We start from the raw sequence: 129,720 nt of genomic DNA, 5'->3' as shown, positions 1-129,720 counted from the left end.
AAAAAGGCTCCAAAAAGGCGTACGCCATGGTTTACTGAAGAAACTAGAGCTCAGAAATTATTATGTAGAAAGCTGGAACGCAAATGGCGCACGACTAAACTTGAGGTGCACCATCAAGCATGGAGTGATAGTTTAATAACTTATAAACGCATGCTTACCTTAGCTAAAACTAATTATTACTCAAATCTCATCCGCATGAATAAAAACGATCCAAAATTTTTGTTTAGTACAGTAGCATCGCTAACCCAACAAGGGACTCCTTCCAGTAGCTCCACCCATTCGGCAGATGACTTTATGAAGTTCTTTATTAAGAAAATTGAACTTATTAGAATGGAGATTAAAGACAATGCGTCCCAGCTACAACGGGGTTATAGTAACACAGATACGATTGTATATACGGCGGATACTGCAAATATCCAAAATAGTTTCTCTCGTTTTGATGGAATAACATTAGAAGGATTGTTACAACGTGTAAATGGAATAAAACAAACAACATGTTTACTTGACCCACTTCCTGGGAAACTTATCAAGGAGCTTTTTGTATTATTAGGTCCATCAGTGCTAAATATTATAAACTTATCACTTTCCTCGGGCACTGTTCCCGTTGCATTCAAAAAAGTGGTTATTCATCCTCTCCTTAAAAGACCTAACCTCGATCCAGACCTCATGGTAAACTACCGACCGGTGTCTCACCTTCCCTTTATTTCGAAAATCCTCGAAAAAATTGTTGCAGAGCAGCTAAATGAGCACTTAGCGTTTAACAATCTATGTGAAACCTTTCAATCCGGTTTCAGGGCAAATCACTCGACTGAGACAGCCCTCGCAAAACTGACTAATGATCTATTGCTAACGATGGACTCTGATGCGTCATCTATGTTGCTGCTCCTCGATCTTAGCGCTGCTTTCGATACCGTCGATCATAATATTTTATTAGAGCGTATCAAAATACGAATTGGTATTTCAGACTCAGCCCTGTCATGGTTTAACTCTTATCTTACTGATAGGATGCAGTGCGTCTCCTATAACAGTGTGACCTCGGACTATGTTAAGGTAACGTGTGGAGTTCCCCAGGGTTCGATCCTTGGCCCTGTACTCTTCAGCATCTACATGCTGCCGCTAGGTGACGTCATACGCAAATACGGTATTAGCTTTCACTGTTATGCTGATGACACCCAACTTTACATGCCCCTAAAGCTGACCAACACGCCGGACTGTAGTCAGTTGGAAGCGTGTCTTAATGAAATTAAACAATGGATGTCCGCTAACTTTTTGCAACTTAATGCCAAAAAAACGGAAATGCTGATTATCGGTCCTGCTAGACACCGACCTCTATTTAATAATACAACTTTAACATTTGACAACCAAATAATAAAACAAGGTGACTCTGTAAAAAATCTGGGTATTATCTTCGACCCAACTCTCTCCTTTGAGTCACACATTAAAAGCGTTACTAAAACGGCCTTCTTTCATCTCCGTAATATCGCTAAAATTCGCTCCATTTTGTCCACTAAAGACGCCGAGATCATTATCCATGCGTTTGTTACGTCTCGTCTCGATTACTGTAACGTATTATTTTCGGGTCTCCCAATGTCTAGCATTAAAAGATTACAGTTGGTACAAAATGCGGCTGCTAGACTTTTGACAAGAACAAGAAAGTTTGATCATATTACGCCTGTACTGGCTCACCTGCACTGGCTTCCTGTGCACTTAAGATGTCACTTTAAGGTTTTACTACTTACGTATAAAATCCTACACGGTCTAGCTCCAGCCTATCTTGCCGATTGTATTGTACCGTATGTCCCGGCAAGAAATCTGCGTTCAAAAGACTCCGGCTTATTAGTGATTCCTAGAGCTCAAAAAAAGTCTGCGGGCTATAGAGCGTTTTCCGTTCGGGCTCCAGTACTCTGGAATGCCCTCCCGGTAACAGTTCGAGATGCTACCTCAGTAGAAGCATTTAAGTCTCATCTTAAAACTCATCTGTATACTCTAGCCTTTAAATAGACCTCCTTTTTAGACCAGTTGATCTGCCGCTTCTTTTCTTTCTCCTATGTCCCCCCCTCCCTTGTGGAGGGGGTCCGGTCCGATGACCATGGATGAAGTACTGACTGTCCAGAGTCGAGACCCAGGATGGACCGCTCGTCGGGACCCAGGATGGACCGCTCGCCTGTATCGGTTGGGGACATCTCTACGCTGCTGATCCGCTTGAGATGGTTTCCTGTGGACGGGACTCTCACTGCTGTCTTGGAGCCACTATGGATTGAACTTTCACAGTATCATGTTAGACCCGCTCGACATCCATTGCTTTCGGTCCCCTAGAGGGGGGGGGTTGCCCACATCTGAGGTCCTCTCCAAGGTTTCTCATAGTCAGCATTGTCGCTGGCGTCCCACTGAATGTGAATTCTCCCTGCCCACTGGGTGTGAGTTTTCCTTGCCCTTTTGTGGGTTCTTCCGAGGATGTTGTAGTCGTAATGATTTGTGCAGTCCTTTGAGACATTTGTGATTTGGGGCTATATAAATAAACATTGATTGATTGATTGATCACTCACGAGAGTGGCAGACTCGGGCACTCGGCTACCTGGAGGTGATGGCTCGCTTTCGCTCCGTCAGCTCCTTCCCGCTGCCGAGGGCCTGTATCCCGCCCATGCGCCCGCTGCCTAGCGTTTCCTGGCTGCTGTCGGTGTACGTGAGGGAGGTTCTTCCTCGCATGGAGCACACAAAGGCCAGGATTACGTCTACTTTCAGATGTATCCTGAAAATGGACTCCACCAAGAAGGTACGATTGATTGATTGATTGATACTTTTATCTACATGTCTGGCGCCATACGGTTTTGAAAGGCCATAAAGGAGGTTGCGGTGAGTTGATCTGCAATGACTTCAGGTCTGGCCTTTGTCCAATTTCCTAATCTCTGTACGTTGTAGTGGACATGGTTTATTCTGTCAACATTCTTGTTAATCGTACACCACCAGCAGACGGATGATTCGAATCAACCTGCAACTTCATTTACCATTTTGTACTCGTCAGGTACACCTCTGGGGACACCTAGTGCCCGGATCGTTGGTTGTTCTGTAGAAAACGCAGGGCAGTGTAGTCCTCGTTAGTATAGTGGACAGTATCTCCGCCTGTCACGCGGATGAACAGGGTTCAATTCCCTGATGGGGAGATTGTTTTGGTTCCTCTTATTTTCATCGGTTAACATATTGTTCAACCTTGAGCAGTGACCACAGTATCCCTCTCTGAAAATTGTGATGCGTGGACCTGGAGATACTGCACAGTCCTACAGATATGGTAGTCCTTTACTACCGTTTGAGCATTCCTCGAAATCAGGATGCATAACAAGTTTTCACAAAGGAAAAATTGTGTATTAGAGTCAGTGACTCAAATTCTGTATTGCGGATTAAGTTGAAACCAAGAATATATGTAAAAGATTAGAAGGCATTTGAACGTATTTTTACTGACAAATTCGTTGGCATTTAATCTTTTTAAGTCCAGAGTGTCGGTACCTCTACTGTTGGAAGTCCAGTTCTGTGGAAGAAACAAACGCCTCTACTTTGGGGTGCATTAGTACTATTTGACAAGGACAAATCCTTCTTGTCTCAGAAAACAAACAAGTTTTTCACCAGGTAAACATAAGCGATGGTATTTCAATCCACGCCTCCATAAAGCTAGGGCAGCAAATACAGTCAGCAGAGTGGCGCAGCGGGAGCGTGCTGGGCCCATAACCCAGAGGTCGATAGATCGAAACTATCCTCTGCTAACTTGCGTGTTTTATGTGGAAGATATCCGCTAGGTTCCACTTACACTCTTCGGTTTCATGACATAATAAGAACACCCATTGTTCAGACTTCCACATTGAAGAACAGTTGAACAAATTTCCGGGTAACTCTTTTGAAAATGTCAATGTTAATGACTTCCAACCAGTGAGCATAAAGATGAGAAATGTGGACATTAGTTAGAAATTGACTGCTCCCAGACTGGTTACAGAGTGTTTCCCTGACCGGGAATCCTAGCCACTAGACCACCAGGGCCCTGAAAACCGCACTAGACACTTGCTTCCTGGCTGCTTTTTAGACGTATGCACGAAGCACCCATACCATGTCAGGTGTACGAAGTCTGAAATGTGGTTTGCAAAGGTCATTGGTTGAAGTCTTTGAGCGAGAACTTTTGTGGCTTAGGGAACTGCTGCAGGAATATGGACGTGGAAAAATTATACAACTCTAACAAGAGCGAACAGAGGTTCTTTTCTCATGTCTTCTATTGACTCCTTGGTGTAGTCCGCGTTGAGGGTGAGGTTGGAGTTTCCACACAATGTTACCAGAAAGGCCATTTCCCTCCTAAAAGTCGCTCCGTGGTAGGGGCATAGATCTTTAAATGACAGGTTGACCAAAACATACATGTCCAACTTTTAGCCAAAGCAAGTCAATGAAACAAAACTTTCCTTTGCTTTTTTGAATAATTGATCCTTCATCCTTAAAACTGTGTGGGAAAAGTCAGACCAAAAGCCTTTGTAATCTGCATACGTACAAAATGACATAGGTTGATAGAACAATGCATATTTACACTGTTACTCATTTTGTGTTGTATTTGGACTGCTGCACACATCCTCACCCCTGCCCTGGTTGTGTTCTTTTTGATCACATTCCTAGTGTAAAGAACTCCAAAGCTAATGTTTTGGCCTGATTTCCACATGTTTTCCAAATGAGGTCTTACTGCTTTGGTCAGGAAAGATACAAGTATGTTACAATAATTTAATGGACTGTGGTGGGATTTGAACCCACGCTTCCTGGGAGACTGGAACTTAAATCTAGCGCCTTAGACCCCTTGGCCACACAACTGTCATTTACAAGTTTTAGAGAATCAATTTATCGGCATTATGAGACGGCAAACGTATGACATGGCACCGCTGTGGTTGTGGTGTGGCAGGGATAAGCCTGGATCGTTATTTATTCTTTAATAATCGTAGGGTAGCGCAGTCCTCGTTAGTATAGTGGACAGTATCTCCGCCTGTCACGCGGAAGACCAGGGTTCGATTCCCTGACGGGGAGATTTTTTTGGTTCCTCTTATTTTCATCAGTTAACATATTGTTCAAGCTTGAGCAGTGACCACAGTATTCCTCTCTGAAAATTGTGACGCGTGGACCTGGAGATACTGCACAGTCCTACAGATATGGTAGTACACTACTACCGTTTGTTGCATTCCTCGAAATCAGGATGCATAAAAAGTTTTCAAAAACAGTGTCTGTACCTCTACTGTTGGAAGTCCAGTTCTGCGGAAGAAACAAACGCCTCTACTTTGGGGTGCCTTAGTACTATTTGACAAGGACAAATTATTTTCGTCTCAGAAAACCAACAAGTTTTTCACTAGGTAAACATAAGCGATGGTATTTCAATCCACGCCTCCATAAAGCTAGGGCAGCAAACACAGTCAGCAGAGTGGCGCAGCGGGAGCGTGCTGGGCCCATAACCCAGAGGTCGATAGATCGAAACTATCCTCTGCTATCTTGCGTGTTTTATTGTGAAGATATTTGTCCGGTCCCACTTACACTCTTCGGTTTCACGAGATGTTAAGAACACCCATTGTTCAGACTTCCACGCTGAAGAACAGTTTAACAAATTTCCGGTTACCTTTTTACAAAATGTCAATGTTAATGATTTGCATCCAATGAGCATAAATATGAGAATTGTGGACATAAATCACAAATTGACTGCTCCCATACTGGTTAAACAGTGCTTCCCTGACACGGAATCGAACCTGGGTCACGTCGGTGAGGGCGCCGAATCAAAGCCACTAGGCCACCAGGGAGCTGACAGCATACGTAGACACTTGCCTCCTTGCTGCTTTTTTCAAGGATGCATAAGCACCATGTCAGTTGTACAAAGTCTGAAATGTGGTTTGCAAAGGTCATAGGTTGAAGTCTTTGAGCGGGAACTCTTGTGTCTTAGGAAACTGCTGTAGGAATATGGACTATGAAAAACTATACAACTCTAACAAAAGCAAACCGACGTTCATTTCTCATGTCCTCTAATGATTCCTTGGTGTAGTCGGTGTTGAGGGTGAGTTTGGAGTTTCCACACAATGTCACCAGAAAGGCCATCTCCCTCCTGCAAGTCGCTCCGTGCCGACCAGCGATACATGCTATCACTGTGGTGTGATCCGAATACAGGAAAAAATACAACTGGCCTGGGTGTCAAAGGTAGGGGCGCAGATCTTCAAACGACAGGTTGACAAAAACATACATGTCCACCTTTTAGCCATACCAAGTCAATGAAACAAAACTGTCCTTTGCTTTATTGAATAATTGATCCTTTATCCTTAAAACTGTGTGGGAAAAGTCAGACCAAAAGCTTTTGTAATCTGCATACGTACAAAATGACATAGGTTGATAGAGCATGGCATATTTACACTGTCACTCATTTTGTGTTGTATTTGGACTTCTGCACACATCCTCACCCCTGGTTGATTTCTTTTTGATCACATTTCTAGCGTAAAGAACTCCAAAGCTAATGTTTTGGCCTGTTTTCCAAAGCATTCCAAATGAGGACCAAGGTTGCTCTTACTGCTTTGGTCAGGAAAATATATAAGTGTGTTACAACAATAGGTATGGCAGTGGTGGGATTTGAACCCATGCCTCCTGTGAAACTGGAGCCTAACCCCAGCGCCTTAGACCACTCGGCCACAAAACCTCCTTTAAAATGTTTTAAAAAATCAATTTATCGGCTTTATGAGACGGCAAACGTATGACCTGGCACTGCTATGGTTGTGGCGTGACAGGGATAAGCCTGGATCGTTGGTTGTTCTTTAGATAACACAGGACAGCGCAGTTCTCGTTAGTATAGTGGACGGTATCTCCACCTGATGTGCGAAAGACCAGGTTTTGCTTCCCTGACGGGGAGATTGTTTTGGTTCCTCTTATTTTCATCAGTTAACATATTGTTCAACCTTGAGCAGTGACCACAGTATCCCTCTCTGAAAATTGTGATGCGTGGACCTGGAGATACTGCACAGTCCTACAGATATGGTAGTACTTTACTACCGTTTGAGCATTCCTCGAAATGAGGATGCATAACAAGTTTTCCAAAAGGAAAAATTGTGTATTAGAGTCAGTGTCTCAAATTCAGTATTGCGGATTAAGCTGAAACCAAGAATGTATGTAAAAGATTAGAAGGCATTTGAATGTATTTTTACTGACAATATGTCGGCATTTACTCTTTTTAGTCCGAAGTGTCGGTACCTCAACTGTTGGAAGTCCAGTTCTGTGGAAGAAACAAACGCGCCTCAAAGCCTTGAGGGGAGTGAGTGGAAGTAAGAGGGCGGGCCTGTGGTGCACCTTCTCCCTACCGACAGCATGGAGCAAAAGAGTTCGCCTGCACCGCCCAAACTGCCCGTGAGTATGTTACTCCGTGTTTGTTGCCGGTTGCCACATAGAACCTTGTAGCGTTAAAATGTATGTGTTTTATGTTATCAGATTTGGCAACGGTCTGCCGGAACAAGCGCTAACGTTAGCTTAGCTAAGCTAAAGACGTTCAATTAACGTACATTAGTTATCAAAACCAAACACTGATAATTAAGCAATATCACACCATGGAGTGCTGTTGTACTGTATATTAGCACGGGTGTGATGCGGCCTCCTTGTGCCTTTGACCGAATCACACCCGGCACGTCCAGGGTTTTCAGCCGCCTCTCATGTTTGATAGAAGGGGAGTGGGCAATAATGTTCTCAGATGTCTGACAGTGCAGCTATCAAGATGTATGCTACCATTTCTCCAGCCCTGTGAGGTGTGTTTTTTTTTTCTAGGAATCTGAGGCTCCGTGAAAGTGCCAACACAGTATTCACCAGCAATATCGCACTCCTCAGCCAGGGAGCTCAAATTTAAGGCCAGAGAACTATAAAGTAAAACGAGATGGCAGACTCACAATCCCAACAGGTAATGGCAAGTTAATCAACATACATGTCACCATAATTGGCTTTCATATATGTAGCTTCATAGTACGTGTGCATTTTTAATGGTAGTGCATAGGCTGGGCCAGGTATGCTCCAGAAAATCAAATTTTAAACACAATCTCAGTATAAACTTATGAACCCTTATTCACCTTTTTTTTGACAAACAAAAAAACATACAATTAGTTTTGTTCAAATGCTCTCAGGTACATTAATTCATCATAGCATGACATCATCTAATCCGTGCATTATGAGCATTAAGATACTATGTTTTTAATTACAGGCAATTTCAATTGGAAGGAACTTTATGCAGAGAATGCTGCAAAGGCTGCAGGAAGTTCTGCAACGTCAGCCTGTGGATTTGGACCATTTACATTTTGTTTTGGGTCATGACATGGGCAGTGGCGTCGCCAGACAGAATTCACTGGGGCACGTGCCCCAGTGTTGATCTGCAGTGCCCCAGTAAAATTTTCACCAATAAAAAAAAACGCTTTTGAGTTTTAAGTCTACATAACATAGACAACAGCGCACATACTACTTAGTATGGTAATTGATTGCTATTGTATTCACTCCACGTAACAATGAGCACATGGCTAATTAATATGGTAATTTAATCACGTGTGGATCGAGACTCCAGTTGAGAGACAGAGAGAAAGAGGGGATGCGAATCACTGCTGAGGGAGGTAACGTTAGCCAACAACAATTTGTTAATTATATTATTTTGATTTCGATTTGACTCAAACTGTAACTCCTAGATGGATAACAGAAAGTTATTCGCCCGCAGCAGGGAAGAAGCAGCGAAGAATGAGAGATGTAAGTGAAGTCCTAGCTAGCTAGTCAACATCATTGTCTTAAGTTGATGCTAAGTTAGCTAACGTTATTCCTTGTATCAAGACTAACATATTAATTTGCTGTACGAGCTGTCGGGGGAATTTCCAATGAACATGAAACATAATGTTGGTTATTGTCTGATGGTTCTGCTCAGGACCTCTGCATCAATGATGATTTGGAGTAAGCATGTGTGAGTTGAGTGCTTCTCAAATGGTTTATCTTCAGGAAGAAAGACATGTTTCCATATCATCAAGTCGTGAGCAAAATTTTTAAATCAGTCAAATTTATTTCACAGAAAAATAGCACAGTAGACTTGTCTTGTTAATCGATGTGACTTTGACTAAAATAATCTTGTTTTGTCACCAGAAAAATGGCTACAGCTAAAGCAACTGGTTTTGTTTCCAGAAAAAATAGTAACATTTCTGTATTTGTTTTCAGAAAGATGGCTGAAAATATCTGGTTTTGTTGCCCCATTTAGATTTTTTAAAAATATATTTCCATGTCTGTCCTGAATCCTCCTCCAACTTGTTAGTCGGTTTGCCTTTTGCTAAAATACTCACTAATAGTCACTAGAAAAATGGCTAAAAATATCTGGTTTTGTTGCCACAATTTGATTTTTTTCTCCCTAAACTTTTTTTTTTTCATGCACACATCTGACTGCGACTCACTGAAAATGACACACAATCCACTTTTATGTCACGACCCACCAGTTGGGAACCACTGGTCAACTGTATAACAGTTACTCTAATATTTCCATGTCTGTCCAGAGTGATTGACCACTTTGCAAAATGAAAACGAGACGTTACAGTTTACTTCTCAGAAAATGATTCCCTGAACAGACACACAACAGTTGTTCATTTATTCTACTACTGTGGCTTTATTGTTTTGTGTATATTTTATAGTTTTGTGTATCTGAAATAGGATTAGCCACATTGCCATAAATGGAAATTAAATAATATAAAAGAACCCAGAGATGTTGGGGTGCTTTCTTTTTTGTTTACTTTTGTAGATGTTAAATTTGCAGATGATTACTGCAATATATATTTCAAAAAGATTCATTGCTCTTCCTTTTTGCTTTAGGTGTGCCCCAGTACAGTATTAGGTCTAGTGACGCCCCTGGTCTGAAGGACTGCTCCGTGTTGGAGGGAGATTAAACAATCATCTCTCTGTCACAAAGTGAAGCATCCAGTTATCTTACCAAACAACAGTCACATATCTAAGCTGATTGTGTCCCACTACCACGGCAAGATATACCATCAAAGTCGAAGCCAGACACAAATGGAGCTTAGGAGCAATGGATTTTGGATCATTGGTGGGAGCAAGCTGCTTGCTAAGTTGATACGCACCTGTGTGCTTTGCAGGAAGCTTCGACGGCCGACAGAGAGTCAGTGGATGGCTGAACTCCCTAAAGAACGTCTTGAAGCCTCAGCACCTTTGACGTACAGCGGCATGGACTCTTTTGGACCGTTTATTGTAATATATATATATATACATATATATATGCTTATTCAGATGTATTTCACATTAATGATCAATTAAACAAAATCTGTTTGAAAATTAATTGAGACTTATGACTCTATGGTTGTTGCAGAATTCTTTCTCCGGCACCTGCAATGAATGTAGTTACCAATATGATTGATTACCAAATGATTTTGAACAAAACTGAATTTCGTATGAGTCCATGTTCGATTAGTGCACGTGTAGATTACTTGGTGGTGCTTATGGCAGGTGGCCTGCCGACACCTTGTTGGGCCCTTGGCTGCCTTGGTGGAGAAGGAGATCCACTCAAACAGTCCGGCTCTGTCTCTCTTTGGGGTGTGTGGCTCTGTCCATTGGGCAGACTGTGCATTGGCATGTGCGCTCTGGCCGCGATGGGGAAGGCTGAGGGGGAGTTGGAGTTGTTGGTACTGAAATCCAGGTCCTCGGCTTACTTCAAGGCCTCCTCGCCGTTTGGTACTCCCGACAACTCCTTCCACAGCTGCTGGAGGTCCGATGGACACCTTAGTCGTTCTCGTCATCATTGGTAAGGTGTTTTCTCTTCTCTGAGGTTCCTCCCAGTCAGGTCTCGGGAACAGGTCTGAGATCCGACTTTAACTCTGACCCTCTCGGTGGGTGGAAGGGAATCTGGAGTGGCGGCCTGTCATCCTCGAATCTGCACAGAGGAACTGACACACAATTTTTGCATCTTTTTCATTTTATAATTACCTTTTTGGTCTCGCGTTGATTCCTCCTTCCGTTGACACTAATGTCCTGAGAAGGGCCGATCTGTATGTAGCTCACAGGGTGAAAATTTCAAAAGTACAAAAACAGTTGTATTCAGGGATATTTAAATGATCATTAACGCTAATGGCAATTTATCAATCAAATTCAATTTGGTCTGTGCACAAATTTTAGATAATTTGTTTTGATGTTCTGGTTCATCTTTTTCATCATTACCATGGGACTGAGGATGAACCTATTTTCTAGTCCGAGAGCCTTTTCGACCAAGGCTTAATGAGTTTTTATTTTTAAATGGTTGCCATTGTTTAACCTAATCTTATTGGGGAAACAATGTCGGGGTGTTAGATCATTTACAAAGGCATCCTCCTTTGAGATTGGGGTTGCTTCCGCCAACCACTGTAATTAATTAAATAAAAACCTTGACGCTCTCAGACCTGACACAGTCCAATTTCACCTCCTCCCCCCTCTGTCCCTGAAAAAGGGACAGTGTTAGTTGTAGTAGCAATAGTAGTAGTGGTAGTAGTAGTAGACGTAGTAGTAGTAGTATTGGTAGTAGTAGTAGACGTAGTAGTAGTAGTAGCACTTTCAGAAAAATCCAAAAAAAGAAAAGGCACCTGATAGTCAAGCGCAGCAAAAGCAGAGGCGAAGGACAGGTCATGTTTGAGGTCAATGTTTGCTTTTGCAATAGTAATTTGATATTTTATAACACTGTGGAAAGACGCAGCCGACGGGCCGACAGCGGGCAGACAGTGGCGTTCTGGACCAGAATGGAGGCCAGGAGGCGGGGCATGCAGCGGCGAGGAGAGGTGTGACGCACGCGGAGCGGCAGGACGACAGTCGGAGTCAGGTGTGTAGGACACACACCTGCTCACAATCTGCGCATCTGCTCCTAGACTTTAACAGAGACAAAGAGGGCACGATCGGGAGAGAGAGAAGGAAACCACGGCAACCCGACCACAAGCATGACAACCGAGCACGGCAAGATGAGTCCCCGCCACCGATGCAGCAGGCGAGCTCCGAAAGGTGCAGCGCGACCAGGAAGCAGGACCGGCGCACTAGAAATGGGCGCGCCCGACTGGCCCGAAGAAAGGTTGTGCGAACCAATAAAAGTAAATCAAACCTGCTACGACGCGTCGTGTGTCAAGTGTCCTCGAAACCCACACGAGGACGGCTGGGAGTCCGTCACATTGGCGCCCAACAAGAAGACACCAGTGAAAGCGGAGGACGATGACGTCATCTGGGCTCTCGTGGCAAGTTATACAAGGCTGCTCGAGGAGAAGCGCCGGGAGACTCAGAGGCTGGAAGCGCTGTTGGAGCAGGCCGACCATCAGGGCGAGCTGTCGGCCAAAAAGGAGGACGAGTGCCCCCCGGAAGAAGAATTGAACAGGGAAGAAATTTATGTTGAAGAAGTTTATGTCAATGAAAATTACGGTAAAGAAGTGAAGTGAATTATATTTATATAGCGCTTTTTTCAAGTGACTCAAAGCGCTTACATAAGAAGAAGATGAAGAAGTTTATGTTAAAGAAATTTATGTTGAAAATGAAGGTTACTTTAATGGTGAAATCTACGATGATAAAGGTTTATGTTGAAGATGAAGATTACGACAATGATGGAGATGATGATGATGATCAAAATTTATGTTAAAGAAGAAGATGAAGAAGAAGAAATGATTGAATAAATTCTGGAAGTAGAATGACCAGATGCCCGAACGACATCATCTGGCTCCTCCCGATGTGGAGTAGCAGCGCCTTTACTTTGAGTTCCTCCCGGATGGCAGAGCTTCTCACCCTATCTCTATGGGAGAGCCCCGCCGCTTGTACCCGTGATCTTATCCTTTCGGTCATGACCCAAAGCTCATGACCATAGGTAAGGATGGGAACGTAAATCGACCGGTAAATTGAGAGCTTTGCCTTCCAGCTCAGCTCCTTCTTCACCACAACGGATCGGTACAACGTCCGCATTACTGAAGACGCCGCACCGATCCGCCTGTCGATCTCACGATCCACTCTTCCCCCACTCGTGAACAAGACTCCTAGGTACTTGAACTCCTCCACTTGGAGCAGGGTCTCCTCCCCAACCCAGAGATGGCACTCCACCCATTTCCGGGTGAAAACCATGGACTCGGACTTGGAGGAGCTGATTCTCATTCCGGTCGCTTCACACTCGGCTGCGAACCGATCCAGTGAGAGCTGAAGATCCCGGCCAGATGAAACCATCAGGACCACATCATCTGCAAAAAGCAGAGACCTAATCCCGCGGCCACCAAACCGGAACCCCTCAACGCCTTGACTGCGCCTAGAAATTCTGTCCATAAAAGTTATGAACAGAATGGGTGACAAAGGACAGCCTTGGTGGAGTCCAACCCTCACTGGAAATGTGTTCGACTTACTTACTGCAATGTGGACCAAGCTCTGACACTGATCGTACAGGGAGCGGACCGCCACAATAAGACAGTCCGGTACCCCATACTCTCTGAGCACTCCCCACAGGACTTCCCGAGGCACACGGTCGAATGCCTTCTCCAAATCCACAAAGCACATGTAGACTGGTTAGGCAAACTCCCATGCACCCTCAAGAACCCTGCCGAGGGTATAGAGCTGGTCCACAGTTCCACGACCAGGACGAAAACCACACTGTTCCTCCTGAATCCGAGGTTCGACTATCCGGCGTAGCCTCTCCTGCTCCAAAGCCATTTGTAATAACTTATATTTTTCTATTCCTTTTGTACTAACAGGGAGAAGGCTAATTGGTCTGTACTTGTTTATTTTTTTGTTTATTTCCTGCTTTATGGATTGGGATGATACTAAGTTTTCAACGTGGTCGGGAAAGTGTTTTCTGTTATTGATTTATTTATTAATGTTGTTATAGGAGCAGTAAGACTATCTTTATACGTTTTTAGGAAGAAAGTGTCCAGACCATCTCGAGATCGTGAGTTTGATAATACAGGGAGGATTTTGTTTACCTTTGTTTCATTTGTTAATTCTAAACTTAGTCCATCCTGAATAAATGGAAATTCTTTGCACTGATTTTGAGGGACTTTTTATTCAGGGTTTGTACAGACTGGATGGAATGTTCATTGAAATGATTACTTATGTCCAGACTGTCTGTGATAGTACTGCCACTTATATTTAATGCTATAAATAAATAATTAATGATAAATGGGTTGTACTTGTACAGCCTTTTCTACCTTAAAGGTACTCAAAGCGCTTTAACACTACTTCCACATTCACCCGTTCACACACACATTTACACACTGATGGAGGGAGCTGCCATGAAAGGCACTAACCAGCACCCATCAGGAGCAAGGGTGACGTGTTCATTTGCTCTTTGTGTGTTTCGTGCATTCCTTGTAAAAGGATTTGGTGGGAGTGTAAATGACAGCAAATTTTGTTCTTGAGGAAAAATGCAGTTCTGTCACTTTACGATTTTTTGTGCCTTTATTTTGAAGAGCCCAGTCTTATTCCGTTACTTCCTTTACTGCTGATGCTTTACATCCTGCTGCTGTTCCATCTGACATCAACAGCATAGTCACGTTACTCCAGGACTGGTAAAACATGCTGACAAAGATATATTTGTCATGTTCTGTGTGAATATTTGTGAGAAGTTATTTTATTGTGCCTCGTGTTTGTGTTGTTTATGTGTCACATTTAAGCAGAGTCACTAAGAGCTGTGAGTGGAAGCTAGGCTAAAAAGCTGAGCAAACTTAGCGCCCTTGGAAGCAGAAGGAGGTAGGAGGAGACTAATAGTTTATTTATTTAAAACAAGTGGTTCATTTCATTTAAAACAATTGAGAAAATGTCATTTTTATTTACTAAAATGTGAATGGGTAAATGTGGAAGTAGTGTCAAAGCGCTTTGAGTACCTTGAAGGTAGAAAAGCGCTATACAAGTACAACCCATTAATTATAAAAAAGATGTGTTCATAAGTTTAAAAATGTAAACATGATTTATGCTTTGTTTGTGAAAATATGGTACGAGGGCATTTGTAGTTTGTCCATCTTCATAGTTTTCACGGTGTCAAAATTGTGAGGAGAGAATTAAAGTTGCACCAGTCGAAGCTCTCTGCATCTTGTGTCATTACTCCAGTGGGCCGCAATAGACTGATTTCCACAAGTTTTCCAAAGCATTCCTAATGAGGACTAAGCTTGGTCTTATTGCTTTGGTCAGGAAAGATACAAATTTGTTACAAGAATAGAAATGGCAATGGTGGGATTGTGAACCCATGTCTCCTGAGAGATAAGAGCCTAAATCCAGCACCTTAGACCACTCAGCCACACAACCGTCATATAGCAGTTTTAGAGAATCAATTTATCGCCATTATGAGATGGCAAACGTATGACATGGCACTGCTGTGGTTGTGGCGTGACAGGGATAGTTGGGAGGGATCATTGCTTGTTATTTAAAAAATGGAAGACAGTGAAGTCCTCGTTACTATAGTGGACAGTATCTCTGCCTGTCACAAGGAAGGCAAGGGTTCGATTCCCTGATGGGGAGATTGTTTTGGTTCCTCTTGTTTTCATCAGTTAACATATTGTTCAACCTTGAGCAGTGACCACAGTATCCCTCGCTGATAATTGTGATGCGTCGACCTGGAGATACTGCACAGTCCTACAGATATGGTAGTACTTTATTACCGTTTGAGCATTCCTCGAAATCAGGATGCATAACAAGTTTTCAAAAAGGAAAAATTGTGTATTAGAGTCAGTGACTCAAATTCAGTATTGCGGATTAAGTTGAAACCAAGAATATATGTAAAAGATTAGAAGGCATTTGAATGTATTTTTTACTGACAAATTTGTCGGCATTTAATCTTTTTAAGTCCACAGTGTCGGTACCTCTACTGTTGGAAGTCCAGTTCTGCAGAAGAAACAAACGCCTCTACTTTGGGGTGCCTTAGTACTATTTGACAAGGACAAATTCTTTTTGTCTCAGAAAACAAGCAAGTTTCTCACCAGGAAAACGTAAGCGATGGTATTTCAATCCACGCCTCCATAAAGCTAGGACTGCAAATACAGTTAGCAGAGTGGCGCAGCAAAATCCATGCAGATGAGGAACCAGGAGGCATGCATTGCCCTGCAGGACTGCTTTGAGACTACAGACTAGGAAGTACTCTGTAAGCCCCACGGGACAGATATCGACAGCATCACAGACTGCATCACAGATTACTTCAATTTCTGTGAGGACTCCATCATCCCTACAAAAACTGTCCATTGCTACCCAAATAACAATCTCTGGATCACCAGCTAGCTAAAGGTGCTGCTGAATAAAAAGAAGCTAGCCATCAGATGCGGTGACCGGGATGAGTTGAGGACGATACAGTGGCAGCTTAAAGTCCAGCTGCAAGAAGGGAAAGATGCCTACAGGAGGAAGCTAGAGGCTAAACTCCAGCAGAACAACATTCGTGATGTGTGGAAAGGCATGAAAGCCATCACAGACTTTAACAACAAAGCCAAACTGCTGGATAGGGGTGCAAACAGAGCTAACGAGCTGAATTTGTTCTTCAACAGATTTAGCAATGCACCCCTTACTGGCCCACCCCCCCACTACTCCTGTCTTCACACCTCCCCTGAACATCTCTACACAAATTCCTTCTCTGATATCTGCCAGTGTTGTTCCCCCCAACCCCACTGAGAAAACCAGCCCGGTGTGCCTGACACCAGGACATGTGAGACGACAGCTGGAGAGAGTCAATCCAGCCAAGTCAGCAGGCCCTGACCGAGTCAAGCCTTGGGTACTGAAGACTTGTGCTGCTCAGCTGACTATGATCCTCCATTTCATCTTCAACCTGAGTCTGAAGCTAGAACGGATACCATTGCTATGGAAAACATCCTGCATAGTGCCGGTGCCCAAGAAACCCATCCCATCGGGCTTGAACGACTTCAGACCTATTACCCTGTCGTCCCAGGTCATGAAGGTCCTCGAAAGACTTCTACTGGAACAGCTGAGACCCCTGGTGGCTCCTTCCCTGGATCCTCTACAGTTTGCATATCAGCCCCATGTAGGAGTGGATGATGCTGTTATCTACCTGCTGCATCGTGCTCACTCTCACCTGGATGGTGGGAAGGGCACTGTGAGGATCATGTTCTTTGACTTCTCCAGTGCCTTTTTACACTATTCAGCCAATTCTGATGAGTGACAAGTTGATCAGGATGGGTGTCAGTTCATCCATTTTCTCCTGGATAACTGATTACTTGTCTGACAGGCCCCAGTTTGTGGGACTGGGGAGCTCCCTATCGGATACTGTGGTCAGTGGTGTAGGTGCTCCACAGGGGGCTGTCCTGTCTCCTTTCCTGTTCACCCTGTACACCTCAGACTTCCAGCACAGTTCCAGGTTCTGCCACCTGCAGAAATATTCTGACGACTGTGCTGTGGTCGGATGTGTCAGAGAGGGACAGGAATTGGAGTATAGGACACTGATTGCTGACTTTGTGGAGTGGTCTCAGGCAAACCATTGTGAATTATATTTATATAGCGCTTTTCTCTAGTGACTCAAAGCGCTTTTACATAGTGAAACCCAATATCTAAGTTACATTTAAACCAGTGTGGGTGGCACTGGGAGCAGGTGGGTAAAGTGTCTTGCCCAAGGAGCCAACGGCAGTGACTAGGATGGCGGAAGCAGGAATCGAACCTGCAACCCTCAAGTTGCTGGCACGGCCGCTCTACCAACCGAGCTATGCCGCCCGATCTGGTCCTTAACGTGGACAAGACCAAGGAGCTGTTCATCGACTTCAGGAAGAGTATGACCCCGGTGGAGCCCATCAAGATCCAGGGCCGGGAGGTGGCAGTGGTAGGGAAATATAAGTACCTGGGAGTTCATTTGAACAGCAGACTGGACTGGAAGGACAACTGCAATGCTGTTTACAAGAAGGTAATGAGCAGACTATTTTCCCTGAGGAAGCTTAGGTCCTTTAATGTGTTCAGCAAGCTGTTGGAGATCTTCTATCAGTCTGTTGCAGCCAGTGCCCTGCACTTTGCTGTGGTTTGTTGGGGGAGCAGCACCAGCAAAATGGACTCAAACCGGATGGATAAACTCATCCGGAAAGCCGGCCAAACTATTGGCTCGCAGTTGGAGGCGTTTGTATCAGTGAGGGACAGGAGGACACTGGACAAACTGCTGGCCATCATGGACAATCCTGCCCACCCACTCCACCAGACAATTGAGGGACAGCAGAGTTCATACTCCAACAGGCTCCTTCAGCTTCCTTCCCGCACTGTGCGATTCAAGAACTCCTTCATTCCACACTCCATCCAGCTGTATAATCACTCCCCATACAGCAACAGATAATATCCGTCTATTACCTGACACCTTCTATGTCAGCTACTTCTCTTTGTTTTTAATGTCTATATTCTATTTTCTGCTGGACTTACTCTCTTTTTTATGCTGGGGCTGCCAAATATACTGTGATAGTGTACATAGCAATAGGTATATATTGTATATGTGTTATAAACATATTATATCTGTATATATAATACACTGTACACATATTTAGTATATATTGTATATATTCACAGATATGTTATATTTTACATTGCTATACCTAGTCTATTTATACCTGCATTGTCCTTTCCATCCTTACACTTTCCATCATTGTAACTAAGCTACTGTGTTGATTAATTTCCCTTGGGGATCATTAAAATTTGTCTAAGTCTAAGTCTAAGTCTGAGCTTGCTGGGCCCATAACCCAGAGGTCGATAGATTGAAACTATCCTCTGCAAGCTTGCGTGTTTTATGTGAAAGATATCCGCTAAGTTCCACTTACACTCTTTGGTTTCACGACATGATAAGAAAACCCATTGTTCACACTTCCATGCTGAAGAACAGTTGAACAAATTTCCGGTTACCATTTTTGAAAATGTCAATGTTAATGATTTGCATCCAATGAGCATAAACATGTACAAAGTCTGAAATGTGGTTTGCAAAGGTCATTGGTTGAAGTCTTTGAGCGAGAACTTTTTTGTCTTAGGGAATTGCTTCAGGAATATGGACGTGAAAAAGTATACAACTCTAACAAGAGCAAACAAAGGTTCTTTTTTCATGTCCTCTATTGACTCCTTGGTGTAATCCGCGTTGAGGGTGAGGTTGGAGTTTCCACACAATGTCACCAGAAAGGCTATTTCCCTCTGCAAGTTGCTCCGTGCCGACCAGCGATACATGCTATCACTGTGGTGTGATCCGAATACAGGAAAAAATACAACTGACTTGAGTGTCTAAGGTAGGGGCGCAGATCTTCAAACGACAGGTTGACAAAAACATACATGTCCACCTTTTAGCCATACCAAGTCAATGAAACAAAACTTTCCTTTGCTTTATTGAATAATTGATCCTTCATCCTTAAAACTGTGTGGGAAAAGTCAGACCAAAAGCCTTTATAATCTGCATACGTACAAAATGACATAGGTTGATAGGACACAGCATATTTACACTATCACTCATTTTGTGTTGTATTGGGACTGGTGCACACATCCTCACCCCTGCCCTGGTGGGTTCTTTTTGATCACATTCCTAGCGTAAAGAACTCCAAATTAATGTTTTGGCCTGATTTCCACAAGTTTTCCAAAGCATCCCAAATGAGGACCAAGCTTGGTCTTACTGCTTTAGTCAGGAAAGATACAAGTGCGTTACAGGAATAGAAAAGGTTGTGGAGGGATTTGAACGCCCGAGTCCTGAGAGACTGGAGCCTAAGCCCAGCGCCTTAGACCACTCGGCCACACTACCGTCATACATACTGTTTAGAGAATCAATTTATCGGCATTATGAGAAGGCAAACGTATGACATGGCACCGCTGTGGTTGTGGCGTGGCAGGGATACGCCTGGATCGTTGGTTGTTATTTAGAAAACGCTGGATGGTGCAGTCCTCGTTAGTATAGTGGACAGTATCTCCGCCTGTCACGCGGAAGACCAGGGTTTGATTCCCTGACGGGGATGTTGTTTTGGTTCCAAAAGCCTTTGTAATCTGCATACGTACAAAATGACATAGGTTGATAGAACACGGCATATTTACACTGTCACTCATTTTGTGTTGTATTTGGACTGCTGCACACATCCTCACCCCTGCCCTTGTTGTGTTCTTTTTGATCACATTCCTAACGTAAAGAACTCCAAAACTAATGTTTTGGCCTGATTTCCACAGGTTTTCCAAATGAGAATCAAGTTTGGTCTTACTGTTTTAGTCAGGAAAGATACAAGTGCATTACAGAAATAGAAATGGCAGTGGTGGGATTTGAACCCACGCCTCCTGAGAGACTGGAGCCTAAATCCAGCGCCTTAGACCACTCGACCACACTACCTTCCTTCATAAGGTTTAAAGAATCAATTTATCGGCATTATGAGACGGCAAACGTATGACATGGCACTGCTGTGGTTGTGGCGTGGCAGAGATACGCCTCGATCGTTGGTTGTTGTTTAGAAAACGCAGGATAGCGCAGTCCTCGTTAGTATAGTGGACAGTATCTCCACCTGGTTGTGTTCTTTTTGATCACATTCCTAGCGTAAAGAACTCCAAAACTAAATGTTTTGGCCTGATTTCCACAAGTTTTCCAAAGCATTCCAAATGAGGACCAAGCTTGGTCTTACTGCTTCAGTCAGGAAAGATACGCGTGGAGGGCCGAGGTGGGCAACCCGGGAACGGCCATATCCGTGACTGACTCCTTTGGCGTGGCGGACGACCATGTTGAGACCACAACTGTGGCCAACGAGGCAGGCGTGGCGGACAGCCACGTAGTGGCCACAACCGTGGCCGACAAGGATGTCAGCATCCCTGGCGTGGTGGACGCCCACGTAGCAGCCACATCCATGGCCGACAAGGAGGCGGACGCGTCGTCGTCGTGGCAGGCGATGAAGTTCGGCGTGGCGACAGCGTTGGCGCTTGGCGTGGGCCTGGGCCTGGCGGTCGACGTGGAGCTGCCACTGACGGCGCTGGGCGACGTGGAACTGCCACTGGCGGCGCTTGGCGACGTGGAGCTGCCACTGGCGGCGCTTGGCGACGTGGAGCTGCCACTGGCGGCGCTTGGCGACGTGGAGCTGCCACTGGCGGCGCTTGGCGACGTGGAGCTGCCACTGGCGGCGCTTGGCGACGTGGAGCTGCCACTGGCGGCGCTTGGCGACGTGGAGCTGGACGTGGACTTGGTCTTGGAGCTGGACGTGGACTTGGTCTTGGAGCTGGACGTGGACTTGGTCTTGGAGCTGGACGTGGACTTGGTCTTGGAGCTGGACGTGGACTTGGTCTTGGAGCTGGACGTGGACTTGGTCTTGGAGCTGGGCGTGGACTTGGTCTTGGAGCTGGGCGTGGACTTGGTCTTGGAGCTGGGCGTGGACTTGGTCTTGGAGCTGGGCGTGGACTTGGTCTTGGAGCTGGGCGTGGACTTGGTCTTGGAGCTGGGCGTGGACTTGGTCTTGGAGCTGGGCGTGGACTTGGTCTTGGAGCTGGGCGTGGACTTGGTCTTGGAGCTGGGCGTGGACTTGGTCTTGGAGCTGGGCGTGGACTTGGTCTTGGAGCTGGGCGTGGACTTGGTCTTGGAGCTGGGCGTGGACTTGGTCTTGGAGCTGGGCGTGGACTTGGTCTTGGAGCTGGGCGTGGACTTGGTCTTGGAGCTGGGCGTGGACTTGGTCTTGGAGCTGGGCGTGGACTTGATCTTGGAGCTGGACGTGGACTTGATCTTGGAGCTGGACGTGGACTTGATCTTGGAGCTGGACGTGGACTTGATCTTGGAGCTGGAAGAGGTGGCCTCGCTGGAAGCTGCGGCTTAACCGGCCGAAAAACTGGAGGTGGGGGACGTGATGGTCGCTGTGGCTTGGAACCGCACCGGGCAGAACCAACCCACAATCTCCCAGCTCCAGCCCCCCCCTCAAGGAGTGGCCCCCAGACACTCCCACCGTGACATGGAACAGTCTTTTGGGTTGGGGGGAGGGCGGTGAGGAGGAGGGCAGAATCCTCCCCTTTGAATTGTCCAAATACTTCTTTATCCCCCACCTGGGGTTGTGTGGGCGGATAAAAGGAAACCTTTTGTGACTGGGGCAGGGCTTGAGTCTTGGGGGGAAAGGACAGTCCTGGTGAGCGTTTCTGTGAAAAAATGTTCTGGAAGTGTCTGATTCTGGCAAAAAAGTCCTTTGGTGCCGGCTGGTAGACAAAATTAACAGGAAAAAAAAATTCTTGGTCTATTACCTTAATGTCTGTCGCGGGGGAACTGAATGCCGGTGTCATTCTGTCAGGTTGGGGGGGGGGGGGGGTCGCAGCTTGCTGCCGGGTCGTTCTCCCAGGAAGGCAGACAGACTACTCAAAACATGGCGTTCAGGTAAAAACATGATTTAATTTTAACTAACAGAAGGTACAAACAAAAAGCACTCGCTGCGGAGGCACAACTTGGGAAAAGAGACAAAACTAACACTTTAACAAACTATGAACATAATGCAAATAACACTTACTATGGTTGTACAAGAGTAGCAAGGACTTTGGCATGAAAAAACTGGCATGGACAAAGCATGAACAGAAACACAATGACACCAGGACGACCAACATAAAATGACAAGCTTAAATAGAGATGTGGTGATTGAAAGCAGGTGTGAGACATGAAGGGTGAACTGATTGGTCGTCAAGGTGACAAAACAGAGTGAGAAAAAAAAGGAACTTAAAGAGTCCAAAGGTCAAACAGCACCTTGTATTCCTAAGCCGTCTCCCATCCAAGTACTAACCAGGCCAGACACTGCTTAGCTTCTAGAACCAGCACGGTCACACAAAATACTGATCAGACATGACATCTGTGGTTTTTACACAATTTGTACCTGGAAAGATACACACTTAAACACACACTAACAAACAAACAAACACTTTTGCAGTGATCTTACCACCAATGGCATACGCTGACAACATGACTAATTGGTCATAATTTGATAATGTCGTCTTTTAACAGTCATGCTGAGTTACTTTGTTAATTTTTTTTTTTTTTTTTTTTCGCAGGACAGTTTCTTGCAAAATGTCCTTCTCTGCCACAACGCCAACAAGCAGTAGGGTGTAACCGCTGCTGTTGTTGTTGTCTTCTATTTTGATTGAAATAGATTGTAATAGACCACATCAGATCTGCGTTTCGTTGTGTCCCTCTTTCCATTTTGAGAATTTGGAGTAATCCGTCGTCCCCTACCGGGCCGCTCTTTTAATGATTACTTTTGTCTTTGTTTTAAGATAGTGGTTTAATTTATTATTGTGGTACACGTCGATTCTACTTGAGATTGTTCCACAGTGGAGGTGTCTTGAATAATGCTTCCACAATAACCCACTATTTACTTGTCACAACTTTAATATGGATTGATAGCTTAGTGGCAATCACTCCCACACACTGTCACGTTCACACCTTTCACACTCCTTCTACTCTATTTTTTAGGTCCTGCGGACTCAGTCGTCCTATGGCTTTTTCTGTTTGAGAATTGTCGGTTTTTACGTGGACTCCGTGGTCCCTAATTTGGCTTATTTTCAATATTGAATCTTACAAAATTTTCATTCTTCTTTCTGATTCTTAGGCCTTTTTACCTGTTAGAGCCTAGGATTCACAGGGTTTGTTTTTGCGTCGTAACCCTTAGTCACACCCTTTGTCTATGTGTCGTAACCCTCGGTTACACGCTTTTTTCTATGCGTCGCTTTTTTCTTTTTCTAGGCGTTGTAAGCCTCAATCACAGGCTATTTTTCCTTTGTAATTCAAATCGTACTTAATGAAATCTGCGTTCCTTCCTCTTGTCCTCAGTTTCCCGTCAGTCGTCCGATCGCAGCCCGGAGTGAGGAAAATCAGCTCCTCAAATGGGAGATATGGGTGCCATGGTCTTCTGATTTTACTCACCCGGCTGTAATCGTCAGACGTGTTGGAATCCGGCTCGAAGGACCAAGAAGATGTCAGGTTCAAACACTGATGACATCTATTAATCAGACAAGAAGCAAGGAACCAAGCAGACACAGAGTTAAATAGGGCTCATGAGGAGAACGCGGGCACTGCACACTTAGTCACAGTCTTGCCCCATGCTCTAAGGTCCAGTTTCCGCGTTCCTCTTTTTGGTTAGAGTTCCATAGTCAACATCACTTTATTGGGTCACATGTATTATGCAAAGCAGGTCCAGGACGCATAGTACGTGATGGAATGTGATTTCGCCTTGTCTCTGCTTCGTCTGCGTGTTGTCATCTTATCTTCGTCGAGATCCTTGAAGTCTCTGTCTCGCCTGCGTGCTGTCATCCCATCCCTGCTGAGGTCCCTGAAGTCATTGGCTACCAGCGGGCCAAAACAAAGTTAACATCTGTGGCTGAGGCCACCCTTCAGACAAGAAGTTTTGTCCTTGCATAGAATAGAAAAAGTCCAACTTGAGCACAATAGTTGAGAACTAAAGCAACAAACTTTAAGCATACTAAAGTTAGTGTGATAATATATACATCATTATTCTAACAGTAGCCCGAATAGACATTACCGGGAAGTCTGAAGAGTGTGATCCCACGATAGTTGGAACACACCCTCCGGTCCCCCTTCTTAAAGAGAGGGACCACCACCACGGTCTGCCAATCCACAGGTACCGCCCCTGATGTCCACGCGATGCTGTAGAGTATTGTCAACCAAGACAGACCCACAGCATCCAGAGCCTTAAGGAACTCCGGACGGTCCTCATCCACCCTGGGGCCATGCCTCTGAAAAGCTTTTTAACTACCTCAGCAACCTCAGCCCCAGAAATAGGAGAGCCCACCACAGATTCCCCAGGACTGCTTACTCATAGGAAGACGTGTTGGTGGGATTGAGGAAGGCTTCAAAGTATTCCTTCCAGCTAGCCACAACATCCGCAGTCAAGGTCAGCGGAACACCATCCGCACCATACACGGTGTTGATAGTGCACTGCTTCCCCTTCCTAAGGCGGCGGGTAATGGTCCAGAATCGCTTCGAAGCCGTCCGGAAGTCGTTTTCCATGGCTTCCCCGAGCTCCTCCCATGTCCGAGTTTTTGCCTCCGCGACTGCTGAGGCTGCACTCCGCTTGGCCTGTCGGTACCTGTCCACTGCCTCCGGTGTCCTATGAGCCAAAAAGACCCGATAGGACTCCTTCAGCTTGACGGCATCCCTCACCGCTGGTGTCCACAAACGGTTTTAGGATTACCGTCCTGACAGGCACCAACTACCTTGTGGTCACAGCTCCAATCAGCCGCCTCGACAATAGACTCAATGTCCAGCACCTCCCTCGTGACATGTTCAAAGGTCTTTCGGAGGTGGGAATATAAAATTTCTGTGACAGGAGACTCTGCCAGACGTTCCCAGCAAACCCTCACAATGCGTTTGGGCCTGCCAGGTCTGTCCGGCATCCTCCCCCACAGTCGCAGCCAACTCGCCACCAGGTGGTGATCGGTAGAAAGCTCTGGCCCTCTCTTCACCCGAGTGTCCAAAACGTGAGGCCGCAAATCCGATGTCACAACCACAAAGTCGATGATGGAACTGCGGCCTAGGGTGTCCTGGTACCAAGTGCACATATGGACACCCTTATGTTTTAACATGGTGTTTGTTATGGACAAACTGTGACGAACACAAAAGTCCAATAACAAAACGTCACTTGGATTCAGATGCGGACGACCATTCTTCCCATAACGTCTCTCCAGGTTTAACTGTCTTTGCCAACATGAGCGTTGAAGTCCCCCAGCAAAACAAGGGAAACACACGAGGGAGCATTTTTCCAGTACTCCCTCGAGTGTACCCAAAAAGGGTTGGTACTCTGAACTGTTGTTTGGTGCGTAAGCACAAATAACAGTCAGGACCCGTTCCCCCACCCGAAGGTGGAGGGAGGCTACCCTTTCATCCATCGGGTTGAACTCCAACGTGCAGGCTTTGAGCCGGGAGGTTACGAGAATTGCCACCCCAGGCCGTCGCCTCTCACTGCCGGCAACGCCAGAGTGGAAGAGTGTCCAGCCCCTCTCGAGAGAAGTGGTTCCAGGGCCCTTGCTGTGCATCGAAGTGAGTCCGACTACATCCAGCCGGAATTTCTCTACTTCGCGCACTAGTTCAAGCTCCTTCCGCCCCAGTGAGGTGACGTTCCATGTCCCAAGAGCTAGCTTATATAGCTGAGGATCGGACCGCCAAGTGCCCTGCCTTCGGCTGCAGCCCAGCTCACTTCGCACCTGACCTCTATGGCCCCTGCTATGGGTGGTGAGCCCATTGGAGGGGGACCCACGTTGCCTCTTTGTGCAGTGCCCGGCTGGGCTCCATGGGAACAGGCCCGGCCACCAGGCGCTCGACATTGTGCCCCGCCTCCGGGCCTGGCTCCAGAGGGGGGCCCCAGTGAACCGCGTCCGGGCGAGGGGAATCTGGGTCCTCGATATGTCTTCTTCATTAAGGTCTTGGAGCTACCAAGTAATGGAAACAAAACTGTCCTTTGCTATATTGAATAATTAATCTTTCATCCTTAAAACTGTGGGGAAAAGTAAGATTAAAAAGCCTTTGTAATTTCCATACGTACAAAATGATATAGGTTGATAGAACATGGCATATTTACACTGTCACTCATTTTGTGTTGTATTTGGACTGCTGTACACATCCTCATCCCTGTTTGTGTTCTTTTTGATCACATTCCTAGCGTTAATAACTCCAAAGCTAATGTTTTGGCCTGATTTCCACAAGTTTTCCAAAGCATTCCAAATGAGGACCAAGCTTGGTCTTACTGCTTTGGTCAGGAAAGATACAAGTGTGTTACAAGAATAGAAATGTCAGTGGTGGGATTTGAACCCACTGCTTCTGCGATATTGGAGCCTAAATCCAGTCCCTTAGACCACTCGGCCACACAACTGTCACATAAATATTTTAGAGAAACAATATATCGGCATTATGAGACGGCAAACGTATGACATGGCATCGCTGTGGTTGTGGTGTGGCAGGGATAACCCTGGATCGTTGGTTGTGCTTTAGAAAACACAGGACATCACAGTCCTCTTTAGTATAAAGGACAGTATCTCTGCCTGTCTTGCAGAAGACCAGGGTTCGATTCCCTGATGGGGAGATTGTCTTGGTTCCTCTTATTTTCATCAGTTAACATATTGTTCAACCTTGAGAAGTGACCACAGTATCCCTCTCTGAAAATTATAATGCGTGGACCTGGAGATACTGCACAGTCCTACAGATATGGTAGTACTTTACTACCGTTTGAGCATTCTTCGAAATCAGGATGCATAGCAAGTTTTCAAAAAGGAAAAATTGTGTATTAGAGTCAGTGACTCATATTCAGTATTGCGCATTAAGCTGAAACCAAGAATATATGTAAAAGATTAGAAGCCATTTGAACATATTTTTACTGACAAATTTGTCGACATTTAATCTTTTTAAGTCCACAGTGTCGGTTCCTCTACTCTTGGAAGTCCAATTCTGCGGAAGAAACAAACGCCTCTACTTTGGGGTGCCTTAGTACTATTTGACAAGGACAAAGTTTTTTTGTCTCAGAAAACAAGCAAGTTTCTCACCAACAAAACATAGGGGATGGTCTTTCAATCCACGCCTCCATAAAGCTAGGATTACAGTTAGCAGAGTGGCGCAGCGGAAGCGTGCTGAAGAACAGTTGAACAAATTTCTGGTTAACTTTTTTGAAAATGTCAATGTTAATGATTTTCATGCATTGAACAAAATTATGCGAATTGTAGACATAAATTACAAATTGACTGCTCCCAGACTGGTTAGATAAAGTTTCCCTGACCGGGAATCGAACCCGGGCCGCGGCGGTGAGAGCGCCGAATCCTAGCCACTAGACCACCAGGGAGCTGACAATCAAACTAGACACTTTCCTCCTGGCTTCTTTTTTGACGGATGCACGAAGCACCCACACCATGTCAGTTGTAAAAAGTCTGAAATGTGGTTTGCAAAGGTCATTGTTTGTATTCTTTGAGCGGGAACTTTTGTGTCTTAGGAAACTGCTGCAGGAATATGGACTTGGAAAAAGTATACAACTCTAACAATAGCGAACCGACATTCTTTTCTCATGTCCTCTATTGAGTCCTTGCTGTAGTCAGTGTTGAGGGTGAGTTTGGAGTTTCTACACAATGTCACCCGAAAGGCTATTTCCCTCCTGCAAGTCACTCCGTGCCGACCAGCGATACATGCTATCACTGTGGTGTGATCCGAATACAGGAAAAAATACAACTGGTCTGGGTGTCTAAGGTAGGGGCGCAGATCTTCAAACGACAGGTTGACAAAAGCATACATGTCCACCTTTTAGCCATACCAAGTCAATGAAACAAAACTGTCCTTTGCTTAATTGAATAATTGATCCTTCATCCTTAAAACTGTGTGGGAAAACTCAGACCAATAGCTTTTGTTATCTGCATACGTACAAAATGATATAGGTTGATAGAACATTGCATATTTACACGGTCACTCATTTTGTGTTGTATTTGGACTGCTGCACACATCCTCACTCCTACTTTGTTCTTTTGATGACATTCCTAGCGTAAAGAATTCCAAAGCTAATGTTTTGGCCTGATTTCCACAAGTTTTCCAAAACATTCCAAATGAGGACCAAGATTGGTCTTACTGTTCTGGTCAGGAATGATACAAATGTGTTACAAGAATAGAAATGGCAGTGGTGGGATGTGAACCCACGCCTCCTGAGAGACTGGAGCCTAAATCCAGCACCTTAGACCACCCGGCCACACAACCGTCTTATAGATGATTTAGGGAATCAATTTATCGGCATTATGAGACGGCAAACGTATGACATGGCACCGCTGTGGTTGTGGCGTGGCAGGGATAAGCCTGGATCGTTGGTTGTTCTTTAAAAAACCGTGGTTAGAGCAGTCCTTGTTAGTATAGTGGACAGTAACTCTGCCTGTCACGTGGAAGATTGGGATTTGATTCTCTGATGAGGAGTTTTTCTTGGTTCCTCTTATTTTCATCAGTTAACATATTGTTTAACCTTGAGCAGTGACCACAGTATTCCTCTCTGAAAATTGTGATGCGTGGACCTGGAGATACTGCACAGTCCTACAGATATGGTAGTACTTTACTACCGTTTGAGCATTCCTCGAAATCACGATGCATAACAGGTTTTCAAAAAGGAAACATTGTGTATTAGAGTCAGTGACTCAAATTCAGTATTGCGGATTAAGTTGAAATCAAGCATATATGTAAAATAGTAGAAGGCATTTGAATGTATTTTTACTGACAAATTTTTCGATACCTCAACTGTTGGAAGTCCAGTTCTGTGGAAGAAACAAACGCCTGTACTTTGGGGTGCCTTAGTACTATTTGACATGGACAAATTCTTTTTATCTCAGAAAACAAGCAAGTTTCTAACCAGGAAAACATAAGCGATGGTATTTCAATCCACGCTTCCATAAAGCTAGGACTGCATACAGTTAGCAGAGTGGCGCAGTGGAAGCCCACTGGGCCCATAATCCAGAGGTTGATAGTTTGAAACTATCCTCTTCTAGCTTGCGTGTTTTATGCGGAAGATATCCGCTAGGTTCCACTTATATTCTTCGGTTTCACGACATGATAAAATCAATCAATCAATCAATGTTTACTTATGTAGCCCTAAATCACAAGTGCCAAAAAGGGCTGCACAAACACCCATTGTTCAGACTTCTACGCTGAAGAACAGTTGAACAAATTGCCTGTTACCTTTTTTGAAAATGTCAATGTTAATGACTTGCAAACAATGAGCATGACCATGAGAATTGTGGCCATAAATTACAAATTTAGCGCTCCCAGACTGAGTAGACAGCGCTTCCCTGACCGGGAATCGAACCCGGGCTGCGGCGGTGAAAGCACCGAATCTTAGCCACTAGTCCACCAGGGAGCTAATAACTCCCCTAGACACTTTCCTCCTGGCTGCTTTTTTGACGGATGCAGAAAGCACCCATACCATGCCATTTGTACAAAGTCTGAAATGTGGTTTGCAAAGGTCATTGGTTGAAGTCTTTGAGCGGGAACTTTTGTGTCTTGGGAAACTGCTGCAGGAATATGGACATGGATGTGGAAAAAGTATACAACTTTGTTATTAGTGTTGCATTAAAACTACTCTTAGAATTACAATTTTTCCCAAAAGTTACTCAAGAAGATGTAACGGAGTAAATGTAGCGCGTTACTACCCACCTACGGTCGGCACGGAGCGACTTGCAGGAGGGAAATAGCCTTTCTGGTGACATTGTGTGGCAACACCAACCTCACCCTCAACACGGACTACACCAAGGAGTCAATAGAGGACATAAGAAAATAACCTCTGTTCACTCTTGTTAGAGTTGTATGCGTTTTCCACGTCCAAGTCCATATTCCTGCAGCAGTTTCCTAAGACACAAAAGTTCCCGCTCAAAGACTTCAACCAATGACCTTTGCAAACCACATTTCAGACTTTGTACAACTGACATGGTATGGGTGCTTCGTGCATCCGTCAAAAAAGCAGCCAGGATGCAAGAGTCTAGGTAGGTTGTCAGCTCTCTGGTGGTCTAGTGGCTAGGATTCAGTGCTCTCACAGCCGCAGCTTGGGCTCGTTTCCCGGTCAGGGAAGCACTGTCAAACCAGTCTGGGAACAGTCAATTTTTAATTTATGTCCACAATTCTCATGTTTATGGTCATTGGATGCAAATTGTTAACATTGACATTTTCAAAAAAGGTAACGGGAAATTTGTTCAACTGTTCTTCAGCGTGGAAGTCTGAACAATGGGTGTTCTTATTATGTCGTGAAACCGAAGAGTGTAAGTGGAACCTAGCGGATATCTTTCACATAAAACACGCAAGATAGCAGAGGATAGTTTTGATCTATCGACCTCTGGGTTATGAGTCCAGCACACCTCCGCTGCGCCACTCTGCTAACTGTATTTGCAGTCCTATCTTTATGGAGGAGTGGATTGAAAGACCATCCCTTATGTTTTCCTGGTGAGAAACTTGCTTGTCTTGTGAGACGAAAAGAATTTGTCCTTGTCAAATAGTACTAAGGCACCCCAAAGTAGAGGCGTTTGTTTCTCCCGCAGAACTGGCCTTAAAAAGATTAAATGCCGACAAAGTTTTCTATAAAAATACGTTCGAATGCCTTCTAATCTTTTATATATATTCTTGGTTTCAACTTATTCCGCAATACTGAATTTGAGTCACTGACTAATACAAAATTTTTCCTTTTTGAAAACTTGTTATGCATCCTGATTTCGAGGAATGCTCAAACGGTAGTAAAGTACTACCATATCTGTAGGACTGTGCTGTATCTCCATGTCCACGCATTACAATTTTCAGACAGGGATATTGTGGTCACTGCTTAAGGTTGAACAATATGTTAACTGATGAAAATAAGAGGAACCAAAACAATCTCCCCATCAGGGAAGCGAAACCTGGAATTTCGCGTGACAGGCGGAGATACTGTCCACTATACTAACGAGGATTGTGCTGTCCTGTGTTTTCTAAAGACAAACCAACGATCCAGGCTTATCCCTGCCACGCAGTAACCACAGCGGTGCCATGTCATATGTTTGCCGTCCCATAAAGCTGATAAATTGATTATCTAAAAGACCTATGTGACGGTTGTGTGGCCGAGTGGTCTAAGGTGCTGGATTTAATCTCGAGTCTCTCAGGAGGTGTGGGTTCAAATCCCACCGCTGCCATTTCTATTATTGCAAAACACTTGTATCTTTCCTGATCAAAGCAGTAATACCAAGCTTGGTCCTCAATTGGAATGCTTTGGAAAACTTGTGGAAATCAGGCCAAAGCATTAACTTTGGAGTTCTTTACACTAGGAATGTGATCAAAAAGAACACAACCAGGGCAGGGGTGAAGGGGTTGCAAGTCATTAACATTGACATTTTCAAAAAAGGTAACTGGAAATTTGTTCAACTTTTCTTCAGCGTGGAAGTCTGAACAATGGGTCTTAAAAACGAAGAGTGTAAGTTGAACCTAGCGGATATCTTCCACATAAAACACGCAAGCCAGCAGAGGATAGTTTTCATCTATCAACCTTTGGGTTATGGGCCCAACAAGCTTCCGCTGCGCCACTCTGCTAACTCTATTGGCAAGCCTACCTTAATGGGGGCGTGGATTAAAATACCATCGCTTATGTTTTCCTGGTGTGAAACTTGCTTGTTTTCTGAGACAAGAAGGATTTGTCCTTGTCAAATAGTACTAAGGCACCCCAAAGTAGAGGTGTTTGTTTTTTCCGCAAAACTGGACTTCCAACAGTAGAGGTACCGACACTGTGCACTTTAAAAGATTAAATGCTGACAAATTTGTCAGTAAAAAGACATTCAAATGCCTTCTAATCTTTTACATATATTATTTGACATATATTCTTGGTCACTGACTCTAATACACAATTTTTCCGTTCCGAAAACTTGTTATGTATCCTGATTTCTATGAATGCTCAAACGGTAGTAAAGTACTACCATATCTGTAGGACTGTGCAGTATCTCCAGCTCCACGCATCACAATTTTCAGAGATGAAACTATGGTCGGCCCTGAGATCAGGTGGTGACTTGTCCAGTGAGTACACCGATTTCCGCCCTATTGTAACTGAGATAAGCACCAGCGCCGCCCGCGACCCCAAAGGGAATAAGCGGTAGAAAATGGATGGATGGGATGGAAACTATGGTCACTGCTCAAAGTTGAACAATATGTTAACTGATGAAAATAAGAGGAACCAACACAATCTCCCCGTCAGGGAATCGAACCCTGGTCTTCCGCGTGACAGGCGGACATACTGTCCACTACACTAACAAGGACTGCACTAACCACGGTTTTTTAAAGAACAACCAACGATCCAGGCTTATCCCTGCCACGCCACAACCACAGCAGTGCCATGTCATACGTTTGCCGTCTCATAATGCAGATAAATTGATACACTAAATCATCTATATGACGGTTGTGTGGCCGGGTGGTCTATGGTGCTGGATTTAGGCTCCAGTCTCTCAGGAGGTGTGGGTTCACATCCCACCACTGCCATTTCTATTCTTGTAACACATTTGTATCATTCCTGACCAAAACAGTAAGACCAATCTTGGTCCTCATTTGGAATGTTTTGGAAAACTTGTGGAAATCAGGCCAAAACATTAGCTTTGGAATTCTTTACGCTAGGAATGTCATCAAAAAGAACAAACTAGGAGTGAGGATGTGTGCAGCAGTCCAAATACAACACAAAATGAGTGACCGTGTAAATATGCAATGTTCTATCAACCTATATCATTTTGTACGTATGCAGATTACAAAAGCTATTGGTCTGAGTTTTCCCACACAGTTTTAAGGATGAAGGATCAATTATTCAATTAACCAAAGGACAGTTTTGTTTCATTGACTTGGTATGGCTAAAAGGTGGACATGTATGTTTTTGTCAACCTGTCGTTTGAAGATCTGCGCCCCTACCTTAGACACCCAGACCAGTTGTATTTTTTCCTGTATTCGGATCACACCACAGTGATAGCATGTATCGCTGGTCGGCACGGAGTGACTTGCAGGAGGGAAATAGCCTTTCGGGTGACATTGTGTAGAAACTCCAAACTCACCCTCAACACTGACTACAGCAAGGACTCAATAGAGGACATGAGAAAAGAATGTCGGTTCGCTATTGTTAGAGTTGTATACTTTTTCCAAGTCCATATTCCTGCAGCAGTTTCCTAAGACACAAAAGTTCCCGCTCAAAGAATACAAACAATGACCTTTGCAAACCACATTTCAGACTTTTTACAACTGACATGGTGTGGGTGCTTCGTGCATCCGTCAAAAAAGAAGCCAGGAGGAAAGTGTCTAGTTTGATTGTCAGCTCCCTGGTGGTCTAGTGGCTAGGATTCGGCGCTCTCACCGCCGCGGCCCGGGTTCGATTCCTGGTCAGGGAAACTTTATCTAACCAGTCTGGGAGCAGTCAATTTGTAATTTATGTCTACAATTCACATAATTTTGTTCAATGCATGAAAATCATTAACATTGACATTTTCAAAAAAGTTAACCAGAAATTTGTTCAACTGTTCTTCAGCACGCTTCCGCTGCGCCACTCTGCTAACTGTATTTGTAATCCTAGCTTTATGGAGGCGTGGATTGAAAGACCATCCCCTATGTTTTGTTGGTGAGAAACTTGCTTGTTTTCTGAGACAAAAAAACTTTGTCCTTGTCAAATAGTACTAAGGCACCCCAAAGTAGAGGCGTTTGTTTCTTCCGCAGAATTGGACTTCCAAGAGTAGAGGAACCGACACTGTGGACTTAAAAAGATTAAATGTTGACAAATTTGTCAGTAAAAATATGTTCAAATGGCTTCTAATCTTTTACATATATTCTTGGTTTCAGCTTAATGCGCAATACTGAATATGAGTCACTGACTCTAATACACAATTTTTCCTTTTTGAAAACTTGCTATGCATCCTGATTTCGAAGAATGCTCAAACGGTAGTAAAGTACTACCATATCTGTAGGACTGTGCAGTATCTCCAGGTCCACGCATTATAATTTTCAGAGAGGGATACTGTGGTCACTTCTCAAGGTTGAACAATATGTTAACTGATGAAAATAAGAGGAACCAAGACAATCTCCCCATCAGGGAATCGAACCCTGGTCTTCTGCAAGACAGGCAGAGATACTGTCCTTTATACTAAAGAGGACTGTGATGTTCTGTGTTTTCTAAAGCACAACCAACGATCCAGGGTTATCCCTGCCACACCACAACCACAGCGATGCCATGTCATACGTTTGCCGTCTCACAATGCCGATATATTGTTTCTCTAAAATATTTATGTGACAGTTGTGTGGCCGAGTGGTCTAAGGGGCTGGATTTAGGCTCCAATATCGCAGAAGCAGTGGGTTCAAATCCCACCACTGACATTTCTATTCTTGTAACACACTTGTATCTTTCCTGACCAAAGCAGTAAGACCAAGCTTGGTCCTCATTTGGAATGCTTTGGAAAACTTGTGGAAATCAGGCCAAAACATTAGCTTTGGAGTTATTAACGCTAGGAATGTGATCAAAAAGAACACAAACAGGGATGAGGATGTGTACAGCAGTCCAAATACAACACAAAATGAGTGACAGTGTAAATATGCCATGTTCTATCAACCTATATCATTTTGTACGTATGGAGATTACAAAGGCTTTTTAATCTTACTTTTCCCACAGTTTTAAGGATGAAAGATTAATTATTCAATATAGCAAAGGACAGTTTTGTTTCCATTACTTGGTAGCTCCAAGACCTTAATGAAGAAGACATATCGAGGACCCAGATTCCCCTCGCCCGGACGCGGTTCACTGGGGCCCCCCTCTGGAGCCAGGCCCGGAGGCGGGGCACAATGTCGAGCGCCTGGTGGCCGGGCCTGTTCCCATGGAGCCCAGCCGGGCACTGTACAAAGAGGCAACGTGGGTCCCCCTCCAATGGGCTCACCACCCATAGCAGGGGCCATAGAGGTCAGGTGCGAAGTGAGCTGCGCTGCAGCCGAAGGCAGGGCACTTGGCGGTCCGATCCTCAGCTATATAAGCTAGCTCTTGGGACATGGAACGTCACCTCACTGGGGCGGAAGGAGCTTGAACTAGTGCGCGAAGTAGAGAAATTCCGGCTGGATGTAGTCGGACACACTTCGATGCACAGCAAGGGCCCTGGAACCACTTCTCTCGAGAGGGGCTGGACACTCTTCCACTCTGGCGTTGCCGGCAGTGAGAGGCGATGGCCTGGGGTGGCAATTCTCGTAACCTCTTGGCTCAAAGCCTGCACGTTGGAGTTCAACCCGGTGGATGAAAGGGTAGCCTCCCTCCACCTTCGGGTGGGGGAACGGGTCCTGACTGTTATTTGTGCTTACGCACCAAACAACAGTTCAGAGTACCAACCCTTTTTGGGTACACTCGAGGGAGTACTGGAAAAATGCTCCCTCGTGTGTTTCCCTTGTTTTGCTGGGGGACTTCAACGCTCATGTTGGCAAAGACAGTTAAACCTGGAGAGACGTTATGGGAAGAATGGTCGTCCGCATCTGAATCCAAGTGACGTTTTGTTATTGGACTTTTGTGTTCGTCACAGTTTGTCCATAACAAACACCATGTTAAAACATAAGGGTGTCCATATGTGCACTTGGTACCAGGACACCCTAGGCCGCAGTTCCATCATCGACTTTGTGGTTGTGACATCGGATTTGCGGCCTCACGTTTTGGACACTCGGGTGAAGAGAGGGGCAGAGCTTTCTACCGATCACCACCTGGTGGCGAGTTGGCTGCGACTGTGGGGGAGGATGCCGGACAGACCTGGCAGGCCCAAACGCATTGTGAGGGTTTGCTGGGAACGTCTGGCAGAGTCTCCTGTCACAGAAATGTTATATTCCCACCTCCGAAAGACCTTTGAACATGTCACGAGGGAGGTGCTGGACATTGAGTCTATTGTCGAGGCGGCTGATTGGAGCTGTGACCACAAGGTAGTTGGTGCCTGTCAGGACGGTAATCCTAAAACCCGTTTGTGGACACCAGCGGTGAGGGATGCCGTCAAGCTGAAGGAGTCCTATCGGGTCTTTTTGGCTCATAGGACACCGGAGGCAGTGGACAGGTACCGACAGGCCAAGCGGAGTGCAGCCTCAGCAGTCGCGGAGGCAAAAACTCGGACATGGGAGGAGCTCGGGGAAGCCATGGAAAACGACTTCCGGACGGCTTCGAAGCGATTCTGGACCATTACCCGCCGCCTTAGGAAGGGGAAGCAGTGCACTATCAACACCGTGTATGGTGCGGATGGTGTTCCGCTGACCTCGACTGCGGATGTTGTGGCTAGGTGGAAGGAATACTTTGAAGCCTTCCTCAATCCCACCAACACGTCTTCCTATGAGTAAGCAGTCCCTGGGGAATCTGTGGTGGGCTCTCCTATTTCTGGGGCTGAGGTTGCTGAGGTAGTTAAAAAGCTTTTCAGAGGCATGGCCCCAGGGGTGGATGAGGACCGTCCGGAGTTCCTTAAGGCTCTGGATGCTGTGGGTCTGTCTTGGTTGACAAGACTCTACAGCATCGCGTGGACATCAGGGGCGGTACCTGTGGATTGGCAGACCGTGGTGGTGGTCCCTCTCTTTAAGAAGGGGGACCGGAGGGTGTGTTCCAACTATCGTGGGCTCACACTCTTCAGACTTCCCGGTAATGTCTATTCGGGCTACTGTTAGAATAATGATGTATATATTATCACACTAACTTTAGTATGCTTAAAGTTTGTTGCTTTAGTTCTCAACTATTGTGCTCAAGTTGGACTTTTTCTATTCTATGCAAGGACAAAACTTCTTGTCTGAAGGGTGGCCTCAGCCACAGATGTTATCTTTGTTTTGGCCCGCTGGTAGCCAATGACTTCAGGGACCTCAGCAGGGATGGGATGACAGCACGCAGGCGAGACAGAGACTTCAAGGATCTCGACGAAGATAAGATGACAACACGCAGACGAAGCAGAGACAAGGCGAAATCACATTCCATCACGTACTATGCGTCCTGGACCTGCTTTGCATAATACATGTGACCCAATAAAGTGATGTTGACTATGGAACTCTAACCAAAAAGAGGAACGCGGAAACTGGACCTTAGAGCATGGGGCAAGACTGTGACTAAGTGTGCAGTGCCCGCGTTCTCCTCATGAGCCCTATTTAACTCTGTGTCTGCTTGGTTCCTTGCTTCTTGTCTGATTAATAGATGTCATCAGTGTTTGAACCTGACATCTTCTTGGTCCTTCGAGCCGGATTCCAACACGTCTGACGATTACAGCCGGGTGAGTAAAATCAGAAGACCATGGCACCCATATCTCCCATTTGAGGAGCTGATTTTCCTCACCCCGGGCTGCGATCGGACGACTGACGGGAAACTGAGGACAAGAGGAAGGAACGCAGATTTCATTAAGTACGATTTGAATTACAAAGGAAAAATAGCATGTGACTGAGGCTTACAACGCCTAGAAAAAGAAAAAAGCGACGCATAGAAAAAAGCGTGTACCCGAGGGTCGCGACGCATAGAAAAAAAGCGTGTAACCGAGGGTTACGACACATAGACAAAGGGTGTGACTAAGGGTTACGACGCAAAAACAAACCCTGTGAATCCTAGGCTCTAACAGGTAAAAAGGCCTAAGAATCAGAAAGAAGAATGAAAATTTTGTAAGATTCAATATTGAAAATAAGCCAAATTAGGGACCACGGAGTCCACGTAAAAACCGACAATTCTCAAACAGAAAAAGCCATAGGACGACTGAGTCCGCAGGACCTAAAAAATAGAGTAGAAGGAGTGTGAAAGGTGTGGGAGTGATTGCCACTAAGCTATCAATCCATATTAAAGTTGTGACAAGTAAATAGTGGGTTATTGTGGAAGCATTATTCAAGACACCTCCACTGTGGAACAATCTCAAGTAGAATCGACGTGTGCCACAATAATAAATTAAACCACTATCTTAAAACAAAGACAAAAGTAATCATTAAAAGAGCGGCCCGGTAGGGGACGACGGATTACTCCAAATTCTCAAAATGGAAAGAGGGACACAACGAAACGCAGATCTGATGTGGTCTATTACAATCTATTTCAATCAAAATAGAAGACAACAACAACAGCAGCGGTTACACCCTACTGCTTGTTGGCGTTGTGGCAGAGAAGGACATTTTGCAAGAAACTGTCCTGCGAAAAAAAAAAAAAAAAAAAATTAACAAAGTAACTCAGCATGACTGTTAAAAGACGACATTATCAAATTATGACCAATTAGTCATGTTGTCAGCGTATGCCATTGGTGGTAAGATCACTGCAAAAGTGTTTGTTTGTTTGTTAGTGTGTGTTTAAGTGTGTATCTTTCCAGGTACAAATTGTGTAAAAACCACAGATGTCATGTCTGATCATTATTTTGTGTGACCGTGCTGGTTCTAGAAGCTAAGCAGTGTCTGGCCTGGTTAGTACTTGGATGGGAGACGGCTTAGGAATACAAGGTGCTGTTTGACCTTTGGACTCTTTAAGTTCCTTTTTTTTCTCACTCTGTTTTGTCACCTTGACGACCAATCAGTTCACCCTTCATGTCTCACACCTGCTTTCAATCACCACATCTCTATTTAAGCTTGTCATTTTATGTTGGTCGTCCTGGTGTCATTGTGTTTCTGTTCATGCTTTGTCCATGCCAGTTTTTTCATGCCAAAGTCCTTGCTACTCTTGTACAACCATAGTAAGTGTTATTTGCATTATGTTCATAGTTTGTTAAAGTGTTACTTTTGTCTCTTTTCCCAAGTTGTGCCTCCGCAGCGAGTGCTTTTTGTTTGTACCTTCTGTTAGTTAAAATTAAATCATGTTTTTACCTGAACGCCATGTTTTGAGTAGTCTGTCTGCCTTCCTGGGAGAGCGACCCGGCAGCAAGCTGCGACCCCCCCCCCCCCAACCTGACAGAATGACACCGGCATTCAGTTCCCCCGCGACAGACATTAAGGTAATAGACCAAGAATTTTTTTTTCCTGTTAATTTTGTCTACCAGCCGGCACCAAAGGACTTTTTTGCCAGAATCAGACACTTCCAGAACATTTTTTCACAGAAACACTCACCAGGACTGTCCTTTCCCCCCAAGACTCAAGCCCTGCCCCAGTCACAAAAGGTTTCCTTTTATCCGCCCACACAACCCCAGGTGGGGGATAAAGAAGTATTTGGACAATTCAAAGGGGAGGATTCTGCCCTCCTCTTCACCGCCCTGCCCCCAACCCAAAAGACTGTTCCATGTCACGGTGGGAGTGTCTGGGAGCCACTCCTTGAGGGGGGGGCTGGAGCTGGGAGATTGTGGGTTGGTTCTGCCCGGTGCGGTTCCAAGCCACAGCGACCATCACGTCCCCCACCTCCAGTTTTTCGGCCGGTTAAGCCGCAGCTTCCAGCGAGGCCACCTCGTCCAGCTCCAAGATCAAGCCCACGTCCAGCTCCAAGATCAAGCCCACGTCCAGCTCCAAGATCAAGTCCACGTCCAGCTCCAAGATCAAGTCCACGTCCAGCTCCAAGATCAAGTCCACGTCCAGCTCCAAGATCAAGTCCACGTCCAGCTCCAAGATCAAGTCCACGTCCAGCTCCAAGATCAAGTCCACGCCCAGCTCCAAGATCAAGTCCACGCCCAGCTCCAAGATCAAGTCCACGCCCAGCTCCAAGACCAAGTCCACGCCCAGCTCCAAGACCAAGTCCACGCCCAGCTCCAAGACCAAGTCCACGCCCAGCTCCAAGACCAAGTCCACGCCCAGCTCCAAGACCAAGTCCACGCCCAGCTCCAAGACCAAGTCCACGCCCAGCTCCAAGACCAAGTCCACGCCCAGCTCCAAGACCAAGTCCACGCCCAGCTCCAAGACCAAGTCCACGCCCAGCTCCAAGACCAAGTCCACGCCCAGCTCCAAGACCAAGTCCACGCCCAGCTCCAAGACCAAGTCCACGCCCAGCTCCAAGACCAAGTCCACGCCCAGCTCCACGTCGCCAAGCGCCGCCAGTGGCAGATCCACGTCGACCGCCAGGCCCAGGCCCAAGTCGACCGCCAGGCCCAAGTCCACGCCAAGCGCCAACGCTGTCGCCACGCCGAACTTCATCGCCTGCCACGACGACGACGCGTCCGCCTCCTTGTCGGCCATGGATGTGGCTGCTACGTGGGCGTCCACCACACCAGGGATGCTGACATCCTTGTCGGCCACTACGTGGCTGTCCGCCACGCCTGCCTCGTCGGCCACAGTTGTGGTCTCAACATGGTCGTCCGCCACGCCAAAGGAGTCAGTCACGGATATGGCCGTTCCCGGGTTGCCCACCTCGGCCTTCCACGCGTATCTTTCCTGACTGAAGCAGTAAGACCAAGCTTGGTCCTCATTTGGAATGCTTTGGAAAACTTGTGGAAATCAGGCCAAAACATTTAGTTTTGGAGTTCTTTACGCTAGGAATGTGATCAAAAAGAACACAACCAGGTGGAGATACTGTCCACTATACTAACGAGGACTGCGCTATCCTGCGTTTTCTAAACAACAACCAACGATCGAGGCGTATCTCTGCCACGCCACAACCACAGCGGTGCCATGTCATACGTTTGCCGTCTCATAATGCCGATAAATTGATTCTTTAAACCTTATGAAGGAAGGTAGTGTGGCCGAGTGGTCTAAGGCGCTGGATTTAGGCTCCAGTCTCTCAGGAGGCGTGGGTTCAAATCCCACCACTGCCATTTCTATTTCTGTAATGCACTTGTATCTTTCCTGACTAAAACAGTAAGACCAAACTTGATTCTCATTTGGAAAACCTGTGGAAATCAGGCCAAAACATTAGTTTTGGAGTTCTTTACGTTAGGAATGTGATCAAAAAGAACACAACAAGGGCAGGGGTGAGGATGTGTGCAGCAGTCCAAATACAACACAAAATGAGTGACAGTGTAAATATGCCGTGTTCTATCAACCTATGTCATTTTGTACGTATGCAGATTACAAAGGCTTTTGGAACCAAAACAACATCCCCGTCAGGGAATCAAACCCTGGTCTTCCGCGTGACAGGCGGAGATACTGTCCACTATACTAACGAGGACTGCACCATCCTGCGTTTTCTAAATAACAACCAACGATCCAGGCGTATCCCTGCCACGCCACAACCACAGCGGTGCCATGTCATACGTTTGCCTTCTCATAATGCCGATAAATTGATTCTCTAAACAGTATGTATGACGGTAGTGTGGCCGAGTGGTCTAAGGCGCTGGGCTTAGGCTCCAGTCTCTCAGGACTCGGGCGTTCAAATCCCTCCACAACCTTTTCTATTCCTGTAACCCACTTGTATCTTTCCTGACTAAAGCAGTAAGACCAAGCTTGGTCCTCATTTGGGATGCTTTGGAAAACTTGTGGAAATCAGGCCAAAACATTAATTTGGAGTCCTTTACGCTAGGAATGTGATCAAAAAGAACCCACCAGGGCAGGGGTGAGGATGTGTGCAGCAGTCCCAATACAACACAAAAAGAGTGATAGTGTAAATATGCTGTGTCCTATCAACCTATGTCATTTTGTACGTATGCAGATTATAAAGGCTTTTGGTCTGACTTTTCCCACACAGTTTTAAGTATGAAGGATCAATTATTCAATAAAGCAAAGGAAAGTTTTGTTTCATTGACTTGGTATGGCTATAAGGTGGACATGTATGTTTTTGTCAACCTGTCGTTTGAAGATCTGCGCCCCTACCTTAGACACTCAAGTCAATTGTATGTTTTCCTGTATTCGGATCACACCACAGTGATAGCATGTATCGCTGGTCGACACGGAGCGACTTGCAGAGGGATATAGCCTTTTTGGTGACCTTGTGTGGAAACTCCAACCTCACCCTACACCAAGGAGTGAATAGAGGACATGAGAAAAGAACCCCTGTTCGCTCTTGTTAGAGTTGTGTACTTTTTCCACGTCCATATTCCTGCAGTAGTTCCCTAAGACACAAAAGTTCTCGCTCAAAGACTCCAACCAATGACTTTTGCAAACCACATTTCAGACTTTGTAAAACTGACATGGTATGGGTGCTTCGTGCATCCGTCAAAAAAGCAGCCAGGAAGAAAGTGTCTAGGTCGATTGTCAGCTCCCTGGTGGTCTAGTGGATAGGATTCAGCGCTCTCATCGCCGCGGCCCGGGTTGGATTCCCGGTCAGGGAAGCACTGTCTAACCAGTCTGGGAGCAGTCAAATTGTGCTTTATGTCCACAATTCTTATGTTTATGCTCATTAGATGCAAATCATTAACATTGACATTTTCAAAAAAGGTAACCGGGAATTTGTTCAACTGTTCTTCAGCGTGGAAATCTGAACAATGGGTGTTCTTATCATGTCATGAAACTAAAGAGTGTAAGTGGAACCGAGCGAAAATCTTTCACATAAAACACGCAAGATAGCAGAGGATAGTTTCGATCTATCGGCCTCTGGGTTATGGGCCCAGCACACTCCCGCTGCGCCACTCTGCTAACTCTATTTGCAGTCCTAGCTTTATGAAGGGGTTGATTGAAATACCATCGCTTATGTTTTCCTGGTTAGATACTTGTTTGTTTCCTGAGACAAAAAGGATTTGTCCTTGTCAATTACTACTAAGGCACCCCAAAGTAGAGGCGTTTGTTTCTTCCGCAGAACTGGACTTCCAACAGTCGAGGTAAAGACACTGTTTTTGAAAACATTTTATGCATCCTGATTTCGAGGAATGAAACAAACGGTAGTAGTGTACTACCATATCTGTAGGACTGTGCAGTATATCCAGGTCCACGCGTCACAATTTTCAGAGAGGGATACTGTGGTCACTGCTCAAGGTTGAACAATATGTTAACTGATGAAAATAAGAGGAACCAAAAAAATCTCCCCGTCAGGGAATCGAACCCTGGTCTTCCGCGTGACAGGCGGAGATACTGTCCACTATACTAACGAGGACGCGCTAACCTACGATTTTTAAAGAACAAATAATGATCCAGGCTTATCCCTGCCACACCACAACCACAGCGGTGCCATGTCATACGTTTGCCGTCTCATAATGCCGATAAATTGATTCTCTTAAACTTGTAAATGACAGTTGTGTGGCCAAGGGGTCTAAGGCGCTAGATTTAAGGTCCAGTCTCTCAGGAGGCGTGGGTTCAAATCCCACCAGTCTTTTAAATTCTTGTAACACACTTGTATCTTTCCTGACCAAAGCAGTAAGACCTCATTTTTTGAGGTCTTTGGAGTTCTTTACACTAGGAATGTGATCAAAAAGAACCCAACCAGGGCAGGGGTGAGGAAGTGTGCAGCAGTCCAAATAAACAACAAAATGAGTGACGGTGTAAATATGCATTGTTCTATCAATCTATGTCATTTTGTACGTATGCAGATTACAAAGGCTTTTGGTCTGACTTTTCCCACACAGTTTTAAGGATGAAGGATCAATTATTCAATAAAGCAAAGGAAAGTTTTGTTTCATTGACTTGGTATGGCTAAAAGGTAGACATGTATGTTTTTGTCAACCTGTCGTTTGAAGATCTGCGCCACTACCTTAGACACTCAAGTCAGTCGTATTTTTTCCTGTATTCGGATCACACCACAGTGATAGCATGTATCGCTGGTCGGCACGGAGCAACTTGCAGAGGGAAATAGCCTTTCTGGTGACATTGTGTGGAAACTCCAACCTCACCCTCAACGCGGACTACACCAAGGAGTCAATAGAGGACATGAAAAAAGAACCTTTGTTTGCTCTTGTTAGAGTTGTATACTTTTTCACGTCCATATTCCTGAAGCAATTCCCTAAGACAAAAAAGTTCTCGCTCAAAGACTTCAACCAATGACCTTTGCAAACCACATTTCAGACTTTGTACATGTTTATGCTCATTGGATGCAAATCATTAACATTGACATTTTCAAAAATGGTAACCGGAAATTTGTTCAACTGTTCTTCAGCATGGAAGTGTGAACAATGGGTGTTCTTATCATGTTGTGAAACCAAAGAGTGTAAGTGGAACTTAGCGGATATCTTTCACATAAAACATGCAAGCTTGCAGAGGATAGTTTCAATCTATCGACCTCTGGGTTATGGGCCCAGCACGCTCAGACTTAGACTTAGACTTAGACAAATTTTAATGATCCCCAAGGGAAATTAATCAACACAGTAGCTTAGTTACAATGATGGAAAGTGTAAGGATGGAAAGGACAATGCAGGTATAAATAGACTAGGTATAGCAATGTAAAATATAACATATCTGTGAATATATACAATATATACTAAATATGTGTACAGTGTATTATATATACAGATATAATATGTTTATAACACATATACAATATATACCTATTGCTATGTACACTATCACAGTATATTTGGCAGCCCCAGCATAAAAAAGAGAGTAAGTCCAGCAGAAAATAGAATATAGACATTAAAAACAAAGAGAAGTAGCTGACATAGAAGGTGTCAGGTAATAGACGGATATTATCTGTTGCTGTATGGGGAGTGATTATACAGCTGGATGGAGTGTGGAATGAAGGAGTTCTTGAATCGCACAGTGCGGGAAGGAAGCTGAAGGAGCCTGTTGGAGTATGAACTCCGCTGTCCCTCAATTGTCTGGTGGAGTGGGTGGGCAGGATTGTCCATGATGGCCAGCAGTTTGTCCAGTGTCCTCCTGTCCCTCACTGATACAAACGCCTCCAACTGCGAGCCAATAGTTTGGCCGGCTTTCCGGATGAGTTTATCCATCCGGTTTGAGTCCATTTTGCTGGTGCTGCTCCCCCAACAAACCACAGCGAAGTGCAGGGCACTGGCTGCAACAGACTGATAGAAGATCTCCAACAGCTTGCTGAACACATTAAAGTACCTAAGCTTCCTCAGGGAAAATAGTCTGCTCATTACCTTCTTGTAAACAGCATTGCAGTTGTCCTTCCAGTCCAGTCTGCTGTTCAAATGAACTCCCAGGTACTTATATTTCCCTAACGCTGCCACCTCCCGGCCCTGGATCTTGATGGGCTCCACCGGGGTCATACTCTTCCTGAAGTCGATGAACAGCTCCTTGGTCTTGTCCACGTTAAGGACTAGATCGGGCGGCATAGCTCGGCTGGTAGAGCGGCCGTGCCAGCAACTTGAGGGTTGCAGGTTCGATTCCTGCTTCCGCCATCCTAGTCACTGCCGTTGGCTCCTTGGGCAAGACACTTTACCCACCTGCTCCCAGTACCACCCACACTGGTTTAAATGTAACTTAGATATTGGGTTTCACTATGTAAAAGCGCTTTGAGTCACTAGAGAAAAGCGCTATATAAATATAATTCACAATGGTTCGCCTGAGACCACTCCACAAAGTCAGCAATCAGTGTCCTATACTCCAATTCCTGTCCCTCTCTGACACATCCGACCACAGCACAGTCGTCAGAATATTTCTGCAGGTGGCAGAACCTGGAACTGTGCTGGAAGTCTGAGGTGTACAGGGTGAACAGGAAAGGAGACAGGACAGCCCCCTGTGGAGCACCTACACCACTGACCACAGTATCCGATAGGGAGCTCCCCAGTCCCACAAACTGGGGCCTGTCAGACAAGTAATCAGTTATCCAGGAGAAAATGGATGAACTGACACCCATCCTGATCAACTTGTCACTCATCAGAATTGGCTGAATAGTGTAAAAAGGCACTGGAGAAGTCAAAGAACATGATCCTCACAGTGCCCTTCCCACCATCCAGGTGAGAGTGAGCACGATGCAGCAGGTAGATAACAGCATCATCCACTCCTACATGGGGCTGATATGCAAACTGTAGAGGATCCAGGGAAGGAGCCACCAGGGGTCTCAGCTGTTCCAGTAGAAGTCTTTCGAGGACCTTCATGACCTGGGACGACAGGGTAACAGGTCTGAAGTCGTTCAAGCCCGATGGGATGGGTTTCTTGGGCACCGGCACTATGCAGGATGTTTTCCATAGCAATGGTATCCGTTCTAGCTTCAGACTCAGGTTGAAGATGAAATGGAGGATCATAGTCAGCTGAGCAGCACAAGTCTTCAGTACCCAAGGCTTGACTCGGTCAGGGCCTGCTGACTTGGCTGGATTGACTCTCTCCAGCTGTCGTCTCACATGTCCTGGTGTCAGGCACACCGGGCTGGTTTTCTCAGTGGGGTTGGGGGGAACAACACTGGCAGATATCAGAGAAGGAATTTGTGTAGAGATGTTCAGGGGAAGTGTGAAGACAGGAGTAGTGGGGGGGTGGGCCAGTAAGGGGTGCATTGCTAAATCTGTTGAAGAACAAATTCAGCTCGTTAGCTCTGTTTGCACCCCTATCCAGCAGTTTGGCTTTGTTGTTAAAGTCTGTGATGGCTTTCATGCCTTTCCACACATCACAAATGTTGTTCTGCTGGAGTTTAGCCTCTAGCTTCCTCCTGTAGGCATCTTTCCCTTCTTGCAGCTGGACTTTAAGCTGCCACTGTATCGTCCTCAACTCATCCCGGTCACCGCATCTGATGGCTAGCTTCTTTTTATTCAGCAGCACCTTTAGCTAGCTGGTGATCCAGAGATTGTTATTTGGGTAGCAATGGACAGTTTTTGTAGGGATGATGGAGTCCTCACAGAAATTGAAGTAATCTGTGATGCAGTCTGTGATGCTGTCGATATCTGTCCCGTGGGGCTTACAGAGTACTTCCTAGTCTGTAGTCTCAAAGCAGTCCTGCAGGGCAATGCATGCCTCCTGGTTCCTCATCTGCATGGATTTTGCTGCGCCACTCTGCTAACTGTATTTGCAGTCCTAGCTTTATGGAGGCGTGGATTGAAATACCATCGCTTATGTTTTCCTGGTGAGAAACTTGCTTGTTTTCTGAGACAAAAATAATTTGTCCTTGTCAAATAGTACTAAGGCACCCCAAAGTAGAGGCGTTTGTTTCTTCTGCAGAACTGGACTTCCAACAGTAGAGGTACCGACACTGTGGACTTAAAAAGATTAAATGCCGACAAATTTGTCAGTAAAAAATACATTCAAATGCCTTCTAATCTTTTACATATATTCTTGGTTTCAACTTAATCCGCAATACTGAATTTGAGTCACTGACTCTAATACACAATTTTTCCTTTTTGAAAACTTGTTATGCATCCTGATTTCGAGGAATGCTCAAACGGTAATAAAGTACTACCATATCTGTAGGACTGTGCAGTATCTCCAGGTCGACGCATCACAATTATCAGCGAGGGATACTGTGGTCACTGCTCAAGGTTGAACAATATGTTAACTGATGAAAACAAGAGGAACCAAAACAATCTCCCCATCAGGGAATCGAACCCTTGCCTTCCTTGTGACAGGCAGAGATACTGTCCACTATACTAACGAGGACTGCACTGTCTTCCATTTTTTAAATAACAAGCAATGATCCCTCCCAATTATCCCTGTCACGCCACAACCACAGCAGTGCCATGTCATACGTTTGCCATCTCATAATGGCGATAAATTGATTCTCTAAAACTGCTATATGACGGTTGTGTGGCTGAGTGGTCTAAGGTGCTGGATTTAGGCTCTTATCTCTCAGGAGACATGGGTTCACAATCCCACCATTGCCATTTCTATTCTTGTAACAAATTTGTATCTTTCCTGACCAAAGCAATAAGACCAAGCTTAGTCCTCATTAGGAATGCTTTGGAAAACTTGTGGAAATCAGTCTATTGCGGCCCACTGGAGTAATGACACAAGATGCAGAGAGCTTCGACTGGTGCAACTTTAATTCTCTCCTCACAATTTTGACACCGTGAAAACTATGAAGATGGACAAACTACAAATGCCCTCGTACCATATTTTCACAAACAAAGCATAAATCATGTTTACATTTTTAAACTTATGAACACATCTTTTTTATAATTAATGGGTTGTACTTGTATAGCGCTTTTCTACCTTCAAGGTACTCAAAGCGCTATGACACTACTTCCACATTTACCCATTCACATTTTAGTAAATAAAAATGACATTTTCTCAATTGTTTTAAATGAAATGAACCACTTGTTTTAAATAAATAAACTATTAGTCTCCTCCTACCTCCTTCTGCTTCCAAGGGCGCTAAGTTTGCTCAGCTTTTTAGCCTAGCTTCCACACACAGCTCTTAGTGACTCTGCTTAAATGTGACACATAAACAACACAAACACGAGGCACAATAAAATAACTTCTCACAAATATTCACACAGAACATGACAAATATATCTTTGTCAGCATGTTTTACCAGTCCTGGAGTAACGTGACTATGCTGTTGATGTCAGATGGAACAGCAGCAGGATGTAAAGCATCAGCAGTAAAGGAAGTAACGGAATAAGACTGGGCTCTTCAAAATAAAGGCACAAAAAATCGTAAAGTGACAGAACTGCATTTTTCCTCAAGAACAAAATTTGCTGTCATTTACACTCCCACCAAATCCTTTTACAAGGAATGCACGAAACACACAAAGAGCAAATGAACACGTCACCCTTGCTCCTGATGGGTGCTGGTTAGTGCCTTTCATGGCAGCTCCCTCCATCAGTGTGTAAATGTGTGTGTGAACGGGTGAATGTGGAAGTAGTGTTAAAGCGCTTTGAGTACCTTTAAGGTAGAAAAGGCTGTACAAGTACAACCCATTTATCATTAATTATTTATTTATAGCATTAAATATAAGTGGCAGTACTATCACAGACAGTCTGGACATAAGTAATCATTTCAATGAACATTCCATCCAGTCTGTACAAACCCTGAATAAAAAGTCCCTCAAAATCAGTGCAAAGAATTTCCATTTATTCAGGATGGACTAAGTTTAGAATTAACAAATGAAACAAAGGTAAACAAAATCCTCCCTGTATTATCAAACTCATGATCTCGAGATGGTCTGGACACTTTCTTCCTAAAAACGTATAAAGATAGTCTTACTGCTCCTATAACAACATTAATAAATAAATCAATAACAGAAAACACTTTCCCGACCACGTTGAAAACTTAGTATCATCCCAATCCATAAAGCAGGAAATAAACAAAAAAATAAACAAGTACAGACCAATTAGCCTTCTCCCTGTTAGTACAAAAGGAATAGAAAAATATAAGTTATTACAAATGGCTTTGGAGCAGGAGAGGCTACGCCGGATAGTCGAACCTCGGATTCAGGAGGAACAGTGTGGTTTTCGTCCTGGTCGTGGAACTGTGGACCAGCTCTATACTCTCGGCAGGGTTCTTGAGGGTGCATGGGAGTTTGCCTAACCAGTCTACATGTGCTTTGTGGATTTGGAGAAGGCATTCGACCGTGTGCCTCGGGAAGTCCTGTGGGGAGTGCTCAGAGAGTATGGGGTACCGGACTGTCTTATTGTGGCGGTCCGCTCCCTGTACGATCAGTGTCAGAGCTTGGTCCACATTGCAGTAAGTAAGTCGAACACATTTCCAGTGAGGGTTGGACTCCACCAAGGCTGTCCTTTGTCACCCATTCTGTTCATAACTTTTATGGACAGAATTTCTAGGCGCAGTCAAGGCGTTGAGGGGTTCCGGTTTGGTGGCCGCGGGATTAGGTCTCTGCTTTTTGCAGATGATGTGGTCCTGATGGTTTCATCTGGCCGGGATCTTCAGCTCTCACTGGATCGGTTCGCAGCCGAGTGTGAAGCGACCGGAATGAGAATCAGCACCTCCAAGTCCGAGTCCATGGTTCTCACCCGGAAATGGGTGGAGTGCCATCTCTGGGTTGGGGAGGAGACCCTGCTCCAAGTGGAGGAGTTCAAGTACCTAGGAGTCTTGTTCACGAGTGGGGGAAGAGTGGATCGTGAGATCGACAGGCGGATCGGTGCGGTGTCTTCAGTAATGCGGACGTTGTACCGATCCGTTGTGGTGAAGAAGGAGCTGAGCTGGAAGGCAAAGCTCTCAATTTACCGGTCGATTTACGTTCCCATCCTTACCTATGGTCATGAGCTTTGGGTCATGACCGAAAGGATAAGATCACGGGTACAAGCGGCGGGGCTCTCCCATAGAGATAGGGTGAGAAGCTCTGCCATCCGGGAGGAACTCAAAGTAAAGGCGCTGCTACTCCACATCAGGAGGAGCCAGATGATGTCGTTCGGGCATCTGGTCATTCTACTTCCAGAATTTATTCAATCATTTCTTCTTCTTCATCTTCTTCTTTAACATAAATTTTGATCATCATCATCATCTCCATCATTGTCGTAATCTTCATCTTCAACATAAACCTTTATCATCGTAGATTTCACCATTAAAGTAACCTTCATTTTCAACATAAATTTCTTTAACATAAACTTCTTCATCTTCTTCTTATGTAAGCGCTTTGAGTCACTTGAAAAAAGCGCTATATAAATATAATTCACTTCACTTCTTTACCGTAATTTTCATTGACATAAACTTCTTCAACATAAATTTCTTCCCTGTTCAATTCTTCTTCCGGGGGGCACTCGTCCTCCTTTTTGGCCGACAGCTCGCCCTGATGGTCGGCCTGCTCCAACAGCGCTTCCAGCCTCTGAGTCTCCCGGCGCTTCTCCTCGAGCAGCCTTGTATAACTTGCCACGAGAGCCCAGATGACGTCATCGTCCTTCGCTTTCACTGGTGTCTTCTTGTTGGGCGCCAATGTGACGGACTCCCAGCCGTCCTCGTGTGGGTTTCGAGGACACTTGACACACGACGCGTCGTAGCAGGTTTGATTTACTTTTATTGGTTCGCACAACCTTTCTTCGGGCCAGTCGGGCGCGCCCATTTCTAGTGCGTCGGTCCTGCTTCCTGGTCGCGCTGCACCTTTCGGAGCTCGCCTGCTGCATCGGTGGCGGGGACTCATCTTGCCGTGCTCGGTTGTCGTGCTTGTGGTCGGGTTGCCGTGGTTTCCTTCTCTCTCTCCCGATCGTGCCCCCTTTGTCTCTGTTAAAGTCTAGGAGCAGATGCGCAGATTGTGAGCAGGTGTGTGTCCTACACACCTGACTCCGACTGTCGTCCTGCCGCTCCGCGTGCGTCACACCTCTCCTCGCCGCTGCATGCCCCGCCTCCTGGCCTCCATTCTGGTCCAGAACGCCACTGTCTGCCCGCTGTCGGCCCGTCGGCTGCGTCTTTCCACAGTGTTATAAAATATCAAATTACTATTGCAAAAGCAAACATTGACCTCAAACATGACCTGTCCTTCGCCTCTGCTTTTGCTGCGCTTGACTATCAGGTGCCTTTTCTTTTTTTGGATTTTTCTGAAAGTGCTACTACTACTACTACGTCTACTACTACTACCAATACTACTATTGCTACTACAACTAACACAGTCCCTTTTTCAGGGACAGAGGGGGGAGGAGGTGAAATTGGACTGTGTCAGGTGTGAGAGCGTCAAGGTTTTTATTTAATTAATTACAGTGGTTGGCGGAAGCAACCCCAATCTCAAAGGAGGATGCCTTTGTAAATGATCTAACACCCCGACATTGTTTCCCCAATAAGATTAGGTTAAACAATGGCAACCATTTAAAAATAAAAACTCATTAAGCCTTGGTCGAAAAGGCTCTCGGACTAGAAAATAAGTTCATCCTCAGTCCCATGGTAATGATGAAAAAGATGAACCAGAACATCAAAACAAATTATCTAAAATTTGTGCACAGACCAAATTGAATTTGATTGATAAGTTGCCATTAGCGTTAATGATCATTTAAATATCCCTGAATACAACTGTTTTTGTACTTTTGAAATTTTCACCCTGTGAGCTACATACAGATCGGCCCTTCTCAGGACATTAGTGTCAACGGAAGGAGGAATCAACACGAGACCAAAAAGGTAATTATAAAATGAAAAAGATGCAAAAATTGTGTCAGTTCCTCTGTGCAGATTCGAGGATGACAGGCCGCCACTCCAGATTCCCTTCCACCCACCGAGAGGGTCAGAGTTAAAGTCGGATCTCAGACCTGTTCCCGAGACCTGACTGGGAGGAACCTCAGAGAAGAGAAAACACCTTGCCAATGATGACGAGAACGACTAAGGTGTCCATCGGACCTCCAGCAGCTGTGGAAGGAGTTGTCGGGAGTACCAAACGGCGAGGAGGCCTTGAAGCAAGCCGAGGACCTGGATTTCAGTACCAACAACTCCAACTCCCCCTCAGCCTTCCCCATCGCGGCCAGAGCGCACATGCCAATGTACAGTCTGCCCAATGGACAGAGCCACACACCCCAAAGAGAGACAGAGCCGGACTGTTTGAGTGGATCTCCTTCTCCACCGAGGCAGCCAAGGGCCCAACAAGGTGTCGGCAGGCCACCTGCCATAAGCACCACCAAGTAATCTACACGTGCACTAATCGAACATGGACTCATACGAAATTCAGTTTTGTTCAAAATCATTTGGTAATCAATCATATTGGTAACTACATTCATTGCAGGTGCCGGAGAAAGAATTCTGCAACAACCATAGAGTCATAAGTCTATATTAATTTTCAAACAGATTTTGTTTAATTGATCATTAATGTGAAATGCATCTGAATAAGCATATATATATATATATATATATATATATATATATATATATTACAATAAACGGTCCAAAAGAGTCCATGCCGCTGTACGTCAAAGGTGCTGAGGCTTCAAGACGTTCTTTAGGGAGTTCAGCCATCCGCTGACTCTCTGTCGGCCGTCGAAGCTTCCTGCAAAGCACACAGGTGCGTATCAACTTAGCAAGCAGCTTGCTCCCACCAATGATCCAAAATCCATTGCTCCTAAGCTCCATTTGTGTCTGGCTTCAACTTTGATGGTATATCTTGCCGTGGTAGTGGGACACAATCAGCTTAGATATGTGACTGTTGTTTGGTAAGATAACTGGATGCTTCACTTTGTGACAGAGAGATGATTGTTTAATCTCCCACCAACACGGAGCAGTCCTTCAGACCAGGGGCGTCACTAGACCTAATACTGTACTGGGGCACACCTGGAGCACAAATAATTCATGTGAGCGTGAAAAGCGCGCAAGCAAAAACATTGTTAGCACTTATTTATCATACAAAATACATAAATAGTGCTTTAAACTATGAAATCATATCAGATTATGTTGTATGGATCTTTGATTAACCACCTGAAATTAACTAATGCATTTGACTTACTTGTGCACTTTTTTACTCCAGACTTCTAAACTGCTACTGGTAAAAGCAAAAAGGAAGAGCAATGAATCTTTTTGAAATATATATTGCAGTAATCATGTGCAAATTTAACATCTACAAAAGTAAACAAAAAAGAAAGCACCCCAACATCTCTGGGTTCTTTTATATTATTTAATTTCCATTTATGGCAATGTGGCTAATCCTATTTCAGATACACAAAACTATAAAATATACACAAAACAATAAAGCCACAGTAGTAGAATAAATGAACAACTGTTGTGTGTCTGTTCAGGGAATCATTTTCTGAGAAGTAAACTGTAACGTCTCGTTTTCATTTTTGCAAAGTGGTCAATCACTCTGGACAGACATGGAAATATTACAGTAACTGTTATACAGTTGACCAGTGGTTCCCAACTGGTGGGTCGTGACATAAAAGTGGATTGTGTGTCATTTTCAGTGAGTCGCAGTCAGATGTGCATGAAAAAAAAAAAGTTTAGGGAGAAAAAAATCAAATTGTGGCAACAAAACCAGAGATTTTTAGCCATTTTTCTAGTGACTATTAGTGAGTATTTTAGCAAAAGGCAAACCTACTAACAAGTTGGAGGAGGACTCAGGACAGACATGGAAATATATTTTTAAAAAATCTAAATGGGGCAACAAAACCAGATATTTTCAGCCATCTTTCTGAAAACAAATACAGAAATGTTACTATTTTTTCTGGAAACAAAACCAGTTGCTTTAGCTGTAGCCATTTTTCTGGTGACAAAACAAGATTATTTTAGTCAAAGTCACATCGATTAACAAGACAAGTCTACTGTGCTATTTTTCTGTGAAATAAATTTGACTGATTTAAAAATTTTGCTCACGACTTGATGATATGGAAACATGTCTTTCTTCCTGAAGATAAACCATTTGAGAAGCACTCAACTCACACATGCTTACTCCAAATCATCATTGATGCAGAGGTCCTGAGCAGAACCATCAGACAATAACCAACATTATGTTTCATGTTCATTGGAAATTCCCCCGACAGCTCGTACAGCAAATTAATATGTTAGTCTTGATACAAGGAATAACGTTAGCTAACTTAGCATCAACTTAAGACAATGATGTTGACTAGCTAGCTAGGACTTCACTTACATCTCTCATTCTTCGCTGCTTCTTCCCTGCTGCGGGCGAATAACTTTCTGATATCCATCTAGGAGTTACAGTTTGAGTCAAATCGAAATCAAAATAATATAATTAACAAATTGTTGTTGGCTAACGTTACCTCCCTCAGCAGTGATTCGCATCCCCTCTTTCTCTCTGTCTCTCAACTGGAGTCTCGATCCACACGTGATTAAATTACCATATTAATTAGCCATGTGCTCATTGTTACGTGGAGTGAATACAATAGCAATCAATTACCATACTAAGTAGTATGTGCGCTGTTGTCTATGTTATGTAGACTTAAAACTCTAAAGCGTTTTTTTTTTATTGGTGAAAATTTTACTGGGGCACTGCAGATCAACACTGGGGCACGTGCCCCAGTGAATTCTGTCTGGCGACGCCACTGCCCATGTCATGACCCAAAACAAAATGTAAATGGTCCAAATCCACAGGCTGACGTTGCAGAACTTCCTGCAGCCTTTGCAGCATTCTCTGCATAAAGTTCCTTCCAATTGAAATTGCCTGTAATTAAAAACATAGTATCTTAATGCTCATAATGCACGGATTAGATGATGTCATGCTATGATGAATTAATGTACCTAAGAGCATTTGAACAAAACTAATTGTATGTTTTTTTGTTTGTCAAAAAAAAGGTGAATAAGGGTTCATAAGTTTATACTGAGATTGTGTTTAAAATTTGATTTTCTGGAGCATACCTGGCCCAGCCTATGCACTACCATTAAAAATGCACACGTACTATGAAGCTACATATATGAAAGCCAATTATGGTGACATGTATGTTGATTAACTTGCCATTACCTGTTGGGATTGTGAGTCTGCCATCTCGTTTTACTTTATAGTTCTCTGGCCTTAAATTTGAGCTCCCTGGCTGAGGAGTGCGATATTGCTGGTGAATACTGTGTTGGCACTTTCACGGAGCCTCAGATCCCTAGAAAAAAAAAACACACCTCACAGGGCTGGAGAAATGGTAGCATACATCTTGATAGCTGCACTGTCAGACATCTGAGAACATTATTGCCCACTCTCCTTCTATCAAACATGAGAGGCGGCTGAAAATCCTGGACGTGCCGGGTGTGATTCGGTCAAAGGCACGAGGAGGCCGCATCACACCCGTGCTAATATACAGTACAACAGCACTCCATGGTGTGATATTGCTTAATTATCAGTGTTTGGTTTTGATAACTAATGTACGTTAATTGAACGTCTTTAGCTTAGCTAAGCTAACGTTAGCGCTTGTTCCGGCAGACCGTTGCCAAATCTGATAACATAAAACACATACATTTTAACGCTACAAGGTTCTATGTGGCAACCGGCAACAAACACGGAGTAACATACTCACGGGCAGTTTGGGCGGTGCAGGCGAACTCTTTTGCTCCATGCTGTCGGTAGGGAGAAGGTGCACCACAGGCCCGCCCTCTTACTTCCACTCACTCCCCTCAAGGCTTTGAGGCGCGTTTGTTTCTTCCACAGAACTGGACTTCCAACAGTTGAGGTACCGACACTTCGGACTAAAAAGAGTAAATGCCGACATATTGTCAGTAAAAATACATTCAAATGCCTTCTAATCTTTTACATACATTCTTGGTTTCAGCTTAATCCGCAATACTGAATTTGAGACACTGACTCTAATACACAATTTTTCCTTTTGGAAAACTTGTTATGCATCCTCATTTCGAGGAATGCTCAAACGGTAGTAAAGTACTACCATATCTGTAGGACTGTGCAGTATCTCCAGGTCCACGCATCACAATTTTCAGAGAGGGATACTGTGGTCACTGCTCAAGGTTGAACAATATGTTAACCGATGAAAATAAGAGGAACCAAAACAATCTCCCCATCAGGGAATTGAACCCTGTTCATCCGCGTGACAGGCGGAGATACTGTCCACTATACTAACGAGGACTACACTGCCCTGTGTTTTCTACAGAACAACCAACGATCCGGGCACTAGGTGTCCCCAGAGGTGTACCTGACGAGTACAAAATGGTAAATGAAGTTGCAGGTTGATTCGAATCATCCGTCTGCTGGTGGTGTACGATTAACAAGAATGTTGACAGAATAAACCATGTCCACTACAACGTACAGAGATTAGGAAATTGGACAAAGGCCAGACCTGAAGTCATTGCAGATCAACTCACCGCAACCTCCTTTATGGCCTTTCAAAACCGTATGGCGCCAGACATGTAGATAAAAGTATCAATCAATCAATCAATCGTACCTTCTTGGTGGAGTCCATTTTCAGGATACATCTGAAAGTAGACGTAATCCTGGCCTTTGTGTGCTCCATGCGAGGAAGAACCTCCCTCACGTACACCGACAGCAGCCAGGAAACGCTAGGCAGCGGGCGCATGGGCGGGATACAGGCCCTCGGCAGCGGGAAGGAGCTGACGGAGCGAAAGCGAGCCATCACCTCCAGGTAGCCGAGTGCCCGAGTCTGCCACTCTCGTGAGTGCTCCTCTACCAAGTAGGAGCGAAGCCGAGTGGCACTGTTACCCAGCGTGCGAGCCTGCATTTTCCGTATGACCTTCTTGTTACAAGATAACCTGTTAAACGGGATAGGAACATACAGTCACACAGATTCCAGACTAATGACCGGGAAGTGTCTCCGCTGTCACGCTCCTTTTGGTGCAACACCACGATGCTACAGGCGTACCCCACGTCATTCCCCAGCAGCCACTTGAAGGTTTGACCCCGGTACTGCCCAAACTGGAGCTTGCTCTCACTGAGCACCAGCTTGGGGCATCCGGGGTCTCCTCCAGACTGGCGGATGCGTCCCCGGGCTTCCTTTCTCACCTCCTCGCCTTTCTGCACCGCGCAGGCCACCGAGGACTTAGCTTCCTTCGCCACCTTGGCTGCCTCCGCCGTACGCTCCAGGGTTAGCTCAGTGGCGAAGCCATGAAACACAAACAGTGGGCGAAAATCCATCTTGTGTTGTCCAAGGAAGCAATTGTCTGCCAAAACAAAGCATAAAGTCACATACATGTTGATAAACACTTTAATTATTGACAACAACAACAACCGTAGTAGTACCTGTATATGTAGCAACAGTAGTATTAGTACCAGTAGTAAACATTTAGTAGTAGTAGTAATAGTAGTAGCAGCAGCTGTATATGTAGTAGCAGTAGTATTAGTAGTAGCAGTAGTATTAGTAGTAAACAACATTGGTAGTAGTATTAGTAGTAATTGTATTTGTTTTACTAGTAGCAGTACTTGTAGTAGTAGTAGTAATGTTATTGTAGTAGTACTAGTATTACTTTTAGTAGTATAGCAGCAGTACAGCAGTAGTAGTAGTAGGAGTACTTGTAGTAGTAGTATTTGTTATTGTAGTAGTATTACTTGTAGTATAGTAGCAGTACAACAATAGTAGTAGTAATTGTATTTGTTGTTGTAGTAGTACTACTTGTAGTAGTATAGTAGCAGCAGTACTAGCAATTGTATTTGTTGTAGTAGTAGTACTTGTAGTAGTAGTAGTAGTATTTGTTATTATAGTAGAAGTACTACATGTAGTATAGTAGCAGTACAACAATAGTAGTGGTAATTGTATTTGTTGTTGTAGTAGTAGTAGTAGTAGTACTTGCAGCAGTACTAGCAATTGTATTTTTGTAGTAGTACATGTAGTAGAAGCAGTACTTGTAGTAGTAGTATTTGTTATTGTAGTAGTACAGTAGCGGTATTAATAGCAACAACAACAACAACAACAGTAGTAGTAGTAGTAGTAGTGTATTAGGAAAAAAAAAGTTTGATGGGGATGGCGGCCATTTTAGCTTAGGATTTCTTTTGTTCTCCAAACAAACAAACAAAGTCATACTGTTCCTGCGCCGATTTCATCACAAATAACACGTCTGTTACATTTAACACGTTTGTTTCGTTACACAGACACAATTGAACGTGTTTTTTTTTCGTTTGTTTGTTGTTGGTGTTGTTTAAATGTATTAAATTGCATACAACACACTCCCAACAAGCTGCTTGATGTCTCCCTTCCCATTGCTAAAAGGTTACACCACAACAGTAACTTTACAAAGTTAAACCATACAGTACTTGCACACACACGATTAAAACATGTTTTATTTGCGGTAATTGTTTAAATGTGTCGAATACCTGTCCGTTTGCACCACCCCCTCTTCTCCTCCTCATGTTAAAAGTGTTATAGAACGCACACCACAACGTTAACGCTATTAATGTAAAAAGCCCAAAACTTTCACACACAGAACGTTAACATTTTAAAGTAAAAACTTACCGTCGTCTTTGTCTGAATTTGAAGAGCTGCGTATATTCCTATCGAAGTGAAGAAGTGAAACAGACGCGCACCTCTAAGGGCGGATTCCACCCTTTTTTATGGGGCGGACTCCACCTTTATGGGGCGGGGTCTAGAGGGACGGGACCAATCACAGCGTTTCTAAGCTTTTCCCACTTGGCTCAGTGAAAGCCAATCAGATGGCTCAAATTTAGAAAATGGAACAGAGACCATTCATCTAGCAAGGTTGAACAAAAACCCGCCGGATCTTCGGGCTTGCGCTTCCGGCGCGGAGCGGCCCCCGCGCCGCACTTTCCCCCGTGCCGCGTCGCCCGCGGTCTCTCCACCGCGTCGGTTTTCGCGGAGGCGCGCGCCCGACCCCGGACCGCCGCGGCGGTTTCTCGTGCCCGCCCCCGCATGCAAATTAGCCATGCGCTCGGTGTGTCGCCTCCAGGGAAGCCGCGCCCAGAGCAAGGTCGAACAATATGTTAACTAATGAAAATAAGAGGAACCAAAATGATCTCCTCGTCAGAGAATCGAACCCTGGTCTTTCGCGTGACAGGCGGAGATACTGTCCACTATACTAACGAGGACTGTGATGTCCTGTGTTTTCTAAAGAACAACCAACAATCCTGGGTTATCCCTGCCACACCACAACCACAGCGATGCCATGTCATACGTTTGCCGTCTCATAATGCCGATATGTAGATTATCTAAAACATTTATATGACAGTTGTGTGGCTGAGTGGTCTAAGGCGCTGGATTTAGGCTCCAGTCTCCCAGGAGCAGTGGGTTCAAATCCCACCACTGTCGTTTCTATTCTTGTAACACACTTGTATCTTTCCTGACCAAAGCAGTAAGACCAAGCTTGGTCCTCATTTGGAATGCTGTGGAAAACTTGTGGAAATCAGGCCAAAACATTAGCTTTGGAATTATTAACGCTAGGAATGTGATCAAAAAGAACACGAACAGGGGTGAGGATGTGTACAGCAGTCCAAATACAACACAAAATGAGTGACAGTGTAAATATGCCATGTTTTATCAACCTATATCATTTTGTACGTATGCAGATTACGAAGGCTTTTTAATCTTACTTTTCCCACACAGTTTTAAGGATGAAAGATTAATTATTCAATATAGCAAAGAACAGTTTTGTTTCAATGACTTGGTAGCTCCAAGACCTTAATGAAAAAGACATATCGAGGACCCAGATTCCCCTCGCCCGGAAGCGGGTCACTGGGGCCCCCCTCTGGAACCAGGCCCGGAGGCGGGGCACAATGGCGAGCGCCTGGTGGCCGGGCCTGTTCCCATGGAGCGCAGCCGGGCACTGCCTGAAGAGGCAACGCGGGTCCCACTCCAATGGGCTCACCACCCATATCAGGGGCCATAGAGGTCATGTGCGAAGTGAGCTGGGCTGCAGCCAAAGGCAGGGCACTGGGCGGTCCGATCCTCAGCTATATTAGCTAGCTCTTGGGACGTGGAACGTCAACTCACTGGGGCGGAAGGAGCTTGAACTAGTGCGCGAAGTAGAGAAGTTCCGGCTGGATGTAGTCGGACTCACTTCGATGCACAGCAAGGGCCCTGGAACCACTTCTCTCGAGAGGGGCTGGACACTCTTCCACTCTGGCATTGCCGGCAGTGAGAGGCGACGGACTGGGGTGGCAATTCTCGTATCCTCCCGGCTCAAAGCCTGCACGTTGGACTTCAACCCGGTGGATGAAAGGGTAGCCTCCCTCTACCTTCGGGTGGGGGAACGGGTCCTGACTGTTACTTGTGCTTACGCACCAAACAACAGTTCAGAGTACCAACCCTTTTTGGGTACACTCGAGGGAGTACTGGAAAGTGCTCCCTCGTGTGTTTCCCTTGTTTTGCTGGGGGACTTCAACGCTCATGTTGGTAAAGACAGTTGAACATGGAGAGACGTTATGGGAAGAATGGTCGTCCGGATCCAAATCCAAGTGGCGTTTTGTTATCGGACTTTTGTGTTCGTCACAGTTTGTCCATAACAAACACCATGTTAAAACATAAGGGTGTCCATATGTGCACTTGGCACCAGGACACCCTAAATCCATCATCGACTTTGTGGTTGTGTCATCGGATTTGCAGCCTCATGTTTTGGACACTCGGGTGAAGAGAGGGGCAGAGCTTTCTACCGATCACCACCTGGTGGTGAGTTGGCTGCGATGGTGGGGGAGGATGCCGGACAGACCTGGCAGGCCCAAACGCATTGTGAGGGTTTGCGGGGAACGTCTGGCAGAGTCTCCTGTCAGAGAAATTTTCAATTCCCACCTCCAAAAGAACTTTGAACATATCACGAGGGAGGTGCTGGACATTGAGTCTATTGTCGAGGCGGCTGATTGGAGCTGTGACCACAAGGTAGTTGGTGCCTGTCAGGACGGTAATCCTAAAACCAGTTTGTGGACACCAGCGGTGAGGGATGCCGTCAAGCTGAAGAAGGAGTCCTATCGGGTCTTTTTGGCTCATAGGACACCGGACGCAGTGGACAGGTACCGACAGGCCAAGCGGAGTGCAGCCTCAGCAGTCGCGGAGGCAAAAACTCGGACATGGGAGGAGCTCGGGGATGCCATGGAAAACGACTTCCGGACGGCTTCGAAGCGATTCTGGACCATTACCCACCGCCTCAGGAAGGGGAAACAGTGCACTATCAACACCGTGTATGGTGCGGATGGTGTTCTGCTGACCTCGACTGCGGATGTTGTGGCTAGGTGGAAGGAATACTTCGAAGCCTTCCTCAATCCCAACAACACGTCTTCCTATGAGTAAGCAGTCCCTGGGGAATTTGTGGTGGGCTCTCCTATTTCTGGGGCGGAGGTTGCTGAGGTAGTTAAAAAGCTCTTCAGAGGCATGGCCCCAGGGGTGGATGAGGACCATCCGGAGTTCCTTAAGGCTCTGGATGCTGTGGGTCTGTCTTGGTTGACAAGACTCTGCAGCATCGCGTGGACATCAGGGGCGGTACCTGTGGATTGGCAGACCGTGGTGGTGGTCCCTCTCTTTAAGAAGGGGTACCGGAGGGTGTGTTCCAACTATCGTGGGATCACACTCTTCAGACTTCCCGGTAATGTCTATTCAGGCTACCATTAGAATAATGATGTATATATTATAACAATAACTTTAGTATGTTAAAGTCTGTTGCTGTAGTTATCAACTATTGTGCTCAAGTTGGACTTTTTCTATTCTATGCAAGGACAAAACTTCTTGTCTGAGGGGTGGCCTCAGCCACAGATGTTATCTTTGTTTTGGCCCGCTGGTAGCCAAGGACTTCAGGGACTTCAGCAGGGATGGGATGACAGAACGCAGGCGAGACAGAGACTTCAAGGATCTCGACGAAGATAAGATGACAACACGCAGACGAAGCAGAGACAAGGCGAAATCACATTCCATCACGTACAATGCGTCCTGGACCTGCTTTGCATAATATATGTGACCCAATAAAGTGATGTTGACTATGGAACTCTAACCAAAAAGAGGAACACGGAAACTGGACCTTAGAGCATGGGGCGAGACTGTGACTAAGTGTGCTGTGCCCGCGTTCTCCTCATGAGCCCTATTTAACTCTGTGTCTGCTTGGTTCCTTGCTTATTGTCTGATTAATAGATGTCATCAGTGTTTGAACCTGACATCTTCTTGGTCCTTCAAGCCGGATTCCAACACGTCTGACGATTACAGCCGGGTGAGTAAAATCAGAAAACCATGGCACCCATATCTCCCATTTGAGGAGCTTATTTTCTTCACCCCGGGCTGGGATCGGACGACTGACGGGAAACTGAGGACAAGAGGAAGGAACGCAGATTTCATTAAGTACGATTTGAATTACAAAGGAAAAATAGCATGTGACTGAGGGTTACAACGCATAGAAAAAGAAAAAAGCGATGCATAGAAAAAAGCGTGTAAGCGAAGGTTACGACGCATAGAAAAAAGCGTGTAACCGAGGGTTACGACGCATGGGAAAAGGTGTGTAACTAAGGGTTACGACACATAGACAAAGGGTGTGACTAAGGGTTACGACGCAAAAACAAACCCTGTGAATCCTAGGCTCTAACAGGTAAAAAGGCCTAAGAATCAGAAAGAAGAATGAAAATTCTGTAAGATTCAATATTGAAAATAAGCCAAATTAGGGACCACGGAGTCCACGTAAAAACCGACAATTCTCAAACAGAAAAGGCCATAGGACGACTGAGTCCGCAGTACCTAAAAAATAGAGTAGAAGGTGTGTGAAAGGTGTGAACGTGACAGTGTGTGGGAGTGATTGCCACTAAGCTATCAATCCATATTAAAATTGTGACAAGTAAATAGGTCGTTGGTAGAGCGGCTGTGCCAGCAACTTCAGGGTAGCAGGTTCGAGAGGGCTTCACGGTGGTAGAGGGATTAGTGCGTCTGCCTCACAATACGAAGGTCCTGCAGTCCTGGGTTCAAATCCAGGCTCGGGATCTTTCTGTGTGGAGTTTGCATGTCCTTCCCGTGAATGCTTGGGTTCCCTCCGGGTACTCCGGCTTCCTCCCACTTCCAAAGACATGCACCTGGGGATAGGTTGATTGGCAACACTAAATTGGCCCTAGTGTGTGAATGTGAGTGTGAATGTTGTTTGTCTATCTGTGTTGGCCCTGCGATGAGGTGGGGACTTGTCCAGGGTGTACCCCGCCTTCCGCCCGATTGTAGCTGAGATAGGTGCCGGCGCCCCCCGCGACCCCAAAATGGGGGTAGTAAATGGATGGATGGATGGACAAGTAAATAGTGGGTTATTGTGGAAGCATTATTCAAGACCCCTCCACTGTGGAACAATCTCAAGTAGAATCGAAGTGTACCACAATAATAAATTAAAACCACTATCTTAAAACAAAGACAAAAGTAATCATTATAAGGCGGCCCTGTAGGGGACGACGGATTATTCCAAATTCTCAAAATGGAAAGAGGGACACAAAGAAACGCAGATCTGATGTGGTCTATTACAATCTATTTCAACCAAAATAGAAGACAACAACAACAGGAGCGGTTACACCCTACTGCTTGTTGGCAAAGAAGGACATTTTGCAAGAAACTGTCCTGAGGAAAAAAAAAAAATAATAATAACAAAGTAACTCAGCATGACTGTTAAAAGACGACACCAATTAGTCATGTTGTCAGCGTATGCCATTGGTGGTAAGATCGCTGCAAAATTGTTTGTTTGTTTGTTAGTGAGTGTTTAAGTGTGTATCTTTCCAGGTACAAATTGTGTAAAAACCACAGATGTCATGTCTGATCATTATTTTGTGTGACTGTGCTGGCCTGAGCATCCCCGCTCTCGTTGGTTCTAGAAGCTAAGCAGTGTCTGGCCTGGTTAGTACTTGGATGGGAGAGGGCTTAGGAATACAAGGTGCTGTTTGACCTTTGGACTCTTTAAGTTCCTTTTTTTTCTCACTCTGTTTTGTCACCATGACGACCAATCAGTTCACCTGTCATGTCTCACACCTGCTTTCAATCACCACATCTCTATTTAAGCTTGTCATTTTATGTTGGTCGTCCTGGTGTCATTGTGTTTCTGTTCATGCTTTGTCCATGCCCGTTTTTTCATGCCAAAGTCCTTGCTACTCTTGTCCAACCATAGTAAGTGTTATTTGCATTATGTTCATAGTTTGTTAAAGTGTTAGTTTTGTCTCTTTTCCCAAGTTGTGCCTCCGCAGCGAGTGCTTTTTGTTTGTACCTTTTTTTAGTTAAAATTAAATCATGTTTTTACCTGAACGCCATGTTTTGAGTAGTCTGTCTGCCTTCCTGGGAGAACGACCCGGCAGCAAGCTGCGACCCCCCCAACCTGACAGAATGACGCCAGCATTCAGTTCCCCCGCGACAGACATTAAGGTAATAGACCAAGAATTTTTTTTTTTCCTGTTAATTTTGTCTACCAGCCGGCACCAAAGGACTTTTTTGCCAGAATCATACACTTCCAGAAATTTTTTTTCACAGAAACGCTCACCTGGACTGTCCTTTCCCCCCAAGACTCAAGCCCTGCCCCAGTCACAAAAGGTTTCCTTTTATCCGCCCACACAACCCCAGGTGGGGGATAAAGAAGTATTTGGACAATTTAAAGGGGAGGATTCTGCCCTCCTCCTCACCGTCCTCCCCCCACCCCAAAAGACTGTTCCATGTCACGGTAGGAGTGTCTGGGAGCCACTCCTTGAGGGGGGTGGGGGGGGGGGGGGGGGCTGGGAGATTGTGGGTTGGTTCTGCCCGGTGCGGTTCCAAGCCACAGCGACCATCACGTCCCCCACCTCCAGTTTTTCGGCCGGTTAAGCCGCAGCTTCCAGCGAGGCCACCTCGTCCAGCTCGAAGATCAAGTCCAGCTCCAAGACCAAGTCCACGTCCAGCTCCAAGACCAAGTCCACGTCCAGCTCCAAGACCAAGTCCACGTCCAGCTCCAAGACCAAGTCCACGTCCAGCTCCAAGACCAAGTCCACGTCCAGCTCCAAGACCAAGCGCCGCCAGTGGCAGCTCCACGTCGCCAAGCGCCGCCAGTGGCAGCTCCACGTCGCCAAGCGCCGCCAGTGGCAGCTCCACGTCGCCAAGCGCCGCCAGTGGCAGCTCCACGTCGCCAAGCGCCGCCAGTGGCAGCTCCACGTCGCCAAGCGCCGCCAGTGGCAGCTCCACGTCGCCAAGCGCCGCCAGTGGCAGCTCCACGTCGCCCGCCAGGCCCAAGTCCACGCCAAGCGCCAATGCTGTCGCCACGCCGAGCTTCATCGCCTGCCACGATGACGACGCGTCCGCCTCCTTGTCGTCCATGGATGTAGCTGCTACGTGGGCGTCCACCACGCCAGGGATGCTGACATCCTTGTCGGTTACGGTTGTGGTCACTACGTGGTTGTCCGCCACGCCTGCCTAGTCGGCCACAGTTGTGGTCTCAACATGGTCGTCCGCCACGCCAAGGGGGTTGGCCATGGATATGGCCGTTCCCGGGTCGCCCACCTCGGCCCTCCACGCGTATCTCTCCTGACTGAAGCAGTAAGACCAAGCTTGGTCCTCATTTGGAATGCTTTGGAAAACTTGTGGAAATCAGGCCAAAACATTAGTTTTGGAGTTCTTTACGCTAGGAATGTGATCAAAAAGAACACAACCAGGTGGAGATACTGTCCACTATACTATTGAGGACTGCGCTATCCTGCGTTTTCTAAACAACAACAGACGATCGAGGCGTATCTCTGCCACGCCACAACCACAGCGGTGCCATGTCATACGTTTGCTGTCTCATAATGCCGATAAATTGATTCTCTAAACCTTATGAAGGAAGGTAGTGTGGCCGAGTGGTCTAAGGCGCGGGACTTAGGCTCCAGTCTCTCAGGAGGCGTGGGTTCAAATCCCACCACTGCCATTTCTATTCCTGTAATGCACTTGTATCTTTCCTGACTAAAACAGTAAGACCAAACTTGGTTCTCATTTGAAAAACTTGTGGAAATCAGGCCAAAACATTAGTTTTGGAGTTCTTTACGTTAGGAATGTGATCAAAAAGAACACAACCAGGGCAGGGGTGAGGATGTGTGCAGCAGTCCAAATACAACACAAAATGAGTGACAGTGTAAATATGCCGTGTTCTATCAACCTATGTCATTTTGTACGTATGCAGATTACAAAGGCTTTTGGTCTGACTTTTCCCACACAGTTTTAAGGATGAAGGATCAATTATTCAATAAAGCAAAGGAAAGTTTTGTTTCATTGACTTGGTATGGCTAAAAGGTGGACATGTATGTTTTTGTCAACCTGTCGTTTGAAGATCTGCGCCCCTACCTTAGACACTCAAGTCAGTTGTATTTTTTCCTGTATTCGGATCACACCACAGTGATAACATGTATCGCTGGTCGGCACGGAGCGACTTGCAGAGGGAAATAGCCTTTCTGGTGACATTGTGTGGAAACTCCAACGTCACCCTACACCAAGGAGCCTAAAATAGAGGACATGAGAAAAGAACCTCTGTTCGCTCCTGTTAGAGTTGTATACTTTTTCCACGTCCATATTCCTGCAGCAGTTCCCTAAGACACAAAAGTTCTCGCTCAAAGACTCCAACCAATGACCTTTGCAGACCACATTTCAGACTTTGTAAAACTGACATGGTATGGGTGCTTCGTGCATCCGTCAAAAAAGCAGCCAGGAGGAAAGTGTCTAGGTTGATTGTCAGCTCCCTGGTGGTCTAGTGGCTAGGATTCGGCGCTCTCATCGCTGCGGCCCGGGTTCGTTTCCCGGTCAGGGAAGCGCTGTTTAACCAGTCTGGGAGCAGTCAAATTGTGATTTATGTCCAAAATTCTCATGTTAATGCTCATTGGATGCAAATCATTAACATTGACATTTTCAAAAAAGGTAACCGGGAATTTGTTCAACTGTTCTTCAGCGTGGAAGTCTGACCATATGGGTGTTCTTATGATGTCGTGAAACCAAAGAGTGTAAGTGGAACCGAGCAGAAATCTATCACATAAAACACGCAAGATAGCAGAGGATAGCGTCGATCTATCGACCTCTGGGTTAGGGGACCAGCACGCTCCCGCTGCGCCACTCTGCTAACTCTATTTGCAGTCCTAGCTTTATGAAGGGGTGGATTGAAATACCACCGCTTATGTTTTCCTGGTGAGAAACTTGTTTGTTTCCTGAGACAAAAAGGATTTGTCCTTGTCAATTACTACTAAGGTACCCCAAAGAGGAGGTGTTTGTTTCTTCCACAGAACTGGACTTCCAACAGTAGAGGTACCGACACTGTGGACTTAAAAAGATTAAATGCCGACAAATTTGTCAGCAAAAATACGTTCAAATCTAATCTTCGGATCACACCACAATGATAGCATGTATCGCTGGTCGGCACGGAGCGACTTGCAGGAGGGAAATGGCCTGTCTGGTGACATTGTGTGGAAACTCCAACCTCACCCTCAACGCGGACTACACCAAGGAGTCAATAGAGGACATGAGAAAAGTTTCCTAAGACACAAAAGTTCCCGCTCAAAGATTTCAACCAATGACCTTTGCAAACTACATTTCAGACTTTGTACAACAGATGTGGTATGGGTGCTTTGTGCATCCGTCAAGAAAGCAGTCAGGAGGCAAGTTACTCTGTAGGTGATCAGCTCCCTGATGGTGTAGTTGCTAAGATTTGGCGCTCTCACTGCCATGGCCCGGGTTCAATTCCTGGTCAGGAAAGCACTGTCTAACCACTCTGGGAGCAGTCAATCTGTAATTTAAGTCCACAATTCACATGTTTATGCTCATTGGATGCAAATCATTAACATTGACATTTTCAAAAATGGTAACCGGAAATTTGTTCAACTGTTCTTCAGCATGGAAGTCTGAACAATGGGTGTTCTTATCATGTCGTGAAACCGAAGAGTTTAAGTGGAACTTAGCGGATATCTTTCACATAAAACATGCAAGCTTGCAGAGGATAGTTTCAATCTATCGACCTCTGGGTTATGGGCCCAGCACGCTTAGACTTAGACTTAGACACATTTTAATGATCCCAAGGGGAATTGTTCAACACAGTAGCTTAGTTACAATGATGGAAAGTGTAAGGATGGAAAGGACAATGCAGGTATAAATAGACTAGGTATAGCAATGTAAAATATAACATATCTGCGAATATATACAATATATACTAAATATGAGTACAGTGTATTATATATACAGATATAATATGTTAAAACACATATACAATATATACCAATTGCTATATACACTATCACAGTATATTTGGCAGCCCCATCATAAAAAAGAGAGTAAGTCCAGCAGAAAATAGAATATAGACATTAAAAACAAAAAAAGAAGTAGCTGACATAGAAGGTGTCAGGTAATAGACAGATATTATCTGTTGCTGTATGGGGAGTGATTATACAGCTGTATGGAGTGTGGAATGAAGGAGTTCTTGAATCGCACAGTGCGGGAAGGAAGCTGAAGAAGCCTGTTGGAGTATGAACTCCGCTGTCCCTCAATTTTCTGGTGGAGTGGGTGGGCAGGATTGTCCATGATGGCCAGCAGTTTGTCCAATGTCCTCCTGTCCCTCACTGATACAAACACCTCCAACTGCGAGCCAATAGTTTGGCCGGCTTTCCGGATGAGTTTATCCATCCGGATGAGTTTATCCATCCGGTTTGAGTCTCTTTTGCTGGTGCTGCTCCCCCAACAAACCACAGCGAAGTGCAGGGCACTGGCCACAACAGACTGATAGAAGATCTCCAACAGCTTGCTGCACACATTAAAGGACCTATGCTTCCTCAGGAAAGAGTCTGCTCATTACCTTCTTGTAAACAGCATTGCAGTTGTCCTTCCAGTCCAGTCTGCTGTTCAAAAGAAACTCCCAGGTACTTATATTTCCCTACCACTGCCACCTCCCGGCCCTGGATCTTGATGGGCTCCACCGGGGTCATACTCTTCCTGAAGTCGATGAACAGCTCCTTGGTCTTGTCCACGTTAAGGACCAGATGGTTCGCCTGAGACCACTCCACAAAGTCAGCAATCAGTGTCCTATACTCCAATTCCTGTCCCTCTCTGACACATCCGACCACAGCAGTCGTCAGAATATTTCTGCAGGTGGCAGAACCTGGAATTGTACTGGAAGTCTGAGGTGTACAGGGTGAACAAGAAAGGAGACAGGACAGTCCCCTGTGGAGCACCTACACCACTGACCACAGTATCTGACAGGGAGCTCCCCAGTCCCACAAACTGGGGCCTGTCAGACAAGTAATCAGTGAATCAGGAGAAAATGGATGAACTGACACCCATCCTGAGCAACTTGTCACTCATCAGAATTGGCTGAATAGTGTTAAAGGCACTGGAGAAGTCAAAGAACATGATCCTCACAGTTCCCTTCCCACCATCCAGGTGAGAGTGAGCACGATGCAGCAGGTAGATAACAGCATCATCCACTCCTACATGTGGCTTATATGCAAACTGTAGAGGATCCAGGGAAGGAACCACCAGGGGTCTCAGCTGTTCCAGTAGAAGTCTTTCGAGGACCTTCATGACCTGGGACGACAGGGCAACAGGTCTGAAGTCGTTCAAGCCCGATGGGATGGGCTTCTTGGGCACCGGCACTATGCAGGATGTTTTCCATAGCACTGGTATCCGTTCTAGCTTCAGACTCAGGTTGAAGATGAAATGGAGGATCACAGTCAGCTGAGCAGCACATGTGAAGACAGGAGTAGTGGGGGAGTGGGTCAGTAAGGGGTGCATTGCTAAATCTGTTGAAGAACAAATTCAGCTCGTTAGCTCTGTACTAACAATGACTGCACTGGCTTCCATTTTTTAAATAACAAGCAATGATCCACGCTTATCCCTGCAACGCCACAACCAAAGCGGTGCCATGTCATACGTTTGCCGTCTCATAATGGCGATAAATTGATTCTCTAAAACTCCTATATGACGGTTGTGTGGCTGAGTGGTCTAAGGTGCTGGATTTAGGCTCTAATCTCTCAGGAGACATGGGTTCAAAATCCCACCATTGCCATTTCTATTCTTGCAACAAGTTTGTATCTTTCCTGACCAAAGCAATAAGACCAAGGTTTGTCCTCATTAGGAATGCTTTGGAAAACTTGTGGAAATCAGTCTATTGCGGCCCACTGGAGTAATGACACAAGATTCAGAGAGCTTTGACTGGTGCAACTTTAATTCTCTCCTCACAATTTTGACACCGTGAAAACTATGAAGATGGACAAAATACAAATGCCCTCGTACCATATTTCCACAAACAAAGCATAAATCATGTTTACATTTTTAAACTTATGAACACATCTTTTTTAGTAAATAAAAAATGACATTTTCTCAATTGTTTTAAATGAAATGAACCACTTGTTTTAAATAAATAAACTATTAGTCTCCTCCTACCTCCTTCCGCTTCCAAGGGCGCTAAATTTGCTCAGCTTGTTAGCCTAGCTTCCACACACAGCTCGTAGTGACTCTGCTTAAATGTGACACATAAACAACACAAACAAGAGGCACAATAAAATAACTTCTCACAAATATTTACACAGAACATGACAAATATAACTTTGTCAGCATGTTTTACCAGTCCTGGAGTAACGTGAGTATGCTGTTGATGTCAGATGGAACGGCATCAGAAAGTAAAGCAACAGCAATAAAGGAAGTAACGGAATAAGACTGGGCTCTTCAAAAAAAAGGCACAAAAAATCGTAAAGTGACAGAACTGCATTTTTCTCAAGAACAAAATTTGCTGCCATTTACACTCCCACCAAATCCTTTTACAAGGAATGCACGAAACACACAAAGAGCAAATGAACACGTCACCTTTGCTCCTGATGGGTGCTGGTTAGTGCCTTTAATGGCAGCTCCCTCCATCAGTGTGTAAATGTCTGTGTGAACGGGTAAATGTGGATGTAGTGTTAAAGCGCTTTGAGTACCTTGAAGGTAGAAAAGCGCTGTGCAAGTACAACCCATTTATCATTAATTATTTATTTATAGCATTAAATATCAATGGGGGTACTATCACAGACAGTCTGGACATAAGTAATCATTTTAATGAACATTCCATCCAGTCTGTACAAACCCTGAATAAAAAGTCCCTCAAAATCAGTGCAAATAATTTCCATTTATTCAGGATGGACTAAGTTTAGAATTAACAAATGAAACAAAGGTAAACAAAATCCTCCCTGTATTATCAAACTCATGATCTCGAGATGGTCTGGACACTTTCTTCCTAAAAACGTATAAAGATAGTCTTACTGCTCCTATAACAACATTAATAAATAAATCAATAACAGAAAACACTTTCCCGACCACGTTGAAAATTTAGTATCATCCCAATCCATAAAGCAGGAAATAAACAAGACATCAACAAGTACAGACCAATTAGCCTTCTCCCTGTTAGATCAAAAGGAATAGAAAAATATAAGTTATTACAAATGGCTTTGGAGCAGGAGAGGCTACGCCGGATAGCCGAACCTCAGATTCAGGAGGAACAGTGTGGTTTTCGTCCTGGTCGTGGAACTGTGGACCAGCTCTATACTCTCGGCAGGGTTCTTGAGGGTGCATGGGAGTTTGCCTAACCAGTCTACATGTGCTTTGTGGATTTGGAGAAGGCATTCGACCGTGTCCCTCGGGAAGTCCTGTGGGGAGTGCTCAGAGAGTATGGGGTACCGGACTGTCTTATTGTGGCGGTCCGCTCCCTGTCAGAGCTTGGTCCACATTGCAGTAAGTAAGTCGAACACATTTACAGTGAGGGTTGAACTCCACCAAGGCTGTCCTTTGTCACCCATTCTGTTCATAACGTTTATGGACAGAATTTCTAGGCGCAGTCAAGGCGTTGAGGGGTTCCGGTTTGGTGGCCGCGGGATTAGGTCTCTGATTTTTGCAGATGACGTGGTCCTGTTGGCGTCATCTGGCCGGGATCTTCAGCTCTCACTGGATCGGTTCGCAGCCGAGTGTGAAGCGACCGGAATGAGAATCAGCACCTCCAAGTCCGAGTCCATGGTTCTCACCCGGAAATGGGTGGAGTGCCATCTCTGGGTTGGAGAGGAGACCCTGCTCCAAGTGGAGGAGTTCAAGTACCTAGGAGTCTTGTTCACGAGTGGGGGAAGAGTGGATCGTGAGATCGACAGGCGGATCGGTGCGGCGTCTTCAGTAATGCGGACGTTGTACCGATCCGTTGTGGTGGAGAAGGAGCTAAGCCGGAAGGCAAAGCTCTCAATTTACCGGGTCGATCTACGTTCCCATCTTTACCTATGGTCATGAGCTTTGGGTCATAACCGAAAGGATAAGATCACGGGTACAAGCGGCCAAAATGAGTTTCCTCCGCCGTGTGGCGGGGCTCTCCCTTAGAGATAGGGTGAGAAGCTCTGCCATCCGGGAGGAATTCAAAGTAAAGCCGCTGTTCCTCCACATCGAGAGGAGCCAGATGATGTCGTTCGGGCATCTGGTCATTCTACTTCCAGAATTTCTTCAATCATTTCTTTTTCTTCATCTTCTTGTTTAACATAAATGTTATCATCATCATCATCATCATCATCTTCATCATCGTCGTAATATTCATCCTCAACATAAACTTCATCATGGTAGATTTTACCAATAAAGTAACCTTCATTCTCAACGTAAATTTCTTCAACATAAACTTCTTCATATTCTTCTTTACCGTAATCTTCATTAACATAAACTTCTTCAACATAAATTCCTTCCCTGTTCAATTCTTCTTCCGGGGGGCACTCATCCTCCTTTTTGGCCGACAGCTCGCCCTGATGGTCGGCTGTCTCCAACAGCGCTTCCAGCCTCTGAGTCTCCCGGCGCTTCTCCTCGAGCAGCCTTGTATAACTTGCCACGAGAGCCCAGATGACGTCATCATCCTCCGCTTTCACTGGTGTCTTCTTGTTGGGCGCCAATGTGACGGACTCCCAGCCGTCCTCGTGTGGGTTGCGAGGACACTTGACACACGACGCGTCGTAGCAGGTTTGATTTACTTTTATTGGTTCGCACAACCTTTCTTCGGGCCAGTCGGCGCGCCTATTTCTAGTGCGCCGGTCCTGCTTCCTGGGCGCGCTGCACCTTTCGGAGCTCGCCTGCTGCATCGGTGGCGGGGACTCATCTTGCCGTGCTCGGTTGTCGTGCTTGTGGTCGGGTTGCCGTGGTTTCCTTCTCTCTCTCCCGATCGTGCCCTCTTTGCCTCTGTTAAAGTCCAGGAGCAAATGCGCAGATTGTGAGCAGGTGTGTGTCCTACACACCTGACTCCGATTGTCGTCCTGCCGCTCCGCGTGCGTCACACCTCTCCTCGCCGCTGCATGCCCCGCCTCCTGGCCTCCATTCTGGTCCAGAACGCCACTGTCCGCCCGCTGTCGGCCCGTCGGCTGCGTCTTTCCACAGTGTTATAAAATATCAAATTACTATTGCAAAAGCAAACATTGACCTCAAACATGACCTGTCCTTCGCCTCTGCTTTTGCTGCGCTTGACTATCAGGTGCTTTTTCTTTTTTTGGATTTTTCTGAAAGTGCTACTACTACTACTACTACGTCTACTACTACTACCACTACTACTATTGCTACTACAACTAACACTGTCCCTTTTTCAGGGACAGAGGTAGGAGGAGGTGAAATTGGACTGTGTCAGGTGTGAGAGCGTCAAGGTTTTTATTTAATTAATTACGGCGGAAGCAACCCCAATCTCAAAGGAGGATGCCTTTGTAAATGATCTAACACCCAGACATGGTTTCTCCAATAAGATTAGGTTAAACAATGGCAACCATTTAAAAAGAAAAACTCATTAAGCTTTGGTCGAAAAGGCTCTCGGACTAGAAAATAGGGTCATCCTCAGTCCCAAGGTAATGATGAAAAAGATGAACCAGAACATCAAAACAAATTGTCTAAAATTTGTGCACAGACCAAATTGAATTTGATTGATAAGTTGCCATTAGCGTTAATGATCATTTAAATATCCCTGAATACAACTGTTTTTGTACTTTTGAAATTTTCACCCTGTGAGCTACATACAGATCGGCCCTTCTCAGGACATTAGTGTCAACGGAAGGAGGAATCAGCGCGAGACCAAAAAGGTAATTATAAAATGAAAAAGATGCAAAAATTGTGTGTCAGTTCCTCTGTGCAGATTCGAGGGTGACAGGCCGCCACTCCAGATTCCCTTCCACCCACCGAGAGGGTCAGAGTTAAAGTCGGATCTCAGACCTGTTCCCGAGACCTGACTGGGAGGAACTTCAGAGAAGAGAAAACACCTTGCCAATGATGACGAGAACGACTAAGGTGTCCATCGGACCTCCAGCAGCTGTGGAAGGAGTTGTCGGGAGTACCAAACGGCGAGGAGGCCTTGAAGCAAGCCGAGGGCCGGGATTTCAGTACCAACAACTCACACTCCCCCTCAGCCTTCCCCATCGCGGCCAGAGCGCACATGCCAATGCACAGTCTGCCCAATGGACAGAGCCACACACCCCAAAGAGAGAAAGAGCCGGACTGTTTGAGTGGATCTCCTTCTCCACCAAGGCAGCCAAGGGCCCAACAAGGTGTCGGCAGGCCACCTGCCGTAAGCACCACCAAGTAATCTACACGTGCACTAATCGAACATGGACTCATACGAAATTCAGTTTTGTTCAAAATCATTTGGTAATCAATCATATTGGTAACTACATTCATTGCGGGTGCCGGAGAAAGAATTCTGCAACAACCATAGAGTCATAAGTCTATATTAATTTTTAAACAGATTTTGTTTAATTGATCATTAATGTGAAATACATCTGAATAAGCATATATATATATATATATATATATTACAATAAACGGTCCAAAAGAGTCCATGCCGCTGTACATCAAAGGTGCTGAGGCTTCAAGACGTTCTTTAGGGAGTTCAGCCATCCGCTGACTCTCTGTTGGCCGTCGAAGCTTCCTGCAAAGCACACAGGTGCTTATCAACTTAGCAACTGTCACGGTTTGGTATTACAAGTGTGGCGAGGAACCCAAGGATGCAGACACACGAAAGGTGAGTAAAACAGTCTTTACTCAGTAGAATGTACTTACAACTAAGGGTGCTCCAAAAAGGAGATAACTAAGGACGACGAAGCAAGAAGGTAAACTCAAAAAGGGCTTCGTGGCAAAAACAACAAAAGTTATCCAATCTAAACTAAAACTTGGGCTGGAGTGTGCAAGACGTGCAACTACAAACTAAGACACAGGCTGGATGGCACCAGGAACAAGCGTAGCAAAATGCAGGAGAGATCTCGGAGTGAAGCCACAGGGTTGAATCGCCAAGTGCCATCCAGCTGCCAAATTGCAGGTTAAATATCCTCAATCAAAATTAGAAACAGCTGTGCACGTCTCGCAGCTCCACCCACGAGAGAGACGGGAACTGCAGGGGAAAGAGAACTGGAGTGAGGTCACAAGGTCAACTGCACCAACAAAGGAAACTGAATACAAACCACTAGGTGGCAGCAGGTGGTGACAGTATCCCCCCCCTTAATCAACGGATGCCACCTGGCGGACCTCCTGGCTTCTCAGGAAATCTACGATAAAAATCAGTGATTAAGGATTTATCAAGTATAAGAGAACGAGATATCCACGAGCGATCCTCTGGCGAGTAACCCTTCCAGTCGATCAGAAACTGCACCCCCTTGCCTCGCCTCCTGGCGTCCAGAATGGTGTTGACAATGTAGGCCGGATGACCCTTCACCTGCAGAGGAGCTGGGGGGGACACTGAAGGGGGACTAAGGTCGCTTGACTCAACGGGCTTCAGGCGGGAGACATGGTAGACAGGGTATGACTTGAACGACTTAGGTACCTTGAGTCGAGCTGTGACAGGGGTGATCATCCGTTCCACCTCATATGGTCCTATGAATCTGGGTGCCAGTTTCCTTGACTCCCCTGGCAGCGTAACGTCTCTGGATGAGAGCCAAACCTTTTGGCCGGGTTTGTAGTCAGGGGCTGGTCTTCGGTGACGATTAGCCACGGTCTGGTTTCGTCTGGCAGTTTGAGACAAGGCGGCACGGGTATCACGCCAAACACGGTGCGCCCGGCGCAGGAAGGCATTCACGGAAGGAACTGCGGACTCAACCTCCCGAGAGGGAAATATAGGAAGTTGAAAACCATGCACAACATGAAAAGGAGACCGGCCAGTAGATGAACAAATGAGGGTGTTACGGGCATACTCCACCCAAGGGAGATAGGTGGACCACAATGCTGGATGTTGGTGACAGACACATCTCAAGGCCGCTCCTAAGTCCTGGTTGGCTCTTTCGGATTGTCCATTAGATTGCGGGTGGTATCCTGATGACATACTGACGGTCGCCCCCAACAGGTTGCAGAATGCTCTCCATGTAGCCGAAGAAAACTGAGGTCCTCTGTCAGATACCACATCCATTGGGATTCCGTGAAGACGAACCACGTGGGTGACCAGCAATTTTGCCGTTTCCAGGGAGGAGGGAAGTCTACGAAGGGGGATAAAATGTGTAAACTTAGAAAACCTATCAACAATGGTGAGGATAACAGAAAACCCCCTGGAAATGGGTAGACCTGTGACGAAGTCCAGAGCAATGTGCGACCATGGACGAGAGGGGATGGGAAGGGGCTGCAGCAACCCCGCCGGAGCCATATGGGATGGTTTGCTCCTGGCGCAGACCTGGCATGCGGCCACAAATCTCCTAGTGTCCCTTTGAACGGTTGGCCACCAAAATCGCTGAGTCAGTAGGAACTCAGTGCGTTTGGCCCCAGGGTGGCAGGCGATCTTGGAGGAGTGAGCCCAAGACAAGACTTCTGGACGGAGAGTCTTTGGTACAAAAAGGCGACCAGGGGGGCAACCAGCCGGAGTAGGAGAGTCCCTGGTAGCCTCCGACACCCGCTTCTCAATTTTCCACTGTACTGCACCAATGATCCGGGACTGGGGAATGATGGTCTCTGGGGGGGTGTCTTCTGTAGAGGGAGAGAACATCCTCGACAAGGCATCAGGTTTAACGTTGTGTGACCCTGGGCGAAAAGTGATGCAATAATCAAACCTTGTGAGGAATAGTGACCAACGGGCCTGGCGGGGATTGAGGCGTTGAGCAGAGCGAAGGTAGGCTAGGTTACGATGATCAGTGTATATGATGACAGGATGTTTGGCCCCCTCCAGCCAGTGCCTCCATTCTTGAAGAGCCAGGATGACTGCCAGCAGCTCTCGGTTCCCAATGTCATAGTTCCTTTCCGCTGGTGACAGGCGTTTGGAGAAGAAAGCGCAGGGGTGCAGCCTCTGATCGACAGTGGAACGCTGGGACAAAACAGCCCCTACACCGGTGTCAGAAGCATCTACCTCAACAAAAAATTGGAGATCAAGATTACAGTGAACTAATACAGGAGCAGAGGTGAAAAGGGATTTAAGGTGCCGAAAGGCTTGATCCGCCTCAGAGGACCACTCAAAAGGAACCTTGGAGGAAGTTAGTCTATTAAGCGGCTGCGCAATCTTACTAAAATTCCTAATAAAACGTCTGTAAAAGTTAGAGAACCCGGGGAACTGTTGCAACAGTTTTCTGGAAGTCGGAATTGGCCAGTCTACCACTGCTTGGAGCTTAGCTGGGTCTGGTTTAACCTGCCCCTTTTCTACAATCAGCCCCAAAAATGACACAGTGGGAGAATGAAACGTGCACTTTTGGGGCTTAACATACAATCGGTTCTCTAACAGTCTCTGCAAAACCAGATGAACATGTTGACGGTGTGTTTCGATGGAGCGTGAAAAGATAAGTATGTCATCTAAATAAACTACTACAAATCGACCTATCATGTTGCGGAGAACGTCGTTGATCAAACACTGAAAAACACCGGGAGCATTAGTGAGCCCAAACGGCATGACGCAATATTCAAAGTGGCCTAATGGGGTGTTAAAAGCAGTCTTCCATTCGTCGCCCTGACGAATGCGCACAAGGTGATACGCGTTGCGTAGGTCCAGCTTGGTAAAAACTACCGCCCCATGCAGAGGTGTGAAAGAAGATTCTAGCAGTGGAAGAGGGTATTTGTTCTTAATAGTAATCTTATTTAGCGCTCGATAGTCAATACATGGTCGCAGCCCTCCATCCTTCTTTTTGACAAAAAAGAACCCCGCCGCTACGGGAGCGGAAGAAGGACGAATGTGTCCGGCAGCAAGTGACGAGGAGATATATTCCTCCATAGCAAGCTGTTCGGGACGTGAAATATTGAACAACCTTGACGAAGGTAGCGCAGACCCTGGAAGGAGGTCAATGGCACAATCATATGGGCGGTGGGGAGGTAGGGCTGTCGCCCGGTCTTTACAAAACACCTCCCTAAGTGAATGATACTCCTCAGGGATTAGTGATAAATCAGGGGGTTGCGGACTGGACGGAATAACTGGCTTAATAGGAGACGCAGCGGAACGCAGACAGTGACTATGACAAAATATACTCCAGTTCATAATCTTGAGTGTAGTCCAATCTATGCTCGGACTGTGACGTTGCAACCAAGGAAGACCAAGAACTACAGGAGCCGAGCGAGACGGCATAATAAAAAAAACTAACCTTCTCACGGTGGTTTCCCGAAATAAGGAGAGATGTGTCGAGTGTTTGATGCGTAATATTAGCCAGGTGACGCCCGTCAAGTGAGCTAACCGTCTTTACACGTTCGATACCCACAGCAGGAATTTTTAATGACTTAACAAGATCACAGTCAATAATGTTCTCATCTGCCCCTGAGTCAATAAGTGCCTTGATAGGGCATGATCCCCCCACCCAAAACAGAGTACCTTCTACTTGAAGTCTTCCCATCTGCTGCGGAGGTGCAGGCGTAGCTGCCGGGGCAGGCGGGGAAGATGGTAATCTTGGCAGCGGAAGATCTCTGGTGGAAACAGGACGGTCTTTGATAGGGCGCGCAGGGCAGTGAATGCGGAAGTGGTCCGCAGCTCCGCAATACAAGCATAGCCTCAGTTTTATCCTTCGACTCCTCTCCTCTGATGACAGGCGGTTGCCACCCAACTGCATGGGTATTGCGCCCTCTGGCCCCTCCTCCGGGGAACTGTAATCAGGAGGCGGAAGCGATCCCCCCTGAGGTTTGGACTGAGGTAGTAGAGGGCTGGTCGGTGACTGCCACCTGGTGGACGGAGGATCCCTCTCCTTTTGGGCTTGACGTTCTCGCAGGCGGTTGTCCAAGCGGATGGAAAGCGAGATGAGCTCTTCAAGGGTCTGGGTCTCGTCACGGGCCGCCAGCTCGTCTTGGATGCGGGGGCTGAGACTAGCCAGGAAAATTCCCCGCAATGCTCTCTCCTCCCAGCCGCTCTCTGCTGCCAGGATTCGGAAGGAGATAGAGTGGTCGGCTACGGAGGAAGTCCCCTGTCGAAGCGCGAGGAGGCGGCTGCCTGCCTCTCGTTCCCTCACAGGATGGTCAAACACACTGCACAGCTCAGCAGAGAACAGGGTTAGACTAAAGCGAAGTTCTGGTTTGCTCTCACATACCTCCATAGCCCAGCGTGCTGCTCTTCCGGCCAGTAGGCTGAGTATATATGCCACTCGGGCGGGATCAGCTGAATATGAGTGAGGCTGCTGTGCAAATACTAAAGAGCACTGGTACAAAAAGAGTCTGCATTTACCAAAGTCCCCTTCATACCTAGATGGGTGTGGTATGCTGGGTTCCCGGGCACAAAAACTCGGTGTCGAGACTTCGGGGGAACCGAGGTTTGCTGCTGCCAGTTGAACTACCTCCGGGTTTTGTAGCGGATGAGGGACAAGCATGCGGGTGTGCATCTCCCGCACCAGTGCTGTCAGTTCGGCCAGACTTTGATCATGTTGACTTATCTGCTGGCCATGAGCCCTGAGGGCCCGTCGAACTGGATCTTCGTCTGCGGGTTCCATCTTGACTTGGCGATTCTGTCACGGTTTGGTATTACAAGTGTGGCGAGGAACCCAAGGATGCAGACACACGAAAGGTGAGTAAAACAGTATTTACTCAGTATAATGTACTTACAACTAAGGGTGCTCCAAAAAGGAGATAACTAAGGACGACGAAGCAAGAAGGTAAACTCAAAAAGGGCTTCGTGGCAAAAACAACAAAAGTTATTCAATCTAAACTAAAACTTGGGCTGGAGTTTGCAAGACGTGCAACTACAAACTAAGACACAGGCTGGATGGCACCAGGAGCAGTCAGGAACAAGCGTAGCAAAATGCAGGAGAGATCTCGGAGTGAAGCCACAGGGTTGAATCGCCAAGTGCCATCCAGCTGCCAAATTGCAGGTTAAATATCCTCAATCAAAATTAGAAACAGCTGTGCACGTCTCGCAGCTCCACCCACGAGAGAGACGGGAACTGCAGGGGAAAGAGAACTGGAGTGAGGTCACAAGGTCAACTGCACCAACAAAGGAAACTGAATACAAACCACTAGGTGGCAGCAGGTGGTGACAGCAACCAGCTTGCTCCCACCAATGATCCAGAATACATTGCTCCTAAGCTCCATTTGTGTCTGGCTTCGACTTTGATGGCATATTTTGCCGTGGTAGTGGGACACAATCAGCTTAGATATGTGACTGTTGTTTGGTAAGATAACTGGATGCTTCACTTTGTGACAGAGAGATGATTGTTTTAATCTCCCACCAACACGGAGCAGTCCTTCAGACCAGGGGCGTCACTAGACCTAATACTGTACTGGGGCACACCTGGGGCACAAATAATTCATGTGAGCGTGCAAAGCGTGCAAGCAAAAACATTGTTAGCACTTATTTATCATAAAAAATACATAAATAGTGCTTTAAACTATGAAATCATATCAGATTATGTTGTATGGATCTTTGATTAACCACCTGAAATTAACTAATGCATTTGACTTACTTGTGCACTTTTTTACTCCAGACTTCTAAACTGCTACTGGTAAAAGCAAAAAGGAAGAGCAATGAATCTTTTTGAAATATATATTGCAGTAATCATCTGCAAATTTAACATCTAAAAAAGAAAAGTAAAACAAAAAATAAAGCACCCCAACATCTCTGGGTTCTGTTATATTATTTAATTTCCATTTATGACAATGTGGCTAATCCTATTTCAAATACACAAAACTATAAAATATACACAAAACAATAAAGCCACAGTAGTAGAATAAATGAACAACTGTTGTGTGTCTGTTCAGGGAATCATTTTCTGAGAAGTAAAACTGTGACGTCTCGTTTTCATTTTTGCAAAGTGGTCAATCACTCTGGACAGACATGGAAATATTACAGTAACTGTTATACAGTTGACCAGTGGTTCCCAACTGGTGGGTCGTGACATAAAAGTGGATTGTGTGTCATTTTCAGTGAGTCGCAGTCAGATGTGTGCATGAAAAAAAATAAGTTTAGGGAGGAAAAAAATCAAATTGTGGCAACAAAACCAGATATTTTTAGCCATTTTTCTAGTGACTATTAGTGAGTATTTTAGCAAAAGGCAAACCGACTAACAAGTTGGAGGAGGACTCAGGACAGACATGGAAATATATTTTTTAAAAATCTAAATGGGGCAACAAAACCAGATATTTTCAGCCATCTTTCTGAAAACAAATACAGAAATGTTACTATTTTTTCTGGAAACAAAACCAGATGTTTTAGCTGTAGCCATTTTTCTGGTGACAAAACAAGATTATTTTAGTCAAAGTCACATCGATTAACAAGACAAGTCTACTGTGCTATTTTTCTGTGAAATAAATTTGACTGATTTAAAAATTTGGCTCACAACTTGATGATATGGAAACATGTCTTTCTTCCTGAAGATAAACCATTTGAGAAGCACTCAACTCACACATGCTTACTCCAAATCATCATTGAAGCAGAGGTCCTGAGCAGGACCATCAGACAATAACCAACATTATGTTTCATGTTCATTGGAAATTCCCCCGACAGCTCGTACAGCAAATTAATATGTTTGTCTTGATACAAGGAATAACGTTAGCTAACTTAGCATCAACTTAAGACAATGATGTTGCCTATCTAGCTAGGACTTCACTTACATCTCTCATTCCTCGCTGCTTCTTCCCTGCTGCGGGCGAATAACTTTCTGATATCCATCTAGGAATTACAGTTTGAGTCAAATCGAAATCAAAATAGTATAATTAACAAATTGTTGTTGGCTAACGTTACCTACCTCAGCAGTGATCCGCATCCCCTCTTTCTCTCTCTCAACTGGAGTCTCGATCCACACGTGAATAAATTACCATATTAATTAGCCATGTGCTCATTGTTACGTGGAGTGAATACAATAGCAATCAATTACCATACTAAGTAGTATGTGCGCTGTTGTCTATGTTATGTAGACTTAAAACTCTGAAGCGTTTTTTTTTATTGGTGAAAATTTTACTGGGGCACTGCAGATCAACACTGGTGCACGTGCCCCAGTGAATTCTGTCTGGCGACGCCACTGCCCATGTCATGACCCAAAACAAAATGTAAATGGTCCAAATCCACAGGCTGACGTTGCAGAACTTCCTGCAGCCTTTGCAGCATTCTCTGCATAAAGTTCCTTCCAATTGAAATTGCCTGTAATTAAAAACATGGTATCTTAATGCTCATAATGCACCGATTAGATGATGTCATGCTATGATGAATTAATGTACCTAAGAACATTTGAACAAAACTAATTGTATGTTTTTTTGTTAATCAAAAAAAAGGTGAATAAGGGTTCATAAGTTTATACTGAGATTGTGTTTAAAATTTGATTTTCTGGAGCATACCTGGCCCAGCCTATGCACTACCATTAAAAATGCACACGTACTATGAAGCTAAATATATGAAAGCCAATTATGGTGACATGTATGTTGATTAACTTGCCATTACCTGTTGGGATTGTGAGTCTGCCATCTCGTTTTACTTTATAGTCCTCTGGCCTTAAATTTGAGCTCCCTGGCTGAGGAGTGCGATATTAATGGTGAATACTGTGTTGGCACATTCACGGAGCCTCAGATTCCTAGAAAAAAACACACACACCTCACAGGGCTGGAGAAATGGTAGCATACATCTTGATAGCTGCACTGTCAGACATCTGAGAACATTATTGCCCACTCCCCTTCTATCAAACATGAGAGGCGGCTGAAAACCCAGGACATGCCGGGTGTGATTCGGTCGTAGGCACGAGGAGGCCGCATCACACCCGTGCTAATATACAGTACAACAGCACTCCATGGTGTGATATTGCTTAATTATCAGTGTTTGGTTTTGATAACTAATGTACGTTAATTGAACGTCTTTAGCTTAGCTAAGCTAATGTTAGCGCTTGTTCCGGCAGACCGTTGCCAAATCTGATAACATAAAACACATTTATTTTAACGCTACAAGGTTCTATGTAGCAACCGGCAACAAACACGGAGTAACATACTCACGGGCAGTTTGGGCGGTGAAGGCAAACTCTTTTGCTCCATGCTGTCGGTAGGGAGAAGGTGCACCACAGGCCCGCCCTCTTACTTCCACTCACTCCCCTCAAGGCTTTGAGGCGCGTTTGTTTCTTCCGCAGAACTGGACTTCCAACAGTTGAGGTACCGACATTTCGGACTTAAAAAGAGTAAATGCCGACATATTGTCAGTAAAAATACATTCAAATGCCTTCTAATCTTTTACATTCAGCTTAATCCGCAATACTGAATTTGAGACACTGACTCTAATACACAATTTTTCCTTTTGGAAAACTTGTTATGCATCCTCATTTCGAGGAATGCTCAAACGGTAGTAAAGTACTACCATATCTGTAGGACTGTGCAGTAAATCCAGGTCCACGCGTCACAATTTTCAGAGAGGAATACTGTGGTCAGTGCTCAAGGTTGAACAATATATTAACTGATGAAAATAAGAGGAACCAAAAAAATCTCCCCGTCAGGGAATAGAACCCTGGTCTTCCGCGTGACAGGCGGAGATACTGTCCACTATACTAACGAGGACTGCGCTAACCTATGATTTTTAAAGAACAACCAACGATCCAGGCTTATCCCTGCCACGCCACAACCACAGCGGTGCCATGTCATACGTTTGCCGTCTCATAATGCCGATAAATTGATTCTCTAAAATTTGTAAATGACAGTTCTGTGGCCAAGGGGTCTAAGGCGATAGATTTAAGTTCCAGTCCCTCAGGAGGCGTGGGTTCAAATCCTACCACAGTCTTTTAAATTCTTGTAACACACTTGTATCTTTCCTGACCAAAGCAGTAAAACCTCATTTGGAAAACATGTGGAAATCAGGCCAAAACATTAGCTTTGGAGTTCTTAACACAAGGAATGTGATCAAAAAGAACACAACCAGGGCAGGGGTGAGAGTGTGTGCAGCAGTCCAAATACAACACAAAATGAGTGACAGTGTAAATATGCATTGTTTTATCAACCTATGTCATTTTGTACGTATGCAGATTACAAAGGCTTTTGGTCTGACTTTTCCCACACAATTTTAAGGATGAAGGATCAATTATTCAAAAAAGCAAAGGAAAGTTTTGTTTCATTGACTTGGTATGGCTAAAAGGTGGACATATATGTATGACTTCAACCAATGACCTTTGCAAACCACATTTCCGACTTTGTACAACTGACATGGTATGGGTGCTTCGTGCATCCGTCAAAAAAGCAGCCAGGAGGCAAGTGTCTAGATAAATTGTAAGCTCCCTGGTGGTCTAGTGGCTAGGATTCGGAGCTCTCACTGCCACGGCCCGGGTTCGATTCCCGGTCAGGGAAACACTTTGTAACCAGACTTGGAGCAGTCAATTTTTAACTTATGTCAACAATTTTCATGTTTATGCTCATTGTTTGCAAGTCATTAACATTGACATTTTCAAAAAAGGTAACCGGAAATTTGTTCAACTGTTCTTCAGCGAGGAAGTCTGAACAACGGGTGTTCTTATTATGTCGTGAAACTGAAGAGTGTAAGTGGAACCTAGCGGATATCTTCCGCATAAAAACACGCAAGCTAGCAGAGGATAGTTTCGATTTGTCGACTTTTGGGTTCTGGGCCCAGCACACTCCCGCTGTGCCACTCTGCTAACTGCATTTGCAGACCTAGCTTTATGGAGGCGTGGATTGAAATACAATCACTTATGTTTTCCTGGTGAAAAACTTGCTTGTTTTCTGAGACATAAAGGATTTGTCCTTGTCAAATAGTACTAAGGCACCCCAAAGTAGAGGCGTTTGTTTCATCCACAGAACTGGACTTCCAACAGTAGAGGTACCGACACTGTGGACTTAAAAAGATTAAATGGCGACAAATTTGCTGTCCTGCGTTTTCTAAAGAACAACCAACAATCCAGGGTTATCCCTGCCACGCCACAACCATAGCGGTGCCATGTCATACGTTTGCCGTCTCATAATGCCGATAAATTGATTCTCTAAACCATAAATGTGATGGTTATGTGGCCAATTGGTCTTAAGATGCTGGACTTAGGCTCCAGTCTCTCAGGAGGCGTGGGTTCAAACCCCACCACTGCCTTTTCTATTCCTGTAACGCATTTGTATCTTTCCTTACCAAAGAAATAAGACCAAGCTTGGTCCTCATTTGGAATGCTTTGGAAAACTTGTGGAAATCGGGGCCACAACATTAGCTTTGGAGTTCTTTACCCTAGGAATGTTAATCAAAAAGAACACAACCAGGGCAGGGGTGAGGATGTGTGCAGCAGTCCAAATACAACACAAAATGAGTGAGAGTGTAAATATGCATTGTTCTATCAACCTATGTCATTTTGTACATATGCAGATTACAAAGGCTTTTGGTCTGACTTTTCCAACACAGTTTTAAGTATGAAGGATCAATTATTCAATAAAGCAAAGGAAAGTTTTGTTTCATTGACTTGGTATGGCTAAAAGGTGGACATGTATGTTTTTGTCAACCTGTCGTTTGAAGATCTGCGCCCCTACCTTAAGACACTCAGGCCAGTCGTATTTTTTCCTGTATTCGGATCACACCACAGTGATAGCATGTATCGCTGGCCGGCACGGAGCGACTTGCAGAGGGAAATAGCCTGTCTGGTGACATTGTGTGTAAACTCCAACCTCACCAGGGAGTCAATAGAGGACATGAGAAAAGAACCTCCGTTCGCTCTTGTTAGAGTTGTATACTTTTCCCAGGTCCATATTCCTGCAGCAGTTCCCTAAGACACAAAAGTTCTCGCTCAAAGACTTCAACCAATGACCTTTGCAAACCACATTTCAGACTTTGTAAAACTGACATGGTATGGGTGCTTCGTGCATCCGTCAAAAAAGCAGCCAGGAAGAAAGTGTCTAGGTGGATTGTCAGCTCCCTGGTGGTCTAGTGGCTAGGATTTAGCGCTCTCATCGCTGTGGCCCGGGTTCGATTCCCGGTCAGGCAAGCACTGTTCAACCAGTCTGGGAGCAGTCAAATTGTCATTTATGTCCACAATTCTCATGTTTATGCTCATTGGATGCAAATCATTAACATTGACATTTTCAAAAAAGGTAACCGGGAATTTGTTCAACTGTTCTTCAGCGTGGAAGTCTGAACAATGGGTTTTCTTATCATGTCATGAAACGGTGTAAGTGGAACCGAGCGGAAATCTTTCACATAAAACACGCAAGATAGCAGAGGATAGTTTCGATCTATCGACCTCTGGGTTATGGGCCCAGCACGCTCCCGCTGCGCCACTCTGCTAACTCTATTTGCAGTTCTAGCTTTATGGAGGGGTGGATTGAAATACCATCGCTTATGTTTTCCTGGTGAGAAACTTGTTTGTTTCCTGAGACAAAAAGGATTTGTCCTTTTCAATTACTACTAAGGCACCCCAAAGTAGAGGCGTTTGTTTCTTCCACAGAACTGGACTTCCAACAGTAGAGGTACCGACACTGTGGATTTAAAAAGATTAAATGCCGACAAATTTGTCAGCAAAAATACGTTCAAATGCCTTCTAATATTTTACATACATTCTTGGTTTCAACTTAATCCGCAATACTGAATTTGAGTCACTAACTCTAATACACAATTTTTCCTTTTTGAAAACTTGTTATGCATCCTCATTTCGAGGATTGCAACAAACGGTAGTAAAGTACTACCATATCCGTACGACTGTGAAGTATCTCCAGGTCCACGCATCACAATTTTCAGAGAGGAATACTGTGGTCACTGCTCAAGGTTGAACAATATGTTAACTGATGAAAATAAGAGGAACCAAAATAATCTCCCCGTCAGGGAATCGAACCCTGGTCTTCCGCGTGACAGGCGGAGATACTGTCCACTATACTAACGAGGACTGTGCTGTTCTCTGTTTTCTAAAGAACAACCAACAATCCAGGCGTATCCCTGCCACGCCACAACCACAGCGGTGCCATGTCATACGTTTGCCGTCTCATAATGCCGATAAATTGATTCTCTAAAATTTAGGTATGACGGTAGTGTGGCCGAGTGGTCTAAGGCGCTGGACTTAGGCTCCAGTCTCTCAGGAGGCGTGGGTTCAAATCCCACCACTGCCATTTCTATTCCTGTAACGCACTTGTATCTCTCAGGAGGCGTGGGTTCAAATCCCACCACTGCCATTTCTATTCCTGTAACGCACTTGTATCTTTCCTGACCAAAGCAGTAACACCAAGCTTGGTCTTCATTTGGAATGTTTTGGAAAACTTGTGGAAATCAGGCCAAAACATTAGTTTTGGAGTTCTTTACGCTAGGAATGTGATAAAAAAAAACGCAACCAGGGCAGGGGTGAGGATGTGTGCAGCAGTCCAAATACAACACAAAATGAGTGAGAGTGTAAATATGCCGTGTTCTATCAACCTATGTCATTTTGTACGTATGCAGATTACAAAGGCTTTTAAGGATGAAGGATCAATTATTCAATAAAGCAAAGGAAAGTTTTGTTTCATTGACTTGGTATGGCTATAAGGTGGACATGTATGTTTTTGTCAACCTGTCGTTTGAAGATCTGCGCCCCTACCTTAGACACTCAAGTCAGTTGTATTTTTTCCTGTATTTGGATCACACCACAGTGATAGCATGTATCGCTGGTCGGCACGGAGCGACGTGCAGAGGGATATAGCCTTTTCGGTGACATTGTGTGGAAACTCCAACCTCACCCTACACCAAGGAGTCAATAGAGGACATGAGAAAATAACCCCTGTTCGCTCTTGTTAGAGTTGTCTACTTTTTCCACGTCCATATTCCTGCAGTAGTTCCCTAAGACACAAAAGTTCTCGCTCAAAGACTCCAACCAATGACCTTTGCAAACCACATTTCAGACTATGTAAAACTGACATGGTATGGGCGCTTCGTGCATCCGTCAAAAAATCAGCCAGGAAGAAAGTGTCTAGGTGGATCGTCAGCTCTCTGTTAGTCGAGTGGCTAGGATTCAGTGCTCTCATCGCTGCGGCCTGAGTTCGATTCCCGGTCAGGGAAGCACTGACCAACCAGTCTGGGTGCAGTGAAATTGTGATTTATGTCCACAATTTTCATGTTTATGCTCATTGGATGCAAATCATTAACATTGACATTTTCAAAAAAGGTAACCGGGAATTTGTTCAACTGTTCTTCAGCGTGGAAGTCTGACCATATGGGTGTTCTTATCATTTCGTGAAACCAAAGAGTGTAAGTGGAACCGAGCGGAAGTCTTTCACATAAAACACGCAAGATAGCAGAGGATAGTTTCGATCTATCGACCTCTGGGTCATGGGCCCAGCACGCTCCCGCTGCGCCACTCTGCTAACTCTATTTGCAGTCCTAGCTTTATGAAGGGGTGGATTGAAATACCATCGCTTATTTTTTCCTGGTGAGAAACTTGTTTGTTTCCTGAGAGAAAAAGGATTTGTCTTTCTCAATTACTACTAAAGCACCACAAAGTAGAGGCGTTTGTTTCTTCCCCAGAACTGGACTTCCAACAGTAGAGGTACCGACACTGTGGACTTAAAAAGATTAAATGCCGACAAATTTGTCAGCAAAAATACGTTCAAATGCCTTCTAATCTTTTACATACATTCTTGGTTTCAACTTAATCCGCAATACTGAATTTGAGTCACTAACTCTAATACACAATTTTTCCTTTTTGAAAACTTGTTATGCATCCTCATTTCGAGGATTGCAACAAACGGTAGTAAAGTACTACCATATCTGTAGGACTGTGAAGTATCTCCAGGTCCACGCATCACAATTTTCAGAGAGGAATACTGTGGTCACTGCTCAAGGTTGAACAATATGTTAACTGATGAAAATAAGAGGAACTAAAACAAACTCCCCGTCAGGGAATCGAACCCTGGTCTTCCGCGTGACAGGCGGAGATACTGTACACTATACTAACGAGGACTGGGCTATTCTCTGTTTTCTAAATAACAACCAACGATCCAGGCCTATCCCTGCCACGCCACAATCACAGCAGTGCCATGTCATACGTTTGCCGTCGGATAATGCCGAGAAATTCCTTCTCTAAACCGTATATGTGACGGTAGTGTGGCCGAGTGGTCTAAGGCGCTGGACTTAGGCTCCAGTCTCTCAGGAAGCGAGGGGTTCAAATCCCCCTAATGCCATTTCTATTCCTGTAACATGCTTGTATCTTTCCTGACCAAGCTTGGTCCTCCTTTGGAAAACTTGTGGAAATCATTAGTTTTGGAGTTCTTTACGTTAGGAATGTGATCAAAAACAACACAACCAGGGCAGGGTTCAGGATGTGTGCAGCAGTCCAAATACAACACAAAATGAGTGACAGTGTAAATATGCCGTGTTCTATCAACCTATGTCATTTTGTACGTATACAGATTACAAAGAATTTTGGTCTGACTTTTCCCACACAGTTTTAAGGATGAAGGATCAATTATTCAATAAAGCAAAGGAAAGTTTTGTTTCATTGACTTGGTATGGCTAAAAGGTGGTCATGTATGTTTTTGTACACCTGTCGTTAAAAGATCTGTGCTCCTACCTTAGACACTCAGGCCAGTTGTATTTTTTCCTATATTCGGATCACACCACAGTGATAGCATGTATCGCTGGTCGGCACGGAGCGACTTGCACAGCGAAAGAGCCTTTCTGGTGACATTGTGTGGAAACTCCAACCTCACCCTCAACGCGGACTACACCAAGGATTCAATAGAGGACATGAGAAAATAACCTCTGTTCGCTTTTGTTAGAGTTGAATACTTTTTCCACGTCCATATTCCTGCAGCAGTTTCCTAAGACACAAAAGTTCTCGCTCAAAGACTTCAACCACTGACATTTTCAAACCACATTTCAGACTTTGTACAACTGACATGGTATCAGTGCTTCGCGCATCCGTCAAAAATGAGCCAGGAGGCAAGTGTCTAGGTGAGTTGTCAGCTCCCTGATGCTCTAGTGGCTAGGATTTGGCGCTCTCACCGCTGCGGCCTGGGTTCGATTCCCGGTCAGGGAACACTGTCTAAGCAACCTGGGGGCCGTCAATTTCAAATTTTTGTCCACAATTCTCATGTTTATGCTCATTGTTTGCAAGTCATTAACATTGACATTTTCAAAAAAGGTAACCGGAAATTTGTTCAACTGTTCTTTAGCGTGGAAGCCTGAACAATGGGTGTTCTTATCATGTCGTGAAACCGGAAGAGTGTAAGTTGAACCTAGCGGATATCTTATACATAAAATACACAAGCTAGCAGAGGATAGTTTCGATCTATCGACCTCTGGGTTATGGGCCCAGCACGCTTTTGCTGCGCCACACTGATAACTAATTGTGTTTACAGTCCTAGCTTTATGGAGGCGTGGATTGAAATACCATTGCTTATATTTTCCTGGTGATAAACTTTCTTGTTTTCTGAGACAAAAAGGATTTGTCCCTGTCAAATAGTACTAAGGCACCCCGAAGTAGAGGCGTTTGTTTCTTCCGCAGAACTGGACTTCCAACAGTAGAGGTCGACTTAAAAAGATTAAATGCCGCCAATTTTGTCAGTAAAAATACGTTCAAATGTCTTCTAATCTTTTACATATATTCTTGGTTTCAACTTAATCCGCAATACTGAATTTGAGTCACTGACTCTAATATACAATTTTTCCTTTTTGAAAACTTGTTATGCATCCTGATTTCAAGGAATGCTCAAACGGTAGTAAAGTACTACCATATCTGTAGGACTGTGCAGTATCTCCAGGTCCACGCATCACAATTTTCAGAGAGGGATACTGTGGTCACTAATCAAGGTTGAACAATATGTTGACTGATGAAAATAAGAGGAACCAAAACAATCTCCCCGTCAGGGAATCGAACCCTGGTCTCCCGCGTGACAGGCGGAGATACTGTCCACTATACTAACGAGGACTGTGCTGATGTGCGTTTTCTAAAGAACAACCAACGATCCAGGCTTATCCCTGCCACGCCACAACCACAGCGGTGCCATGTCATAGGTTTGCCGTCTAATAATGCCGATATATTGATTCTCCAAATTATGTTTACTGTGGTTGTATGGCCGAGTGGTCTAAGAAGCTGGATTTAGTCTCCAGTCTCTCATGAGGCGTGGGTTCATGTCCCACCACTGCCCTTCCTATTCTTGTAACACACTTGTATCTTTCCTGACCAAAGCAGTAAGACCAATCTTGGTCCTCATTTGGGATGCTTTGGAAAACTTTTGGAAATCAGGCCAAAACATTAGCTTTGGAGTTCGTAGCTCTTTTCGATACATGGCAACACAGGGAAGTTCTTTTTTTTAAAACGGGCGTTTATTGACTTCTTCTTGCTGCATACACCATCCATGCCGACATGCCTCCACGCCAACGCCAACACCATCGCCAACATCAATGCCAACACCAACGCGGTGAGAACTTACAAATGCAGTACAATACAGTTAACATACTTTGAATTTACATCAATAAACACTTGGAAATAAATTACATTTGAGCTGCTTGTAACAAAAAGAGGTTCTAATAATCACTTGTTGAAGTTTTACACGAATCAACGAATACACTTAAATCTTTTGAGGAGCTGAAGACAACGTGCTCAAACACCCTACCCTCTTGCATGTTCTGCCTTGTTTACGCTCCGTGTGGTCGCAACATCACAACAATTGTTCTGCTTTGCAACACAATTAACACATTTTGCTCAGGAGATTTTACGATCACACATTTTCTAATAATATTTTATAACTCTGCATCATTACCTTATTTATTAATATTTATTTTTTTATGAAACATATTTAAAGTCTGAAAACTCTCAGAGACAGCTACACTCCCACCAAATCACTCATTGCCCTGAAATGTGGGATTTTCCCTCTTTATCAAAACCAGTTTCAAGCATCTATATGTGTGTGCGTCTTAATTGGCTTCTACTAATGTTACTATTTTATGAATAGGTCTTTCTAGATTAATCAGTCGTGAGTGAGGTTTGCCCTTGTCAACAGTAGTCTCACTGAGCACCAGTTTCAGCTTGCGCACCATGCCATCTCTTCCAGGCTGAGCTTCGACTACTCTTGCGAGCCTCCATTCATTTCTGGGGTACACTTTAAAATCACAATGTCATTCACTTGTGAGTTCCTTGTGGGGCTGTGCCATTTCTGTCGCTGTTGTTGGTTCAACAGATATTCTCGCTTCCATCTTTGCCAGAATTAATTCGCCAAGAACTGCACTTTTCTCCATCTGTTGTGCAGATACAAATCCTCCTTACAGAACTGGCCTGGTGGTGGCAGTATTACTGCAGATTTCATGGTGAGAATATGGTTTGGTGTAAGAGGTTCTGGAGCTGTTGGGTCATGAAGATTCTCAACACTCAAAGGTCGGCTGTTGATAATGACCATTGTTTCGTACATGAGCGTCTTCAAGCTTGTGGTGTCGAGTCTGTAAGCCCACTTGTCAAGCATGGTCGTCAGAATCCTTCTAATCGTCCGAATTTGACGACCCCAGACTCCACCCATATGACTTGCTGATGGGATGTTCACAAAGAACTCACAACCAATTGCTCTTTGGCGCTCTTGATCTATGTCTTTGAGTAGCTCTGCAAATTCTCTTCTAGCGCCCATAAAATTTGTTCACTGATCACACCTCAGTTGTCGTACAGGGCCTCTGATCGCGGTGAATGTTCTGAGAGCGTTTATGAACGCATCGGTGGTCATGTCGTCTAGGGTTTCTATATGCACTGCTCTAGAGCATAAGCAGGTGAAGATCAATCCATATCTTTTAAGTTCTTTTCTTCCTTCCTTTACAAGAAATGGACCAAAACAGTCGAGCCCGCAGTAGGTAAATAGAGGGCTTGTCAGAGTTCTTTCCTTTGGGATATCTGCCATTTGTTGAACATCTGTGGTTGTCCTGTACCTTCTGCATGGGACGCACTTGTAATTGTGTGAGGACACAATACTTCCGCATCCAAGAATCCATATTCCATTTGGGCGTATCTCATTCATTGTCATCCCTCTTCCTTGGTGGTGTACCCGCTCATGGTGATATTTCACAATTAGGTCTGACACATGTGATTTCCTTGGCAATGTTGCAGGGTGCTTCAAGTCATGATGAAGGGCTGACTGCGACAACCATCCTCCCACCCTGAGTATCTTGTTTGCATCAAGGTAAGCATTGAGCCGGTAGAGCTTGTTGCGTTTGACAAGTTTTTCACCTCCATTGCATTTGAGTTTCTTTATGTCATCAGCAAAGGCTTCCTCTTGTGTGAGCTTGATGATGAAGAACTCTGCTTCACGTCTGTCTTCAAGGTTTGTAGTTTGGTCTGTCCCTACTTGACTTCCACTATGTTACTGCAGATGATAGCTCGAGTCTTGGGATTGTGGTCAGTTTTGTGGGGGCAACCCTTGCCTTTCCCATGACGAGTGAACAGCTGACCTGCCCAGTTTCACTTATGAGCCGGTTGTATGAGCAGGCACCATAGCCAATGCAACTTGCGTCTGAAAAGTTGTGCAGTTCGTATTGTGAGGTCTTTCCCAACTCGTCAGGTAAGTAGCTTCTTTGGATTCTCAGGGATGCCAATTCAGGTAAGTCGCTCAGCTATGACTCCCAGCGTGGGCAGACGTGTTCTGGAAGAGCTTTGTCCCAGGTTACCTTTTCGCTGCACAGTGTCTGGAGAATCTGCTTACCAAGCAGTATGAATGGCGCCACAAAGCCAAGTGGGTCGAAGACAGAGGCAATAGTTGAGAGCACTCCTCTTCTAGTAAATGGTTTGTCCTTAACAATAATTCTGAATTGAAATTTGTCTGATTCAACACACCACTGGCCACCGAGGGCTCGTTCGATGTGTTCTCCTAGTGCAATGTCTTGATCTTTGATTTGGGTGCATTCCTTTGGTGGCACTGAGTTGACGACATCCTTACTGTTAGACACAAACTTGTGTAGTCTCAGGTTTCCCGTTTTGCATAGGGCTCTTGACTCTTCTATCAGGCTGATTGCCTCTGTGTGCAAACGGTCGTTAAGCCATCGTCAACATAAAAGCTTCTTTGGATGAACTTTATTGGCTCTTCAGTGTAGCGTCCACGGCCTTGTGCCGCGAGGTTTTTGAGAGCAAAGTTGGAGCAGCCAGGTGACGAAGCTGCCCAAACAAGCGCACACGCATCCCATATACCAAGGGTTTAGAGTTTATATCTCCTTCGTCCCACCAGAGGAACCTCAAGTAGTCCTGGTGTTCCTTTGCGACGTGAAATTGGTGAAACATCTTCTCAATGTCACACATTATGGCAATTGGGCCCTTCCTGAATCGGACCAGCACACCAACCAAGGTGTTCGTCAGGTCTGGTCCAGTTAAGAGGTGATCATTGAGCGATGAGTCTTGAAAACGTGCAGAACAGTCAAAGACTACATGTATCTTCCCTGGTTTGTGGGGGTGGTAGACTCCGTGGTGCGGAATATACCATGCTGGTTGCTTGTGGAGTTCAGACTGTGGGACCTTGACAGCATCTCCACTAGTGATGATGTCATTCATGAAATCGACATAATCTTTGTAGTAATGCTCATTATTTCTTAGTCTTCTCTCCAGTGCTGCTAATCTGTTAGCTGCACATCTTTCGTTATTTGGAAGACTGGGTTTGTCTTTCTTGAATGGTAGTGGTAGCTCATAGTGTCCATCTTCTTTCTGTCTTATCCCCTCTTTCACTCGTGACATGAAGAGAAGTTCTTCTTGAGAGACTGGATTGTTGTCTGTTGAGTGGTCTGTGAAATCCATTTCGAGCATCTTAATGATTTCTGAAAAACTTAGCTCTGACCTGATTTCTGCAAAAAAAGTGCACTTCATCTTTAAGTCGACTTAGAGGTTGTGCGGCAGGAGTCACTTGTCGTACAATGACCCTATGGCTCACACCAATTGTGTCTTCAAACTCAGGTGCTGGCTTGGAACAGCCAACAATGCTCCATCCAAGGTCGGTTCGCTGACCATATGGATGGCCTTCTTCTCCGCATATAATTTCTCTGGGAATAAGAGCTTTATGGGAGTTATAGCCTATTGGTGGAGGAATCTTGTGGAGCAATGGTTCAAGATGAGGCCATTTTTGAGCTGTCTCTGTGGTTGGAATGTGCGACTTCTCAGCAGGAATGAACTCACGTGAGAAGAGAGTTGATAGGGAGATCACTTTTTCTAAGTCGTATCACTTGCAGGTTAGACAATTTTTGACAGGGTATGACTTTAGAGACTGATGACATTGTGGAAAGCCGTAGACAGACATTCTCCTTCCTTGTGTTGAGCCTTTGAGCAACTTGGTCCAGGATGAATGTTGTGTCACTCTGCGTATCCAGCAACGCATATGTTAAGATCTCATGCTCAGGCTGTTTTGTGGAAGAGATCCAGACTGGTACTATTGAGGATGTATGTGAGCCTTGATTGCCTTGGGCAACTCTATTGGTAGTTGCTGTTGCAGTTGCAGGGATTTGCTCTGTTCCTCGTGCTTTATTTGAATCACTCTCCACTTTGTTTGATGAAGAACCTTTCTGAAAGTTGTCATCATGCAAGCATGTTGGATGTCTTTTTCGACAGGTATCGCACTTACTTTTGTCCTCACAGCTTCTAGAGTGATGACCGGTCTTTAGACAGCCAAAGCAAAGTTTCTCTTCTTGTACAAACTTGATGCAATCCGGGATTGTCTTTTCAGCAAAACTTTCCACACTTCTCCAGCTGGTGTCCAAACTTCTTGCAGAAGACACAAGAGACAGTGTTCTGTGTTGTATTTGTTGACAACGTTTTTGCCTTTATGGTTTCAGTTCTTGTCTGTCTTGGTTTCTCATTCTGTAAAATCTTGAGTGCTGGTACAGAAGATATGGGGTCACAAGCCAGATCAGCTTCCTTTGAGAAGAAGTTCACCAACTCTTTGAAAGAAGGATATTCAGCTTTCGCTTCTCTGGTTTCCAATGCTTTACGGTTCCATCTGGACACAAGCCAGTCTGGGAGCTTTGACAAGATCTTCTGACTTTCAGTGCAGTCATTGAGAATCTGTAATGTCTTTATATGAAGTGAAGTGAATTATATATGAGGTATTGCAGCCTCACAGCTCTGGAGAAAATCTGCTAGTTCTCTCAGTTCGCATCCATCTTTGGAGCTTACTCTTGGCCACGCACGCAGCTTATCTCTGAACGACTTCCCAATTACGTAAGGGTCTCCAAAGCGCTTCTCTAGCAGCTTCCATGCAGTGTCATATGCTGCCTCTGTGCCGATCAGGAAGAGTCCTTCAACAGCCTTCTTTGCAGCACCACTTAGATACTTTCTCAAGTAGTAGAGTTTTTCATTTTTTGGAATGCCCTTTCTGTCAATCAGTATCTGAAATGACAATTTCCAGTCGTATTTTATAGGATCTCCCGTGAATACTGTAAGTTCAGGTGTTGGGAGACGATTGGCACTCATGGCTTCAGCGAGAGCAGTTGCTAAATCAGGACTTTGCACCTGCAAATTTGGTGGAACTTGTGGGACTGATTGAATGTTGGGATGACTGGGATTATGACTTGGCACTTGAGCTTGTTGAGGAATGAATAGAGGACTTGATGCATTGAGGGTTTGTGTCTTATTGGGTTGTTTGATGTTATGTAGTAAACTAATGACTTCAGATTTGTCACTGAGTTCGTCGTACACCTTGACTCGGGCCTTAGCTGCATTCAACTTATTGACTTCCTCTAAGCGCTCAAGCTTTCGGAGCTGATTTTGCATTGCCTGTTGTCTGGCTAGAGATTCAGCCTCAAATTGTGCAGCACGTAGCTTTTCTTCAGCCTCCAGTCTTTGAAGTTCAGTGACTTCCTTGTCTTGATCTTGTATCACTGACACAACCTCGCAGCTGCTTCGGCCACAGCATCATCTCTTTTGACCGAAAGGTTACTTAAGTGAGTGTTGTGTTCCGAACGAAGGTATAGAGACTTTAATGATGAATTTAGAATGGAGCCGACATCTGGCCACTGTTCTTCATTCAATGCAGCATCCCAGTCAATGAGTTGTTGTGCTCTTTTAATCATGAATTCAGACATTGATACACATGCATCCACTTTACGTCGCACATCTGCATCAGGAGCTTGCGTTTGACGGAATTCCTCATATACTGCCTTTACATCTGCACATGTTGCTTGTTGATGATCCATCGACTTGTTCTTCCTCTGAGATTTCATCACTCATCAACTCTTTGGCTACTTTTGCATAATACTTCCATTTCTCATATGCAAGTTTGTATCTGCAATGCATGCCTTTCAATTTTTCTTCTTGAAGTCCTTTCCCTTTTTCCGTCAAGGTTCGAGTTCTTCCGCTTCTTCGCACAGTGTCTTCTCCTTCTGCAGCTAGGGCATTAACCTCAGGCTGAGCTAATGAGTTTGTGTGCTGTCCTGTAATCTTTGAGTTTGTGTCAGACATATTGAGATAAAATGGGGCTTGTCAATTGACAATGTTTTAGGCAAAGAAGGGTTAATTTAATTTGGTAGTAGGCTAATCATTTGAAATACCTACAGTATGTAGACTACTTTTTATACTTGAATACTGTTTTCTCTCTTGTTAATGTTGTGAATGCTTCCTACAAATTTGTGCAAACAGTTATTAATAAAGAAGAAGTTACTTGGGCCTATTTTTAATTATTAATTAAAATGCAGGCCCTTTTTTTTAATATATTTTATGAAATTAAATTACCAGTAGGCCTATTTAGTTAGCTTAAAATGGACTTTGCTTAATTAACAGGAAATTCACCAATCTTGGTCAAACTCAAAAATGCCTTATAGCATATTGCTGTCGTAATAACAGACACTTGCAAATCTTGGTTTAACTCATAAAATGCCTGAGACACCTGGTGGAATAAACTGAAACTACACACTTCCTGTTGAATTATGCACTGTTAGAAACCTTTAAAGTCTTCCTATTTTACGGTTTGAGTAATAATTTGCAGTTAAACACATACAGTAAAACAATGTCAGCAAGTGATTTTAAACATTCATACAAAGCACTGTTTGCAAAGAGATAAACCTGAGTCCTTGTGAATTCCAGAAGCACGCCTCTTCTCCCACCACTCGGCTTTGGCGGGGCTCTTTAGGCACGCCCTGAAACTCGACTTGATTGACAGGCAGGTTAATCTCTGTTGCTCTCATGCGTGTATGATCCCGTGTCTCTTCTACCCGCGAAGGCGGTCGAGTTCTCACTGTAGCTCCTTTCGATACACGGCAACACAGGGAAGTTCTTTTTTGTAAAACGGGCGTTTATTGACTCCTTCTCGCTGTATACACCATCCACGCCGACACGCCTCCACACCAACGCCAACACCAACGCCAACGCTAACACCAACGCCGTGAGAACTTACAAATGCAGTACAATACAGTACATTAGTCTTTGAATTTACATCAATAAACACTTGGAAATAAATTTAATTACAAAAAATACAGTACCTCGTTGGCTGCTAGTAACGAAAAGAGGTTCTAATAATCACTTGCTTGAAGTTTTACACAAATTATCGAATATACTCAAATCTTTTGAGGAGCTGAAGACAACGTGCTCAAACACCCACCCCTCTTGCATGTTCTGCCTTGTTTACGGTCCGTGTGCTCGCAACATCACAACAATCGTTCCGCTTTGCAACACAATTAACACAATACATTTACATTTTGCTCAGGATATTTTACAATCACACATTTTCTAATAATATTTTATAACTCTGCATCATTAACTTATTTATTAATATTTATTTATTTATGAAACAGATTTAAAGTATGAAAACTCTCAGAAACAGCTACAAATGTAAATAAGAGGAACCAAAAAAATCTCCCCGTCAGGGAGTCGAACCCTGGTCTTCCGCGTGACAGGAGGAGATACTGTCCACTATACTAACGAGGACTGCACTGGCCTGCGTTTTCTAAAGAACAACCAACGATCCAGGCGTATCCCTGCCACGCCACAACCACAGCGGTGCCATGTCATACGTTTGCCTTCTCATAATGCCGATATATTGATTATCTAAACAACACATACGACGGTAGTGTGGCCGAGGGGTCTAAGGCGCTGGACTTAGGCTCCAGTCTCTCAGGAGGCGTGGGTTCAAATCCCACCACTGCCATTTCAATTCCTGTAACGCACGTGTATCTTTCCTGACCAAAGCAGTAAGACCAAGCTTGGTCTTCATTTGGAATGCTTTGGAAAACCTGTGGAAATCAGGCCAAAACATTAGTTTTGGAGTTCTTTACGCTAGGAATGTGATCAAAAAGAACGCAACCAGGGCAGGGGTGAGGATGTGTGCAGCAGTCCGAATACAACACAAAATGAGTGACAGTGTAAATATGCCGCGTTCTATCAACCTATGTCATTTTGTACGTATGCAGATTACAAAGGCTTTTGGTCTGGCTTTTGGTCGGACTTTTCCCACACAGTTTTAAGGATGAAGGATCAATTATTCAATAAAGCAAAGGAAAGTTTTGTTTCATTGACTTGGTATGGCTAAAAGGTGGACATGTATATTTTTGTCAACCTGTCGTTTGAAGATCTGCACCCCTACCTTAGACACTCACACCAGTCGTATTTGTTCCTGTATTTGGATCACACCACAGTGATAGCATGTATCGCTGGTCGGCACGGAGCGACTTGCAGAGGGAAATAGCCTTTCGGGTAACATTGTGTGGAAACTCTAACCTCACCCTACACCAAGGAGTCAATAGAGGACATGAGAAAAGAACCTGTGTTCGCTCTTGTTAGAGTTATATACTTTTCCCACGTCCATATTCCTGCAGCAGTTCCCTAAGACACAAAATTTCTCGCTCAAAGACTCCAACCAATGACCTTTGCAAACCACATTTCAGACTTTGTAAAACTGACATGGTATGGGTGCTTCGTGCATCCGTCAAAAAAGCAGCCAGGAAGAAAGTGTCTAGGTGGATTGTCAGCTTCCTGGTGGTCTAGTGGCTAGGATTCAGAGCTCTCATTGCTGTGGCCCGGGTTCGATTCCCCGTCAGGGAAATACTGTCTACCCAGTCTGGGGACAGTGAAATTGTGATTTATGTCCACAATTCTCATGTTTATGCTCACTGGATGCAAATCATTAACATTGACATTTTCAAAAAAGGTAACCGGGAATTTGTTCAACTGTTCTTCAGCGTGGAAGTCTGACCATATGGGTGTTCTTATCATGTCGTGAAACCAAAGATTGTAAGTGGAACCGAGCGGAAATCTTTCACATAAAACACGCAAGATAGCAGAGGATAGTTTCGATATAGCGACCTCTGGGTTATGGGTCCAGCACGCTCCCGCTGCGCCACTCTGCTAACTCTATTTGCAGTCCTAGTTGTATTAAGGCGTGGATTGAAATACCATCGCTTATGTTTTCCTGGTCAGAAACTTGTTTGTTTCCTGAGACAAAAATGATTTGTCCTTGTCAATTACTACTAAGGCACCCAAAAGTAGAGGCGTTTGTTTCTTCCAAAGAACTGGACTTCCAACAGTAGAGGTACCGTGGACTTAAAAAGATTAAATGCCGACAAATTTGTCATCAAAAATACGTTCACATGCCTTTTAATCTTCTACATACATTCTTGGTTTCAACTTAATCCGCAATACTGAATTTGAGTCACTAACTCTAATACACAATTTTTCCTTTTTGAAAACTTGTTATGCATCCTCATTTCGAGGAATGCTCAAACGGTAGTAAAGTACTACCATATCTGTAGGACTGTGCAGTATCTCCAGGTCCACGCATCACAATTTTCAGAGAGGAATACTGTGGTCACAGCTCAAGGTTATTGTTAACTAATGAAAATAAGAGGAACCAAAAAAATTTCCCCGTCAGGGAATCGAACCCTGGTCTTCCGCGTGACAGGCGGAGATACTGTCCACTATACTAACAAGGACTGCGCTGTCCAGTGTTTTGTAAAGAACAACCAACGATACAGGCGTATCCCTGCCACGCCACAACCGCAGCGGTGCCATGTCATACGTTTGCCGTCTCATAATGCTGATAAAATTGATTCTCTAAACCTTATGTATGACGGTAGTGTGGCCGAGTGGTCTAAGGTGCTGGACTTAAGTACCAGTTTCTCAGGAGGCGTGGGGTCAAATCCCACCACTGCCATTTGTATTCCTGAAACACACTTGTATCTTTCCTGACCAAATCAGTAACACCAAGATTGGTCCTCATTTGGAAAACTTGTGGAAATCAGGCCAAAACATTAGTTTTGGAGTTCTTTACGCTAGGAATGTGATCAAAAAGAACACAACCAGGGCAGGGGTGAGGATGTGTGCAGCAGTCCAAATACAACACAAAATGAGTGACAGTGTAAATGCCGACAAATTTGTCAGCAAAAATAAGTTCAAATGCCTTCTAATCTTTTACATACATTCTAGGTTTCAACTTAATCCGTAATACTGAATTTGAGTCACTGACTCTAATACACAATTTTTCCTTTTTGAAGACTTGTTATGCATCCTGATTTCGAGGAATGCTCAAACAGTAGTAAAGTACTACCATATCCGTAGGACTGTGCAGTATCTCCAGGTCCACGCATCACAATTTTCAGAGAGGAATACTTTGGTCACTGCGCAAAAAAACCCGCCGGATCTTCGGGCTTGCGCTTCCGGCGCAGTGCGGCCCGCGCGCCGCACTTTCCCCTGTGCCGCATCACCCGCGATCTTCCCACCGCGTCGGTTTTCGCGGAGACGCACGCGCGACGCCGGACTCGTACCCGCCCTCGCATGCAAATTAGCCATGTGCTCGGTGTGTCGCCTCCAGGGAGGCCGCGGCCACCGCACGGCGGTATAGCTCACCTAGTAGCGAGGAGCGCGGAGCAGTCCGACCTGTGACGGCGAGCGTTCGCGTCCCGGCCTCGTCACGATTAATCCACGCCAACATATAAGACAATAAACAAAAACAAAACTCATTCACGATTTTATAGACATATTTAAATATTTATGTGTATATTGACTTATTAGTATATAAATAACTGTAATTATATGATAACTTCATGATTTATGGACATATTTAAATAAACATATGTGTATTGGCCTATTAGTATATAAATTAGTGTAGTTTTTAAACTTATTAGTATATAAATAACTGTAGTTTCTTTTGAGTATAATAACTGCATTTAAAGAAAGCAATGCAAACAATCATTACAATTTCCACACCACCATAAAAGTAAACTGTACAATGCAAAAGTCATGTAGAAAGTATATACAGGGTATTTTTTACAGTAAACATATAAGACAAGATGCAATAAAACTATACAATGCAAAAGTCATGTACAAAGTATTGTATTCCAGAAGTATTTTTGAAAGGGACAATGCAAAAAACAGAGGGTCATAAGGTTACAGAGGTGGTTTTGGTAAAATCTTCCGCAGCAACAACATTGAATGGGCGTATGGGTTGGGCACAGGGGTCTGTGGGTTGGGCACAGGGGTCTGTGGGTTGGGCACAGGAACAGCAGGTGGCTGGGTTGCTCTTGTGTGCTGGGCCTGCCTCTGTGGGTGACAAGATGAAACAATCAGTAAAGAAGTTGAGGTAGTGCAGGTAAAAGGATGAGGGCAACAATCCTAAACACACACTAGTACCTGTCTTTTGGGTGTCCTGGCTCCTCTTCTCAGCCAACCACTCCTCCACCGAACGCCCCTTCGAACCGTGCGCAAAAGGTCTCGTTTCTGTAGCGACTGTGGCCATATTCTTTCTTCTTTCGTTGCCCACGGAGTTTGCACTTGAATGTCTCGGTTCGCTTGGGAGCGGCATCCATAATACCACCTAGGCTAAGTGCCTTCTTTTTCTGATACCAGGCTGTTGAGTGTGGTATCCTGGGAAGAGGAGGAGCAGCAGCCGCAGAGGACGATAATGATGGAGGAGCAGGAGCAGCAGCAGCAGCAGAGGATGATGGAGGAGGAGGAGGAGCAGCAGAGGATGATGACGATGGAGGAGCAGCAGCAGCAGCAACAACAGCACGGTAGAGTTCTGGCACCACAGGCCCCCTTCGTGTGCAAGCCAGGCCAGATGTGTCAGCTGGGTGCTGAAAGTTGTGCGCGTCATGGGGTTGTGCGACATCTACCATCAGTTCCCTGGCTGCAGGAAGGGACTGTGTCGTCGTCGCTGCTGCACTTTGTGCTGGCACCGTCGCAACAACAGCAGCAGTGGCCATGTCCTTACACCGCTTGTTGAACCTGGGTGTGTTTATATATATGTATTAGCATTTCCACCGATAATCAGCACTGTGTTACGAAGCATACATAGTATTATTACACAAGCGTTACCATTGAGTGAGCGTGCGGTGGTCGACCTCCATGAGGCGAATGCTGCAGCCAGCAGCTTTGATGACCCGGTTGCTGGACAGGTTCTCGCGAATGCGCGTGTAGTCCCGCATGATCAGTGACCATCGGCTCTGCCGGAACCCCGAAATGCAGTGCTCTTGGCTGTGGTGGCTCAACAGCTGAATGAAGACGGCCTCCATCAACCTGCTTCTGTCCGGGGAGTGCGCAACCTCGGTGCCCCGCCCGATGCACAAACTAAATGGAAAGAACACCAACATCACACACGTTGAAAATAAATTGTCTTGCAAAGGACACAATGAAATTGTGAAATTATTTTGCGTACATACCGTTTTACACTGGCCACCCCTTCCAAGTTGTGTTGCCTGGAGACCTGGAAGCGTCCCTTGTTCAGCTTGGGAGCGTGGCGGGGGGGAAGGCTGAGAGGCGTTTTTTCTCCGTCCGTCAGCTTTTGCCAAAGTTCTATTATATGCCTCTCCTGCCGAGGCGGCACAAACATTTGGCGCCGCAGCGCAACCAGGGCGGTGGCCAAGCGACAGACATGCTGGTATCCGCCGTTCCCGTCTGGACCTAACATTCTGTGTCAAAAAACAGATCTTTATATTACTCAGAGTCAAAATTGTCAGGTAAGTCAGGAGAAAGATGACACTTCTTCTTCTTCCTTCTCTTCTGCTGGCTCATCGTCGGGAGGCCGAGTCATGGAGGAATGGCGGTCACCCGTATACTGCTCGATTCCCACTGGCTCGTCATCGTAACCCTCATCATCCTCGAGTTGGTCTTCGTCCTCCATGTCATCTGAGACAGGCTGGTCCGGATCATCCACAATGTGGGACTGCAGCACGACGCCAGTCTGGGCATACAGATACTGGAGGCCAATAACCTCTCCTGGACACAATTAGACATCGAATGAGACCGGGATGGACTTTTATGGCCACCGCAGCAGCAGCAAAGCTCCCCCCCGCTACCTGTGTACTTGCTCGCCGGGGTGTAATTGTCAACCAGCGTGAGACCCATGAGCTCTTGTGTCAGCTGCGCGAGCGCGTCTTGCAGGCCGGCGTCGTAACACTGCACCGTGACATCATCGGTCCCTTTCACCGCCGCTCTTCCTCGGCCCTCGTTCCACCTACACAGACCCTCCAGAAGGTAAACCTGGAAATGGAGCGCGTTGGCCGACGTACCTGTGGCATCGTAAAGAAGAAAGGTGTTAGACACGTACGTCTGCAAAAGTGGCCCAAATGGCTTATCAAAAACAGTCGTTTACCTGGAATGAAACGGGACAAGTGCAGGTGGAAGCTCTCCAGAGAAGTGGAGCCCCTTGCACAGCGGAAGACGGGAAGAGCCACCCCTCCTCTGGTCACTGTGGAAGTTCTTGTATAAAGCGCCACGCCAGGCGGGTCCTGGATGCAGCCCAAGTGGCGTCGCTGAGTGCTCCAAATCTCCTTCATCCTGCCTTGGTCAAAAAGCTTGACGCCCAAGGTGTCTTTGGCATCCCACAGGTGATCCAGCACCTCCTGGACAAGACGCGTGGTCTCCTCCACTCCTCTGGTGCGCCGGCGGCAGTGACGGTGCAGCTCCTTGCGCGACGGCTCGACGTGGGCGTTCCCGCCCCGCTCCGCCCGCTTAGCCTCGCGCAGGCGGCTCATGTCCCCTTCGTCCCACTCAAACATGGCAAACGAGAGTCTGTTCATGAATTTGCCATACAGCGTGTGGGTCTCTGTGGAAACGCCCCTGGCAAAGCGGCGCATGAGGTGCCACGCGTCCAGGCGCACCACCAGCCTGTCCCACTCGCCGAACGTAGCCGCCACCTAATGACACAGACCCGCGTTATGCCCGACAGGCCATAATTTGAAGACTACCACACAACAGATCAAAACCTCACCTTAGGCTGTCCGGCGGCGGAGCAGCAGCAGTCACGGTCCACGTAGAGCACGTGAGGAGGGTCTCGCCCGGCCTCTCGGTAGCGGCGCATGAGTCCCTGGGCCATGGCCAGCAGACCGCCCCCCTCTGCCGCCGTCAGCACCGACATTAGCACCTGGCCCAGCTCGTTGCCGACGTTGGTGACCCAGGCAGCCGTTCCCGCGGCTTCACCTGCCAGCTTCTTGGTCATCTAGGAAACACAAAAGACGTAAGGCACTTGATGTGATCGTAGTTGGTGCCATTTCTACGATGAATTGATTAACGTGGACCCCAACTTAAACAAGTTAAAAAACTTATCCGGGTGTTACCATTTAGTGGTCAATTGAACGGAATATGTACTGAACTGTGCAATCTACTAATAAAAGTATCAATCAATCAATTCTCGGACGTACCTTCTTGGTGGAGTCCATTTTCAGGATACTTCCGAAAGTAGACGTAATCCTGGCCTTCGGGTGCTCCATGAGAGGAAGAACCTCCCTCACGTACACCGACAGCAGCGAGGAAACGCTAGGCAGCGGGCGCATGGGCGGGATACAGGCCCTCGGCAGCGGGAAGGAGCTGACGGAGCGAAAGCGAGCCATCACCTCCAGGTAGCCGAGTGCCCGAGTCTGCCACTCTCGTGAGTGCTCCTCTACCAAGTAGGAGAGAAGCCGAGTGGCACTGTTACCCAGCGTGCGAGCCTGCATTTGCCGTATGACCTTCTTGTCACAAGATAACCTGTTAAACGGGATAGGAACATACGGTCACACAGATTCCAGACTAATGCATCACACATCCTCGCCTCTTTAAATGACTCACCTGTAGGTGAGGATCGCCGGGAACTCTGCCTGTTTTGCCGTGCTCAGCTGCCCGATGATGTTGCTGGCCCAAGCGGCATACTTCTTGTGGCACGCGTGGCACTCCAGATACTCTGTGGCCATGTAGTACCAGTCACTTAAGTCCAAGACCTTTCTCAGGGTCTTGTACAGTCCAAAACCCGTCAGCTTGTGCTTGCATTTTGGGCACTCCAGTTTGCAGCCCCAAAGCTTGTACGGGCACCACAGGAAAAAGCGCGAGAGGAAAAAGACGGCGGACGAAGCAGGGGGCTGCGTGTAATACGGCAATTTCTTAGGAGGTTGCCACCACAGTTGCAGCCCAGACTTGAGAACCGCTTTCCCCTTGGGACCTCGGAAAAAAAGCGCACGGCCCACCCAGTCGTGCTGTTCTTCCGGCAGCGTCTGTCGCCAGGACTTGGGCAGCAACTGTGACAAAAAGGACACCAAATAAACACGTTGGCTGGAACAACCGCTACCGTCACGGCGCGTTCGCAATGCGCTCGTACCTCGGCACCTGAAGTCAGGGGCGACGCAGCAGCATCATGTCCGGCGATAGGAGCGGTAAGGCGGGAAGGGCCTGCTTCCAGCGGCGTCCTCATTGTCTGCGAGGTAGTAGAAGCTGTCGGCACATTTCAGCCAGCTCACTTCAGTTCAGATTAGCGTATATCTTGGAGAAAGAACAATGATGAAAATTCACGCTGAGATTCCACCTCCATGGCCGCTTCAACGAGCATTGCATCAGTGGGCTCCTCTTCACCTGTAAACAAAGTCATACAAACCTGGGAAGAGCATTTACCTGAGGCGTCACGTCCGGCCGCGGCGGTCTGCGTTTGTGCATTCTTGTCACGCTTCAACACGTAACGCTGGAAGGCATACATGGTGGAACCCGGTTTGGTTTGCTTGCCTCGTAGCCATTGCAAGTAGCTGCATAGACACAACACATATGTTACAGGTGCAATGGAAGGTATTCCACTATCAATCAAATCAAACTTACGATTGATCATCGCCGTTGGGGGATTCATACAGTGCGGAGTATGTCCTTTTGGCATGAGCCCCAAAACCCACTGCTCTGCCATCCAGCTCCCTGAAGGGCATCTCCCCCATGCGCACGGCCTGAGAGCGAAGGGCGGCGACCATGTCTGGAAAGAGCTGTGCGTAAGACGCCAGTGCGGTTTTGTTGACCGCGAGAGGTGACCGGGAAGTGTCTCCGCTGTCACGCTCCTTTTGGTGCAACACCACGATGCTACAGGCGTACCCCACGTCATTCCCCAGCAGCCACTTGAAGGTTTGACCCCGGTACTGCCCAAACTGGAGCTTGCTCTCACTGAGCACCAGCTTGGGGCATCCGGGGTCTCCTCCAGACTGGCGGATGCGTGCCCGGCCTTCCTCTTTCACCTCCTCCCCTTTCTGCACCGCGCAGGCCACCGAGGACTTAGCTTCCTTCGCCACCTTGGCCACCTCCGCCGTACGCTCCAGGGTTAGCTCAGTGGCGAAGCCATGAAACACAAACAGTGGGCGAAAATCCATCTTGTGTTGTCCAAGGAAGCAATTGTCTGCCAAAACAAAGCATAAAGTCACATACATGTTGATAAACACTTTAATTATTGACAACAACAACAGCAGTAGTACCTGTATATGTAGCAACAGTAGTATTAGTACTAGAAGTAAACATTTAGTAGTAGTAGTAATAGTAGTAGCAGCAGCTGTATATGTAGTAGCAGTAGTATTAGTAGTAGCAGTAGTATTAGTAGTAAACAACATTGGTAGTAGTATTAGTAGTAATTGTATTTGTTTTACTAGTAGCAGTACTGTAGTAGTAGTAGTAATGTTATTGTAGTAGTACTGGTATTACTTTTAGTAGTATAGCAGCAGTACAACAGTAGTAGTAGTAGCAGCAGTACTTGTAGTAGTAGTATTTGTTATTGTAGTAGTATTACTTGTAGTATAGTAGCAGTACAACAATAGTAGTAGTAGTAGTAGTAGTAGTAATTGTATTTGTTGTTGTAGTAGTAGTAGTAGTAGTACTTGTAGTAGTATTTGTTATTGTAGTAGAAGTACTACTTGTAGTATAGTAGCAGTACAACAATAGTAGTAGTAGTAGTAGTAGTAGTAATTGTATTGTTGTTGTTGTAGTAGTAGTAGTAGTAGTAGTAGTAGTAGTAGTAGTAGTAGCAGCACTTGCAGCAGTGCTAGCAATTGTATTTTTTGTAGTAGTACATGTAGTAGAAGCAGTACTTGTAGTAGTAGTAGTAGTAGTAGTAGTATTTGTTATTGTAGTAGTACAGTAGCAGTCATACAGTAGCAGTACTACTAGCAACAACAACAACAACAGTAGTAGTAGTAGTAGTAGTAGTATATTAGGGAAAAAAAAAAGTTTGATGGGGATGGCGGCCATTTTAGCTTAGGATTTCTTTTGTTCTCCAAACAAACAAACAAAGTCATACTGTTCCTGCGCCGATTTAATCACAAATAACACGTCTGTTACATTTAACACGTTTGTTTAGTTACACACACACACACACACACACACACACACACACACACACACACACACAATTAAACGTGTTTTTTTTCGTTTGTTTGTTGTTGGTGTTGTTTAAATGTATTAAATTGCATACAACACACTCCCAACAAGCTGCTTGATGTCTCCCTTCCCATTGCTAAAAAGTTACACCACAACAGTAACTTTACAAAGTTAAAACATACACACACACACACACGATTAAAACATGTTTTATTTGCGGTAATTGTTTAAATGTGTCGATTACCTGTCCGTTTGCACCACCCCCTCTTCTCCTCCTCATGTTAAAAGTGTTAGAACGCACACCACAACGTTAACGCTATTAATGTAAAAAGCCCAATACTTTCACACACTGAACGTTCACATTTTAAAGTAAAAACTTACCGTCGTCTTTGTCTGAATTTGAAGAGCCGCGTATATTCCTATCGAAGTGAAGAGGTGAAACAGACGCGCACCTCTAAGGGCGGATTCCACCCTTCTTTATGGGGCGGAGTCTAGAGGGACGGGACCAATCACTGCGTTTCTAAGCTTTTCCCACTTGGCTCAGTGAAAGCCAATCAGATGGCTCAAATTTAGAAAATGGAACAGAGACCATTCATCTCCGCGAGGCGAGCTTGAACAATATGTTAACTAATGAAAATAAGAGGAACCAAAACAATCTCCCCGTCAGGGAATCGAACCCTGGTCTTCCGCGTGACAGGCGGAGATACTGTCCACTATACTAACGAGGACTGCACTGTCCAGCGTTGTCTAAAGAACAACCAACGATCGAGGCGTATCCCTGCCACGCCACAACCACAGCGGTGCCATGTCATAATGCAGATAAATTGATACTCTAAACCTTAAGTATGACGGTAGTGTGGCCGAGTGGTCTAAGGTGCTGGACTTAGGCTCCAGTCTCTCAGGAGGCGTGGGTTCAAATCCCACCATTGCCATTTCTATCCCTGTAACACACTTGTATCTTTCCTGACTAAAGCAGTAAGACCAAGCTTGGTCCTCATTTGGAATGCTTTGGAAAACTTGTGGAAATCAGGCCAAAACATTAGCTTTGGAGTTCTTTACGCTAGAAATGTGATCAAAAAGAAATCAACCAGGGCAGGGGTGAAGATGGCTAAAAGGTGGACATGTATGTTTTTGTCAACCTGTCGTTTGAAGATCTGCGCCCCTACCTTACACACTCAGGCCAGTTGTATTGATTCCTGTATTCGGATCACACCACAGTGATAGCATGTATCGCTGGTCGGCACGGAGTGACTTGCATGAGGGAGATGGCCTGTCTGGTGACATTGTGTGCAAACTCCAAACTCACCCTCAACACCGACTACACCAAGGAATCATTAAAAGGACATGAGGAATGAACGTCGGTTTGCTCTTGTTAGAGTTGTATACTTTTTCCACGTCCATATTCCTGCAGCAGTTTCTTAAGACACAAGAGTTCCCGCTCAAAGACTTCAACCTATGACCAGTGCAAACCACATTTCAGACTTTGTACAACTGACATGGTGCTTATGCATCCGTGAAAAAAGCAGCCAGGAGGCAAGTGTCTAGGAATGTTGTCAGCTCCTTGGTGGTCTAGTGGCTATGATTCGGCGCACTCACCGCCGTAACCCAGGTTTGATTCCGGTTCAGGGAAGCACTGTCTAACCAGTATGGGAGCAGTCAATTTGTGATTTATGTCCACAATTCTCATATTTATGCTCATTGGATGCAAATCATTAACATTGACATTTTGTAAGAAGGTAACCGGAAATTTGTTAGGCTGTTCTTCAGCGTGGAAGTCTGAACAATGGGTGTTCTTAACATGTAGTGAAACCGAAGAGTGTAAGTGGGACCGGACAAATATCTTTCACATAAAACACGCAAGATAGCAGAGGATAGTTTCGATCTATCGACCTCTGGGTTATGGGCCCAGCACGCTTCCGCTGCGCCACTCTGCTAACTGTATTAACAGTCCCGGCTTTATGGAGGCGTGGATTGAAATACCATCGCTTATAATTTCCTGGTGAGAAACTTGCTTGTTTTCTGAGACGAAAATAATTTGTGCTTGTCAAATAGTACTAAGGCACCCCAAAGTAGAGGCGTTTGTTTCTTCCGCAGAACTGGACTTCCAACAGTCGAGGTAAAGACACTGTTTTTGAAAACTTTTCATGCATCCTGATTTCGAGGAATGCAACAAACGGTAGTAAAGTACTACCATATCTGTAGGACCGTGCAGTATATCCAGGTCCACGCGTCACAATTTTCAGAGGGATACCGTGGTCACTGCTCAAGGTTGAACAATATATTAACCAGAGGTGGGTAGAGTAGCCAGAAATTGTACTCAAGTAAGAGTACTGTTACTTTAGAGATGTATTACTCAAGTAAAAGTAAGGATTAGTCACCCAAATATTTACTTGAGTAAAAGTAAAAAGTATGTTGTGAAAAAACTACTCAAGTACTGAGTAACTGATGAGTAACCTGTTCGTTTAATAATTACGGCAACAAGTAATGCACAAAAACATAAAAATAGCAATGAACAAACTCAGAGTCAGGAATATCTCTTAAGCAACTAAAACAATAATATATATTAAATAATAATACATTAAAATAAAAGAAATAAGGCAGATTGAGCCACAATAACTTAACAGCACAATAGGCTATGTAGGCATTCATTGATTGATTGATTGATTGATTAAAACTTGTATTAGTAGATTGCACAGTACAGTACATATTCCCTACAATTGACCACTAAATGGTAACACCCCAATAAGTTTTAACGTTAATCAATTACTTAATAAATGACCAAGTTGAGGTGATCTACCTCATATATACATACACACACATATAATATATATATATATATATATATATATATATATATATATATATATATATATATATATATATATATATATATATATATATTCACAGTATATAATGTATAGTTTTTTATTTTGCCGTTTTTGTTTAAATGTTAAAGGTGTTTTAATGAATATACATGCATGTTTAACATATAGATTCCTATCTTTCATGAAGACAAGAAAATAAGTTGGTGTATTACCTGATTCTGATGACTTGCATTGATTGGAATCAGACAGTATAGTGCTGATAATGTCCACATTTTCAAATGGAGGAGAAAAAAAGTTCCTCTTTTCTGTCTAACACCACATGAAAGTCGTTTGTTTTTGGCATCTTATTTGTCCAGCTTCCATATTCGTTTTTATACACTTTACAAGAAATACATTGGCGGCAAACTCACATAATCTTCACATAAAACAAAGAACAACAACAAGAAAAGAAAAAAAAACACTCATTTGCTCGCTTGTTTGCGCTGGCTTTCGGAGACTCTTATTTTGTTAGCGCATGCTCGATGGAGCGGCGCTTTTATTTTGAAGACAGGAACTGTGCGATCAGTCTTTAGGCTTTTGACGGGAAGTACGGTTGAAATAAAAAGTGTCTTTTTTACTTTACACTTTTGATTGATTGGTTGAAACTTTTATTAGTAGATTGCACAGTACAGTACATATTCCGTACAATTGACCACTAAATGGTAACACCCCAATAAGTTTTTCAACTTTTTAGGTCGGATTCGACGTGTGACGGTCACGTGACCGCCTGGTTTTGTTTGATTGGTCCAACGTTACCAGTGACTGCATTTGATTGGTGAAACGCAGGCATGCGTAGTTCCTACTTTGAATGCGTGTCTGACAAAATCAAAACAAACAAAACGTGCATTAACAGATCGATGAAAAAAAAAGTAGCGAGTAACGAGCTGATTGTAGATAAATGGAGCGGAGTAAAAGTAGCGTTTCTTCTCTATAAATATACTCAAGTAAAAGTAAAAGTATGTTGCATAAAAACTACTCATAGAAGTACAATTTATCCCAAAAGTTACTCAAGTAAATGTAACGGAGTAAATGTAGCGCGTTACTACCCACCTCTGATATTAACTGATGAAAATAAGAGGAACCAAAAAAATATCTCCCCGTCAAGGAATCGAACCCTGGTCATGCACATGACAGGCGGAGATACTGTCCAATATACTAACGAGGACTGGGCTAACCTACAATTTTTAAAGAACAAATAACGATCCAGGCTTATCCCTGCCACGCCACAACCACAGCGGTGCCATGTCATACGTTTACCGTCTCAAAATGCCGATAAATTGATTCTCTTAAACTAGTAAATGACATTTGTGTGGCCAAGCGGTCTAAGGCGCTAGATTGAAGTTCCAGTCTTTCAGGAGGCGTGGGTTCAAATCCCACCACAGTCTTTTAAATTCTTGTAACACACTTGTATCTTTCCTGACCAAAGCAGTAAGACCTCATTTTTTGAGGTCTTTGGAGTTCTTTACACTAGGAATGTGATCAAAAAGAACACAACCAGGGCAGGGGTGAGGATTAGTGCAGCAGTCCAAATACAACACAAAATGAGTGAGAGTGTAAATATGCCGTGTTCTATCAACCTATATCATTTTGTACGTATGCAGATTACAAAGGCTTTTGGTCTGACTTTTCCCACACAGTTTTAAGGATGAAGGATCAATTATTCAATAAAGCAAAGGAAAGTTTTGTTTCATTGACTTGGTATGGCTAAAAGGTGGACATGTATGTTTTTGTCAACCTGTCGTTTGAAGATCTGCGCCCCTACCTTTGACACCCAGGCCAGTTGTATTTTTTCCCGTATTCAGATCACACCACAGTGATAGCATGTATCGCTAGTCGGCACGGAGCGACTTGCAGGAGGGAAATGGCCTTTCTTGTGACATTGAGTGGAAACTCCAACCTCACCCTCAACGCGGACTACACCAAGGAGTCAATAGAGGACATGAGAAAAGAACGTATGTTTGCTCTTGTTAGAGTTGTATACTTTTTCAACGTCCAAGTCCATATTTCTGCAGCAGTTTCCTAAGACACAAAAGTTCTCGTTTAAAAACTTCAACCAATGACCTTTGCAAACCACATTTCCGACTTTGTACAACTGACATGGTATGGGTGCTTCGTGCATCCGTCAAAAAAGCAGCCAGGAGTCAAGTGTCTAGGTAAATTGTAAGCTCCCTGGTGGTCTAGTGGCTAGGATTCGGCGCTCTCACCGCCGCGGCCCGGCTTCGATTCCCGGTCAGGGAAGCACTTTGTAACCAGTCTTGGAGCAGTCAATTTTTAACTTATGTCAACAATTCTCATGTTTATGCTCATTGGTTGCAAGTCATTAACATTGACATTTTCAAAAAAGGTAACCGGAAATTTGTTCAACTGTTCTTCAGCGTGGAAGTCTGAACAATGGGTGTTATGTCGTGAAACCGAAGAGTGTAAGTGGAACCTAGCGGATATCTTCCGCATAAAAAACCCCAGCTAGCAGAGGATAGTTTTGATTTGTCAACCTCTGGGTTCTGGGCCCAGCACGCTCCCGCTGCGCCACTCTGCTAACTGCATTTGCAGACCTAGCTTTATGGTGGCGTGGATTGAAATACAATCACTTATGTTTTCTTGGTGAAAAACTTGCTTGTTTTCTGAGACAAAAAGTATTTGTCCTTGTCAAATAGTACTAAGGCACCCCAAAGTAGAGACGTTTGTTTCATCCACAGAACTGGACTTCCAACAGTAGAGGTACCGACACTCTGGACTTAAAAAGATTAAATGCCGACAATTTTGCTGTCCTGCGTTTTCTAAACAACAACCAACAATCCAGGCTTATCCCTGCCACGCCACAACCATAGCGGTGCCATGTCATACGTTTGCCGTCTCATAATGCCGATAAATTGATTCTCTAAGCCATATATGTGATGGTTATGTGGCCAATTGGTCTTAAGACGCTGGACTTAGCCACCAGTCTCTCAGGAAGCGTGGGTTCAAACCCAACCACTGCCTTTTCTATTCCTGTAACGCATTTGTATCTTTCCTGACCAAAGAACTAAGACCAAGCTTGGTCCTCATTAGGAATGCTTTGGAAAACTTGTGGAAATCAGGCCAAAACATTAGCTTTGGAGTTCTTTACACTAGGAATGTTAATCAAAAAGAACACAACCAGGGCAGGGGTGAGGATGTGTGCAGCAGTCCAAATACAACACAAAATGAGTTACAGTGTAAATATGCCGTGTTCTATCAACCTATGTCATTTTGTACGTATGCAGATTACAAAGGCTTTTGGTCTGACTTTTCCCACACAGTCTTAAGGATGAAGGATCAATTATTCAATAAAGCAAATGAAAGTTTTGTTTCATTGACTTGGTATGGCTAAAAGGTGGACAAGTATGTTTTTGTCAACCTGTCGTTTGAAGATCTGCGCCCCTACCTTAGACACTCAGGCCAGACGTGATTTTTCCTATATTCGGATCACCCCACAGTGATAGCATGTATCGCTGGTCGGCATGGAGCGACTTGCAGAGGGAAATGGCCTTTCTGGTAACATTGTGTGGAAACTCCAACCTCACCCTCAACGTGGACTACACCAAGGAGTCAATAGAGGACATGAGAAAAGAACCTCTGTTCGCTCTTGTTAGAGTTGTATACTTTTTCCACGTCCATATTCCTGCAGCAGTTCCCTAAGCCACAAAAGTTCTCGCTCAAAGACTTCAACCAATGACCTTTGCAAACCACATTTCAGACTTCGTACACCTGACATGGTATGGGAGCTCCGTGCATACGTCTAAAAAGCAGCCAGGAAGCAAATGTCTAGTAAGGGCTTCAGGTCCCTGGTGGTCTAGTGGCTAGGATTCGGCGCTTTCACCTCCGCGGCCTGGGTTCGATTCCCGGTCAGGGAAACACTCTGTAACCAGTCTGGGAGCAGTCAATTTCTAACTAATGTCCACAATTCTCATGTTTATGCTCATTGGTTGAAAGTCAGTAACATTGACATTTTCAAAAGAGTTACCCGGAAATTTGTTCAACTGTTCTTCAATGTGGAAGTCTGAACAATGGGTGTTCTTATTAAGTCATGAAACCGAAGAGTGTAAGTTGAACCTAGCGGATATCTTCCACATAAAACACGCAAGTCAGCAGAGGATAGTTTCGACCTATCGACCTCTGAGTTATGGGCACAGCACGCTCCCGCTGCGCCACTCTGCTGACTGTATTTGCTGCCCCAGCTTTATGGAGGCGTGGATTGAAATACCATCGCAGGTGTTTTCCTGGTGAAAAACGTGTTTGTTTTCTGAGACAAGAAGGATTTGTCCTTGTCAAATAGTACTAAGGCACCCCAAAGTAGAGGCGTTTGTTTCTTCCACAGAACTGGACATCCAACAGTAGAGGTACCGACACTGTGGACTTAAAAAGATTAAATGCCGACGAATTTGTCAGTAAAAATACGTTCAAATGCCTTCTAATCTTTTACATATATTCTTGGTTTCAACTTAATCCGCAATACTGAATTTGAGTCACTGACCCTAATACACAGTTTTTCCTTTTTGAAAACTTGTTATGCATCCTGATTTCGAGGAATGCTCAAACAGTAGTAAAGTACTACCATATCTGTAGGACTGTGCAGTATCTCCAGGTCCACGCATCACAATTTTCAGAGAGGGATACTGTGGTCACTGCTCAAGGTTGAACAATATGTTAACTGATGAAAATAAGAGGAACCAAAACAATCTTCCCGTCTGGGAGGCTTTTGGTCTGACTTTTCCCACACAGTTTTAAGGATGAAGGATCAATTATTCAATAAAGCAAAGGACAGTTTTGTTACATTGACTTGGTATGGCTAAAACGTGGACACGTATGTTTTTGTCAACCTGTCGTTTGAAGATCTGCGCCCCTACCTTAGACACTCAGGCCAGTCGAATTTTTTCCTATATTCGGAACACAAAAGTTATAGCATGTATCGCTGGTCGGCACCAGAGGTGGTTAGAGTAGCCAGAAATTGTACTCAAGTAAGAGTACTGTTACTTTAGAGTTTTATTACTCAAGTAAAAGTAAGGACTAGTCACCCAAATATTTACTTGATTAAAAGTTAAAAGTATGTTGTGAAAAAAACTACTCAAGTACTGAGTAACTGATGAGTAACATGTTCCTTTAATGATGACGGCAACAAATAATGCTCTAAAACATAAAAATAGTAATGAACAAATTCAGAGCCACAAATATCTCTTAAGCAACTAAAACAATGATATATTAAATAATAATACATTAAAATAAAATAAATTAAGGCAAATTCAGCCACAATAACTTAACAGCACCATAGGCTCAGTAGGCAGAGGTTACAAAGGAAAATAATAAGTTAGCCTTTACGCAAACCAAAAACTCTGATAGGTGTGGGCTGCACCTGAGAACACTGTGCACTTCTGATTTGTGTGTGCATGCATGCGTAAGAGTGTGTGCATGTGAAGTTGCCCATAGCAAAGCAAAATTGAAGATGAGATCTCATGTATGTCTTATATATATCTCCTAGACATAAAAGAGCACTAATCGAGACCAAAGTAGTTTTCTCATTCTTCTCAAATGTAGCTCCTGAGAAATAAGGCTCGCAGTGAGCACTGTGAGAGATCTCAAAGTTGTCTAACAGTTATCTCTTTTTCCGATCGCAACTAAGACCAAAATGAGAGATGAATGAGCTGGTCTACAATATGTCTCAATAATGACTCAGTGAGAGATACACATGGTTTTGTTTCTCACTACTCACTGTTTGAGTTCTCAGATGTCTCTTTGCTATTTCGGCAAAAAGACAATCAACGAGTATTGGTTTCAATATGTCTCAATGATGTCTCAGTGAGAGATATACTTGGTTTTGTCTCTCACTGCTCACTATTTGAGTTGTTATATACCCGTTTTCTGTCTTAGAAAAAATTATTTCAAAAATGCATTTTAATTGACACAGTTTAATTATACCTCAATCATACTCCAGTTTATCTCATGCCAACATTTGGAGAAAATCATTAATTCAGGCAATATGGATATATGGTCTGTAATCTAAATGGTTTATTTAAATAATTTTCTACTTAATTTGTTGATTTCCTATCCGCACGCCATGTACAGTAACTCAGTGACTACAATTGTGAGATTTACAACTGAACCCAAACAATACTGATATGATCACAAGACACTTTTTAAGAGCTTTTAACATTTGTGAACTTTCTAGAGCAGTGGTTCTCAAACTCTTTTAACAAAGTACCACTTCAGAAAATATTTGGCTCTCCAACCACCATCATAAGGACTAATATTAAAATACAGTAGCATAGTAGGCCTATGTATTCATTAAAAAAGACAGTGGTTTTATTAAACAGGTAAATTTAATAAATTGGCCACTGAAATATTACACACTGCAAAAGCATAATCAACAATGATACTGCATATACAGTACATATTTACAGACTTTTAAAGCATCCACGGCAACATCACATCAGTGTGTATTTTCAGAGCATTTATAACAATGATCACAAATTTGATTTGTGGCTTTTTAGGCCAGTTCAGTTCTTAATTATTTAAAACTTTTCAAGTGTGTTGGGGAAATGAACTGCAAACACAATGCCAAGCATAGATGTGAAGTCAAGGAAAACAACTTTACCCAATATGTCATCCAAGGATACTACTGTACTGGCAGAAGTTTCCAATAGGTGAATAACATGACTGCATGTCTCATATGTTACACTATCTTGCAGACTATCGGGAGAAAGCAACTTGAACATTTTGAGCATATCGCTTAGGGCCTTATCAGTGACTTTATGACAGTTTACATAACACATGATGATCAGAAGGCACTCTGCCATGGTTTCTGATGCATTGTCATGTATTGGTTTGTTGTGTTCTTGAAATTTGACTCTTCTGCACACTCCTCACTCAAACTATCTTCAAATCCTTCATTAAACGTATGTCCGTCATTGTACATCCAATCCCCTATATCAGGGAGAGCTTCCTGAAATGATTGAGATGACTCATACTTAGCATCGACATGTAGTTTAGTTGTTAGGCCATCAGGAGGATCTGTGAGGGCTGTTCTGGAAAATGGTTTTCCATTGTCTTTGATAGTCAGAAGTAGAAATATTTTCATGTGCTGAAATTAAAATAGAATACAAATCATTAAAGGTTTTTTATAACATTTTGTCACAAGGCAAAACGTATAACATCTCAGTATATCGCTCACATTCTTGCACTCAAAAGTTTGTCATATTTTAGCAGGATTTGCTTCATGACAAAATTCACAACAAAACAATAGTCAGACACAGAAGACGGTCGGTGTACCTGGCAGGTAGGGAGAGGCTTGATGTTCCAGAGTGGTACATCCTGCATGGACACCTGAAGGTTGGATGTGTTCCATTTGAAGAGCAGTGTTTTGGGCTCCTTCAGTGTTATTCTGCTGCTATCCCCTGACACAAAGAAGAGGAACCAAAAAACTCAAAAGACTAAAATATATATTTTTTTAAAGACAAAAACATGCAAAACAAGAAGCAAGTTGACATAAATTGAACACATTATACAAATCCAGCTAATGGAATGCATTTACTTTTTCCCACATCTTCATCGCATTGTAGTTCATGTTTACATATCTTCTGTGTTTGTGGTAACACATAATCCACAGTGTTAAGTGTAACTCATCACAATACAACACACACTATTAAAACAAAGTTGTGGATGCTAATGCCAATCATAAGTAAATACACAGCATCAAACCAAACCTATGAGAAAGGATCTTGACGAGGGATGCAACATTATTGTAAATATTACGTTATTTTGGTTTCAAAATTCTCACAATAATGCCGTGATGTGTGACGCTATCAAACGAGAACTCCAGTGGGTGTGTTTTTTGTTCTGACAATATTAAGTGGGCTAATCTGATAAGTAAACTTGATCTCCCATCATAACCCGCGCAGTGTGGGACAACAAAGATCAAACAGGGGACATTATATAGGGGCGAAAAAGTGGAAGTGTGCAGGAGTGACGGGAACGTTTGTGCTTCGGTGATCCGAGGAATTGTTGCTGTGAAATATTTCTGTGCCTATAACTGTCGTGCTTGTTTAACCTTAAATAAAGTCTGCATACTGCAAGGTAAAGCTTGCCACGTTCATCCAGACCATTTCCAAGTCGACCCAGAGCTGTTGCAGCTCACCAAAGGAAATGTGGACATGCACAAAATAAGAAATTTGCCGACACTTCACACCACAATGTCTACAATAAGTTAGGGACTATGAGTAATATATTAGAATGAGTTATATGTTAGAACCATTATTTGGAAAATATCATTGATGTGAAACCAAGACGTCAGCAAGGGACAATATCCATTTGTGAGGTATTTACATGATTAAAAGTCAAATTATTAGTTAATTCTTAAGAATCAGTATTCTACAAACTAATACTAACATTTCCATTGCAAATGACAGTTTCTTAGGAAGTTAAAAGTAAAAAAAACACTAAACTAAACAGCAGTGATGTAACGATACCAAATTGTCATATCACCGTTACTGTGACCAAAATGATCACTGTTTGCATTATAATCGCAGTATTGTTGAATGTGCTAAAAATGTAATCAAACCCACAATAATACCAAGTTGTATTAAAAAAAAAACATACCGGACAAACAGAGTATAGTTTCTTGGCTAAAGAAACATTAGTTACACTGCAAGTTTACTGTTAATGTCAGTTTAAAGACACATATTTGAAAGTTTTGTTTTTTGTTTGTCTTTGTGTGTTACTTGAAATTCTGCTCCATTCCTTTGCACCTAAAGTACCTGTTAATAATAATAAATATGACTACAACATATGAACATTATGTTTGTGTTCAATTATAGTAAGTGTGTTTATCCTAAACATTCCTGCCACTTCATTTAACACCATCCATCCATCCATCCATTTTCTACCGCTTATTCCCTTTGGAGTCGCGGGGGGCGCTGGTGCCTATCTCAGCTACAATCGGGCGGAAGGCGGTGTACACCCAGGACAAGTCACCACCTCATCGCAGGGCCAACACAGATAGACAGACAACATTCACACTCACATTCACACACCAGGGACCATTTAGTGTTGCCAATCAACCTATCCCCAGGTGCATGTCTTTGGACTTTGACATTTTTGTAACAATATCTTATTGTGGCTTTAACACTGTGAGGATATCATACTGTGACATTTTGATATTGTTACATCATTATTTAGCCTTAACTTGAAGGTGAAAGGTTAAAAAAACATTAATTACACATGCTGAGATTACTTATATTTCAAGTTTCATTCTTCATACGTGCTACTGTAATCAGGGTAAAAGAAAGCAATATTTCTATGCTTGTTCCTGACAAACTGTGGACAGCTTTTTATCCTTCCATCTGGTCTGTAAATCTCAATCAGAACTAATTCACTTAAACAAAGAACACGCATATACATGTAACTTACTTAGACATTGCTCATCAGTCTCCACATTCACATAGGTGGTTGCAGGACGGGATGACTGCAGGAAGAAAAATAAAATATCATATATCTGCTGCCAGTTTAATGCACCACAACTATGCCAGTCTACTTACCAGCTTTACAGTCCTTCTTGATCATTTATTTGAGTCGACTTCTTTACCAGTTCTTCTCCATCGTTTTCCAGGTTTTCATTTTGTCATTTCGACACTCCAATACTATGTAAATACAGACAAAGGTTGCTGGAATATACAGTGGAACTTCTTGTAAATGTAAAACTCTATATTATGTCGAAGCAGTGTATGTTCAGTAATTTATATTGTTCATCTTCAAATGTTCTTTGAACATTTACTTCTATCATTGCTATTTCACTATGGGATGTATGAAGTGTAGTTTATCACTTGAGATGCCTCGCTGGAGGTAACTTTCATAGCTTCTAGCAAGGTGGTTGTGCCGTTGAATGCGGCATTTATAGCTATATTTCCGTAAATCAGTGACGTTACAGTAGTTTAATAAATACTAACTCGTGTAAGTTAAAGTAATTTAAATACCAAAACAAAAACAATAAATGGTATTACTTACTTGCAGTTGTTATTCCTTCAGTGCCGAATTGTTTCTTCAAGTCACATCCGCCCACTAAATGCGCATGCGTGTTTTTCAGGTAGGGCAAATATGATTGGACAGATTCATGGGGCGCCGTGCCAAATCTCGCGAGGGTGTTGTTGAGATCCACATCTCGGAATTTAGATAAAGTTGATTTTCTACTTATATGACCATCTGAAAATAGCCATTTTTGGCTATGAATAACTTTCAAAGGAAGGCAATTTAGAAAATTTACGCTTTCTATCAGACGGCGGCGGACATGACGCGTTGTTTGCCGTCAGTTAACGTCAGAAGAAGAAGAGGCGGGGAAACAGTAGGTGGCGTAACATTTCAACGTTGTCTGTGCGCCTACCTTAAACTAAACCAAGGAAGAAGAAGAACGCGAAGAAGAAAAAGAAGAAGAAGCGGGAAAGTTTTTGGAAACGAAGGTCGCAACGCTTGCGACATGAGACTTGGAGAGGTAAGTATGCTAATATTTTTTAGTTGGTCAACCATGTAATGTTGTGAAATTAAAATATTTAACTGTTGGTCCTTTAGCAGGCTGCGGTAACGCTAATGGTGTCTGCCTAACAAGTAATGTTAGCATACATAATGACCTTCACAATTGGATTCCACAGTGCATATTAATTTGGGGGGCTTAACTTAAAAATGTTTTATAATACTGTTGTATGTAAAGTGACAATCGACAAAGGAGGTCCGGGTTGCATTTTATTGGTAAGGCTGGCTATTTGCGATAAATGAGATTACATCCAAAAGTATTCAATGATTCACTAATTTGCCCCGCCATTTTGAAAGCAGCAGTATATTTGCTTACTTGCTGGCAGTGGCACAGTATGTTTTGTATCATGCTATCGATTGTATAAACTGCATATATTTAGGAAAATAAAGTAGGTATGTGTGTAAAATGTTAAACATTCATTAAATGAATCCGGTATTATCAGACAGGTCTTGTTAAGACTTGCAACATGATATAAGAATAGTTTTCCTGTGATACATGTTTAAAAACTTATGATTGTTTTAACCTGGTCAAAATGCACTAATTATGGTCAACCTCTTCAATACAAAGTCATTGGGGCTCGAGATTATATTCATGACCTTTTTGTTAAAAATACTCTAACTTTCCTAATATGTACCCCATTATAAAAAGGTGCCATCAAGCCCACAGCACATCAAAATAGATACGCATTAAAATAAGAATTAAACTGTCTGGTTTAAGATTTTTTTTTACTATAGCAAGAATGATCATAAATTATAATTTTGTTAACTTGTTTTTAACAGAAGTTAAATATGATTCACCCTAAAAGTTAACATGCATATGGAGTGACCCCATATATGTAAATAATTTCCATTTATATTATAGTTACATCCATATATTTTCTACTGCTTTTCCCTTTCGTGTCGTGGGGGTGCTATGTCCTATCCCAGTTCCGCTCGGGCGAAAGGCGGGGTACACCATGGACAAGTCAACTTAGATCGACAGACAACATTCACACACGCGTCAATTTAGTGTTGCCAATCAACCTATCCTTAGTTTGTGATCCAAAATTTATTTTTTCATTTACAGCATGGACCAAAAGGAAACGACTACAAGAAAGAGGTTAAGAGTTCCCACAAAGAAAATTAAGAACCTGCATAATTCTCCACCCCCAATTAAGCAATCTGGTAAGTCTCTATGTATGTGTGGCAAAGCGGACTACGGTTAAGCCAAATTGCATTACATGTAGCTAACAAACTGGAAAAAGGACTTTATTAGTTTGTGTAGTATTTAAAGAACAGCTGAGAATACCACCTTGGGAAAGTTGCCCCAAGGAAGTTAGGTAACAGTACCCTAATTATAATGTGGCCACACACCTCTAAGACAGCGATGGGCAAGCTCTTCCTACTGCATCTGCTTTAAAATGCAAATAGGGATGGGGAGAGGGAATAATCATAACATTGATGTCCAAATGAGATGACAAATACCAGTCCAATTTTTTATACTCAAATAAACTATTTTAAACACTTTCTCTTTTGCACTCTCTCTTTCAGATTGTTTGGCATTCGTCAGATGGGAGGACGGTTATACCGGCAAAATCTTTACAGGAGCAGACATTTTGTCAAGAGATGAAGCTCCTGTGCAGATCTTAGATCTTAAAACAGGAGATTCTGTTTTAGCAAAGTGGTCAGATGGTAAATTTTATAGGGCAACTGTTGAATATATTTTAGGAAAAGATCAGACTCAGTCACCAAAAGGCTGCCAAACTCCACAGGAGTTATTTTTAAATATGTTGGAAGCCAGTGAGCCATCACATTCAACATCAGGATCTGACACCATTACAGTAGATCACAACCCACTGTCTGAACATGATAATATTACAGCGCTGAATCTATCAAGTGACGGGGGACTTGTAACAGGCGGCAACACTGCCTATGGGTAAGCTTGACATTTATTACCTCATGCCTATGGGTCTGCAAGTTCAAAACGTTTAATCTTTAGCAAATTTAGTGAATTTCGAAACCAAAAAAACAGCATTAATTTAAACATTATTTTATTTGCCATCAAATCATTGTTTCATTAAATAGTATGTTAATAACAAATACAAATATTTGATGTATTAAATTGCTCAAAACCCAACATCTGTATCCACTCTGATTTCAGGATTAAAAGTTCTGAACTTATGGACCCTGAAAACAATTTGTTGCCATCATTTTATTACTTTTTGGTTATGGTCAAAACGTTCATAGAGTGTAAATATCCACTCTACAATCTCAGGTGTCAAAACTAGGGAGTAACAAAATGAACATTTCATGTCATGGTTACAATTGTTATCACAGTATTGATGAATGTGCTCAAGAAGTACTTGAACACACACTGAAATCTTATAAACAAGTTTTATTGAGAACAATTTACACAATATATACTTTCTTAACAGTTTTTAAACATTCAGTTTCACTTCAAAATATAAATTCTGTTTTTTTTTTTTCTTCAATTAAATATAAATAAGAATATGAAAAATATAAATAAAAGTAGTGTAAGGGTGGGAGTTCAAGGATGAGTGTCAAAAAACGGAGCTAACTTCTTATCAGCAATCAAGTATTAACTAAACACTTGTAGGTTCTCAGAGCAACACGGAAATGTGTCCAGTAAAAACCTGTCCGACCGGAGCTTTCAACAATAACAAAAATTCCATGGATGAATTAAGTAAACAATATTAAAAAAAATAGGATCCAAACAAAATTTGTGGAACGCTCTCCTTGGCCGCTGGTACTTGCTGTTGCTCTTGCCTAAACACCGCACTGAATTTCAGGACAGGGACACCATAACAAGCTTGGCTTGCTAGTTAGCATAATTATCATCATCGAGCTAGCTTACTTGTTGTTGATACTGTTACATGATTGGCTGTTGTCGTGTCCCTTCCATTGCTCAGTAAATACTGTTAACTGATTGTCTGTTGTAGCATGTCACTTCCATTGCTCAGTGACACTTCCTGTTTTCTGTTTACTGGGTTCCCAAAGCGCCTGTGACCTCCTGCAGCGAATCATGCTGGCTCGAATATTTTATCGAAAGCATTTAATATTGATATGATTATGTGTCTATCGCGATGTATAGTTATTGTTTTATTGGCCCAGTGCTATGTAGTATTGATTCTTAAAAAATATTTTCGGGGCTTTTGTCGGAGCCCTGCATGCGGATGGAAATGTTCCTCTTTTTTTGTGAATTTTCCTCTTCTTTTGTCAAAGGGTGCTCACATGCCTGTGCTTCCTTTGTGGAGAAATTGTATGAATTTTTTTAAAGTAATTAATTTGCATCTTATTGCATGAAATCCATATTTGATACTACAGAGAAGTAGAGGTTACTAGGTGATCAATTCCGTGGAGGAAAAAAAAAAGCAAGTTACTTGAAAATAATAAAATGTGTAATTTTTTGTTTTGTTTTAGATTTTACAGAACCACCAGTCTATTAAATACTTGTTCTCCTCACTTCACATAGACTAAGGTCCACTTTGGCCGCTGCTGGTTAAAATATACTGTAGGTCATTTCAGTAATTTTTTTGTAGTTCAGTATTTCTCATCTCTTTTGATGTTGTATATACATATATGGACAAATTGGGTTTATAGAATTGTAATCTATGGTTCAATGAAATTTCACAATAGGTTTACCAGAGAGGGAACCATTGGTCCATCACCCTGCAGCGGCAATACAGCCATCCCATCACTGTATGGCCTCCACATCAATTGTCAATTTCCTTATGGAGGCCATATATCTACCCTATCACCATATGGCAGGGGTGCCCAAAATGCGGCCCGGGGGCCATTTGGGGCCCCCAGGTCATTCTTTAACGGCACATTTTAAAAATACAATTGAAAAAAATCAAAAGTGATAAAAAGCGCAAACAGGTGAAATGTAACAAGAAAATGTTACAATGCTTTAATAACACAAAACTGCCATGCAGGCTGTTTCTTTCTTTAAAAAATAATGAATCAAAATCAATGTAATTTTGAATTATTGACCTATTCAAAACTTCAATTACGTCACATTAAATATTCCACTTTAGGGCATTTTTTGGGGAAAATGTTGCATATTTTGTGTTTTGCCATATAAAAAAATTAGCTGTTTTTTTTTTTTAAAGAAGGGCCTAAAACAAACAAACAAAAAAATTAAACAACAATAAAACTTCTAAAATTGACGGATACATCTGAAGTTGATCTCGAGATTATTGTGCTAAAAGTAAACAGTAAAAAAAAATGTATTATTTATTTTTTAACACTTTAACGAGTAGGACACTTTGGGATCCCCAATTATTTTAGTGTGATCTGTTTTTAAGTGTCATTCCTCAAAAAATAATAATGAATCAAAATCCAAAATTAAGGCTCCAATTATTATATAATCTCAAAAATTCCACCTAAAAAGGTTATTGAATGAGAATATTGCATATTTTGTGTTTTTTCCATTTTTTTTTCCTAATGTTGATCTAGAGATTTAAAACATGAATAATGAAAATAATAATAATACTGAATAATGACACATTTTTAATATTTTTTTTGACCAAAACCCTTCGGGGTCCCCGGGATCATAACTGAGTGGAGGCCTAAATGCATATTTTTTTATACATATATTGTATTGGTTTTTAAAAAAAAAATGACAATGGCCCCTGCTTGCTTTGATTTTTCAGTGTGTGGCCCTCAGTGGAAAACGTTTGGACACCCCTGCCATATGGTCTCAACATAAAAGGTCAATTTCCCTACGAAGACCATGCATCCTGTCCATCAACCAATGGCCTCACCACCGAAAGTTGATCACTCTATGGAGGCTGTACACCCCGCCCATCCCCACACGACTTCAACACCGCTGGCCCATCACCAAATGTCCACAACACCTCTGGTCCTTCACCCAGCGTACACAATAGCTTGCCACCTAGCCGGGTGAATCCACCTGAGAATAAAAACGCAGCATTCCTGGCACCAGACAGGAGAGATGCAGGCAACCCATCTGTTGGGGACACTATCCGTTATCAACCACAGGCAGAAAAATCATGGACGCCATGTGATGGATGTAGGGAGGAGTTGGAAAAAATCCGGCGAGAAAAGCAACGAATCAAAGAAGTCCTCTTGAAAATAGGTAAGTACCTAATGCTAATTCATTCATGATGTAATTGTTTTATTTACTTAAACTTGTGATTGGACCTTGAACACATTATTTTCTCATTCTGGTATTGTTTGTGCTATTTTTGCCCTTTCAGATCCGGGCCAAGTCAGAGTACTTCAAACTCTCTGCGACCTCGTTGGAGACAAATACAGCGACCGCGCTCCTCAACAATCGGGCCAGCAAGAACTCTTTCCTGAGAGCGGTGTATTCATATCATCGTTCCGCCTTGCTGCTATGAGACATGCTTCAAAGCCCAAATGAATGCGTTTATTCCACGCACTTTTTGACCTCTTTTTTTTACAGTAGAGGAGTGTCCCTTTTGGTCGCCCTGAAAACAAACCTGCAGGAACACGAAAGCGCATCCTTGACCGGAAAACAGTTGAAGGAATCCTAAGTAAGTTTTCCCAAACTGAGGGTGTTTTCAGGCCAAAATTGGGTAACAATAATTAAATATAAGTTCAATATGAGAAATGTTGATCCCTTATCGATTACAGCACACTGGAAGTATAACTCAATGTTACATAATTACAATTTGTGATTGACTAAAAACTAGCGTTATGATGAGCAATATAGTGTTATGTCCATCAACTTGAAGTGTGGTTGTGTGTATTAATGATTTTGCGTAAATGAAGGCTTTAAACGGCAATAAAAAGCATTAAATGCATTGCCCAGAGGCATTTAAAAAAATTAATACGATTGTAGGACATGGCGGACAGTCAATATGTCAAACGGTAAATGAAAATTAACTTAAGAAGGTTACCGTCATCGAAATTGTTAGTCTGTCTGTGTGTTTCTTTTTTTAACTGCGGCTTTCAAACTGCATACAAGAGGTATTGTAGGGTGGGAACACGACAAAAGCACTGCTTCAATAAAGCAAAATGAAACTGCTCTGGGGGCATAAGCTTTTCCATTCTTTGGTCACTGTAGGCGTGTAGTCCTTAACTGTGACACCATGTCAGGATAATGAAAAAGCTGAGCTTTTTTCATACACTGAGTCGTTTATTTCAATCATCTCCACTTCAACACATATGAGCTAACTTGCCTAACATTAGCAAATGTTGTGACGCAAGTGCCTCAAGTGATCTACGCTAGCCTAGGATGGACAAACAAGGCAATTTTCACAGCGGACCACAACTCTTTTATTCTCTGACATTCCCACAATAAATGAATACAAGTTCCTTCAGCTGCCGGACACTTGATACATACTTGCTATTTACTGTAAACATTTTAAACAACAGAGAAGGTGTGAAATACAATAAATTCAATATGTTTAATTGCCATAGCTTTTTTTCAAATGCATCTTATTGGCATTTTTACCAATATTGTTCCGTATTTTTCTAAAATGTTTAAATCGATCATCCATCTCCAAACACATGCATAATTTGCAATCCTGGTATGATGTTCATTTATTATTCCATAAAACCTATTAACTATTTTAAAACAAATTGTATCCTGATTAAAAATGGTATCCTCCATTTTGTGGCTATTATAAGTCATATTTTCAGAGAATATATATATATACTTACAGCATGTTTCAAACAGACACAACTAAATAAATGGCTAATGGGTATATTATATTGATCATCTGATGCAGAATGGGATGTTTGTTTAGAGGGTTTAAGTGCAGTTCTCCTTTAATATTTTTGATAGTCGGAACCTTTTACTTAGCGATTGTCTACGGCCATGCACACAGTCAAAAGACCAGATGCTACTCCACAAAAATAAATAAATAAAAATACATTCTCCAATTAAACAGCTTTGTAAGCCAATTCTTATACATTAGATAGTAGTGAAGTGAAGTGAAGTATATTTATATAGCGCTTTTCTCTATTGACTCAAAGCGCTTTACATAGTGAAACCCAATATCTAAGTTACATTTAAACCAGTGTGGGTGGCACTGGGAGCAGGTGGGTAAAGTGTCTTGCCCAAGGACACAACGGCAGTGACTAGGATGGCGGAAGCGGGAATCGAACCTGCAACCCCCAAGTTGCTGGCACGGCCGCTCTACCAACCGAGCTATACAGTAGCAGTTAATGTAAACTTTTCAACTAATTAACTTGTCTAATGCTTGCAACTGTGTGTATACAGATAGATAATTGTATTCTATATAAAAAAAAAAAAACTATATACAGTCGCACATGGGCATTACATTTATTCAAGTACCAAAAAATGGCATTAAAAAGCATTACATTTGAATTTGCATTATTAT

At 44.2% G+C, this 129,720-nt stretch overlaps 1 protein-coding gene, 1 long non-coding RNA gene and 20 other non-coding genes across 24 annotated transcripts; 12 read left to right on the top strand and 10 right to left on the bottom strand.

Annotated features, from left to right (window-relative positions):
• The first annotated feature begins 4,971 nt into the window (after positions 1–4,971).
• Positions 4,972–5,043, top strand: trnad-guc (transfer RNA aspartic acid (anticodon GUC)). Its single transcript has one exon. It is a non-coding gene; the product is annotated as a tRNA-Asp (tRNA).
• Positions 5,044–20,196: 15,153 nt separating this feature from the next.
• trnal-uag (transfer RNA leucine (anticodon UAG)) lies at positions 20,197–20,278 on the bottom strand. Its single transcript has one exon. It is a non-coding gene; the product is annotated as a tRNA-Leu (tRNA).
• Positions 20,279–27,665: 7,387 nt separating this feature from the next.
• On the bottom strand, positions 27,666–27,737 carry trnae-cuc (transfer RNA glutamic acid (anticodon CUC)). Its single transcript has one exon. It is a non-coding gene; the product is annotated as a tRNA-Glu (tRNA).
• A 4,867-nt stretch (positions 27,738–32,604) lies between these two features.
• On the bottom strand, positions 32,605–32,676 carry trnad-guc (transfer RNA aspartic acid (anticodon GUC)). The gene has a single exon. It is a non-coding gene; the product is annotated as a tRNA-Asp (tRNA).
• Positions 32,677–33,711: 1,035 nt separating this feature from the next.
• Positions 33,712–33,783, top strand: trnae-cuc (transfer RNA glutamic acid (anticodon CUC)). Its single transcript has one exon. It is a non-coding gene; the product is annotated as a tRNA-Glu (tRNA).
• A 7,196-nt stretch (positions 33,784–40,979) lies between these two features.
• On the top strand, positions 40,980–41,061 carry trnal-uag (transfer RNA leucine (anticodon UAG)). Its single transcript has one exon. It is a non-coding gene; the product is annotated as a tRNA-Leu (tRNA).
• Positions 41,062–43,199: 2,138 nt separating this feature from the next.
• On the bottom strand, positions 43,200–43,271 carry trnad-guc (transfer RNA aspartic acid (anticodon GUC)). The gene has a single exon. It is a non-coding gene; the product is annotated as a tRNA-Asp (tRNA).
• Positions 43,272–59,498: 16,227 nt separating this feature from the next.
• Positions 59,499–59,583, top strand: trnal-uag (transfer RNA leucine (anticodon UAG)). The gene has a single exon. It is a non-coding gene; the product is annotated as a tRNA-Leu (tRNA).
• Positions 59,584–66,045: 6,462 nt separating this feature from the next.
• trnal-uag (transfer RNA leucine (anticodon UAG)) lies at positions 66,046–66,127 on the top strand. Its single transcript has one exon. It is a non-coding gene; the product is annotated as a tRNA-Leu (tRNA).
• An 802-nt stretch (positions 66,128–66,929) lies between these two features.
• trnae-cuc (transfer RNA glutamic acid (anticodon CUC)) lies at positions 66,930–67,001 on the top strand. Its single transcript has one exon. It is a non-coding gene; the product is annotated as a tRNA-Glu (tRNA).
• Positions 67,002–86,420: 19,419 nt separating this feature from the next.
• On the top strand, positions 86,421–86,492 carry trnae-cuc (transfer RNA glutamic acid (anticodon CUC)). Its single transcript has one exon. It is a non-coding gene; the product is annotated as a tRNA-Glu (tRNA).
• Positions 86,493–87,314: 822 nt separating this feature from the next.
• Positions 87,315–87,386, bottom strand: trnad-guc (transfer RNA aspartic acid (anticodon GUC)). The gene has a single exon. It is a non-coding gene; the product is annotated as a tRNA-Asp (tRNA).
• Positions 87,387–87,524: 138 nt separating this feature from the next.
• Positions 87,525–87,606, top strand: trnal-uag (transfer RNA leucine (anticodon UAG)). The gene has a single exon. It is a non-coding gene; the product is annotated as a tRNA-Leu (tRNA).
• A 3,716-nt stretch (positions 87,607–91,322) lies between these two features.
• On the bottom strand, positions 91,323–91,394 carry trnad-guc (transfer RNA aspartic acid (anticodon GUC)). Its single transcript has one exon. It is a non-coding gene; the product is annotated as a tRNA-Asp (tRNA).
• Positions 91,395–99,476: 8,082 nt separating this feature from the next.
• On the top strand, positions 99,477–99,558 carry trnal-uag (transfer RNA leucine (anticodon UAG)). The gene has a single exon. It is a non-coding gene; the product is annotated as a tRNA-Leu (tRNA).
• A 1,708-nt stretch (positions 99,559–101,266) lies between these two features.
• Positions 101,267–101,338, bottom strand: trnad-guc (transfer RNA aspartic acid (anticodon GUC)). Its single transcript has one exon. It is a non-coding gene; the product is annotated as a tRNA-Asp (tRNA).
• Positions 101,339–102,453: 1,115 nt separating this feature from the next.
• On the bottom strand, positions 102,454–109,468 carry LOC133544310 (uncharacterized). 3 transcript variants are annotated; one of them, XM_061889514.1, is made up of 15 exons: positions 109,371–109,468; positions 107,721–108,018; positions 107,460–107,604; positions 107,163–107,389; positions 106,972–107,084; positions 106,449–106,891; positions 106,043–106,367; positions 105,613–105,840; positions 104,995–105,538; positions 104,699–104,911; positions 104,451–104,618; positions 104,063–104,311; positions 103,719–103,970; positions 103,035–103,628; positions 102,454–102,944 (listed from the first exon to the last, which is right to left on the bottom strand). In XM_061889514.1, the coding sequence occupies exons 2-12, from the start codon at positions 107,728–107,730 to the stop codon at positions 104,304–104,306; spliced, it is 2,424 nt and encodes an 807-aa protein (XP_061745498.1). In that variant the 5' UTR covers positions 107,731–108,018; positions 109,371–109,468; the 3' UTR covers positions 102,454–102,944; positions 103,035–103,628; positions 103,719–103,970; positions 104,063–104,303. The 3 variants fall into 3 exon arrangements, with proteins under 3 accessions (XP_061745498.1, XP_061745496.1, XP_061745497.1); XM_061889512.1 differs by having other exon boundaries at positions 104,063–104,618; XM_061889513.1 differs by lacking the exons at positions 107,721–108,018; positions 109,371–109,468 and having other exon boundaries at positions 104,063–104,618; positions 107,460–107,708.
• A 177-nt stretch (positions 109,469–109,645) lies between these two features.
• trnad-guc (transfer RNA aspartic acid (anticodon GUC)) lies at positions 109,646–109,717 on the bottom strand. The gene has a single exon. It is a non-coding gene; the product is annotated as a tRNA-Asp (tRNA).
• A 122-nt stretch (positions 109,718–109,839) lies between these two features.
• trnal-uag (transfer RNA leucine (anticodon UAG)) lies at positions 109,840–109,921 on the top strand. Its single transcript has one exon. It is a non-coding gene; the product is annotated as a tRNA-Leu (tRNA).
• A 4,098-nt stretch (positions 109,922–114,019) lies between these two features.
• trnae-cuc (transfer RNA glutamic acid (anticodon CUC)) lies at positions 114,020–114,091 on the top strand. Its single transcript has one exon. It is a non-coding gene; the product is annotated as a tRNA-Glu (tRNA).
• Positions 114,092–115,653: 1,562 nt separating this feature from the next.
• On the top strand, positions 115,654–115,725 carry trnae-uuc (transfer RNA glutamic acid (anticodon UUC)). Its single transcript has one exon. It is a non-coding gene; the product is annotated as a tRNA-Glu (tRNA).
• Positions 115,726–121,269: 5,544 nt separating this feature from the next.
• On the bottom strand, positions 121,270–121,914 carry LOC133544331 (uncharacterized). The gene is made up of 3 exons (XR_009804632.1): positions 121,865–121,914; positions 121,399–121,500; positions 121,270–121,325 (listed from the first exon to the last, which is right to left on the bottom strand). It is a non-coding gene; the product is annotated as an uncharacterized LOC133544331 (long non-coding RNA).
• Between the last annotated feature and the right edge of the window lie 7,806 nt (positions 121,915–129,720).

This window comes from Nerophis ophidion, linkage group LG27 (genome assembly GCF_033978795.1).
Source record: "Nerophis ophidion isolate RoL-2023_Sa linkage group LG27, RoL_Noph_v1.0, whole genome shotgun sequence".
Lineage (NCBI taxonomy): Eukaryota > Metazoa > Chordata > Actinopteri > Syngnathiformes > Syngnathidae > Nerophis > Nerophis ophidion.
This window is presented reverse-complemented; position numbering and strand designations above follow the sequence as displayed.

Coding starts and splice junctions, on each gene's coding strand:
- LOC133544310 (XM_061889512.1), bottom strand. Junction 104,912..104,994: donor CTTGTCCCGTTTCATTCCAG/GTAAACGACTGT, acceptor ACGATGCCACAG/GTACGTCGGCCAACGCGCTC. Junction 104,619..104,698: donor CCCGGCGAGCAAGTACACAG/GTAGCGGGGGGG, acceptor AATTGTGTCCAG/GAGAGGTTATTGGCCTCCAG.